Consider the following 105093-nt stretch of genomic DNA (forward strand, 5'->3'; position numbering starts at 1 on the left):
GCTGCTCGTACTGCGGGACCGGGCCCTGCATAAGGCACCTTACTACTTCCTGCTGGACCTGTGCCTAGCAGACACCATTCGCTCGGCCATCTGCTTCCCCTTCGTGCTGGTGTCTATAAAGAACGGCTCGGCCTGGACCTACAGCGTGCTGAGCTGCAAGGTAGTGGCCTTCATGGCAGTCCTCTTCTGCTTCCATGCCGCCTTTATGCTGTTCTGCATCAGTGTAACACGCTACATGGCCATTGCACACCACCGCTTCTACTCAAAGCGAATGACATTCTGGACATGTGTGGCAGTGGTTTGCATGGTGTGGACACTATCTGTGGCAATGGCTTTCCCGCCAGTTTTTGACGTGGGCACCTACAAATTTATTCGTGATGAGGACCAGTGCATCTTTGAGCATCGCTACTTCAAGGCTAATGATACGCTAGGCTTCATGCTAATGCTGGCTGTGCTCATTCTAGCCACACATGTTGTCTACATGAAGTTACTTCTGTTTGAGTACAAGCACCGTAAGATGAAGCCTGTCCAGATGGTGCCGGCCATCAGTCAGAACTGGACCTTCCACGGGCCTGGGGCTACTGGCCAAGCGGCAGCCAACTGGATTGCGGGCTTTGGGAGGGGCCCGATGCCGCCAACTCTGCTGGGAATCCGGCAGAACTTGCACAACCAGAACCGGCGCCTATTGGGCATGGAGGAGTTCAAAGCGGAGAAACAGCTTGGCAGGATGTTCTACGTGATCACCCTGCTATTCTTGGTGCTCTGGTCTCCCTACATAGTGGCTTGCTATTGGAGGGTGTTTGTCAAGGCTTGCACAATACCACACAGGTACCTTTCCACCACCGTGTGGATGAGTTTCGCCCAAGCCGGGGTCAACCCTATTGTCTGTTTCTTCCTTAACAAAGACTTGAAGAAAGGGCTCCTTTCCCACCTACCAGCCTGCTGCAGGACTAAACCTCATCTGCCACGAGAGCCTTATTGTGTCATGTAAGCAGAGATGATGATCTAAACCTGGAGAAATAACAAGGGACAGGCAACAGCTGTGTTGGGGGAGCGTTTGCTTGAGCTGTTGTGGCGTTTGATTAAATGCAAGCTACTTGTAAGCAGTGGGTGTAAACTAGTGAGTGTAATGGTTAAAACACTGGAATGGTAAGCATGTATTTCCATCTACCAACCCCTTTTCACTTAAAACAACAGCATACATGGAGTCAGACCTTGACTTTTGATAACAAGAGAAAAATTACTTTAATAGCAAAACATGCAGTTATAATGTATTGTATGTATGTGTCATTGGGGAAACCAAGCCAGACAAAACAGCCACATATAAATTACATAAGTGCTTCAATGAGAATATATAATTTGCCAATTCAAAAAAAATCTTGGATTGACACAAAATATATTTGAGTTAGTTTTGGTGACAAAAAGATTCCTGAGGACAAAGAAGCAACGTTTCTAGACTAAATCTAAATTTCACTAACATGTCGGATAGGGATGTCACGAGAACCAATACTTTGGTACCAAGTCAATAACAAAATTCTGAACACCCGCCTGTACTTTCTACAGTACCGCATGTACCGAGATGAAATTCTTCCGGACCTGACCCAGGCAGCATATATATGCTACAAGTGTTCTTGTCTGCCGTTAAATGCCAAAGAAGAACAATGCCAACCAATACGGAAGAACGGTGAATAGCCCCTCATCTCAGTACACACTCTGATTGCTTGACTGCATGAATGTATTATTATTATTATTATTATTATTATTATTATTATAAGACCTGGATACATTGTCAAGGCAGGGCCCCTTACATTCCTATTGGAGTTGCAGAGTGGTGATAAAGCCATCATGGAGCCAAAATCGCATATAACCACACTGCTTCCGCACTGTGCGGCCCATAGAGCAGGCGCGTTAGAGACCTCCGCTGGCCGAGCCGGATACTTTCTGTTTAGCGATCCGCTAACTTGAATGGGTATTAAATTATTTAATCGTGCTGCTCTTCTAGACTTTCCAAATATTATCAGACCGAATGGATCAAATTCTGAAAGTGAAACGAGACATTTCGAAGGGGCTGTGACCCTCGAAATGTTTTACCCAGTGATTTACAGACGTCTCTTACTCCATGTAAGACTATGGGGGAAAAGGTGTTTTTGGGCCAACGGGCATCACATGACGGGCCAGGAGTTGTAATTCCACTGTTCTACATCTATGGCGATGGCTTTCACGAGTTCACCTGGAACTCCCTCACTGCGAGTAAGTCGGTTTCTCTCTGCTGTTGTTTTTCACATAGACAATAGCAGACATTAGCTAACGTTAGTGCTTGTTCCAGCAGACCTCTGCCAGACTAGCATAACGTCAGTTAACTTTAACTGGCCAGGTTCAGTTGGAAAATAAAATGGCAGAGAGAAAATGACTTTACTTTACATATCAATGTTTGGGAGTTTCAGGTGAACTAATGGAAGACATTACCGTATGCTAGCTGTCGGGTGATGCCAGCCCCCCCCTCCCCTCCCTCCCCTTAATCACCACAAAACAGTGACAGGAAGAAAAATGATTTAAAAGAAAAACTGACACTGAACAAAGTGTTATCCTTATCCTAAAATACACATTATAATAGGAGTGTATGTATAAGTACATGGGTTTTGTTTTAGTTTTTTACCGTGGTATGAAATCGGGTGTTGAGAATCGTGGAATTTTACTGGTGGTATTGGTAATGAAATGACATCCCTAATGTTGGATTGGTTAGAAAAGGTCCCCAGGCAGAGTTAAACCAGGTACGTTGCTGTTGACATCTTAACCCATAAGCCACCTATTTCATTAGTTAAAATTTTGGTACTTGACAAAATTGTTTCATGAGTCCATGACACAGCACTCTATCCAAAGACTCTTTTTGTTCAGCTTTTTACCCACATAAAGATATTTAAAAAGAGGGACGATCTTAAAGGCAGGGTTGGTAAGGTTGTGAAGCTAGCAAATTTTGAAAGTATAAAATTTAAAAAACATTTACCCAACCCTGGCTTTAAGTTGTTTTCGCCAGTTTATTCTGACTATATATTTAGTCGGAATAAAGTCTGTCCAATTTTGAAGTCAGGAATCACTTAAAATGTTAACACATTATGTCACATTCTGGCCTGAAAATGATTTTAAATCAATTATGTTACGTCTTTAGAAAATAGGGGTAACTCAGTAGAGGAAACCAAGGCAGCCTCAAAGAGTCTGATTTTAAGTTTGTAATGAAATAGCGTTCCTATGAATGCTCTTCTCTAAATCGAGAACATAATGTTAGTTTTTTTTGTGTCTGAAGCAAACGCATAAGTGACGTGAACACCAGCTGTGGCCATGATGATGCATTTTCTTTGGCCTCATCTTTGTTAACAATTTATCTATGTCTTTTATTTCTAAATCTGTTACTCGATGTTAACTAAAACAAATTAAGGTGACCGCAGAAATTCTAGTACTGGTACACGTGTTCTTTTAACTCTGTGCATCACTTGAAGTGCCCAGTTGCATATAATGCTTCTCTTAGAAGACCATAAGAAAGATCTACAATAGCCATGGTCAAACACTGAAGATATGTTCAATCACTTCCCGTTGGCTGCCTAGTGCACTATATTTACTTAATAATAATAATAATTCTGAATGTTTAGAATGTCTTCAAAAATCCCCACAGTGGAACAAAAATATCAGGCCTAGAGCAATTTATTAATTTGTTTTAACTAGGGCTGTCAATCGATTAAAATATTTAAATCGCAATTTATCGCGCAGTTAACTCATGATTAATCACAAATTAATCACACGTTTTATCTGTTCTAAATATACTTTTAATTCAATTCAATTTTATGTATAGTGTCAAATCACAACAGGAGTTATCTCAGGACACTTTACAGTTAGAGTAGGTCTAGACCACACTCTTTAATTTATGGAGACCCAACAATTTCCCACAAGCAAGCATTTGGTACGACAGTGGCGAGGAAAAACTGCCTTTTAGGCAGAAACCTCTTTGAAAGGGATATTTTTCAAGTTTTTAATGCTCTGATCAACATGGGAGCAGGCAACTATGCTTGCTTTAAGCAAATCTTTATTATTATTGCAACAATCCAAAACAATGACCAATACTGTCTAGAATATTCTCCAGAATAAGCTCAAATGTACTGTATGCTCATAAAATCTGCAGAAAGCAGAATATGGCAAACTCCAGCCCATCAAGCAGCAACAGATGGCCACACTGACCTGAATGGAACATTACTCTGTAGTACTAACACAATGTAGGAGTCCCACTTTACACTTGGAAAGGTTAACTAAGCATCCCATATTTCATCCATTCATACGTCAGCCGTATGCTCGGCCAGACCGTGGTGTCTGAGGCTGGTTACCTATCGGCAGTTCATGCACAGAACTTTAGTCCGGCGGAGAGAACCATCTGGAAGGTTTGTCAACTTTGTTTTCGGCTAGCCATCCACAACATTACCGCTGCATCGCTTCCTGATTTCACAAACTACAGAGCCGGCCCGAGACCCAAATCACAGAACACACGCCAAATTAATCACACGTCCAAAAAAGTTAATGGCGGAAGGTATAGGAAGCGTGAACTCACCACAGACAGACATGTGACCTCTCAGATATCGTTATGCGCTCCGTCTGTTTCTGTCAGAACAGCTTGTTTCTGAAGCATGAAATTCACTTGTGAATGTATGTAAATGCCTATTTGTTAAAAATTTTAATCATTTGTTATTGACTTTGTCTTTTTATGTGCAAACAGCAAAGCTAGTTTTTAAATCACTAAAACCAGTGAAGTACAGCTGCAGCTGTGTAATTGTTACCACATTGATCATGTCACCTGAAAACATGTTTTATTTGTGCTTGTAATTCACAAAAAATGTTGGCAAAGCAGTTTAGCAGTTTGTCTTCCTCAGAGGAGGGTTACATAAAGATGGATGCTGACACAGTGGAAACATTAGCAGCCCTATTCCTGTAAATCGTAGTGACAAAGATGCTACTCAGCACAGAGGAACTAGAAAGTGTTAAATGAGGGAGTGACAAAGCCTGGGCGGTTTCTAAATGTCCATATGAGTGTAATCCCATCTGCTATTGTTACTGTTGTTGAAACTACCCTTTGGAAATCAGAGAAAAAGCAGCTGCACTTGGAGGAGAGACAGACAGACTGACAGACCGACCAGACTGATCTCAAGAAGTGGCGTATGTATGACACGCCAATTCGTATGCCATTCTGGCGTGTTATCAAGACGCATCATCACTTTTCAGCGTGTTTATCAACACCGTTTGGCCTCCATTAACTAACATTACCATGCGATTGCGTGTCAATTTATGCCATAGAGAGTAGTATGAAAGCCCGAAAATCCACATAGGGAGGTTGGTCGGGGGGGTGGATGGGTCAAACAACACAGGACTTTCACCCAGGAGACCGGGGTGTTCCACGTGTCACGTTTCCTAAACCCAACCGTCCCATTCTTCTTTACCTAAACCCAACTGTCCCGTTCTTCTTTACCTAAACCCAACCGTCCCGTTCTTCTTTACCTAAACCCAACCGTCCCATTCTTCTTTACCTAAACCCAACTGTCCCGTTCTTCTTTACCTAAACCCAACCGTCCCGTTCTTCTTTACCTAAACCCAACCGTCCCATTCTTCTTTACCTAAACCCAACTGTCCCGTTCTTCTTTACCTAAACCCAACCGTCCCGTTCTTCTTTACCTAAACCCAACCCTGTTATTGTTTTCCTAAACCCAACCGTCCCGTTCTTCTTTACCTAAACCCAACCCTGTTATTGTTTAAATAAACCCAACCGTCCCGTTCTTCTTTACCTAAACCCAACCGTCCCGTTCTTCTTTACCTAAACCCAACCCTGTTATTGTTTTCCTAAACCCAACTGTCCCGTTCTTCTTTACCTAAACCCAACCCATTCGCCCTGATGCTAATTCCTTGAGCCGTCTTTCCTGCTCAGTCTCTGTGTCGCTGTTGCGCCTGGCAACCGATAGCATAGGATCCGAAAATGGTGGGCGGGCTCAGACACCTCCCAAATCGTCACGTGACCGCAAGCTACCATGACGTACTGTATGTCCTCTTTCTCAATACGGCGTAGACATACACGCGGATAGCTCAAAATGCGTACAGATAACACGCCACTTTTAGAAAGTGCCGTGTATGTTTACGCCAAGTCATGATGTCACGTTGGACAGACAGAGAGAGACAGACACACACACACTCACACAGACAGACAGACAGACAGTTAGTGCCACCAAAGACTCCATGATCATGATTATGGTTTAAAGAAATACAAACAACCTACAGCGTTTATGTCAAAAGTATGACATAAATCCAAACTGATTACTGATCAGATTTTTAGGACATCGCATCCCTGAGGTGCTCAAGCAGCTATTGTTTCACCTTGTGTCATCGCGAGGTAAACAGTACAACTACGCTGGTCACGTCACAAAATAGGGCCGAGATGGCTGGCTCCCAAATCTTTTACCAGATTACATATATAGATATTGTTTGATGGTACAGTAGAGCAAAGGTGAAATTAGACCCCAATCATCATGACTTCACACAGACTACCGAAGGTATACGAGGATGCAGTAGAAGGCACATTCACTGCTTTATAATTTCCACAAATCCAAAACTCAATTAACTGTGCTTCTTTCTTGTTTCTCTCTGAAAATGAACTGTAACTTGAAGTGGAGTTCAGGTGGAAGTAAAGAGCAGGGCACAGAGATTGTAACTTGTCAGTGAATGTCCGAAAACATGAGTCCTTAAGATTGAGGGCAGATCGTGTGTTTGGGGGGTTTGAGGTGCCCCGTTGTCTCTGCTGTGGCACATCTGACAACACCCGACAACAGCATGCCACAGAGAATCGCTAATCTTGTTTTTATTTTCAGAATTATGGCCTTACTCCATAAAAACGTCAAACCAATGCAACAAAGTTGTAGACAAATGTGTCTCTTCTGTATGCACTGAAGTCACGCAAAAGGAGCAAACGGAAGACTGTACACTAGTGACATTTGGGAGACTTGTTGCTTGTCCCATGAAAACCTGGGGGAACAGTGGTCATGGACACGTGATGGGAGGGGGGAGAAAAGGACAACCTTCAAAGTAGTAGAAGTGACTTTTCTATTGCAGACAGATGATCGGAGTGAACCCTACTCTGGATTCCCGTGGGATTGTTATTTCCTCTTGGATATTGACCTGAGGGATGATGGGAAAACCACTGCTCTTTCATTGTCATCTCTGAGACTGAGCCAGAGGATCGTGTGGATTCACAGTTGATGCTGGAGAGGCCTGACAGTGCTTTTTTTAGTTGCCTCAGGCAGAGTATCTTTTGTAAATGTACTGTGACCTCTGTACTATTTAGTGTGTATTATATTGACAGCAAACCAACTTTGAAATGCAACCGAAGAGTTCCTGATCATCCTATTTTTACTGTGTGTGTGTGTGTGTGTGTGTGTGTGTGTGTGTGTGTGTGTGTGTGTGTGTGTGTGTTTCTATCGGCAGGTATGATTTTGTGTGTGCGTGTGCAGATGATGGTTACATGGATGAAACAGGAAGGTGAGAAGGAAAATACTGACCAGATACATATTGCATTTTGAAGATGTCATTCCTGCAAATGCTTCCTCAGTATTCTCTTTTTTTTATTATTATTATTTTTTGGGCATTTTAGGCCTTTATTTTGACAGGACGGCTGAAGACATGAAAGGGAAGAGAGGGGGAATGACATGCGGCAAAGGGCCGCAGTCGAACCTGGGCCCGCTGCGTCGAGGAGTAAACCTCTATATATATATATATATATATATATATATATATATATATATATATATATATATATATATATACACATTTCCCTGACGCAACAATCTGAATGTGTTTTCGAACCAATGAAGTTTACTCAAAGCCCCTTTTGTCAACCACAAGATTATTATTAATTGGACTGACATTTTTATTTAAACATATTTAGGGATAATGTACAACAAAGGTTGAGATGAAGCATCCAGACGGGCAAAATGTTATTACATACACTGGCCTCTTTCTCAGTGTTTCATTGGAGAATTAATAGAACGGAGCAATCCCGGAGGCGGAACGTCGAGGATATAGACTAGCTTGGAAGCAACCAGTAAAATCGCCACTCAAATTATCTGTCGTAAACATCCATCCCAGTTTGGAGTTCAATTTCCAGCTTCAACTCGAACCACACGTACCTAGTTGATTTCCTGTCGTTTAGATCAACGTTTCCAACCTGTCTGATCATCAGACTGCTCGGGTTTCCTTCCGTCAGACCTTTGTTTGTAGCCAAGTCGCCACGCTCCCAGATCGAAGAAGTAACCAACAAAAAAATGCCCAAAATTACAAAGAAATGAAATCCTTAGTTATAATAAACTGGACTTCTCCTTTAATCTTTGCCTTTTTGTTTCAAAGATTGTCTCTCTAATGGCCTGGTGACATCAGGAAGGGCTTGTTCCACTTAATCAAGCAGCAGCAGAGCTAAGCTAGTTAGACTAGACGCCACAATGTTCTGGTTTACAGAAGTTCCTCAAAGTTGAATCTAGTAGTTCCGTTTGAAAAAAAAACAATTGAATTTTGTGTGAATAGTTTGCCGGTGTGCAATGAGCCAGATACCAATTTGACAAGTGAATGTCCCAATGAGTGCGTGGTTGTTGTGGTGTGCTACTGGTCCAGACTTCACAGTAACAGAATATCACAGCAGATATATATAGAGCATATCTTTGGGAAGAACGCCAAATATTGCAATGTATTAGAGAGGGTGCCAGGCCTGTGAATTCTAAGGACACTGTTTCATTTTAACCTTAAAGTATAATGTTAAATGTGGTTAAAGGTTAAAAGAAAAACTCATCTCAGTGCATCCTGAAGTCAAATATCATACATGAAAAATAAAATACCAAGAGGTTCGAAGGATGTGAAAGGAATTTCTTCTGACCACTGAATCACGGAGGCAGGTCAGACGCTGTGGTTTCCCTTGGTTCTGTATTGTTAAAAAAAAAAAAATGGTTGAGCTATGACGCATGTCTCTGGCGATTTATGATTTTTGTTGTTGATTTTGTAATGAAAATAAATTTCATTTGAAATGATCAGAACATTATTATCATTCCCTGTGGCAGGATCTTCCCAGAATGTTTGGGTTTGATAGATGCATGTCAAAAACATATTTTCCATACTGCGTACTACTACATCTCATTCAGGGTCATTCACACACACACACACAAACAAACACACCACTGAGGTTCAGGGACTATTTCTTTGGTAGAAAGTTGTTCAATATTTCAACTGCTGTCACTACTTTCATACTGACACGTGAAGTAGTTACAGTGCATGCAAGGAAACGGACATTTCTTTCCCAATTCGTGACAGTATAACTGCTTTCAGTGTTTACACAGTTCAGTTTTATTTATAATGTCAAATCCTAACAGGAGTTATCTCAGGACACTTTACAGATAGAGAAGGTCGAGACCACACTCTACAATTTACAGTGACCCAACAATATCAGACTTACAATGACTTACAAAGATACATAACAGCTACAAGTGTATGCACTTACAGGATTTACCCTATCATACTTTATTGACAGCAATAGATAGGTCAAACAGCAAACAGCCAGCCACAAATAGTCTATAAACAAAGCATCAGGCTGTCTTTGAGATTTCACATGAACATCGGTTAAAGTTACAAAGAATACCACTGCTCCATTCAATTACACCTAAGCGACGCACCCCAAACTTCCATCCTTAACAATGTATATCGGCTCTTCCAGTCTCTCCACTGCTGGCTGTTCCAATTTAACAGGAGAGAGGACCGAGAGGGGTCAGGATGGTGACCGGCCTCTGACGAGCTGTTACCACCTCCATCTTCAGCCAGAGAGGACATTATTTCTTCAGCTTCTTCTTGCGTTGTCACTCCAGAGGGAGATGTGCTAACTGGGCTTGCAGCAGGTGAATCAGTCGTGCTATTACCCAATTACCCTATTACTACACAATTTCTTAGTGAAACCAAAATGAATTAAACTGCCTTGTTTTCTTTTTGCCATGGCTATATGATGCTTACTGCAGAATGGATTTCACAGACTTTGCGCGCCAATTAATGGCCTCCAAAATTAACATTTTTTTCCACAAATCTTTGAGTTAACATGTACTAAACATGAGTTGAATTTGCACCGCTGCGCCGCCGCGCCTTGATGCTCATGACAGGAATAGCATGTATAGTTATCTTTATTGAAGTGAATTAGGTTTAAATCGCCGTCATGCATGAATGATATTTTTGCAATTTTACACATAATAATCCACGATGATCACATTACACAAAACTGAAATTGCACGTCAAGATGACACATTGTCATTTCAATTGTCACACTGGGAGTCACACATGTGCAGTACCTAGGTAAGGACTACAAGCCAGTCAGAAGCATAGTATGAGGACGTGCCCTGACAGTACCTAGGTAAGGACTACTAGCCAGTCAGAAGCAGAGTATGAGGGCGTGCCCTGACAGTACTTAGGTAAGGACTACTAGCCAGTCAGAAGCAGAGTATGAGGGCGTGCCTGACAGTACCTAGGTAAGGACTACTAGCCAGTCAGAAGCAGAGTATGAGGGCGTGCCCTGACAGTACCTAGGTAAGGACTACTAGCCAGTCAGAAGCAGAGTATGAGGGCGTGCCCTGACAGTACTTAGGTAAGGACTACTAGCCAGTCAGAAGCAGAGTATGAGGGGCGTGCCCTGACAGTACCTAGGTAAGGACTACTAGCCAGTCAGAAGCAGAGTATGAGGGCGTGCCCTGACAGTACCTAGGTAAGGACTACTAGCCAGTCAGAAGCAGAGTATGAGGGCGTGCCCTGACAGTACCTAGGTAAGGACTACTAGCCAGGGACTTTGGGCTTTTTCACTTTGTAAACCTATAACGTGCACAAACAAGATTACACAATAAAGGAAATGAGGAAAAGCCAAAAAAGACAATATGAGCACTTGTTTATACAAACCCCTCCAAGCAGGTCTGATATCATCTCCCGAACCCAAATGACCTTGCCATGGTGTGTCGACCCATCATGTAGTTTGCTCTAACCATCATTTTATACAAGGCATTACACCTTTTGCCTCTTTAAGGTTTAAATAAGTGCAGTTTTTCACATCTAGAAAAGAACCAACATAGTTATGTAAACTTGGCCTGGATACCTAAACAAGGAAAAGAATCATCGGTTCCATCAAACCACCCCTGTATTCATCCAACAGAAGGCATTTATGTCAAGCCCGACTGTGTCACTTTGGTCCAATAATGTCCTCTACAGTGTTAGCACCCTTGCTCTGCAGAACACTTGTGTAATGGCTGACCCTGCCCAGCAGGGGACCGTCCAAACGTCTCCATACACCACCGGCTCCTGCAGCAGCCAGTATCAGGAGTCGCTTTGCACTGTTCTCTCCTTCAACAACATTTTCCACACTGTGATAACTCCACGGTACAGAACAGAGGCAGAGACTGGAACTGGAACTAAGGAACTAAGTGAGCCAGTGGTCTCCACACCAAGTCTTATTTCTTACAAGCGTCCTCCCTCTTTAAGAAATTCAATTAAATTTTATTTATAGTATCAAATCATAAGAGTTATCTCAAGACATTTTATAGATGGAGTGGGTCTAGCAGGGCCGGTTCTAGCCCTTTGGTTGCCCTAGGAGAGATTGAGTTTTGCGCCCCCTAGTCTTGCATTGCCATAGCGCTGTGTCAGCAATACAGTAGCAACGTATGTTCATTTGAGTTTCTAGCTTCCATGTAAGTTAGATGGCACCAACATTTGGTCTAATCATAACTGGTTTGACAACCCAGAGGCCAGTGTTTTGTTTCCAGATGTGTGTGCATGGTGACTAATGATGGGGGGTCTGGGGTCCCACCCTGAAAATTTTGAGCATTAAATACTTAATTTCCTGCATTCTGGTGAATTTTTATGCACTTATTTTTGTTTACCTTTTTCTGAAACAATTTATACTGGAAATATGTTTATCTAAAAGGAAACATAGATTACAATCCAAATATAAAAACATAATGGAATATATTGCAGTAAGGCTCTCAGGCATTCTGTATTGCTTTTAACTATTTATTCTCCTTTAGATCGACTTTTCTAAATATATCTGAGTCACCCTGTAGCCTAGGCATCATTTACTCTTCCCACTTTTGCTTCTTTTTTTGAGGAAGTAACCTCCTTAAATGTGCATATTAAAATTATTCACCTGAGTAATAAATGAATTCATTTTAATGAATTAATAACCCCCTGGACTGTAATATTTCAGATGAGTTTGAGCAAGATTTCTGAGACAGTTTAGGGAAGTGGCTGTATGCTGCTCTACATCGGAGGTGGAAACACAAAACTACAGCAGAGCGCGTCCATAGTCCTGGATCCTCTGGCAAAAACTGGTCTGCACTGCTCTGCCTACTTTCCAGTTCCTCATCTCTCATTTCCACACTGTGCTCAGAGCTCCCTGCTGTCTTCACTCCCATCATCCTCAATCACATCTTCTCCATCATCTTTCTCTATGAAGGATACATCTGATATTAACCTCTTATCCTAATTGTAACCTAATATAATAAAACACACTAACATGTTAGTGTTACTTAACACTTTTCAGTCAAAATAGCTAAACATGGTTTGCTTTAATTTTGATATAAGCTCACCTTGTCTCAAATCCAAAGAGGAGGATCAGGGGTCTGTTGCTACTCCACTCCCTGCTGTGACTCTGCAGTTTCTGAAACTGAGGGCCATGTGTTCCACAATGTTAACATCTGCTTCTACTGAATCTGACATAACTATAATGTTGACATGATATGTATCTACCGATGAGCTACCAAGCTACCTATGACACTGATTAGCCTATTACTGCTAATTATAGACATTATAGCCTATTAATTTAAAATTAAACATGTTTTAAATGAGGCTATTACAAGGCTATTAACAATGCTGCAAACAGCATTGTTAGTGTTTATGTATTTAGTCTTTACCTCAGATTACATGTATAACCAAATGATCAAGTGCATGTTCTGCTCTTTATATGGGTTGTCTCAGTCCGTTTTTAGCACTAACAGTCACGGAGATATTCAAGCAGTTTAGCACCATGGACTAGGTTTTCTAGTTTGTGCTCACCTTTCTTTGAAAAGAAGTCAGTTAACAATTGTTTCCCCTCATTTAGTTTTCTTTCCTTTCTTTTTGGCAGCATGATTTGGCTTTCTTTGAGAAAGACATTTTTACAGCAGAAGTTTGCGCTGATCTAGCTAATGTAATGCGTGCAGGTGGACTAAACCATTTGGCACATTAGCAAGGGGGGGGGGGAGGAGGAGCCCTTTTTGTCTACAAAATATAGTCAGTAAATCAACCAAGTTATTCAGCCAATACACTAACTTTACATTTCATCTGATATGCATTATGAAATGTTATTAGGAAATAAAAATCTCTATCTCTATTTATCCAGAGAGAGTGGACACTAAGCGACGCACAGGTCTGCTTCAGAGCTCCGTGTGTTTGAGTCTGACCTGAGACTGTAATCGTCGCGTAATGAAAGGTTGACCAGTAAACGTGTGGCTGAGGGGGCGCCCTAGGATGATCATGTTTAATAAACACGTTTTATTTCTCTTGTTGTTCTAATTCTGTTATTAATGGGAAGTAGACCTAAGACCACGGCGCCCCCAACACTTTTGACGACCTAGGCAATCGCCTTGGTCGCCTATAGCAATCGCCGGCCCTGGGGTCTAGACCACACTCTATAACATACAAGGACCCAACAATTCCAGTAAATCCCCCAAGAGCAAGCATTTAGTGCGACAGTGGCGAGGAAAAACACCCCTTTTAGGGAGAAACCTGGGACAGACCCAGGCTCTTGGTAGGCGGTGTCTGGCGGTGCCGTTTGGGGTGATGAACAGTGGCAATAACGCTCTATGGTGTTTTTTGCCCCCCAATGCTCTTTCCAGGCAGCGCTGCGACTGCTGCCTTCAAGCCACCTAACCCTAACCTTAACCCTAACCCTAACCAGTGCCTCCCAACAGAGAGGCACTGTTGGGGGCAAAAAACACTTTTATACGGCAATAACAAGATAATGTAACTATGACTACAAATAGTAGTTGTAATAGTTCATGGCATAGCAAGGCACTTCAGGGTGTTACTGGGTGTAGCAGGGCACTGCAGAGCATTGTTGGATGTAGCAGGACATAGGACACTGCAGAGCGTAGCAGGGCGTGCAGCAGGACCACGGTGACAGCTGCAACCAGGGCCGGCGATTGCTATAGGCGACCAATGTCTCCCTTAGGTCTACTTCCCATTAATAATAGAATTAGAACGACAAGAGAAATAAAACGTGTTTATTAAACATGATCATCCTAGGGCACCCCCTCAGCCACGTTTACTTGTCAACCTTTCATTACGTGACGATTACAGTCTCAGGTCAGACTCAAACACACGGAGCTCTGAAGCAAACCTGTGTCCACTCTCTCTGGATAAATAGAGACGAGCAGCGGGACAGACACCAGGGGCATCAGACCGGGGGTAAAACCAATACTGATTACCAGGGCCCAAGGGGAGAGAGGGCCCTTAAAAAGTCTGGAATATATTTTATTTTACCTGGATATTTTCATTTCCTAATAACATTTCATAATGCATGTCAGATGAAATCTAAAGTTAGTGTATTGGCTGAATAACTTGGTTGATTTACTGACTACATTTTGTATACAAAATGTCCCACCAGGGAGTGGAGTAGCAACAGACCCCTCATCCTCCTCTTTGGATTTGAGACAAGGTGAGCTTATATCAAAATTAAAGCAAACCATGTTTAGCCATTTTGACGGAAAGGTCTTAAGTAACACTAACATGTTAGTGTGTTATATAATATTAGGTTACAATTAGGATAAGAGGTTAATATCAAATGTATCCTTCATAGAGAAAGATGATGGAGAAGATGTGATTGAGGATGATGGGAGTGAAGACAGCAGGGAGCTCTGAGCACAGTGTGGAAATGAGAGATGAGGAACTGGAAAGTAGGCAGAGCAGTGCAGACTAGTTTTTGCCAGAGGATCCAGGACTATGGACACGCTCTGCTGTAGTTTTGTGTTTCCACCTCCAATGTAGAGCAGCCTACAGTCACTTCCCTAAACTGTCTCATTCAGAGACCAGAGACCCAAACAGGGCTCTGAGTCTGTCAGGAGGTCTGACATCTACCGTCTCAGCAGAGATATCACGTACTGCACAGCAGACTATGGTGCAGGTGGATTATTTTCTGAAATATAGTGACTTTATTCTTGTAATAGCTTATTGTATTATCATTTTATTTTTCTCAAAATATAACGACTCCTCCAAACCTCAGAGAACATAGATGAGATATACTGTATTTTGAATGTGCACAAACTTTTGAACATGAGCAGAAATCTTGCTCAAACACATCTGAAATATTACAGTCCAGGGTTTATTAATTCATTAAAATGAATTCATGTATCATTCAGGTGAATAATTTTAATATGCACATTTAAGGAGGTGACTTCCTCAAAAAAAGAAGCAAAAGTGGGAAGAGTAAATGATGCCTAGGCTACATGTGTTGTGACTCAGAGATATTTAAAAAAGTCGATCTACAGGAGAATAAATAGTTAAAAGCAATACAGAATGCCTGAGAGCCTTACTGCAATATATTCCATTATGTTTTTATATTTGGATTGTAATCTAGGTTTCCTTTTAGATAAACATATTTCCAGTATAAATTGTTTTAGAAAAAGGTAAACAAAAATAAGTGCATAAAAATTCACCAGAATGCTCAAAATGTTCGGAGGGGGGGGGCAACCAAAGGGCTAGAACAGGCCCTGGCTGCAACCATGATTTAGGTGCCACCCTAAATGCTTGGCAAGAGCCACTTCCACTTTTTAAGCCTACCTTCTTGTTTTTCTAAAGCATTATCCCAGTTCTTTTCTTCCCTTAAAACACTCCCAAGTACTTCATACTTACTTTCTTAGCCCCTTCTGGTTGAAGTAAATTATCTTGCAACTTTTTCCTGATGATTTTTTTTTTGGACTCAAACGCTGCCCTTGTTGCTCTTGCTTTAAATGGAGAACTTCTCTCTTTCTCCACCTCATTATCTGCTCACAAATTTTGCTTAAAACTTATGAATGAAAGCGTAACCTCTTCGATATTGTTCTTTTAAAGATATATCATTTTTGTGGCATTTTCAGGCCTCTATTCGACAGGACAGCTGAAGACATGAAAGGGGGAAAGAGAGAGGGGGGAATGACATGCAGCAAAGGGCTGCAGGTCGGAGTCGAACCCGGGACTGCTGCATCGAGGAATAAACCTCTATACATGGGTGGCCCTCGACCAACTGAGCTATCCGGGCGCCCTTGCTACTGGTCTTTTGTGCATGCGGGTCAGTTCAGCACTGTGACCAGTTCACACTGGAAGCTGATCATCACATTTAAAAAAAATAAATAATGTGAACAGCCAAACAAAGAAATATTATCTGAACAATAAGTCTGAACGCGAACGGCAGCACAAACACGCCCGGTGGAAAATGGCTGTAACACTCGTCGCGGTTATAATTAAATATATTGTTTAGAGTAAATAAATAAGTAACTAAGCCTTGGTGACCATTTTGACAGTAATACTTCTTGTTTACCCAGGGGAGGAAAAAAAGAAAAACGTTCTTTTCCTCTCAAGCGGTGTTCAATATCTTTGGAAAAGTCAGAAATTCTAGATTTTAGTGATCAGAAATGATCCCAGATCTTTTGATCACAACTTGCTCTTATGTTTATGGAGTTTATAATTGTCCAACTTAAATATATAATGAAATAACCTAGATCGCAAAGACCAGTTTTATCAGGGGAATGTAGCAAAGATATGCCAGCGTCCCCCGCCGCCTACATTCCGCAACTGCAGCAGACGTCCCTTGCCTCCCGGCACCGTGACGCCACTGGCCCCCGTCGTATAGTCCCAGCAACAGCAGCAGCTCTCTGTATCCGGGGCTCCCGGCGCCTGGACACCAGCGCCTTCCTCCAGCAGCAGTTCCCTCCAGCAGTGCCAGCTACTCCCAGCAACTGCAGCCTCTCTCTCTTCTCCCGGGGCTCCTGGGACCAGGATGCCATTTAAGTGCTTTGTAAACCAACAGTAATATTTTGAAATCACTTCTCTGAGAGACAGGAAGCCAGTGTAAAGAGAACTGGAGTGATGTGACCCACTTTGTTCATTTTAACCGTCTGGAGACGAGCGCTCTGCCGCCGCAGCTTAGCAGGAGAACAAATTAATAGCGTCACGAGTTTTTAATCATGCAAGCATGGCAAAAATATTGACAGAATCCTTATATTTTACACTTTTTTAAGGTGTCCACTGACAGTTTTTATTTTTACAATTACAAAATTCAATAAAACATAACTTGCACTTTAGTTTGGGTATTCCAGGTGAACCAGAGAAAATGCCGTGCAGCTTTGAGAATGATCCACTGTGTACATCACACTCACTCACCTCAGCCCAGTCCCTCCAGAAAAACGCAATTATGTGATCGCATAATACAATGCAAGCCAAAGTCCACATATTTATGCGGGAGCCGCATTTTTTCAAATACGCCGCACTTTCGCCGCATAAATTGGCGATTTCCGCACAAAAAATGCAGGGCTTGCATGATTTCATTATCCCCGCATTTTCGTTGCAGAAAAGTCTCATAATATATCTTAGCAGAAAGTTGAAAAATGTTGCGTTTACTTGCCATGGGAACATTATGAAGTGACGTAATTACGCGACGTGAACATCATCGAAAAGCAGGGTGTTAGGGGAAATCACTTGTTTTCTCTTTTTCATCAAACCGCAGTTTTTGCAAGTTCCCGAAATTTCATCACAAAAATCCTGCATATTCCAATGCATTTTTTAAGAAAACGTGCCGCATAATCAAGGATTTTTGCCTGCAACAATCACACAAAAAAACTCTTTCTGGAAGGACTGTCAGCCATGCTTTCTCCAGTCAGGAATCATCCGTGGTTATCAAATACTGGATTTGTGTACAGTTCCTCGAACAAGACCCTTCCCTCATACTTTCATGAACAGTAGTACTACAATACCTAGAATACTTGAAATCACTATTAAGCCAGGCCTCCTATCTGTCCAGCATCTCAATTACAGTTTGGTTTAACTTGGAGGTTCAGTGATATGGAACGCTCTAAATTTTGCACCTGCATAATTCAAGAAAGCAGTTTGTTTTTAATCGGTCTAAACTACGGACCAATAATTTGTCATTTTAATTGTATTTCTTTGTTGTAGTTTTATATATCTGCTAGTGTGTGCAATCTTATCTTTTGTCTATCATTCTTTCCCATCATTTTTATATTTTTTTCTCCTTTTATAATGGATTAAGATATACACCAAGTGCACTTTGTTGCTTATGAATAGATTTTGAATTTGTTTGCATATGTGCAAATAAACAATATATTTGCATATACATGCACATACATAGAAAATCAATTGAAGTGAGTACCCAACGCCAATGGCAAAGCCCTCAGCGTTGAAGAAAAGAGAGAACAAAAATCTATTTCAATTACGATCTCAAAATGGAAAGTCCAATCAAACAGTGGATCAGCATACATAGATACATACATACAATAATTTACTTTGGCGCCATACATCCTTGCCACAGAAAATTCCATATTAACATGGAGAAACACAGGAGATTTTGGGGAGAATGTCGAAGACTCCCAAAGCAACGCCAGCATTCTTTTGCAGCCGTTAGGCTGGCTAGTAAAATACTTTTGATTTTGTGATATATAGCAAGGGTCACAAAAGGCAATACAGTGGGTGTGCATGGTACTTCACATTCAAGATTTTTGTCAATAAGCAGCAAACCACTTTCTGAAAGAGAGAAACAAGAGAGTGCATATGTGGGACAGTAAGTTCTATTAAGAAAGGTTTGTGGAGTGAGATCGGTTTAAAAAGTTGAGGTGTATCTGACGAGTATTGGGATTTCTGGAGGTATCAGCAATACATTTCTAAATGTTATCCCAGTCCAGTGGCTCATTTTCATGAAAATGGCCTCAGACCATTTTCACTTAAGATATCTGCCAGTTTATGGACATTTTTGCTTGACCATGTTTATGATAATAGACAATAAGGCCACATGGTGTAGCTGTAATTATAGCCCCAAAATATATTTGGAAAGGCCACGCCCCTCACACTGTAAGTCTGATTGATCATTTTTTTAAAAGTACGAGTTAAAACAAGTAAAGATTTAGCAGACGTGTCCTTAAAGAGATGAACATTTGATATTCTAATCTTTCCTCTAGCTGAAAGTATGTAGGAGTCAACTGAAAAACTTACAAAATAATAAATCAAGATTTGGAAAACAATATAATCCAATCCATTGGATCAATGCCAAAATTTACCGTCACTGTTCTAGCTCCATAGCCAATACATTGGGAACAGGGTCAAACTACGACAATGAAAACATCAAAGCAGCAGTTAACTTTAAAGCTATTTATTTGCATGGTTTTTGTTCTTTACCTGTAAGAAAGTCACTGGAATTCTAAGAACTAAAATGTTTAAATATACACACACTGTAAAAGAATCACCTATTTGACCACAAAATATTGTACAGAGTCACAAGAGTGACAGAAGGAAAGTTAATAGAAAAAGTAACCCCTCCCCCCACCCTTTTGTCACTTAAAAATCAGTTCACCATAAATCAGAAAAAAATAAAAACATTCTCTTACTTATCCCTGGTGGTGTTTGGCCATGCAGATAGTTTTACCTACTGACTTCAAAGACACAGAGTCTCTCATATAAGGGACAATTTTCATGGGGGACAATTGGGGATATACTGTACGTATGCTGATGACACGCTCAAATTGGGACTACAATTTGCAGTACAGGAACCAAAACTTGTTCAATTTGTATGAGCAAAAACCAAAAACCGGCACTGGTGCTATGGTTGCTTTTCAGTTCCAGTAGTCTTAGTAAAATGTGGTGACTGCCCGGAGCCTTTCGTGACAACTGTATGGCCATTTAATAATTAAGAAGTACAAAGAAAAATACAAAGAAGTCCTTTACTGCCGAGTTTCAAGACAATCAACACCGGTTGCTACAGCAATGTCTGCGGGGGGGAAGTGGACCAATACAACTATACAAGTTTAAAATTGTATTCCGGTTTATTACAACTTTGATCTAAATTTTCGTACTTTTGTCCATCATTTTCTACCAGTTTGCACTCACCAAGTTAATAGAGCCCAGCAGTCAAGACAGGTTGGAATCAAAGCGACGATCGCTTTCTTTAAAGCTCAAACTGGACGGGAGAATTTAGTAACATTGCTCCCCCAGACTAATGTTCAGTCTTAAAAGATTGAGCTTGGTCTGGTGATAGCCAGACTAAATAATTCCTTATTCTACAGTAAACTACAGTAAGCACAGTAGGTCTGTAAGCTGTGATAGGTTTAAAACAGTTTGAGTCATAACTTTACTGTTCACCTTTTTCCTCTTCTAAAATAAGTTTGAATTAACCTACTCCTAACTCTAACCTACTACTACTTCTTTTTAGTGATGTGTCTGTGTTCCCAGAGCTCAGCTATTAACTTGGTGAGAACAAGGTTGACATCGGTATGGGCAAAATAAAAATATAAAAAACAAGCTAAAATAAACCAGAATTATCATTGAACAGTGATGAACAGGCTTGGGCAGTTACCAGTTTAATGTCCTTGTAGAATACATTTTCACAGCACAGAGAAAGCGAGCACAGAATATGATTTACTCAAAAAGTAAATATCCGTTCATTCTGTGTACTGCCCTCTGTAGGGATGGGCAAATAGACATGCTTATCTTAATTATAGAAAGATATTTAAAATCACTGCAATCAAGTACTCAAATAATCCACTGAAGCAGCGTTCAATTCAGTGGAAACAGAGCAGCTCTGTTCAAGGAAATCACAGATGTGAAATTCTAGATTGTGGTTTTCATCTTGGTAAGAGTTTGTCATATGTTCACGTATAAAATGTTGAGGGTGTATTTCAGCTTTCATAAACAAAAAAATTATTCATATACAAATCTGTACAAGGTTCCTCATCTTGCCACTGTGGTCAGTGTTGCGTTCCCAGCAGTCCTTTGTCAGAACAGGTATTTTCGACATGAGTCCGATCCACACCGGCACTCCACTCGAATCCGCTTCTTCGGAGAGCTTGGGAGCCCCGCGAGACTGAAACTGGAGTCCATTTTGGTGCTTTCTGTATCGACCGGGTCAACTGGAAAACAAAGAGGAGTTGAATTGGAGAGCGCTTGGTTGATATGTGGCAACGTTGGTCTCAAAAGAAAACAAACTGTGCCGCGATATGGAAACATTTTACATTTCCAGCTGAGGAAAAAGGTTAGCTGAAAGAGAAGAATGTTAAACCAAAGAGGTTATTGTTGGGGACCAAGAGTCTGGTTAAACCTGATTTTAACCAAAAGGCCTCAGATTAAACTGACCTCTGGATACAGGACACACATGTGCTCAGAGACTGGAGAAGGAATCTTGGCCTGCATGTAAACCCCAAAGCCGGGGTAATTCACACCTCTATGCGAAAGTGCCAGCCAGAAGGGAAACTCCTCACAACTGGCAGGAAGTCAAATAACTACAAGATTGTAGTCTTCACCCTTTCAAGAGTTTTGAGTCTTCCTATTGGTTCAGCGGGACCATAAACACAGCATGCAGTCTTAACCTATAAATAACCTGATCCTAGGAAACTCCCTCGTCTTCCATTGCAACTCCGTTGCTGAGGGGAGCGCGCAAGCGTTTTCGGTGGATCCTTGAAAACGCACCAGTGTTTTCATATTTGCAGGAGAAGGACAAACAACGTTTTCTTCTCAAAGTTGACTAAACTTTCCCCTTGCTGCCTTTTTGGAGGAAGTCTCTCCGTGGCTGCTGACAAACGCCAGGGGATTCGTCTGTTTCAGTTCTGTGGGTGGGTGGATCTCTCTCCCTCTCCCTCTCTCTCTCTCTCTCTCATAACTTTACTGATAAAACATCTTTGATAATTTGCCAATGATCAAATCTGTACCCTACGAGAATCCTACATTATTATAAGCTCACTGCAGGGAAAACGGCACGGCTTAGAGGCGCATCACTCATTTTTCACCCGTCTCATTCAGGAGCGGCTGAGACAAGTGCAACACCTAGTGGTAAACTTCGGTATATCGGTTCGGTGTTATGCTTGATATCAAACCGGTTTGACATTTTTTGGAAAACCGGCCCAAGCCTAGTACCAGACTTTTTTCTTTTTTTCCCCAATTGTGTCTAGATGAAATACATTTGTACAAAAAAAAATTTGTTAAAACATTCCTTCTCCAGGAATTTAGAAAGAAAGGGGAGTTTGGAGACTGGTCTGTAATTATTGAATTATAGATTGTGGTTTTTGAAAGTGATTGGACCTCTGCCTGTTTAACAGATTGGGGAACACACTATTGAAGGACTTGTACGATTTCATGTGACAAAAATTGATTGATTGATATTTGTAGAACAGCCAATAGGAACGCACTTCCTCTCTCTGAAATGACCGGTGATTGGCTAAAGTCTCCCATCACAGACTAGATTTTCTAAAGCCAGAGAATAGATTGTTGGAGTAATAATAATAAAAAAACTAAAGGACATTGGCAGGTCTGTTCAGAGCCCTGCAGGTGTCCTGGGGGTAAACCAAATTAATTAATCTGCACACATTTTAAAAATGTGGTTCTTAAATGACTATTAAATTTCAATTGAAAGTAAATTTTGCATCGAGGATTTTTAGTAATCGAATTATTCGAGTGACTTGAATCTTTCAGCCCTAGTTAACTTCATGTAATATTGTACGTGGCGTTTTCTGTTGCGGGGTGCAAATGTTCCACCAAAACAAATTCCTTCCAGAGACCATTTAGCAGAGCCACCGCCCAAGAGCACTGTGATTGGTTTAAAGAAATGGAAACAACCCAGAGGATTTTTTTCTCCTATCCCAGAATGTATGTGTGGTGTAGCCAGACCTTACTCCACAGCGCTGGGGAGATAAGAGCTGGACATGAGACTAGTATTGGCATGATAATCCAATATCAGCATCAGATCAGTGCATCCCTACTTAGCAATTGAAGGTGGAGATGCACCAATCAGATCCTATGTTGTTGGCAAGACCTGCTTGTTAACTGACCACAATAAGAAGAGCTGGATATCATTACTAAATGTGTGTCTAGTCTAGAGCCTGCTGATTACACAGAACTAGATTATCCCGCCGACGGTCCTTTAAAGCTTGTTTAAGACCAGCCGGTGTTAAATCGAGAATACATTTGCTTAAATCAAAAGACACTTACTTTGCATTTTGTAGTCAAAGGTGAGCTCTTCTCCTGCCCGAATAGCCCGTGTTGAAAATAGGGCAATTCTTGGGAGTCTCTCATCAATGTTGTCGATGAACACATTATATACCTGCAGGTTGGGGTTACACTGCAAAAAAAGAAAACAACTTTGTGTCAGGAACTTCTCAGACTGTGCTTTAAAAAAAATAGCAAAAAAATCAAAAGAAACAGCAGATTTCCAAAGTGTATGTGCTAAGAAAGGGAGGAGCCATGCAAACAATGCAAATACCATGGTCAACAAGTCACTGGATGTCTACTGCTTTATTTTTATATGGTGCTGCAGAGACACTTAATCCTTTTCCAGACAACCCGATACATTTCAAATACTCTCCAATATGATGTATGCACATATAATCACTCAATTAAAACACAGGAAAATGGCAATGGTAAGTTCTGGCATTGACTTGACTTTTATTATCTTAATTATTGATTTATTGACTTTGTCTTAAAACAACCTCCCCTCAACCATTAGGACAGCCTAATGTTATGTCAGGCAATATGACCGCAGGAAAAAAAGAAAGAAGCTTTGAGCTGCACACCGGTGTACACAGTGTGTCTGCCATTTAGTCTCTACAGTGTGAAGACACTCACGCTGTGGTTGACAAAGTGGGAGATGTTGCCATGGTGAGCCGCATCCACTGTGTACACGTCCTCCACGTAGTCCAGGTCAAACAGGTACGTAGAGCCCTGACGGTCGTACACATGACCCCTCCTCTCTGCTTCATCCGTCGTGATGATCTGGAGGAGACAAGACCGGATCATACTGGAACCAAAGCCTGAACCATTTTTTTGAATAAAACACAAAAATTAAACCCAAAATAGCCACTTCAGATATTTTATCAACGTATCAATATCAGCACACACAAGCTTGGCCACATAACATTTGATCAATTCTCATTGATATAGAGAAAGAAAGTGCATCAGCACTGCCCAAACATGGACACTGGGTGACCAGAAAACAGAAACCCCTGTCCAGTCTCACAGGAGAGCCTTGCAACACATGCTCCTCAGTGTGTGGATGAGTGCATTTCTTCTACCGATACTCGTTTCCACTAACTCAAAACCCCTGGGTGTCTTCTGCGATATGTTGCAGTCTTTCGCAATGTGTTTATTGCGCAATATTGTGATGGCAATAATAAAAAAAGAAAAGAAAAAGATGTATTGTGCTGCCCTAATGGAAAGTTGACTAATCTAATGCTAAGTTAGCCAGCTAGCGCACCCACAGTCCTTGTGCCACACTAGTGTTGTTTTTCGAGACGCCGACGTAAATGCTGGTCATGTGACGATGACTATAATTAAATGTATAATGTAATAAAAATTAAAAGACTCTTCATTTTCGTTGACCAAAACGAGCCGAAATGTTATAACGTTATTTTGTCTCGTTTAGTCGCGTTATTATTTTTTTTTTTGCAGTATTTCTGTTCCCTGTGTCTCACTTCAGGGGCTGCATCAGGTCGCACTGTGCAGACACAGGCGACGTTACTTCCTCAAGCTCCGTCGCAGCATTATTTCATTTAGAAGATGCAGCGGTGAGTTAGAGAGTGAGACGACAAACAAAATGAAGTCTGACACAGAGAAAGGGGCCGTGGCCGGCCAGCCGGAGTTCGTCCTTGGGAGAAAAAGAATAAACAGCATTTGGAAAAACTTTCATTACATAGAAGTGGAAAAGAAAACAGGATGTGGGGAGAAATGCAGCCACAAAAATCACAGGAAAAAAACACCACGAACCTTAAGAGACATCTCGAGCCATTCTATAATGAAATGGAGGGAAGTCAAGACATTAACGTAACTTTCTATTTTAGAAAGCTAATGCCAACTCATCAGGCTGTGGTTAATGGGTCTCATTTTAACATTAGCTTTAGACGTGACTGACTCAATGTGTACTAAGCATCCCTTGTTGGCCAACATTTTGGTTTTGTCTATACTACTAGGTACTTATATTATATTGACTGGATTACATAGAATTGCATTACTAAAAAGAGACTAAAATACAATTTTTAGACTAAATGCCATCAATTTTCGTCGACTAAAACTAGACCAAAATAGTCATGGATAATTCTGACTAAAATAAGACAAATGCTCGGACTTTTAGTCAAACTGAAACTTGACTAGACTAAAAAGAGTATGAACGTGACTAAAACTAATAAAAACTGAAATGACAGCTTGACACAAAGACTAGACTAAAACTCAAATGAAAACATGCTGCCAAAAACAACACTACGCCAACACTACGTTTTTTTGCAAAGAGACTTTGTCGGGAAGATGAAAGCAATCAACAGCCCCTGGGACACAGCTGCAGCTAGCCCCCAGCCAGGGACTATACCCACACCCCAGTGCTGGATGCTAACAACGCTAACAGTTATAACAAAGAAAGTTTGCCAATCCGTCCGGTTTCCGGGACCAGACTACATCAGACCCCCTGGTGTTGATGCCCACGTCTGGCTGAAATCCAGTCGCCGCAGCGGCCAACTGAAGGGTTCCGGTCCGCCCTGGAGCTATTTCTATTCTACTTGTCATGTTTAGTAGAAGGTTACATACTGCTTTCTCCAAAAACAGTTAAGTGAATCAATTGGTTTTGCTGAGAATTTTTTTTTACTTAGCTACCTGACTGTTACAATTTGGGAGCTATGCTAAAGTCTGATTCTTCAAAAACTTCCAATGCAAATTTTGACATGGTTTAGACTTGCAATAAAGTACAAAGTTCATGCTTTCTTTAGAAATTTTAGCCTGAATTCTGCTTTTAGGTTTTGTTACCATCGATCGATAGATTGAAAAAGATATATAGAGAGATAGAGTTATAGATAAAGATCTAGATAGAGAGAGAGATAGATATGTTCAGGACATCTGTGTTAACGAGTTGTAGACCACAATGATGACTCCAATTTATCTTTGCCCAGGTGGTAAGTCTGCCGGAAGCTAAATTAGGGCTGTGCAATTAATCGAAATTTAAATCGGGATTATGATTTCGGCTCCCAATGATCACAAAAACGGAATAATCGAGAAATACAATTATTTAGGCTAGCTCATTACGTTTTGCAAGTAAATTCTTATTTTCTCTTTTCTGAATAAAAAAAATAAAGTTTAAATAGGACAAGTATTGAGGCAAATTTCACAGCTGTGTTTTTTTTTTACTATTTATTTAACTTTTTCCACTGTTTTTTAAGTTCAATAATTACAACATCTTTCCAAAAGTCAATGAGTAATCGTGTTAAATTATCGTGATTTCAATATTGACTGAAATAATCGTGATTATATTTTTTTCCATAATCGAGCAGCCCTAAGCTAAATGATTGCTTTGTATTGAAACATTAAAATGAAAAATATAGTTTTGTCCTTTTGTAATTGCGGATCTTCATCATCATCGTAATCTTCTTCCCATGAAATCCGCCAATCCAAACTTTCTCAACTGGCTTTGCAGGATAATAGTCCTAATGGTGGCGCTACAGCAACTTCAAGCTGCGAAGAATTACAATGTCCATCACACTGTTTTTCTCAAAAACTGTAAAACTAATTAAACCTAACTCCTCCTATAGTTTTAGCTCAATTGACCCCCAAACTTGCTACAGCTACACAGCATCTTCAGACTGTTCCAGACCTGCCAACCTTGACAAACTTTTTTGAGTAGTAACTTACGGATTTATTGTCAAAGTCGACACGCACGCGGAATAAATGTGCCATTAAATGTCAAATCTGTATACATTTTAAACCCTAGAAAATAATTATGTTCAAGTAGGCTACTTGAATTAAATAAAACATTTTATTTAAATTATCAGTCATATTTAATACAATTAATTGGATCATAATATAATCCAATAAAATAAATTACACTGCATAATGAACACTTACTTTAGGTACTTTAAGTATATTTTCATAATACTTTTGTACTATTACACAGGGAAGATGTTGAATGCAGGACTTACACACACTCATACACACTCTATGGTCTTACAAAGCTAACGTTTTTGACCGATTACAATTTAATCATTTTTTGTGAGCTGGAGAGCTCTCGTTATGAGAAGTTAGCTATAGCTGTTTGCCATTCATTCCAATGGGGAAACCTCGCGGCTAGACTTTCGATATACATTGCATATATTTACACTTTGAATTTCGTCGTGGTATTTATATAACACATACACGATGGTCTTACAAAGCTAACGTTTTTGACCGATTACAATTTAATCATTTGTTGTGAGCTGGTGAGCTCTTGTTTGCCATTCATTCCAATGGGGAAACATCGCTGCTAGAATTTCGACATGCATTCCGGTGGCGTATTCCTTTAAGCTTTCCTTATTGTTTGTATATAACGGCTGACTCAATAAAACATGATTTTAGTTGGATCTGTTTGTCGGTCTTTAATTTTGCAGTGTTACTGTGATATATATGTATGGCTATAATTATCATTTTAGGCTAATGTAATAGCCCGTGTTAGCAGCAGGGTTACTCCTGAGTGTACCCTTATGGTTGGTTTATGCCTTAAAATAATGGCCACGATTCCTGGGAAAAGGTACGATATGTTAGTTTCAAAACATCACTGCAGGTTGATTGTTTTTTGCAGCAGAGGTTGATTGTGGGCGAGAGGGCAACAACACTGTCTTGGTTAGCTCGCCGAAGCTCTACTGCCACTGTCTCGGCAACGTTAGCTAATGTAGGCTAACTATAGCCAGTTAGCTTTGTATGTAACGTAACAAAAACCCACCCATCTCAGAGGAGCGAAGCTTAATATTTCATTCAATAAAGTTATGTACAAAAGGAGCACTAACGCCACAGGTCTTATGTTGGCAACGTGGACGCAGACGACTGCCTTCGGAGTTTACTATATCGATATAGTAAACTCCGAAGGCAGTCGTAATATTTACCTAGTAGGCTAGGCTAACACTGTTGCGCTAACGTTAGCAAAACATCGGCGTAGCTTTAGCTAGCTGTCTAAACTTGTCTCGAGTCCGGACCTTTAACTGTCTATGGTCCGGACTCGAGTACCACAGCCCTGACAGGTAGCTGAACAACCACAAGCTGCAACTTTTCTGATTGATACAATGGGAGCCTGACTCTTGCATATGACCCCAATCTGCCCCTCTTATGGCTTAAAGCCATAACCTCCGCCGGTTTTTGGCAAAAGCATGCTTCCCCCTAGGTATGTTAAACATCAGGCACCCATCACTGGCTTTGTTTGTACAATTAACTACGCAAAAACTCCTTGGCATTTTGACTTACGCATTTTGACATTAGAGGAAGGGACCCGACGCTGTGATTGGTTGAACTCTTCTCTTTTTCCCAGCATGCTCGTGGCTGCTACGCTGTTTTAGCTGCCTACTACCATCAAGAGTAAGACTGAGACGGCTACTACACGTCAACGAGTGAACTCAGAGCATGCAGTCACCCGATTTTCGCGTAGTTTAAAGTGACAAATCGTATCACCGTATTTTGATGTCAAAATGCGTATCTACTTAGCAAAATGCGTACAGGTTGGCAGGTCTGCTGTTCAAATGATCCAGCCAGATATTTGAAGTATTCAAAATTGAGCCTGCAATAGATTAAAATCTTTTACTGTAAAACAAACTAATGGAAATTATTTTGTTAATGAAAACAAATGACAGTTTTGATTTCATGGTAGAAGTAGTGTGGTCAATTTCATAATTTTTCTTTTTGACAATACTATCCTAATTTTTATTTCTATACTCGTGTAAGCTATTGCAGTCAATGGAAATAGAGCATCTTTAAGTGTGATTTATGATTGTGTGGAGGCTCCACGCAGAGCTTTCTCCATAGCCTACATAAGTGGCCTGAAGTTCATACTTGCGTGTTGGTGTGTGTCAATCTCTTTAAGAGGATAGCCGGGCTGGCGTGCATGCGTGGTAGAGAGAGTGATGGTGATTATCTTCAGAGCGAGTACCGACTCTAGAGTTATAGTGGGAGAAACAAAGTGTCTCCCGTGTTCTTTCTAAAATTCTGCCGATATTCTTGCTTTTCTTCTGTGAGAAACTACGAGCAGCGGCTCCTGGACACTTATATAAATCACTAGACTCTACATTGTCTCGTAGATAAAGTGGGCTATCGCCGTATGTCAACATTTGTATGACCTCCTCAGTACTGCGTGAGCGTGGCCTACCAATAGCACAAGCCTGTACTGCAGTACCTAGAAACATAGTACTTAGCTAAAGCTAATTAGCAGCAAGATGCCTTCCTTCTCCGTGGATGAATAACAAACTTCTACAGAAGATTGCAGCTGCAAAGTGAATGGACCAAATGAACAAAGTGAATGGACCAAATGGGAATGCCATAATAAAATACTGCACTTTCAGTTCAAGTGGAAAAACTAATACTTCCATTAGGCACGGACATAGTTTAGGCTACAGTTTATAAAAAATAAATAAATACAAAAAAAAGTGCTGGTTGAGCTTATGCTCCTGTTTATGTTGATGGCCTAAGCTTAGTCTATAGTGTGGCCAATTTTATATAAAAATAAAACTGCAGTTTGTTTGCATTAATTAGAAATGTTTTAGTAAAGTTTCGACAATGAAGTGTTTGCGTTCCTTGTGATCTTAGCCAGACATTTTGTTAAGGCAAACCGCAAACCTTTTTTTCTCCAAATAAATAAATGAAAATTTTGAAAGTTGGCAAAGGGAGGCTTTGTACCAAAAACGGTGGGGGGTCTCACACATATACTAAAGTTCGATTGACACATTTTGAGCAAATCATTCGGAAGAAATCTCGACACCAGACTGATCTCATGAATTGCCGCCAATTTGTATTCCGTTTTTGCGTGTTATCAAGACGCATAATCGCATTTTTGCGTGTATATCAACGCAAATCGGCCACCATCGGCCTACATTGCGAGTCAATTTCCGCTGTAGGGAGTAGTATAAAGGAACGGGGGATTGAGTAAGGAGAAAGGTTGGGTTGGCGGATGGGTAAAACACAGGACTTTCATCCGGGAGAGCTGGGTTTGCGTCCCGCATGTGGCGGTTTTTCAGCCGTTTTTTTCCTTTTCTTTTTTTTCTTTTTTAATAAGCCTTACCCAATGTTTCTTTCCTAAACCCAACCATTTATTGTTTTCCTAAGCGTGTTTTTGTCACTGTTTTGTTACTAAAGCCTTTCCCTGTGTTCTTTTCCTAAACCCAACAATTTTTTTATTGTTAATTTTTTTAACAGGTGTGTGACGTTGTTCTCGCGATAGTACGTCGCGTTCTTGCGATAACACGCAACGTGGCGAGGCCACGTGGTGGGTATGTTTACATCAGCTGTATACAGCGTAGGCATACATGTGGATAACTGAAAATGCGTACAATAACCCGCCATTTGGCTTTATGAAAGTGGCGTGTATATTTACGCAAAGTCATGATGCCACGTTATTGACACGGAGTCCGGATTACCGAGAGGGCTAACGGTATACCAGATAGCTGGAAATTTCACATCGGACAAAAGACCTCTGTAAATGTGTATATCCCTTCAAAAAGTCTAAATATTTGCAAAAAAGAATTACTCAAATATTCTGTGAGGCCTTAAGAACGTTCTGGGGCCTGGGTAACTCACCTGGTAGAGCGCGCACCCATATACAGAGACTCAGTCCTCGACGCAGTGGCCGCGGATTCGGTTCTGACCTGCGGCCCTTGTCATTCCCCCTATCTCTCCCCTTTCATGTCTTCAGCTGTCCTATCCAATAAAAAGGCCTAAAAATATTTATAGAATTTGCAGAATAAAAGGCCAAGTGTCCGGAATACCGTGAGCCTACGTTACATTGAAAATCAACATCACTGTATATGTGAGAAATCTGTGATACAATGGGCTGGCCTGCATCATCATCCGGGCAGATCGCCTCTTCAATCCCTCTACTTAGCAGGACACAGCCGTGGACAGCTTTCAAAAGGGAGAACCAGCAACAAATTAACAATAAAGTAATCGAGTATTCTATCGATTATTCCATCGATTAATCGGATAAGAAATACTTTGTTTTATTGAAGAGCAATAATTAACAATAGTTTTGTTACATATTTAGAAAGAAAGAGAGAGAGAGAGAGAGAGAGAGAGAGAGAGAGACGCAACAATCGGCTGTTTTTCTGAAGGGATCAACGCGTCGGCTCTTTAGATCGAATTGTGGTCACCACTACTTATTTTCTTGTCTTTGGTTTAGTTTCATCGTCCATACGACTCAGACTTTGTCGGGTCCTCTTTGTGGAATGGATGATAGAGTTAGACTCAAATGTTTCCTGTTGAGATGCTGAAGCATTAACGTTGTGCTATTATTGTGGTAAACTAGTTTGATTTTGCAGTAGACACACTGTACAGAGTTTACGTTTTAATTACGTTTGAACAGATTCCAAACTTTGGACTCTTTCTGTTTTCTCCAGTCTGTCTCTTCTCTTAGCCCCTCGCTATTTACGCTCTAGCATGTGTCGCTAGCAGCAGAAGTGTCTGGTGTGCGACAGTAACAATGATCTGTGCGGAAACGCCGTCCGTCAGCGATACATTGATTTAACGAACCTTCGAGGCAAGTCATTTTGCATCGAGGATTTTTTGTAATCGAATTATTCAAGGAATCGTTTCAGCCCTACAGTAAAACGATACCTTTTCAAGCTCAAAGATGAATAACTAACCGTTCAGTTGCGGATATATAGTTCTGGAACAATTGTGCAAAGTCTCCAAAAAGACTGATTACAAAGATTCTGGAAGGATTATCGTTGCACAGAAGCCCTTTTTGGAAAGGACAAGCCTTCATGCTGAAGAATCGGAACAACGCTAGCTTGAAGTGATGCGGAGATATAGCTTGATATAAGGATTATGGATTTGTTGTACAAAAGACACAGTAGTTCCAGGCTGGATTACAAAGCTTCTGGATTTCAAAACTGGATGTCTGTCTGACACACACACACACACACACACACACACACACACACACACACACACACACACACACACACACACACACACACACACACACACACACACACACACACACACACACACACACACACACACACACACACACACACACACACACACACACACACACACACACACACACACACACGTTAAAGAGGCGCATCTGTTTTTGGCCAGGTCTTACCTCTCCCACGTACTCCATGATGAATGTGTTCTTCTTGATATGTTGCAGCGTGCGAACACCCCACCCCCGGCCGTTCTCCGTCTTAAAGATGCACAGGTCGAACTGGATGCCCTTCTGCACCACTCTGTTCGGACAATCGAGGCTACAGCTGCAACGAGAGTTACACTCGTAAATGGGCTGTCCCGGCCGGATGCGGACCTGCCCCTTGTCATTGTAGGCCATGCGGTGCAGGGAGGCCCCAGGGCAGCAGCCATTTATCGGCTCCTCTAAACAGTTCTTACACTCACAGCCCACGGCCATCTCATCTAACACGATGCCCTGGCCTACTTTGTAGTTGTTGATGTAGGTGAAGTTTTTTGGGGGGCCCTCAAAGTCCACTTCGTTAAGGACAAAAATGCGACCTGGGTGGTTGCGTGTCTGGTTCAAATGGGCCTCCCAGCGCTGCAAAATCTGACGGAGTTTGGCTTTTTGGACCAGGTACAAGGCAACTTCCTTATCCAGTCTTTTAGGGGTGCAGCGTCTCTTGTGGCGCCTCAGCTCCTGCTCCAAGTCCCGGTGGAACTGCTTCATCAGTTTGGGGCATTTGAGGTTCCTTTTAGGTTCCCAGGTGTTATCAGACTCTGGAAAGCCCCTCCACTTTACCAGGTACAACTCCTCCTCCTGAAACACACAACTACTTCAGTTAGGGGCAAAGATTGGATTCTTTCTCATTTCTAATTTATGCATTCTTTTCTATATCAACACAGACAACTGATTTTTGACGAGAGCACCAAAAAAGCATGCCAGGCTTAATGTTAAAGTGTAAATTGCAGGTTAAATTTTTCATGAAGTTAAGCAATGTGTTTATTAAACAAAGATTAGAGCCGCCCATCATTGTTTTGTATGGCTTTTTATAACAAAATGCTGAATATAATATGAAAAGTTGGTACTTTTTAACAGTGGTTTTAAGCACTCCCCCTCCCTTCCACTAGGCGGGGTGTGACGTCATAAGAGGGACTCCAAGAGTCTGACGGCTAGTAGGCTAGCAGTTATATTTGAGACCTAGCTAGCTAGCAAAAATGGTAAACTATTGTGTTTGTGCGGGATGTACGAGTACATCAGAAACAGGGCAGAGGGTCTACCAGGACAAACGAATGATTCGTTTTTTTAGCAACGATTTACTCAAGACTATATTTGAAATCTAAACAGTTAATTTTGCGCCTAAAACGTTGTCAGAAGTGAATTTAGTGATTTATAAGATGGCGAAAATGGATCAAATTGTCCTGTTGTTGGTCTGTCTATGTACTTGCAATGGGTTGCTACTCCCTCTTATGACATCATCACCCAGTTACTGTACAAAACATGCTACCTTTGAAGAAACCCCAATAAATGTTATTTTAACGCATTTTAAGACAGAAATGTTTAAATATATACATATTGAGCACTTTATTTACATATTAATTGGTTGAGGTGGTTAACCTGCACTTTACACTTTAAAGATATGATTCAAACTGTATCGGACAAAGTTATTTCACCAATTCCATTTGGCCATCATTTTATGGTTGTACCGAATAGTTTGAAGCGTCATGTTCTGTTTAAACTCTGTATTTCTGAACAGTTGCAGATAAAGATTAGGCTACACCAATATTACTTGTGTGAATGCTGTGTGAAACATCTAATTCTATTCTCTCTAGTTTTTTTGGCAAGTCACCTCCTTCTAGGGCTGGGCGATATATCGATATAAAAAATATATCGATATATTTTTAAATGAGATATGGAATTAGACCATATCGCATATATCGATATAGTTCAAATGTGATCCTTGCTCCCATAGATATATACAGAGATGTCGCCTTGAGGTTCTAAACATACGTCAAAACCGCCGCCATCTTGGAACAGGGGTCCGAAGCATTCAGATCAACGCTAAAGATGCCGGACTTTTGTACTGCTTAATTATGTTCGATAGAGGAAATGAAAAGAACAAACAGCAATGAATAACATTTAACAGGTGACAATGTGTTTTATGATTATGTATGCCGCCTTCGACCAGCAATCTGAGCTCCGGCGGCAGCGGGAGGCGGAGAGCTCCGTGGCGGCCGCAGCGTCTCTTCCCCGGGAAAACACAGCTTTGCCTCGCTGCTGCGCCGGGTCCCCGCTGATCCAAATCGGACCAGCCAAAGACAGAGTGGTGATCGGTAGGATCTTACACGTAGTCCAGGACGACCTGTATGTCGATATCGGCGGAAAGTTCCACTAAGTTTGCCGGCGGCAGGCGGACGGAGAGAAGCTACAGCGGGGCAGCAGAGACCGTCTGCGGCTGCAGGATCTGGAGCTCAGTGCCCGTTAAAATGACATGTAATGCATAAATACATACAGAAATAAATAGTGGAGGAATGAGCCTGGACATTTCAGTCTGTTTTAAACTTCACCTTGAAGCAGAAACTCTTAGTTCAGAAGGGTGAAGTTTCCGTTTGGACTCAGATCTGTGAAACGATCATAATAAATATTCTTTGTATTAACACATTAGTTTCTTTGTTTTGTAGTCGATAGTTCATCTTTTAGTTTACTTAAGTGGAAGCAGTATCAAGTGGAAGAATGGGACTATAAACCTAGGCTTACAGGCATGAGGCATTACATTTTGAACAAAGTAGATTATATTAATATTAAAAGCTTAATTGACCTTTGGAACGAATCACAAATATGGAGCTTTGATTTCAAAAAAGGTACTCCTGTTATACAGTATTTAGGTTTACATTTTATTGTTATTTGAACAGCTGAGCATTTAATCATGAACCAGGTGAAGAAACCGGTTTATTATTTATTTGATTTTGCAACTGTTTCTATGAAACTACATGTGACATGTCATATTTGATTTTGGCTTTGACTGAACATTTGCTCTCACTTTGCGGAAAAAATATCGGGATATATATCGTATATCGATATTCAGCCAAAATATATCGGGATATGACTTTTGGTCCATATCGCCCAGCCCTACCTCCTTCCACATTTATCTTATTTCAATAGCAAAACATTAACCTCAATCAGCACATGCCTACTTGTACTTTTACAACTGACACCTTTCATACTTTCCAAAATATTCATGTTTCAGGTAAATTTTCCCTATTCACATGCATTGACGGAATGTTGAACAAATTCATGCATTTTCAAATGCCATGTACTCATTAATACATTCATGTAGGAACTCTGTACATGTTCCCATCTGTCATACATTCGGAGTATTCAACTTTCAAATACCATACATTCTTTTTAAAATATTCAACCATCATTAAAGCTCTATTGCGTAGTTTCTGCCGAGAAATTCTAAGTAATGACAATGAAACTGTTGGCGCGTCTACGTGATGCAAGCCTTTCGTGACCGCGCATCAAAGTTATGACACTGCTGCCTTCGCTCACTCTTTGTAAACTTCCAATGTTGGCTATAGTCATCATGAATCATTATTGGGTTTTTATTTTTTAAAGAGAAATTATTGATAACTTTTGTAGTACAGTTTTGGTATGTTATTGTTCTTAAATTATGCAACATAGATTAATTGCCACAATGTCATGAAGAGGAGAAGACATGCTGATAAGGCAAATATCAGATATTTAAAGTCAAATTATTATTTATTTTTTTAAAACATCTCGTAACAAGTGCGTTTCTTCTTCGTGTTCATATTGTAGTAACCTGAATATTCCCCAGCCACGTTTAACATTACTGGGCTACGTTAAGCATAAACGCAATCAAAAACAAAAAAATGGAAATTTTCCAGCAGTAATAATTTCCATTTAAAAATTATCAAGCCCATTTTTATTCATCATGAGATTAATTAATTTATTGCATATTGCAACAGGCCTAATGCAGCCATTAAAACCAGGAAAAGACAACACGTGTCATAGCAAGATATTACAATATCCAAAATTTAAGACGATGTCTAGCCTCATATCAATATATTGCCCAGCCCTATTACTACCTCACGTTGTATTACTCTAGTGTATGAATTGTGCTATTTAAATAAGCATCGGTCTAACTTTAGAATTATACAGTGGTTAACTGGCTGATGAATTTATATTTTAACCCTGTGCTGATTAATTCAAATCAGTTCTTTCAAGGACTTTAGGGAGAGAAAAAAAATAAAAAATAGTAAATCATCTGCAACTAGCACATCAATCCCAACGGAGGGAGCCACAACCAGTCCAGATTAGGGTTAGTAAACACAAACTTAAACATAAATAATTTTGGTATCTAAAACTGAATAAAAACTAAAATCAACAAGAAAAACTAAAACCAAACTAAAACTACATAATCAGGCCAAAGAAACACAACCACAAAAATAAAAAAATAAAGTCAACTTAAACATGGACGCAAATCATTTAGGTTTTGTTTTTGGTTTGGTCTGTCATTTGTTCCCACTAGGAAGGTAGCTGCTTTTACTACCAAAGTGGAATTACTACCAGAGTGGAATCATGTAATTTTTTTTTTTTCGAGGCATAAGATTGAAAGCCTTTAACATGAAAGACACTGTCAGGAATCCTGTGTCTTCTCATAGCACAACTTGTCAACACTGATAGAAAGATTTTCAAACCTAAAAGCAAATTTACACCACTGGTTAATAATCCATCAGCTGAAACCTACTGTCGCTTAGTGGAAAGAGATTATGGACTCAACTAAAAACTTTGCCCTCTAACCTTTTAGAGTCAGAGAGGAAGGCTTTAGCAGAGTTGATGAATAACGAGTACATTGCAGATAAGGGGCCATTGTGATCCAGAACAAAGAAAAGATGTGTATTAGAGCTGTCAATCTTCCTCTATAATACTATTTGAATTTTTTTTTTTTTATATTCAAATAATATTCAAATATGTAATGCTCAATTGCAGCCTGTTAAATAATATGTACTACACTACTCACGCTTATGCATCCCACTCAATGCCACTACAAGCATGTGGTTGTTGTTACATGCTCTGTCCACTAGAGGGACTTCTAACATCAGCCTGGCCTTGGAGGGGACCTGCACACAACTTTGTTTACATTCATTTTCCACCACGGACACACAGCGACTAACACAAATCAACAGAGAACTCTGGAATGAAACATTATCTAACAAGTGTAGCGAAGCGGCTCTCATGTAAAGGCTAACGTTGCTCAGTTAGCACAATGACATCACATTAGAAACCACAGCCGAAACGATAAATCATAAACTAAAGTAACAAACATTGCTAACTGCATTAATAACCAAGCCACTAATATTTCAGTGATTTATAAGCAACCTCTTTCTAGCAGATTGTCACGTTAGTTTGAGTACAGCTATTAGAAGGTAATATATGAAGTCGAAGCTAACTCTGACAGCTACAGGGCAGCTAATATTAACTTTAGCTCTCTCCATGAACCTCCAAGCTAATGTTACTATACCTCGCGACACAGTTAGAAAACACCAAGTTAACTAATGTTAACATGAGCACTTTGGCTCTGTGGATGTCGATTTTAAAGTCATGTTTAAACTATTTCCCGCCCTTCTTACGATTTCCAAACGCAGCCCGTCACTCCCCCTTGTACTAACTTTACTCGGTAAGTAACGTTAGCTCCGTAATGTTGTACTAATGTTACTCTGTACGTAACGTTAGCTTAGACCTCACAATGCCTTGTGTTTCTCACTCCTGCCAAGTTATTGTTCAAAAGACGTGACATGAGTGACACATAGGCCAAGGCGAGAAGAGAGAGATTAGCTAACGTTAGCCAACATATGCATTTAAAAAAAAGTCACATTCGAATAGTAATTTCAGCATTCAAATTGTATTGATTTTTTTTTTTTTTTTTTTTTTTACTATTTGAAATTATACTGTATTCGACTTTCGGTATTCGTACCAACAGCTCTAATGTGTGTAGCCAGGTGAAAATGTCTTCAACCAGGGCTACTTGACTAAAGGCTAAACATTTTAACCTTTAGATATCGCTATGAAAATTACTGAGTTGATTACATCAAGACAAATGTTAACCTTTTTTAGATATCACCATGAAAATTACTGAGTTTATTACTTATATCAAGAGAAACAAAAAATTGATTACAAGTTTTTTGAAATTGTTTGTCAACATGGCTGGTTTAAAGTACTTCTTCCTGCCTCTATATATTAATGCTCATGTGTAGCTTAAATGGGTTCCATTCAGACCTTAACATTAAGTCTTTTACTGTTATATGTCAAGACATTTTCACCTGGCTATACCCAATGTTTAGATCTGTTGTGGTATTTATGCAAATTAGCACATACGTAATTAGATTATGCACCGTTTGCCCATGTTAACAATTTCAAAAAACTTGTAATCAATTTTTTGTTTGTCTTGATGTAAGTAATAAACTCAGTAATTTTCATGGTGATATCTAAAAAAGGTTAACATTTTTACCCTATTCACATGAGAAAAACAATGAACAGGCGTATGAATAGGCTATATTTGGGTCTTTGCTAATGCTAATTTATTTATGGAGAAATTTGAGTTAGATTTCATTTATAATCACAATCCCTATTCTAAGTTGGAGGTATATAGATGATTTATTTTTTATTTGGAGTGGTACCATAGTAGAGTTGGAGGAGTTGCATGCCTTCATAAACTCGAGACAGGAATCCATTAAAGTCACACTATGTTGGATGTTAAGGTGAAAAAAAGAGGGGACATATTTACACACTGAAGTACATGTAAAAGGAAACAGAGAAATACCAGTTATCATTCACCAGCATTAAAAAGAAGTGTGCCGAATCACTTAATTAATGCTGTATTTTTTACATGTATTAGTGTGAGCTAACTCCTAAAAAAAACATGGAAACTCCATAATGACATCTGGCTCTTTAATGGAGGTGGGCGATATATATCTTATACGATAATATCGTCATTGTTGTGTTAACGATGTGCAAATTGACATTATCGAGTATTTAAATTATTTAGAAAAAAACATTTCAAAACACGCTGGAATGCTACACATTCACTAATGTCAACAAAGATGGCGTTGCGCTATTGTGCAGCGGCTACTAGCTCAGGATCGTTGCCCAGCACGGCTCACCTGACCTGGAAGCCCTGTCGGTAATATGCAGGCCATTTTATTTACCACGAAAATGGCACACTGCCGTCCACATAGCCCCTGATGCTAACGTTAGCACAAGTTTGGCTCACTGCTAACTATAGTGATCAAACTGCAGCGCGGGGGGCTAAATATTGTAGCAGTGGACTTAAACAAGGCGTCCTTAAAGTCTGTACTCCCCAGCTTTTTTTCCAGCATGTAGATTTTGTTACTAGAGGGAAGAACACATTAGACCATGTATACTCTAACATCAAGAAACAGAGAACTGCACCTCTCCCTCACCTGGGCCAGTCAAGTCACATCCAACTACTCCTGATCCCAGCATAAATCCCAGTCAGAAGGACTATACAGCCAAGTAGAAGGACTATCAAAACCTGGCCTGACACTGCCCTATCCCAGCTCCAGGACTGCTTCCAATAAGGACATGGTTGTGTGCAATATGTTACAGAACAGAGCACTTTGTTTATTGTTATGATTTCATCTTGCTTGTATGCTGCACAATTTACATTACAGCAGAGGTGTACAACTGAATGTGTACTCAGACTTCAATGTTCCTACACTAGTTCAATTAGTACAAGTACATAGTATTAGTATTTTATGTCTTTGAATTGGTTTTACTTTAATACTTACATTTTAAAGAAAATAAATGTTTTCATTCAACATTGTGCCCATTATTCTCATCAGTGATTAAGTAACTGACTTTTAAAAACACATTTTTAAAAGGATATCGTCTAATTATCGTCAAAATAGATATTTTTTGTCCATATCGCCCACCCCTACTCTTTAACTAGAAAATTATCTCAGACTAGGAGGCAGTTCACTGAGGAGTGATGGTTACAGTCTGATTAAGGAAACATGGTTGTTGCAGTATGCAGTGTCCTGATTGGTGGAAAATGCTTGCAGAAAGAAAGGCCTGTTGTCAGGTAAAAATGTCACTGTCAAAGAGGTTGAAGCGAAAAGTTGACCTGGAAAAACCCCAAGCTTTAATGATGAATGGAACGATAAGTAGGCTACGCATTCATCCTGTATACCTCATTTGCAGAGAACCATTTGTTTTGGCTTGTTTGTAAAAATTTGCAAAGTAGAGCTGTGTTCGAGCTACAGTCTGTTGTTATTAACACCAGCAACAGATCATCTACAGTCTGTTATTAACATCAGCAACAGATCATCTACGGTCTGTTGTTATTAACACCAGCAACAGATCATCTACAGTCAGTTATTAACATCAGCAACAGATCAACTGTTAACATCAGCAACAGATCACATGTAGAGCATTTTGACAGAGCTACTCTTAATAACAACATCTGGAGACTGTGTACAAACTGATATATGTGTGATAACAGAGTGTTTCTTTGACTTCCTGTTCTTATTGAAGTGCTAGTTGTGGATGATTTACTCCACCTGTGCAGTATGGTTGTATAGTTAAACCCACCTGTGTGAGTATTGGTTGCAATTGCCTTTTGCACACGCCGAGGAAGGGCGCTTCCCGAAACGGCCCATGTGTGGCAATAAACTATCAAATTGGGGTGCTGTCCTAGTAGCTTTATTTACAAGGGTTTCAATTAAAGGAATAGCAGTGGCCTGGAGCTATAGTGTCCAGCACATATGCAAATGTATAGTGTACAGGGTATGTAATGCAAAGTTCTGAACACTAGCAATGCAGCAGATGAACAGAGATGTTAGAAGAAACGGTCATGTGTTATAATAATACGGATAGTTTACCTTGGTCTTCTTGTAGTCGCAGAGGAATTCCACATCATACTCATTGGGATTGGTTCTGTTCACCCCCAGCTGTTTACAGTGGAGTCTTTCTCTGCGACAGAGGGCTTCCAGCTCATCCCAGGACATCTTCCAAGGAACGCTGCAATCTGACACAGCAACTCCCTTTAACTCAGGTAGTGGAAAATGCACTGAGGCTATACCAAACTCCACCTAAAAGTCAGTCAATTATAAATTGGCCCTGCTCACTGGTAGAGGTGCATAGCAATATCACTGACTATTAACATTCTGGATACATGGGATAATAATTAATTGGGCACACATAACTCGGTGTAGAGCGTTTTATCTCAAAATGTTGTTTTAATCTGAAAACTCCGCTTTTTACCGCCAAACACGGCAGCCGCAGTTGAAGAGGATACCGAGTCAAAAGCACTTTAAAAGCACAGCCTTTACTGAACTACTAGCTAGCTAGCTAAGTGGTGCGGTCTCTCATTAACAGTTGTTTAAATCGACTAACGTTAGAACACGTTTGGCTCCCTTATGTTCAACTTTACTTTTTCATATGTGACGCTTCCTAATGAACACAAAAGCAATAACGTTACCTCGTGTTTTTAAAGAAAGTCGAAGAAACCGAAGCCGGAACCAGTCTTTTGGATTAGAATCGTCGCACACATAACGTTGCCCATCACGGTAACATCAAATATTAGCCAAAAACACATTACATTCAATTTAAACGTGTACGTGAGGCTGCATGGCGCGTGAAGCCTATCGAAAACAGTTTTAACCACTAAACCACGCAGGATGCGCCTAAAATACACAGCGCTAAACTTCTTCATGTAACGTAATGCTTTCTAAAACAGATAGCCTATTTCTAGGCCAAGTTAAAGTCAATCTGAATTCACAAGCGGAGAATTTTCCCACAAAAGGCTGCATTAAACTGCAAGAATCGTTCACGTTACTTCAGACAACTAACTTCCTCGTCACCATAATGTACAATCCCCACTGCTCACGTTCGTGTTATGTGAACTCGATGACAGGCAAGCGTGCATATTTAAGGTTTTTCAAAAGTTGTACGCTTAGTCTTGAGCTAATAACAAAAGTTATTAAACATATAATGGGAAATAAAATCATACGTAGTCCTTATGAGTTACCTTTCAAATTTTCCGCCATGTTTTCTACACAGCCGCCAAAATAGAAGAAGTTACATTGGTGGGGAGGATCCTGCTGCAGGGTAGACTGTAGCGGCTGCTGATTGGATGAGCGTCATCTATCAGCCCTCTCATTGGTTCAAATGTCGTCAGGAGGGTTGACCAGAAGCGAATTTGCGTCCCGCCCTACTGTGTCTTACTCTGCCTCTGATTGGCTTACCCTGGCTAACCCTACCCAATCACACTACGTTTGCCTAAAACTAACCAATCCAACCAACAAAGGCAACGAGTATACTGTCAGCATATGTATTTAAACTATCCATAAAAAAAAAAAAAAAAAGAACGTGAGAGATATCAAAAGTTGGAATGCCATTACCTTCAGTAATAACCAATTTCTTATATCACACCAAACTCTTTTGGGACAAATTACATTCAAAATATGTGTTCTAAGGTGTCATAGCTGATTTTATTTAAAAGGAGTTTCTGTAACTTTTGGTGTAATGGATCTATATCTGATTTAGTTAATATGATTGTTCTCATCCATTGTAGTAAGTGAATATATTCCAAGCCTTCTATTGTTTGGTTTATGAACAATTTTAAATAGTTTATTTCCTCACTGAAAAAAAGGAGTCTAGTAAAATTGCAAGAAAGATGTATGCTGCTCCTAAATGTTGATTTTCTTTTCTCTAGCCTTTTTGCTTTTGACTCGTAATGTGATTATTTTTCTGTCATGTATAAACTGACATTTGTATTGAATCTATTGATGTATGTTTTCTTTCCCCTGCAAGAGTTTTGTATGTTTTCTTGTCAATAATAATAAAAAAAGAAACCAGAAAAAAAAGAAGTAAATGTTGCCGGTCAGAAGGAAGCAGGCCGGAAGACGTGCAACCTAGCTGCGTGTTAGCAAGCTGGGGCTCTTGCAAACTGCATAATGCTGCATAGCTTTGTGATTTACATGTATCCACATTGCACTGTAACACAAGTTGTATACCTCATTTATTTATTTCAATTCAAGTATTTCAAGTCAAGTATCTTGGCTTTTGGCTTGACTCTGATCTTTCTTTTAGCATTCATGTACATACTATAACTAATAAGCTCAACTGCTCACTTAGAATTTTATACCAATCAATTAACTGTTTTAATTTTCCTGTCAGAAAAATAATTGTTTCTCAACTTTTATTGCCAATTTTGGATTATGCCCATATTGTATATCAAAATACTACAGCCTCCTGCCTTCAGTCTCTTAACATTGCCTTCAATAGCCTGTGTAGATTTATTCTCCGCTGTCCCTACAGAACACAGCATTGTGAAATGTACCATCAACTGTCCTGGCTGACTGTACCAGATAGAAAGCATTTTAATTTGTTACAATTTATTTTTAAATGTATTTATATGGACTATCTTTCTTATTTAAAACAATATCTAATCTTATTTAGTTCATTTTATAACTTGCGACACAATAACCAAATTTATTTTCTCATTCCTCGAATCAATAACGAAATAGGAAGATATGCATTTCAACATAAAGCACCTTATGAGTGGAATAACCTTCCAATTTCAATTCGTTCTTTGACTTCCTTTCCAGTGTTTAAAAATGCCCTAGCTCAATATCTTCAGAATACATGAAATTGTTATTATTTATTTAATTTGTATGTATGTATATATATATATATATATTTTTTTTTTTTTAGATCTATGTGCTGGGTTGAGTGTACAGGTCAGGACAGATGCCGGGGCATTATTGGTGGCCACTACGTCACTACTGCTCTACAGTGGTTACCACTGATAGAGTTGATACCCTTAAACGGGACTAAATGAAACCTATTTTAAGCATGGTGCATTAATTCCTTACATTTATGTGTGCATACGTGTTTACTGGTGTCTAAATGTGTGTTTCGGTACATATATATTTCATATTTCACATAGTTCATGTGTTTACTTTGTTGAGGGATGAGTGAGCAACCTTTGGAGAGTCTTGTATGGGTGAATGTCTTGTTTGTATGAGTTATGTATTATATATTTTTGCACTTACTATTATTGTAAAGTAAGTTTTTTATTTTTTTCTGTTTGACTGCCGCTGTAAGGTCAGTGTCAATTTCTGTACCTGAACTTGAGGACCCCCTCGAAAACGAGATGGTTCATCTCAAGGGGTTATTCCTCTTCAATAAATAAATATAGTCAATATATTTCAGGATGTATTTCAAAGGCAGATTTACTTATTTATGTTTTTATTCATTTATTCAACATTGAATAAAACGGCATACAATACTAGCCTACTTTTAAACACATCACTAAAATCTTTAATTAGGCCTTTTTTCAGCTAGCTACTTGCGTTAGCCAACGTAACAGTTAGCTTGTTGTAGCAGCCCTGAAGGACTGTAAGCTAATGGCGAGAATGGTTGCACCCGCTAGACCCCGGTACAGGCAGCAGAATGCTGCACGGCATAAAGCATAGCCATAGCAAGATAAAGAGATCCTCAGGTTTAGATAAACAATGAGTGGTTAATATTAAAGATGTCTCTGAATTAGTCATCAAATCAATTTTTGCACTTTTAGCTTTTTAATATGTTCAAATAAGTAATCTGGGGCCAGTACTTCCTCTGGGTGAAATTACTATTGATGGCAAAATGAAGCTTTGTGATTCCACAACAACCAAGCAGAGCGACAAAGAAGGTAGCGGAGCTAGTTGATAGATTCAACTTTTGCCGTATCCGGTCGGCAAAACTCTGAACACATCTTCCTTTTTTAAGAATGACTTCAGTGCCGTTCTTTGTTCTTTTCTCAAAGAAAAGCTGAACTCCAAGTCTTCCAGAGTCGCGGCCAAAGCAGATTCAAAAGACCATAAGCCCGCCCACCGACTCTATACATGATGTGATTGGCCCGGCCAGCTCGCAAGCCAACGGAGAGTTGCTAGACTGACCCTGGCTCAGAAAAATAAAGAAAATTCTTCACAAAGCTTCATTTGGCCATCAAGTTACAAAATGTACCCATACTTTCTCTCATAGTATAGCCAAATAAAAAGCATCAAACCACCTGCTAAAAGGCACCAGAATACAGCAAATGACATCTACTCTTTTCAAAGTTTTCTAGGAGAGGATCCCCCTCCATTACATTGTCCCACGCACTTTGTAAAGGCTTCCTACGCCCATGAGAGCCAGACAGACACACCAGGCTTGTGTTATCTTGCAGCTGCTCAGGCTCCCTCAACTCTGGAGACACTACGGATGAAGTATGCATGAGTCCCAGACAGGTTATGATGAAGTGTTGCCAAACTGGACATGTTGGGATTAACCCGTGACCTAAATGTGACCGAGGTCTCTGCCCCATAGCTTGTCAAACCACAGTGGCATCCTTAGAGTCCTGGTAGTTCATTTCAGCCCTCACAGTAATGTGGCTCAGGTTTACACCTGGTTCCTCTGCAGACCTGGGCTCCAGTGGTTCTGTCCTGGCTGGCTGCTGACCTGTGGCCTGAGGGAAGGCGAAACCATCCAGGGGTGCATGCTCAATCCTGCACAGGCTGTCCTCGCTGTCGCTGCTGAAGCTGGGATAGGAGGCACCGACGAGGCCGTGGCGGAGCTGGCCTGGGTTGTGATGCGTCATCTGAACATCGTCCGTTTGAACAGCCTTTTCCATCTGCCAGACACTGACGGGGCCCTCCACATCCTCCAGCACGCTTGGCTCCACCTTACGGAAAGTGTGGCGGGCATATAGGCCGATGCAGAACATCTCCACGATCACACAGTAGTGGTAGATCACTGAGGTTGGACAGAGACCACAAGACACAGGGTTAAAGGGCATCAACAGCCAATTTCTACATGAATTACATGCAGTTAACTAAAGGAGCACCTGGAGAGAGCATGTCCTCTCTCGCTAGTTTAAAGTTCCAACTTGAGGGGGCGTTCACGTGAATATTTTGACTCGGGAACACAGTCGTCCAATTATTCCAACACCACATGAATCTTGCAATGTTAACAAAAGTAAATAATCATTTGTGTATCCTCCCTGTAATTTGGATCCGCTCCAAAGTTTAATGGGCTCTTCTTCGGCCCATGCTACACCCTTCCACCAAGTTTCGTGAAGTAGTTTATGCCACACTATACAAATCACAAAACATACAGTAACTTTGACTTGTATAAAGGTTCACTCTTTAGCATTTAGCTTAGCGCAGCACCATGAAACCATAAACACCGGCTTAGCCGCGTCATCCTCACTAGCTCCGCCCTTTTGTCCAAATATGGTCACTCTAGCTCCAAAATACCTAGATGCCGACGGCCGAAATGCAAGCTCCTGGCTTCAAAACTGCAGTCACTGATGCTACATCCGTTATTTTTACAGTCTGTTTTTATAAATAAATTGAAGAAAATAGATTGCATTGCACAGGAATTGTATTTTATGTTTCATGTGACAAATACATTGATTGGTTGATTGAAGTTAAATTTGCATTCAGATTGCTATGAATTAGCAGGAGTTGGTCTCACCAGTAAAGTCTGGTAAAGTCTGTACCCAAAGCACCCCCTCCATGAACACTGTAGACTTTAGGAACTGGGGTAGGGCCCTTTTGGCTCTGGGCTTTACTGGAATCCATCATCTGCCTGTCTAAGTGTAGGGAAGCCTAGATATATAGATTCAAGGTTCTCTGCCATTCTGACTGAAGAACTGTTGAATGTCAGAGTAAATTAGGTAATTAAGTAATTCAGAGGGGCTACCATCAATATGATGCTGTCTGTTGCTGTGAGTTTGGGATCACTGGAACATTTCCTGGCATTCTAATTGCTTTGCAACTGTGTTGTGATGTGTGGGACAAAACACTCTCCACTCAGGGTCCACTTACTAGCTTTTCAAGGTTTATAACCACATCCCATGGTCTTTATAAATGGATGGAAATTGCCACATGATAACAGATGTTTGTGTATGTGCAGAGATGGTGGATGTCTTTGACATCAGCTGTAAATGCCTCTCTGATCATTCGTCAGCCGTCCACTGACTGCTGGTGGCCGAGTCGACCTTGAGTTAGGATTATTTCGTCATACGTACTGATGCCAAGAGCAAGAATGAACCTCTATGCTCGCAGTTGACCAAAAGTGCTTGGATGTGACAAATCTATGCATTTCAAGTCCTCCGTTGTGTGCAAAATGGCATCTAAGGCCAATAGAACATCCGGGAAAGCAACTACGCTTGGTTAAACAGGGCCTGCTAGTTGTTCTCCTAAACTGCAGAGGGAATGGTGGAAGATGATTTATGACAGAGACTTACACTGTGACCTGGTCAGCACAGAGAAGGGTGGTGTGCAGGGGATAACCTCCAGAGCACCCATGGTCTCTAAGATGCCACTCTGCAGGCCACACAGCACCAACACCACGATGATGCAGATGAACTTGGCTCTCAGTCCGTAGCCATGCAACGCACTCTTAGTGGCTTTGTAAAAGAGCAGGTGGCCGTAGAAGGACACGAAGGTTGACAAACCTATAATAGCGTTCACGTACAGGTTGGGGTTGACAGAATCCACCTGGAGAACAAGAAGGTGGTTGTCAGTGATTCTTTTTGCAGTTCTTTCATTTTGTGCTAGTTTGAATGGAATGAACACTGCCGGGCTGCTAGCAGGCCTTTGGCCTCAGAATGCTTCGTATGAATGAGTTTACACAACAGAGCACATCTGCAGTTAAAGGGTTTCAGGCTGTCGTGCGAGGTGAAAAGCCTGCCGTCATGCTCTCCTCCTGACTCCATGTGGAGCACTTCATGTGAAGCATACGGAGGCCATTAGTCCTGTTTATGGAATGCTGTTGGTCAGTTTCCATCTGAACAAAGTCTAGTCAAAAACTATAGGTCAAAAAGCATTATGAATAATAAGCTGATTGTTGGGGTTTATAAAGTGACACCATATGTGTACACATGGTTTTTTTAACAAGCTACCATCACGATTTCAATGCAAACATTTGCTTACTCATAGTATTTCGACAGTGTTTTAAAATACTACTTAAATCAAATGTTGATAAGGTAAAGCACTGAAAAACCATACACTATCAACTGGCAATCTGTGGTTAAATGAAAAACTTACAGTATATTACAGTAAAGCAGCACAGACCGCCTAATGCATGCTAGGAGAATAAGCACGGATCAAGGTTTAAATCAAGGACTCACATCACCGTAGTCATACTGTTCATCTGTCCACAGGACCAGTGTGACGAAGAACAGGATGCTGCGGATGACAGAGAGCTGCAGCACAGCAGCCAGCATCCAGCCGCGGCTGCTGCACACAACACAACGCAACATAACACAACACAATACAGAAAAACACAACAACACAAGATAACACAACACGACACAAGATAACACAACACAATACAGAAAACCACAACACAAGATAACACAACACAATACAAGATAACACAACACAATACAGAAAACCACAACACAAGATAACACAACACAGAAAAACACAACACAAGATAACACAACACAATACAAGATAACACAACACAAGATAACACAACACAGAAAAACACAACACAAGATAACACAACACAGCACAACATAACACAACACAACACAGAACAACACAACACTTGTTAGTCAGTTTTTCTGTGTGTGTGTTTGTGTCTGTGTGTCTGTGTCTGTCTGTCTGTCTCTCTGTGTGTGTGTGTGTGTGTGTGTGAGTACCGGCTGATGGTCACCATTGGCAGACAGCAGCAGCAGCAGCAGGGGAAAGGGTCTGGAGATACGTGCTGTCCCGACAGAGCAGCCAGCATACGAGCTTTCCCTCCAAAGAAGTCTGTGATCAGTCCCATGAACTTCAGCAAGGTGATGGAGTGATACCTGCACACACACATGTACAACACATGGGGTTACACTCTTCAACTCATGTTGTTTTAGTGACTTAATTGCAGAGCTGTATAGTAACTAAGTAGAACTACTTCACTACTCTACTTAAGTACTAAAAAGCTGTATCTATACTCTACTGGAGTATTATTTTTTTCTCCTACTTCCACTTTTACTTATATTTTCGATGAATTTAATACTTTTACTCCGATACATTTTTTATGTGCTTCATCGTTACTCATTACTGCTGCGAATGCCTCACGCTACGGAGACTGTGTAGGTTACAGTGGGTGTAGTTACGGCTACGTTAGTTACGGCTACGTTAGTTACGGCTACGTTAGTTACGTACGTAATCCCCAAGATCGTGTCACGTTTCTTTTCATTACAGTCGCCCGTTCAGAAGTCAGAGACGATGTAAGTTTGTAATCTTTCTATTTAGCTATTGTTGCAGCAGACTAGAGTAATCTATTCCTGAGTAGTTTCAGTCTGCAGTGAGTCCTGAATGTTAACCGTTTGACCCTGTGATGTGAAGCTGATCTAGTTTATCTGGATGTTTGACCCTGTGATGTGTGAAGCTGATCTAGTTTATCTGGATGTTCGACCCTGTGATGTGAAGCTGATCTAGTTTATCTGGATGTTCGACCCTGTGATGTGTGAAGCTGATCTAGTTTATCTGGATGTTTGACCCTGTGATGTGTGAAGCTGATCTAGTTTATCTGGATGTTTGACCCTGTGATGTGAAGCTGATCTAGTTTATCTGGATTTTGCTAGCTTGCTAACTTTCCACTACATCACACATGTTACTAGCTAGTGTGTGATACGTTTTTTATGCTGGAGAGGATGCTCATTTTACTTGCACAGTGTGATAACTGTACATTTTATTTCAGTCATATATATATATATATATATATATATATATATATATATATTTAATATTTGTTAATTCCTTTGGCTACAGTGTCCTTTAGGCTATACATTTGAAATAATATAAACAATATGATATTCAAACTTTTGACTGCTTTCTTTAATAACTAAATAACAATACTTGTACTTTTACTTTCAGTACTTCAGTAGTACATTTTATAATAAACTACTTGCAATACTTAAGTACAAAAAATGTTGAATACTTTAGTACTTCTTAAGTGTGGTGCTTAAAGAGCACTTTAACTTCTACTCAAGTCACATTTTTGATAGAGCACTTGTTCTTTTACCCAAGTATGGGTCTCTAGTACTTTATACACCTCTGCTTAATTGTCTTGTTCGTCCTAAGGACCTTACTGTATGTGAGAGGGGTTCTTGCTGTTTTTGTTTTGTGTGAGCTCACCGAACCAAATTCCTCTTGACTGTGTTGAAATGGCAATACATGCAACCCTGCAGTTGAAATCTGTGAATCTCAAGACTTGTTAACTCACAGTGAGGCGACGAAATTACACAGCGAGGACGAGCGCGGCACATACAGCGCAATGAGAGAGGTCAGGGCAAATACCTTAAAGTTAAAAAAGAACATTCAAATGTTGAGACACAATGCACAATATGCACCAGAGACCAAAACAAATATAAGATACTTCACAGGAGATGTGTGAGGGAATGACGAGGTTGCCGTTACCGGGTACATTCCTAATATCCACAGGTAGAGGCGTCTCCGTCTGGATGAGGGGATGTGGCGCAGGAAGAAGCCCACCTCCTCCAGGAAGACGGCCAGTAAGATGGCAGCCAGGCCGGCCGGGATCAGGAAGAGCCACAGATCATCTTTCAGGGCTGAGAAAAGACACGCTTTCACCTACTGCCTGGTGATCACAATACATTTCCAACGCCTTGCAACCAGTATCCAGTAACATAGCTTAAGCAGGGAGTTCGTGGTTCGACTGGTCATGCCTGTTTTCCCAAGATGGCGCCTGCCTGTATACGCGAATGGTAATGTATTTCTAAACTATCTTTTTAATAAACTGTCTGTACACTTACTAGGGCTGTGCTCGATTGAAGAAATTCTTAGTCGACTGACACTCATTCAATTGTATCGACTAATCGATTAGTTGATTTTATCGACAGATCTGTAAATCTGAGTTTCTCCGCAGAGTCATGCAAAAGCACCACTTTAATTCTTTTGTTTACCAGAGATGTGCTCGTACGTTTCTTGGAAATAAGTCATTCAGTGTGAAAAAAGCATAAAACATGACTAATGGACTAAAGAAATCTAAGTTGACTAAGACCAAAACGACCGATTAGTCGACTAATCCACTAAGAGAGAGCAGCCCTAACACTTACAAAGTTCCCAATGCTTCGGTTTACACGTAGGGATCCTCATTATGCTACCGTGGAAGTGTGGTGCCTTTTTGAGCCTTGTTAGTGGTATAAAATAGCGATTTATTTTTACTTTATCCATGCCCCGAAGACTAGCGTTATAAGCTAATCAGCAGTTTGCGCTAGCTTGTTTCAAGCTAGAGATTTATTCGATTAGCATGAAAACATTTCCCAGGGAGCGATCGAGTGAGTACACGTGTTATTAACTCCTAGGTCCATTTTGCACCGGAATTGTCCTGATATTGTTTTCATGTTAATCCACTTCTTTTTGGCAGGATGGGTTATACTACTGTTTAGTTCTGTCGAGTTGGCATCCAAGCTGTTAACATGTGCCATGGCGTTACGTCTATAAGTCATCTTCAAACTTGTACAGCTGTGTTGATCTCATCCACACAGGGATTGTCCCATGTGGCTATACTCAGCCTTCCCTTCACCTTTTTGGGGGTTTATCTGTAACAATGTGACTCGAGTCAGCGACTCGAGTCTGTTCGGTGCGTTCCGTGCCGTCGTCCGTCCGAGGAGCCGTCGGCCTTTGTTTTGGTCGACCTGACGTGTTGCGTCGGAGGACGGGCAGTTGGACTCCATGACCAATCTGATTGGTGGAGCGCTAACCCCGGAAATGACGAGCGGGATTAGCGTGACTCTCGAAATCTGACGAAAATCTTTTAAACTGACCTTTGTCGATCGGAAATGAAGACAGATTCAGCAACTGCATATCCTTTCTCGCTTAAAATTGTTTTCAGAAAGATGTTTCGGTGAACTATTTTAGTAAAATATGAGGTCGTATTCTGAACAAGCCGCCATGACAGTCTGGCTTTGAATTTCCGGAGAAACCAGCAGAGATGGCAAAAGTACTCATTTCTCGTACTCAAGTAGAAGTACAGATACTTGTGTTAAAAAATACTCTGGTAAAAGTAGAAGTACTGATTTAACTTCTTTACTCAAATAAAAGTAACAAAGTACAGGCTTGGAAATTTACTTAAAGTATAAAAGTAGGCTTCGGTAGAGGCCTTCACTTACCACTGAAGATCTGTGATGACAGAGGGATCTCAGGCCCAATCCAGCTGCAGTTGGTTCCCCTCCCCATTCTCTAGCTAATGCTCGGCTCCTCTCGGTCTCTGTCCAGCTGTCGCATAACAAACACCGACAGGCCGACGTAGAACAATCAGCTCCAAACTCCTGCTCCACGGCCAGACTAAGCTCAGAGAGTCCCCGGGTCAGGGATGGGAGCCTGGTGTCCAGAAGGGTTGGTTAGCGTGTCGGCCTGAACGTTTCCTGTCTGGCTGGAGACATTAATGATTGACTAGAGACAGGTGAGTGGACAGGTGGGAGGGGGTCCAAGTCCATTCTGTGAGAGGCTACAAGCACTGGTGTAGTCTAATGTATTGTATACTCTACTCCTGTATATGTATGGGCTTATATATATGGGCAAGAATTTGAGCGTCAAAGACTTCATTTCCTGCGTTCTGACACACTTTTATGCACTAATTTACGGTGGACATACCTTTATTTAGCTTATGCAAAGAAAAAAAACACAGATGACAATTCAAAATATATCAAAATTATAATGGAAAGTATGTCATTACGTGCCGTTGCACATTTTTAAGTGGGTATATGGAAATCCTGGAGCGTTCTTAGTGGGCATACTGCGTATACCTGCGTATCATGTAGACTCCACCGCTGGCTACAAGTTCATCTAAGAAGAAGCTTTATATGGTAGTTTAAGCTTCACTGATCAATATCTTTATATAAACAGTGGGTTGAATGACTACATGTGTGTAATGTGAAAAGAGGAGTTGAGTGTGATTTAGCATATCGCTCTTTGTTTTGGATTTATGGCCCATATCCTGCAGCTGTTTACAGCGGGAAGATGTGATAAGCTGACAGACACACTCTGAGCTCACTGACTCTGAGACTTCAGCCAAACACATCCCACTATGAAAAGTGCTAATTATGTTGAAAATGAATACCATTTGCTTATTGACAATAATCAGGGTTGATCATCTGAGGCTCTTTTGCACAAAAAAACAAAACATTTCCACACGTATAATTTATAAATTACATAACTATATGATAGTCCAGTACCCACAAAATCAGTTGTCCTCCGACAAGATATGATCATTTCCATTCAATAAAAAACTCAAAATACATAATATATATGCCACATGAATGAAGGAAACATATATTTACTCGTTTTGTGGTTGCCCAAAACACAACCACTCAAATGGCCCACTGCTTTGTGCAACAATTATTACAAAATAATTGTTTAAGCATTTTACATAGAGGCCAGAGGTCTTGTATAAAGTACTTGAAAGCAATACTTGAGTAAAAGTACAAGTATCTTACCAGAAAATGACTTAAAGTTAAGTTAAAGTCTCCTTTTAGAATATTACTTGAGTAAAAGTCTTCAAGTATCCAATATTAAATGTACTTAAGTATTAGAAGTAAAAGTAAATAAAAACTTTGATTATGAACTTTATGGCCAAAGGTGTGTAACGTTAACGCTGTCGTCTGTTACCACGGCGGCAGAGCATGCAGTTTAAGTTTAATTACTAATGTTAAAAGGCTAATTATTTAGTTTAGCAATAATTAGCCTGTGCCTATGTTATCTCCTTACATATACCTACGCTCTCCGTCTCTGTAAGATTGGGAATGATTGAGATTTCCCTTGGCACAGCTACCAGAAGACTTACAACTTTCAGACAGGTTGCTCACGTCACATAGACATTTAAAGAAATGGAGCACCAGATCCCGTGTCTCTGGACGGAGACCAGTGAAGGATATTAGAAGTCACTTTTCCGGTGAAAAATGCTAGTTAACATTAGTAATTAGACTTAAACAGCTAATGTAAGTCCAAACTTCCTGTGAGTTTCTCCTGTACTATACGGTAATTCCTCTACTGTGTGACAGTAAGTCGCGTGGTTATGACACAATCGTTAACCTATTATTACAAAAACGTCTGCTACGGAGCCATAACGTGAGGTACAAGGTAATGGAGCCTTTTATACATTGTTGTGTTTCTTTAGAAATAAACAATGGACAAATAGAGTCTTTAAACGCTTCAGATGTAAAGTTATTTGCTGTCAAAGTGGCACCAAAATGAATGGGAGTCAATGGAATGCTAACGGGAGGTGATCGCTTGCTAGCATCAAAATGGCTCCATAGGAGCTACGGGTTGTTGACAGCCGCTTACCCCCTTGTACAAGCCAGACCCACGTCAAGATGTTGGGTCTGGGAACTCACCACTGGCAGGGCTCAATCCGAGGGGCGGGATAAACAGTTGTCTTTCAAATTCCCTCTGCACGCAATAGGATAGCGCTACAACCAACCAGAGGAACGCTAGTTTGATAGATTCAACTTTTGCTATATCCGGTCGGCAAAACTCCAAACACATCTTCCTTTTTGAAGAAGGACTTCAGTGCCGTTCTTTGTTCTTTTCTCAAAGAAAAGCTGAACTCCAAGTCTTCCAAAGCTGATTCGACCCTGGCTGCAAATTACATTTGCTGCCGCTAGGGTGCGTCTAGATTGCTAGGCTAACGGTACAGATCCATTTGTCCGACACGACTGAAGCGTGGTGTCGCGACGTCATACATCCACGGTTGATGCTCCACGCCCTCGACCGGCAAGCTGATTGGACGAACGCTTGACGTGGGTCTGGCTTCTCAAGAATTTCAACAGTGTCATGGCGGCTCATTGAGAATACGATCTCGTATTATTACGAAAATAGTTCACCGAAACGTGTTTCTGAAAACATTTTAAGGGAGAAATAGGCCGTGCAGTTGCTGAATCGGTCTTCATTTCAGATCGACAAAGGTCAGTTTGAAAGATTTTCGTCTACTTCTACTGGATAATCGCGTCGCGTTCAACGGATTCATTTGCATAAAGATGGGTATCGGCCAGCTTTTGGACACGCAGCATTTATTTCAAATGCAGCGGTGCCTTCCAGGAATGCTATGCGTGCATGTTGAAGTTGCTTGACGTCACCCATAGGAATAGCGTGGAGCGCGGCGTGACAGAAGCCTCACACGGACAAATGGATCACCAGCGTAATGGGATGAAGTTCTAATAAACCCCCCAGAATTCCCCACCCCTGTGACGTGCAGCTGGCTCATGAGGTTGCAGGTCTGATGCTGAACCTTTTCAGAAAAAGTTTATCATTCCATACTTTAAATAGCTTGATGTATTTCATCGTCTTTTGGATCATCTCAAGAAACTAAACAAACTTTTAAACATTTCAATAAATTGGCTAATATTCAACATACAGTCTGTTTAAAAGGAAGTTTTCCACTGTCTAAATGCTTGCTCTTGGGGGGAATTGTTGGCTCTATGTAAATGATATGATGAGTGTGTGGTGTAGAACTACTCTATCTGTAAAGTGTCCCTAGATAACTTCAGTTAGGATTTAACACTATAAATAAAGTTGAGTGGAATTGAAAAAAGGCCCATTTGGAGACCGATGTGGCAAAGTAGCTGTAAACTGTAAATGCAGTGGCATGTAGCACTGGTCCATGCTATGTACTTGACCCTATGAAAATACCTTATATAAATCTAAGGATTATTCACATTTGTTATTTTTTTTATTTTTAAATTGAGGTAGGTTATCATAATTACCAACAGAAAAAGATATAACAACAGGAGTTGAGGGTTCCATCCTGGCAGTGTTACTATGCTGTTTGCAGACAATCACAAACCAGCAGCTTGTTAATATTTACAGACAAATGAAGAGAAAAAAAATACAAGGAACAAAATAGCAACAGTAAAAAAAAAATAAAAATAAAAAAAAAGAAGACTTTTAACAGAAAAACATATGAATAATTACAGTTATGGGCCCTTTAAAAAATGTGTTGAGGCATGCTAAACTGCTGAAATGTTTTGGGACATTGTCCAACACCAACATTACAACGGAACCAATCCTACAGGGACATGCTGTAGACAGCTAAGCGTGATTTATGGTTCTGCGGAGGCTCCACGCAGAGCTTTCACCATAGCCTATGTTAAGTGATCTTTATTGACGCTGTGTGTGTGTGTGTGTGTGTGTGTGTGTGTGTGTGGTAGACCGAGGGAGGGAGTGACGGCGATTAGCTTCGGAGCGAGTAGTGACTCCAGAATCGTAGTGAGAAGTGTCTCCCCTGTTCTTTCTGAACCACGGTGGGAAATCTGGAAGAGGAATAGTTAACCTTCGCGACGTAAGTCGGCGCGACGTGCAGTTAACAAAAATATTTAAATACCCGTACGGATACAAATACTGTGACTTTGACACCGGTTCCTAAACGTTACTTTTTTTCAATGCCAATTTTATGAAACAAAAGGAAATTACAGTTTTTCCTGCGTGTCTCTACAATGTGTAACGTTAAACAGCCAATCACAAACATTATTAGGTCTTGGTAGTAACATGCTGTGTGCTTATTGGCTCACTGACGCTGATGAGATTTACTACTTAGGTATTGAAATAGGGTATTGAATGACGAGGCATTTTCTGATAATCGATGCTTTAGAGGCAATTCTAAAAAGTGCCTAAAAAGTATTGAAATGGGTACCCAGCCCTAACATGTAGTTACATTTTTCGAGAGGTGCACGTCAGGCTACGGCGTAGCTTCGTGTCTCCACGTACTTATGTACGTAGCAACAGCGTAGATTTTATGCAGAAGTATAAATCCCGCTCTAGGCTGGCCTGTCTGCAGACAGCCTGTGCTGGGTCTAGCAGATCTTCTCAAGAGACTCCCATGGTCAACGCAATCAAAATCATCAAAGTTCATTCCAATATGGCCTGGGACTAAGTGTACAACCAAAGATATCTTCGTTCTCACTCTACAACCATCCATCTCTTCTTAACACATTAACCCCCCCCCCACCCCCACCCCCACCCCAGCACAGACGCAGTCCTCCAGCTGGAGCACGTCCTGGTCCTTGGTACCCCATCCAATAACATCCTGACATGGCGTTGGGAAGCCTGTGGTGTCTGCCAGCCTCCCCCCCCTCCAACGTCACTGAATCAGGCGGTAGAAGAGCCAGCAGGCCAACACCACCCAGTGGCCGGCCCAGTTCAGCTCGGACCACCTCCGGATGGTGTGGATGGCGGTGTAACCCTGGGAAACAGGAGCCACAAACAAGCATACATGGATCAAACACGCAACTGGCTGTGGAATCCACTGAATAGGTCACTCAAAACACAATCGTCTCTGCCAGCCCTTTTTCATGAATATTTACCACCACCATCAATTCAAAGTATTCCTTTTGGCTTGAAATTTTACATTTGCGTTTGCAAGAACTGGGGAAGACACTCCATATTCATGCGCCATCTTGAAATACGTTAGCCGGTAAGGGACATACAGGACATACTGCTCCGCCTTTCGCGGTCACATGATAAACTCACAGGTGCTGCTAATGCTGCTAATGGGTATCGTAGCTTCCCAGCCCCCGCCAAGTTTGAAGAAGGAAACATGGAGGACCACGTATTCAAAATCCAAATTTCAGAAACAGGAGTCTTCTTCTTCTTCGCCCAGAAAAAGAAAAAGGGAGATTGAAAAGAGCAAGAGACCGGCTTTTTGAAGCGTGAAGGCTACCGTAGCTGTAATACCTACTTTGAACTGCGAGGCGCGAGAGAGTTGATTGCGATATGTGATCTCAACGCTAGATGGGAGAAATTCCCACACGTTGGACCTTTCATACCAAACGTGGAAATACAGACGAAGAAGAGAAAAATAAATACCAATTGTAGCTGCAGTGCAGCGAGCCAGAAAAATGAAAAGAAGAAGACGGATGAGAAATACAGAAGGGTCCATCAGCAGAACAGTCTCACACTCCCACTGAGAATGGGCTCACGTCAACTCACTTCGGTTTATATAGCGTCAGTACACTTACATGTAGTATACGGTGTACTCATTTGTGTATCGGTAAATTTGACCATTCAATTTGTCATCGATTACATAAAGGCGTCGACACAAATAATTAGCAATTTCTGTTGTTGCATTGATAACCTACATCTGGCTTCAGCTTGTACTACAAATTCATTCGACTTGAACAGTGCAGTGTTAAACTATTTTAATAAATAGAGATTTGAACCTTATTGTAATTTGTTTTGTATAAATTGTTAATAATTGAGCAATGGGAAAATAAACGCTAATTGAAAAATGTATCGTTAGATTAGTTGACTAATCGCTAGATTAATCGTTTAAAAAAATAACCGTTTGGGACAGCCCTAGTAGTGTCGCCTGCCAAAATATATACCGTCTTGTTTGATACAGTACAGTGGTACTTATTAAAAAAGCCTGTGTATAAATGACATATGTACAGTATATCACAACCGCTGCAGCTCCCTCGCCCGCCATATCCACAAGTTTGAAAACGTGTTGGTGGTCCCGTAAGCTTCCGCTCCGGAGCAAAGATGGCGGCAGCTGAGGGCCGAGTAGCCGCTGTGTCCCGCACTATATCTTGACATTTACATGGCATATAAACCTATTCAATTTTTCTCAAGTTGCTCTTACCTCTTCCACTTCCTGTTCATCCAGTCCGGGATCAAACATGGAGCCCAGGTAGGTGAGGTGGAAGATGGCCAGGAGGCTGAAAACCAGGTTCAGCAACATCACCCAATACTCCTACAGGACCACAGGACCAAAAGGAAAAAGAATACACTCAAAGAGCCGCTAGAGCTTTTTCAACGTCTCAATCTTTTTTACCCTTAAAGTGCTCATATTATGCTCATTTTCAGGTTCATAATTGTATTTAGAGGTTGTACCAGAATAGGTTTACATGGTTTCATTTTCAAAAAACACCATATTTTAGTTGTACTGCACATTGCTGCAGCTCCTCTTTTCACCCTGTGCATTGAGCTCTCTGTTTTAGCTACAGAGTGAGGCATCGCACTTCTGTTACATCTTGTTGGGAGTCGCACATGTGCAGTAGCTAGGTAAGGACTACTAGCCAGTCAGAAGTAAAGTATGAGAGTGTGCCCTGACAGTACCTAGGTAAGGACTACTAGCCAGTCAGAAGTAGAGTATGAGGGCGTGCCCTGACAGTACCTAGGTAAGGACTACTAGCCAGTCAGAAGCAGAGTATGAGGGAGTGCCCTGACAGTACCTAGGTAAGGACTACTAGCCAGTCAGAAGCAGAGTATGAGGGAGTGCCCTGACAGTAGCTAGGTAAGGACTACTAGCCAGTCAGAAGCAGAGTATGAGGGCGTGCCCTGACAGTAGCTAGGTAAGGACTACTAGCCAGTCAGAAGCAGAGTATGAGGGAGTGCCCTAACAGTAGCTAGGTAAGGACTACTAGCCAGTCAGAAGCAGAGTATGAGGGTGTACCATGCTAGCAGCTAGGTGAGCATTATAACGTGTGTTCCAAAGTGACCACGTTGGTCTCTGAAGTAAAGGCTGGACTACAATAGAGCTGTTTGGAGCAGTTTGTGAACAGTGTTTTCTGTTGGAGATGGTAAGGCCCTTTGGGGGGGACTTTGGGCTTTTTCACTCTGTAAACCTATTACATGCACAAAAAAAGATATTACACAATAAAGGAATGGGAAAAAGGCAAAAAGCATAATATGAGCACTTTAAGGAGTAACATAACACGCCCTGAAAACCTTTGCTGACTGCCCTCCATAACTGTAAATGGCGTGTGTTTGGACGGTTAGCGTTGCTCACACAGCTGCGTCGAGCTGAAGCCGTACCTTCTTGTGCTGGTGGCTGCAGTCAGAGGGGCAGGGCCTGGACAGGACACACGCACTCAACACACAGGCCAGCTTCTTTCTCAGAACTGAGGACAAGAAGAAAATAAAAGAAATTTAAATTAAAAAACATATTCAGGTGTGAGAAACAAACTGGCTGGTGTCACTACCTAATCCAGCACGTGAGTTTCTGTTGGCTGCCAGACTGGGGGTGGGTGTGGCCTACCGAGACCACAGGGCTAAAAAGCAGCAATACTTTTTTTTTTTTTTTAAATAACTTAATATTTCACAAAATTAAATAACAAAAATTAATCTTTCAAAATAGACTATTTTACTTTGCTCAACAGTATAAATAAACTCTTTCTCTCTCTCTCTCTCTCTCTCTCGCTCTCATTAAATCAGACAGAGTTACATTGTGATTGCCATTACAGTAGATTAATCGTGCAGCCCTACAGTTAAATACTCTATGTACAAGCTGATATGTTTTTCATACCATGTTCAACATATGTGATGAAGCCCAAAGACAGCAGAACAGCTCCCAGGTGAAAGCTCAGACCCTGAAGAAAAACAAACAGCCCATTCAGTTGAAGTAGCGATGGCCTATCATCCAGCATCTTTTGTCTGGTAGAACTATGGATGGGCTACCTGCATGTTAAACCTTAACATGCACAGCTTTTCTATCAGGGAACAGTTAAAGTCTGCCACAGATGGATGGCAAGAGATTGTAGTTCGTCATGTGTTACCCATACGAAAGTGAAAGTAGATGGGCTTCCAACAAAAGAAGAATGGTCTCTTACATACTGCATCCTAAAATGGGCCCAATACTGTGAGGGGCTCCGGAGAGAAGCATTATCTCACTAACATGAAGTAGGGCGCTGGCTGTGTACGTCACCAGGATGGCTGGAAAAGTCCCCAGTTTCATGGCGTTTTTAAAGGCATCTGATGAACATGGAACAGAAGACAGTAAACACAACATGCTAAATACAGTTTTAATGTAACTTTACATCAAGACATGTAAATACAACATTGTAAGAGGGTTTTAATGTGACAAAATGATCCAGCTCTGGAGCGTTGAACAGACTTGAGTTGGACTTACAGGTTTTCAGCCATCGGGACATGGGGACGTTCCAGGACGTCACCACCAGCACCATGGAGCGAGGCATTTCCACACTGAGAGGCTTCACCACACTCATATCCCTGCAGAATATAGAGAATAGACAAGAAAACACAATCAAATATTTAAATACTCAACTGGACTGGCTGAGACGAGGACAAAGGACAAAGTCGAAGCCATCGTGGTGAACCCCTTTCACCCTCTCCATTATTATGCAGGATTACCTTTGCACACGTAAGATCACATGACCTCTCAACAAAAATCACAGCAAAGAGGCATACTGCAAAGCAAGTTCCACAGAGCCCGGCTGTCTTTGCGTTAGCCGGCTCGACAAAACCTAAAACCCCACTGAGAGATCCCTATTTGTTAAGCTGGTTTCTTTTCTTAATGTTCCCATAAAAACGGGGCGTTTGGCATCATTTGACTCTTCTACCGCACCAAAAGGGTCGATCACATGTCGTTATAATGGATAGTTATAAAGAATATTAAAAGGGTAGTAGGCAAAAAAGCAACACTGTTACTGCAAATAAGACAAGACAGGAATGATGGCAGAAAATGACTAATTGTGTAAATTCTTAAGTAGGGTTGGGTATTGTTTGGATTTTTACGATTCCAAACCGGTACTTTTAAAACAATTCCGATTCTTGAAAAACTGAAAAATGACATCAAAGAAAGGCTCTTTTATAGTTGTTTTTTTTAAAACTGAAAATTATTTAAATTCAACAATATAACGTTTTAAAAGTACTTAAATATATAAAAAGTAAACCTAAGTCATCTAACAGCGTTGCACGTACCGGTAATCGTTTTGAAACATTTGTTGCATTTTGCGATGTCGGAATCCTTTCCACTTTCGACCGCTTCGCTTTGGGCATTTTAATGCACTAAAAGATAGTTAGCTAACGATAGACTAGCAGAGCAAGTGTAATATGTTTACTAGCCATCACGTGCAGTGAATGGTTAATATGCTTTTACATCCGTTTTGGTGAGCCCAGAGTAGAGCTGGGCAATATATCGATATTATATCGATATCGTGATATGAGACTAGATATCGTCTTAGATTTTGGATATCGTAATATGGCGTAAGTGTTGTCTTTGCCTGGTTTTAAAAGGCTGCATTACAGTAAAGTGATGTCCTTTTCTGAACTTACCAGTGTAATATTGTTATGTCCATGTCAGAGAGACAGAGGGAAAATATTTCAGGCAACACATTAAGTGGAACTGAAATGAGGAACCGAAATTTGCATTCTAATCCGGCCCGATTCCTACCGGTTACGTAGGAGAACCGGGTTTCGGTACCCAACCCTATTCTTAAGTTCATATATTTGTTTTACCACCCAATGCATCTCAGTGCCGACTTGTTTATTTCTAAGGTGCTGCTCATGCTACAGCTCTTAAACTCTGAACATGATGCAACAGATTTAAACGTTGTACTCAGGAACTGCATTGAGGCCTGACACTATCCAATCATCACTTTAGTTTCTGGACAGATCAAAGTGAAATTACCTGTATTGACTGAATGTTAAATTTAAAGAAACGGCTGTTCACAAGAATAGAAAGAAGGACGGACAGACAACCCGAAAACATAAAGCCTCCACCCACCGTCGCAGAGCCATACACATATTTTACATATTTAGCTTAGTAACAAAAGTCGGAGCAATTAAGGATTTGCATATTCATTTGCATATTCTTTTCTATAAGCTTCTCATTACTTTGAGATTCTTGGTCAATATTCTGAGATACTAAGTCAATATATTGAGATATTAAGTCAACATATTGAGATATTAAGTCAATATATTGAGATACTAAGTCGATATTTTTCATAGATGTCTTAATGACGTCATAGCTGTAACTTTATTAAACAGGAAAGAACAGACACTGATGTGTACGGAGCCCGTTTGAGCCAGTTGAAATATGGGTTTTTTTGTTTTTATATCTCACTTCAGGGAACAGTTCAAACGTACATGGCTTACAGTGATCTTATTTGCATCGCCGGCTGAATGCACGCAAGTTCTCGTGTTAAAAAAAACAACAACAACGCATTCCATGGCTTCGTTCTGTGGCAAACAAACGTACAAACATTGGGCTCAACAAGTTTGCATTTATAACATATTCCCTCAACTGAGAATCTGTATTGCTCATAGAGAATATAGTCAAGACAAGCTACAGTGAATCTATTCCGTCTCTAAACACCCTCTCCCCCTTTTTTACAGGCGATTTCAATCCGATACTCTTAACAACAGTCTCCGGAGCAGATTAGATGTGCGGCATAAGTTATCATGGCGATCTAGCCCAGTTAAAAGAGAGCCACCTGACATAGAAAACCCTGGCTTTAGGCTCCACCGACCTTGCTAAGCCATTCATCTGGCTTCGTCGTACAGCCCTCAGTCGGCCCCAGCTAAAAACTCACCATCTGATGTTTTCCTTTTCTTCCGTGAAGCCGGCTCCAGCCAGCATGCTGGTGCCTTCGCTCAGGTGACCCACAAAGTAGTTACTGAAGTGGAAGGACACCGCATTCTCATACGCATGCAGCCACCTGTGCAGCACACCACATACAAGTCAAAAGACACACATAAGGTTACATGTTAGCCAACATCAGTGTGATCAGAACTACCTGAAATGACAGAAACCATCTATATACAGTAGGGATGTATTTAACCAAAAGCACAGGGAGGACAGAGGACAGACTCCTGTCTCTGTTCATCATTTATCACTCAGTGTTTTGATGTCAGAAATAGTTTTTATTTGATTGACATTTTGGTTTGGTTTCCAGTGGGCTATTATTGAGTTTATATAGTGACGTTGCGTTTGTGGATTTTACTGTTGCTGCTCTAGAAATATTTATGTAAAATATATATAACTTATAATCCTGAACCGATAAAAGTATCGATAAAGAACCGAACCCTTTAGAGTAAAAGTCAAATTGATACCGATCCCTAATGGTCAAGGACATTTCTGATTGACGGGATAGCTTAAAAGACAGGAAAGGGGAGAGGGAAGCGGGGTGACATGCAACAAAGGGCCTTGCGTTGGAATCAAACCTGGGCCGCTGTCAAGGACTCAGCCTACATGGAGCATACCCTCTACTGGGGCAGCGAGAGGTCGCCCATGGGCAGGGATATTTCGAGCAGAAATCCACTGACAAACTATTATGAAAACCTGTTTTATCATATTAGGACTTCTATGGTGATGTCACATATTCAGCAAGACTTGGTTAAAGGTGCTCTAAGCGATGTTGGGCAACGGCACTTCTTGTTGATGTTCAAAGTATTTTCAAACAAAACGAGGCTAGCTCGCCCCTCCCTCCTCCTCATCCCGTCCCCTCTCCCTCCCTTCCATGCTTCCATGGTTTCCGTGGTAATCGCACCAGTCTCACAGTCAACGCGTGAGAGTTGGCGGCTCTGAAGAGTTATATGCCCCGGTGCACATACAGCTCAAATGCGATGTGCACAGGGGGCGCCTGGGTAGCTCACCTGGTAGAGCGCGCGCCCATATACTGTAGAGAGGCTTAGTCCTCGGTGCAGCGGCCGCGGGTTCGATTCCAACCTGCATGTCATTCCCCCTCTCTCTCACCTTTCATGTCTGAGCCGTCTTGTCACAAATAAAGGCCTAAAATGCCACAAAAAAAATGTATGTGCAGTGATGTGTATACACATGGTACTGCGAGCTGTTTAATCAACCACAGTACTCTTAAACTGACCTTAAAAAGGTCCCATGTAGGGCTGTCCTCGACTGAAGAAATTCTTAGTTAACTAAGACTTATACGATTTTGTCAACTAATCGATTAGTAGCGCTTTGAGAAGTGGTTAAGACTAGAAAAGCACAATATAAATGTAGTTAATTAACCATCTGTAAAACTGAGTTTCTCCACAATAAATCCTGCAAAAGCACCACTTTAAATCTTGTGTTTACCATAAATGTGCTCAGAAGTTTCTTGGAAATGAGTAATTAAGCATGAATAAGCATAAAAGATGACTTATCAACTAAAGAAATCTTAGTCGACTAAGACCAAAACGACCGATTAGTCGACTAATCGACTAAGAGGTGGCAGCCCTAGTCCCATGGCATGAAAATGTCACTTCATGAGGTTTTTTTAATATTAATATGAGTTCCCCCAGCCTGCCTATGGTCCCCCAGTGGCTAGAAATGGTAAACCGAGCCCTGGGTATCCTGCTCTGCCTTTGAGAAAATGAAAGCTCAGATGGGCCGATCTGGAATCTTCTCCTTATGAGGTCATAAGGAGCAAGGTTACTTCCCCTTTCTCTGCTTTGCCCGCCCAGAGAATGTGGCCCACCTATGAGAGAGAGACATAGTACATGTGCAGTACATTCTAACCCTGAAAACAAGCCTTACCTTTCTCAAATATATCTTGGAAGCAGGGAAAGAAAGACAGTATGTTCACAATCCAGTGTATTGTAGCAGCTGATGTATTGGCAAAACAACCTGAGTTTAGTATGATTTAAATGAAAGTTTGTCTCACTTCTGTGGCACTGCGTTTCCGTGGATGGGGATTACCAAAGGGAAGAGGTACGGGGCCACGCAGGTGGAGACCACCAGACAGATCTGGCTCTTCAGGAGGCTGAGGGAGGAGCCGCGCAGCCACGACCAGCTCTGAGGAACACACCACGTCGTTACCACAGCGCGCCGCGGCAACCACACACAGCATGCACACACAGAGGAAGCCAAAACACGGACGACTCACCAGTTTTTTGCCCTCAACGGCGTTCTTATAAGTGGAGAAGCTGATCCAAGGACCGAAGACAACTGTGCCCACAAAGAGAACATAGCCCAGGAACTCAGCTGGGGAGGGCAGGCTGCCCACCGCGCCTCTGTCCAGGTCAAAGGCTAGAGAGATGGCCTTCATGGCCACCACCATCTGAGAGCCTGACACACACACACACACTTAGTTTTTTTACTTGAACAAATATTAAAAGAGGCACTTTAATCATCATGGGTAAGCCTACTCAGCCTGTGAAAACAGTCTTCTTGGCCTTTATTAGATAGAATAGCTAAAGACAGGACAGGGGGGAGAGAGAGGGCGGATGACACACAGCAAAGGGCCGCGGGTCGGACTCGTACCCGGGCCACTGGGGACAGGGCTGAGCCTTGGTACATGGGGCGCTGGGTGAGCTACCAGGGCGCGCCCCGTGAAAACTGTTGTCTAATGTCTTTTGTGGCTCTGAAGGAGCTTTCTGAAGAAACATAAGCCTGGTGATGTCATCATAACTACTGAAATACCGAACATGCTTAGAATGTGTATCCAATATGAAAGTTGGATTTACGAAGTATACAAGTGTGTGGTGTGTCTCTGTGTGGAGGCGCTGACTGACACGGGCCAGCAGGAAGAGGCTTCAGAGAGAAGAGCAGATATCATTTTGTATCGTTGGCGTGTGTGTAACGTAGCTCTCCAATTTGGCAGAATACAAGAACTTAAAAAGGCAACCTGCTAGCATCCCAGACACAAAGGAGTAGCTATGGGAACGCTGCAGTATTGCAGAAAACAAGATTAAAATAAGTAAAAACAAGACTGAACTAAACTTTAGTGACAGTATTCTTGGACCAAAAGATGGAATATTTACCTCTTATTTTATGCCAGGTCACCATGTCAATTAAATGCAACTCTCTGAAATGAAGAGGAACAAAAACTAATGTTACAACTTGAATTCTACACCAGAAATGAGGTTTGCAGAACTACTTATGAAATGAATCAATGCCGAATTTGCACAAAATTACTGGGAAATTGTGAAACTACAAAAGGGTCGTCGACTGTGCGATATTATAGCAAGCAATGCCACTGTACGATTCCAGCGCTAGGTTGGGTATCGTTTTTTTTTTTTTCCGATACCGGTGCTAAAACGATATTTTTAAAACGGTGCCGGTGCCTGATCCGGTGCCTGAACTGAAATATATATAATATATTTATAATGTATATAATATAAAATATAAAAAGGAGCACAAAACGACAGTCAGCGACATTAAAGAACAGCTTGTTTATTGCTAAGGCCATATGGTCAAAATTAAATGACTTAATTTGATTTAATGATTAACAATAACTTACAATAACTTATTTCACCAGTAAATTGCTGGTAAACGACAAAAACAAGCACCAGATGGGAAAAGGGTATTTTACAATAACTTTGAATGCACCACAAGGCTGGTGAGTTTCAAGTGAACGCACCGTCTGTGTTGTTTTTCCGACAACAGCAGCTGCAGTCAAGACTGTTACGTCCCGCTGTTGGAATCCTCTACATGGAAATACAGTCACACTTTACACCGCTTACCGTAAGCTGTCAGCATTTTAACCACTGGGTTTAATCCAGCTACTAGCTAACGCTAACGTAGTGTCCCGTGCAGCGATGCTTCTGAAAAAAATAAATGTCAGGCACTGAAACGAGGCACCGGAATTTTTGTTCTTATTCGGTCTCGTTACTACCATTTACGTCGGAATGTCGCTGCCCTATTGGCACCGCGTTTCGGTACCCAACCCTACTGTGCGCACACACATACAGCCTCACTGGGCCCATGCCGACAATTGACTTTTTATTCGAAAGCTTCGATAATTAAATTTCAGCTTCCAGGAAACTGTGTTCTTTGCAGCGTTTTCTCACCCAACGAGCAGGTAGGCGAGGATGAGAGCCGAGAGGAAGAGGCCCCTGCTGCCGGAGCGTGGGCTGAGGAGCAGAGCCAGGTAACACAGCGCGCTGAGCAGCAGCACCCACAGCATGTGCTGCTCAAAGAACAGGAAGAGGGCGCACATCCCGGCCAGCACGGACACCACATGCTTCACAGTGGACACGCCTCCTAAGGAACACAAGCACAATACACATGGCAAATCTACCGACTAGTTAGAAACGTCTTTTTTTTCTATTTCACTGTCACTTTAATTGACAAGGAAGCGAAATATCAGAATAATCTTTGTTTTCGTCTAAGTTGATTTTGTAGTGGTGGCCCGCCATGGCAAAATTTCTGCCACCACGGTATCAGAAATAGGGCAGACGCACAATGTAGTCGCAGTTACCTTTTAAATTATCCTGCCGACATAATGCGCACCCCCCACATTGCAATTTAACAAGTAGAACTATTCAGAGGTTATTGGGCCCGTCCAGTTTAACTCCACATACTGTGTTGATGTAGTTTGTGTATATAGTCGGGTTGTTGTTCGGACAGACCTGCCCCCACTTCTAAAGAAAAATAATAAAATCCTAAACACTGGAATACAATCTCGGATAGGAGTGAAGCTGAAATCAAGGAAAACGATCTCAGTACAGACAATTTCCAAACTTGCTTTCAGCTATGTACGTATCAAAAGAAGGTCCCGACGTGGCCCCTGTGTGGGTCCGGTATGCAGCGGGTCAGCTCACCCAGTCTGAAGCAGAGTCTGCAGACGAGGCAGAGCAGCAGCAGCCTCCACAGCTGCTGGACGCCCTGCTGCACCGTGCTCAGCCCACAGCTGGCTGCCAGCTGCTGCCACACCTGCAGCCGCTGGGACAGGTCCATACACACACACACACACACACACACACACACACACACACACACACACACACACACACAGTATTAGAACGGTCATTGACCTATCAAAATGACTGAATGAAAGACAAATTAATTATCATATCTAAAAGGGATTAGACTCTGTACAGCGAGGATTAGAAGCAGGGAAATGGGCATCTGAGCCATTACATAATCTCTTAAAGTTATTAGTTTAGATCACTAGTATTTCCATTCATGTTCGTGTCATTTTAAAAGCTCAGACTCTATAGGTTTTAGCAATAGCAAGCATGTCATGTTTTGATCACTTGTGCTTTGTATTTTTGGTTAAAATACTTGGTAAAAAGACATAGTTTGGACAGCATAGAGTTGGTTGATGGGTTCTGAAAGCTAATGATCTCGAAGAAGACACACTTCGAAATGATCCCCCAAAAGGGGGAAATGACATGTGTACACTGTGTTGTTCCATCCACGGAGGCCAGCATGCCCCGGCAGGACCGTGAACGTGCCTCAGCCTGTCCGAGTCAAAGCTCAGCCAGCGGGGGGAGGCTGGCTCCATGCAGGGCTCAACAACAGGCTCACATCACTGCATGCAACAACAACACATCCTCAAGTTGAAATACACAACACGTGCCTATTATTAAAGATGGTACTAAATTAGTTATCAATTCAAATTCTGTAAGTTTTTCAATATCTTTCAATATGTGATCCGGGGGGGGGTGTAGCTAGCCTGCCCATCGTTTCCCTCCCGTTAGCAGCAACAAGTATCAATACGCTGCTGTTAACAGCACCGGAATAACCTTAACGTTACCGTGAACGGTTTAGCTAACTATCCGTGGTTAACGTTACGGTGAACATTGTAAACTATCCGTGTTTAACGGCACACTGACGTTAGTTCTGCAAAACTAATGAGCGCAGTTAACGTATTAGTCTTCATAAAGTAACATATAGCAACAAGCGTTGCAGCGAGCCGAGGCTGACGTTACAGCTAACTTTATATTAGTTACCTCGGGGGGTAGAAGAGGCGGCAGCTCACTGCAAAGTCATGATATACCCATATGTCAATGGCTATACCACAGATACAGAAATGGATACAGATGATGATGATGATGATGCTTCTTCTTCCTCTTACTTTTCTTCTTCTCTTGATTAGAGGCGGATTGCAACAAACGTTTAGGTCCATACTGCCACCTACTGTACAGGAGTGTGTAACGTGTGGTCATCATAGTCTGTAAAATTATTATTAACAGTCTATGGTTGTCATATTCCACTCACTAACGCTGTGTCCCCCTCCTTTTGACACCCCCCTCCTCAACCCTATCTTCAAACACCCGTCTTTCTTTCTTTCTTTCTTTCTTTCTTTCTGTTTTGTTTAAATAGAGCTTTATTAAAGTTTTACAAAATACAAGGTATAACTAGACAAACAGTAGGCCACTTATCATACCAGAAAATAAATAATAATTAATAAAACAATAACAAACTTGTGTGCTAATGTGCAAAATGAGCCAATAAAGTGCATAGAGTCCTTCATAGTGCTGTAGATCACACCGTTTGTGGTGTGAAGTTCTCCTCCTGAGTTCAGTGAGCATACAGCATCACATCTTCCATCATTTCAAACAAACGGTGCCATTCAGTCCTGTGTGATCCACCCTGAGTCTAAGTCTGGATCATTATAACTTCCTCCTGCCTGGTCCTTTCCCATTAATGTTTTGTACTGACAGACCTTTTGTATTTTATAAGATCCCCTTGCTTTCCTGTCTTCCTCCCACCATTTCTGCCATTTCTTCTTCAATTCCTTTTTTCTTAACCGCAGCTTTCCCCCTCTCCTTTTCCCCAAGTGGAATTGGAACCGTTATTTCCTTTAGTAATGCCTCTTTCGCTAGTTTGTAATCCCGGAAGTGGAACGTCGTGGATATAGAAAGAATTTTTAATAAGGGAAGAAGCTCCCGCTCTCTCACATCATTTTACACCTCATGATACTCCAGTTTGGAATAATAGATACATATTAATAAGGAGAAAATCTGTGCACATGGGTGAATGGAAATCCAAGGGAATCTGGGCAGGTGCTCATTTTATGGATATTTAATGGATTCTTGTTACAGCATAAGGTGTTTTGTGAGAAATACCAACTTCAATGCAATGTCAAGCGTTATGATAGATGGTTGAAAGCTAAACCAATGCCTCTGAAATCCATGGTGAGAGATGATGTTAGGTATTCCAAGGTTTCTCCCGAGTCTGAGGCACCTCTGCATCCAAGGAACTGATTTATGTATCTAGAATCTAGAACACATATTTTTTTTTCTGTGAGTCGGTGCAATCTTTCTGGAGAGAGGAGCCCCTCGAAAACGAGATGCTTCATCTCAAGGGGTTATCCTCTTAAAAATTTCAATAAACCATAAACAAGCTGCAGAGCTGGTTCCAGACCAGGGAAGTGGAGATAACACCTCTGACAGCGAAGAATATAAAGTGTGGCGTTTTTGTTGACGATAAGAAGGTAGATTTTGTTCTCAACAATTTGGTGCTTTTAGGAAAACATTTTAAAATAAATAAAGAAATGTAGCTATTTTAAGACCAACCCCTCCCTGATTCATTGGAAGAATGAGTTCAATCATTTGTGTAAGACATTGAAACGGGTTAAGAATAAAAAAAAAAAAGCCCTTGAATGGATTTATTTACTTGAAACTCTTAACTTAAATTTGAGATAGCCCCTTCTATTTATCTTCTCTTATTTTATTGTCAAATTGTTATGTATAAGCTCCTAGGTTTTGTTTATATGCTCAACCTGAGGCAAAAGCTCCATTTTTGATTAAGTATGCCTTGTTTGCTTGTATATTTGTACTCTGAAAAAAAATAAAAATAAAAAAGTTTCCGCTTTCTCAATAGCCTCTTTCGGACCAAGTAGTTACAGAAACGTAGTTCTAGGAACAGTCCACTTCTAAAACAGTTCTACTAACTACTCTCCCCCAAAACCAGTTCTGCCATTTGCATTCACAGTGGCCCAGTGGCCATAGGAACTGACCTTTTGTTATTAGAACACAGCCATCTAACCACCACTATGCGGGAAAGGGAAAAGACCCTGGCCTGAAGTAGGAGCTGGAAGAGTTACAGGAACTGTGGCCAGAGGAACTTAATAATCCCCAAACTGGTCCAGTCGGAACACGAGAAAAGAAGGGTTCTAGGAACGTTATGTTCTAGGAAGTGCAAAAAACCCTCTGGTCGGGAAGTGGCCAATGCTTCCGGCTTCTGAACTGGTTGCAGTTCCACCAGAGTTCCACTGTTCATTGCGATTTCTTTAGAGCACATGGTGAAAACATCACATTAATACACTGTTCGTTGTGGGTTCTCAATAAATACTGTTAAGTCATATAAAAAGCTTATCTAGCTCTCAAAATGGTTACCAGTTATATATCAGAAACCTTTCCACACAATTCTCTATCCTTAAAAGCACCGTTAAGATTTTTGGCATCTGATATTTGCTCTTAAAAATCCTACCCTGCATGTCTCTGCTGTGATATTCACCAACACTGTCCCACCTTTACATTTCCCTCTTTCTAGGAGCAGCCTTACACTTCTACACTTAACGTGTTAGATGAAGGGTATATGTTAGGCATGTAAACTAATTTGACAACATGTCATAATTTGCACTAAACAGTCCTTCCTGAAGGTGGCTTTTACCTGAACTCGTGGTGCAATATTTCACAGCGCCACCTACCTCCTAGAGCTGGGAGATTTGTTTCCCTAAAAAAATTTAACTGCGATTTTTTTATAAAAAACTCGATTTACGATTCGATTTCCTCCCCCCCCTTCCATTTAAAACAAAATAACTGCAAACTGTAAATATATTTCAAAAATATATATTTATTGTATTTAATTAAAGTGCATCAACATAAACAAAATTGCAAAGGCAAACCCTTTCTCTAAGTGAAAAGTCACTGTGCAGTGTGCAACAAAGATTGTTAAACATCCAAATTATTTATACTGTATTTGGATTAAAAAAAATCTAAAAAAATCGATTTTTTGAAAATATGACTCGATTTGACCTACCAACTCAATTTTTTAAATCAAATACATTTTTTTCCCAGCCCTACTACCTCCCAAGCATTGGTTTTGCCCTTCTTGTGCCCATTAGTGTTGCGATCCATGCACATTAACATTAATACACTGTTCACTGTGAGTTCTCAATAAATACTGCTAAGTCATATAAAGTTGTTTCAAGAATGTATTTCAGCTGTCATTTCGCAGTAGATTAGAAACAAAACAAAGTCCGCACTCAGACGACACTTGGGCACATATTTGTCAAGGCACAGCAAACGGTGACGATCTTGTCCAACGCCATTACGTTTTCACCTTCACATTTGAGAAGCATGTTCACAGGTACAGTTGAGCGTAAGAATTTAAATGCGTTCTGCACGACACCAATCATCCTCTCCACGTGAATCCTGAGATGTGCCGTGGCCCCAGCCTCCTCCACGTCTCTCGCCTCCAGCTGTGCACGGCCCCTTGGAGGTACCTTAACCTCAGCGCACATCATACCCACACTTTCCCCGATGTCAAATCCCCGATCGGTCAGCACAACGTCACCTGGCATCAGCTTGTCCAGGAAACCACTTTGCTCCGTTATATGTTTGTCACTCGCGTGCCCACCCCACCCTTCGGATATGAAAGAAATTACACCCTGGGGTGTAACCACAATGAGGTATTTCATGGTGTGCGCGTGTTTATGCTGAGAAAAGGTCTGTGCCCTTGCGAGTGCGTTTGAGGGTTTTTCGATGAAAACCTCAAAACAGTCCACGATGGCGGCCGCATTTCCCCCGAACGATTCCACAAACTTGTGCGGCATACTGGCCATTAAACTCTCTCTGCTTGGCCAGTACACCAACGGAGACAGCCGGGAGTACATCACGCTGAGAGTATGGTGAAAGGCATCGCTGGCGGTCGTCCTGTGCACCCGAAGCAGACGGCCGAGGTGCTGTATTGGCAGGTCCAGTCTGAGGCGCATGAGAGTCAACAGGACTAGCTGGAAGGGGGAGAGCTTCTTCAACCTGCCCTGAGGCAGATATGGCGTGAGACTGAGTAAAAGTGTCTGAAACGTTAAATAATTTGGGAGTCCCGTGTAATACTTCACTCTGTTATCGTCACCGCTCAGAAAGTTCTCGTTCATCCGGTACTCTTCGAGCTCCTCCTTCAGCTTTCGGTTTTCCTCCAAAAGACTGTTGATAACATCTCGTCTATATGGGCAAAGTGCACATTCCTGTGCCGGCTCCTGGTGCGGTTGCTGTGCCGACGGCGGCGCTTGCTCCTGCGCTGGGCATGGCGGCTGCTCCTGATGCTGTACCAGCGGCGGTGCTTGCTCCGGGTGCTGCGCTGGGCATGGCGGCTGCTCCAGGTGCTGCGGCGGCAGCAACAGCTGCTCCTGGTGCTGGGTCCTGCGCTTTACTAGCCGCTGAAATCTCGCTTCATCGGTTTTCTTAACATCACTGTGGCCTAACCGCAAAGATGGTTTCCAGTCAGGGTGGTTCTCCAACATCTCATATGATGGTTTACCTAGAACAGAATAATTGGATTATGAAAACTCATTAATTGAATCAATGCTTTAAGCTGGCAAACACATTACATTAAAATATCTCGCAGAACAAAGGCTTGGGGCGAGGGGACAACAGTTTGCTAAGTGAATACACCCATGCTAAAGTTGACTAAAAAGAGGAATAAAAATGCATCTTTTGGAAATAAAAAAATAGGAAAAATCCAACCTTTAAGGACACCAATTTTCTTTGTGAATGAATAATGTATCGTAAATAAATAAATGTTCTTCCTTAAAATACAGGGGGCATAAGTATACACACCCCTATGTTAAATTCCCATAGAGGCAGGCATTTTATTAGTGTTTAAAGGCCAGTTATTTCATGGATCCAGAATACTATGCATCCTGATAAAGTTCCCCCCCTACCCCACATCATCACATAGCCTTCACCATACCTAGAGATTTGCATGGTTTGATTTCAGTTAGCCTGGTTCGATTTGCATTGAGAGATGATCTTATGGAAAGTACCCTATGCCAATCTCTAGGTATGGGGATTTTTCCTTATTATTTTTTTTAATGAAGGCATTAAGATCAATTTTCAAAAGATGATTTTTGTATTCCTCTTTTTTTTGTCCACTTTAGCATGGGTGTATTCACTTATAATTAGCACTGTAGTTAGCTAGCTAGCAGGCTAGGCAACAACGTCAGGTGCACTTCGTGGCTTTAAGAGCCGACAACACGAACACCTTTAAAGACACTTTAAGAGAACTTACCCGAATGGAAATGCAGAGAACACACTCTCATCGACTGGGAGATGCGGTCGAAAGTAATGTCCTTTCTCCTAATTGCAGCCACCCAAGACATCCGACGTCTCCTCGTCACGTCGGACACATGCTCGCCTTCGTGCTTTTTCCACGTAGGGATACGAAAAAAGCGTAACACGTGGTCCCTACGCTTTCCACGGTAGTCGTGTGTGGAACTGAAGCAGTTTCTTACACAGCAGTGTGTTCCGGGCATTCTAGAATAGTTGAAGTATCTAGAATAGCGAAACAGCAAGACCTAGGCAACCAACACAAACAATGAACATGAGCAGCTCAAAATGGCGGAAGGGGGTTATCTGGGGGCGGGGCGCTGTGCCGTGACGACATCCCCTCGCTCGCAATATCTCGTCATATCCCAGCAGATACAGAGATGAGATATGGGAATTTATTCATTTATATTATTAATTAACTGCTAGCCCCTGCACTTGTGCTGTTGGTTACATGCCGTTTTGAAATAATACATAATAATGTTTTAAAACTGCTATTTGCTATCATATGGATATACAAAATCATATAAAAATAAAAATATACAATGAATGTATGTATCAATAATACATTTTTTGAAAATGCTTGCTGATAACATCAACTTTTCCTCTGTTCTTTACCTTTTAGAGTTGATGTTTTTTGTATTTTATTGTGGACTAAACGGTCTGTTGTTCTTATTGGCTGATCTGGGTCACAGGAACAAAGCTTTGCTCTCTGATTGGATGATCCGGAAAAAAGGCACTGTGGACTGGCCGATGAATTGGTTCTACGGGTAAAGATGACCAGTAGGCTACAGTATCCAGCAGCAACTAGTTACAGGGTGCAGACGGAGGGTGTTTGGTGAGATCCTTCTCCATACCCCCTCCTCCAGCTGCTTTGACACCGTGCCCGCCTCCGGCAGCCCACGGGCCGACTCGAGCCGAGACGAGCCGAGCAGAGCCGAGCGGGAGCGCAGGCAGGGCCGGCTGCAGCGCTCGTGTGCTCCTGCAGGCGGCAGTGCAGCGGGGGCTTCTGTCCATGGTGCTGAAGATTCGGATGTCTCTGTCCGGGGTGCTGAACTGCTCCGGGCTGCTGGGCTCCGTGTGAGGCCGCTGTCCCACTCATCAGTCCGTTCCGCCGGGTCTGTGCTGCTGCCGGTGCTGCCTGCAGTCACTTGGAGAGCGTTTTCAGGGACCGTCTGTCTGCCAGTCCGGAGATGTCGAAGCGGAGGGGGAGGGGCGGGTAAGGTAAGGCTTTATGTCTCTCTGACAAAGAGCGTGAAGCGCACGTATTTGTCGGTATTTCTGGGGCCTTGGCTGCGGGCCTTACGGTGGATTCCACGCCGAGCCAAGCAGGGAGGACGTCGGGATGAAGCGATATGTAAGCTAGCCCACCGCGGATGTCCGCAGGCTTTCTGGCGGCTTTCCTTCCGCCGTAGAAGAATATAAGCACGGTCCGAATCAGGCTTTTTCAAAACAGATTATTATTGTCGGTCGTTATTTCCGGCCCCCTACAATGGCGGCCCGGTGTCGATGCAGTCAATTCCGTTAAAAGTGGGAGCCGCGGAACGCCGGTGGCCTTTGTATGCTTTGTGTTTGTCAGTGTGCCAGACTTGGGAGAGGAGAGAGGCCTTGTCCTGGTTTAGCAGCCCGGCCTACATCTCTCCTGTCACCACACAAGAAGCCTGACTTCACCACTCTCTACTTGATATCGGCATTTTGTTGTCGTGTGTGACATGTTCTGCCAAATGTAGCCCAGGAGCAGTCCACACTGTGTTAAGTCTCCCAGCGGATTCCTCTGCTGTCACACTGTCAGTGTATGACACACCTTTGTATTCAGAGGAATCTCCAGACTCAAGTTATGTCCGCCATTTGTTTTCTTCTATTTGAATATCATTGATGAAAAATATTATTCTTTGTTTTTGCTTCAGGGTCTAATGGAGAGTTCAGTAGGCTGCCATAATAAAACATATCATTAAATAGTATATAAACCATTTACTTTCCACAGTGTCGGTCTGTTGGCTTTCATGCTTCATAGCTGCCCCCCTACAGTAAATTATGTGAAAAAAAAAAAAAAAATCGGTAGATTTGGCCTCAAAAAGTGTTATTTTTTTCTAATAACTGTAAAATCATTCTCTTTCATCCCCAGTTCACAGCGAAGTGTTTCAGTGCGTTCCATCCAACATAAAATGAGCTCAAAGGTCAGACACTGAGCTGACGGTGGACCAGGGGAGAGCCAATCAAACGTAGAGGACAGCCTCAGCATCAAAGTATATATTCATCTGTCTGTCTGTCTGTCCATCTATCTATCTAGTGCTCCACCTCAGAATCATCACTTCTAATTGCCTCCCTCTGTTCAGATGAGCCAAGACACTACAGAGACACGAACACGAACCCGCTCCAAGGGCAACCGGGGTCAGTACACACACACACACACACACACACACACTCATTGCCTAAAGTTAAAATTTCAATTGCTATTGTGACTTCGTGACCAAACACTCTTTGGGTCCCTGGAGGTCTGGTTCCCAGAGCCATGGTTGTTAACTCAGCTGTGCTCACAAGTTTTATACTAACATTACGGAGACAGAAAGTATGCACAAGGATGGATTTTACAGTATGTGTCCAAAAAAATGTGCCATGAGCAAAGCCTCCACAAAATAAAATAATAATTTTCATACTTTTTACACTTGGAGCTTTCGTATGACTTTCTTTCTGTGTCCGCTGACTCTCTGCTGCTTCACTCTCAGTGTCGTCGGAGCTTACGGGACAGGAGATGAAGCAGGAGTTAAGGTGAGTGATGTAATGCTTCAGCAAAAGATTTTGATCTTGATGCACGAAATTTTGTCTTGTGTGTATGAAGTGTGTATTTGTCTTGCTGCGTGTCAGCAGCAGCTGTCCCACGCCCGGATGTGATGGCAAAGGCCACGTCAGTGGAAGATACTCGCGGCATAGAAGGTAGGATTCACACTGTATTTCAATCAAACTTTCTGCACAGCAGCTAGTTCCGTTTTTATAGGCGAGATCCCAAGCTTCATGCTTTGGATGTGAGCTCTACAAAGCACAGAGAATCAGCTGTCAGATAGAGGAAAAAGCTAATTAAAGTACAAACGTGCAAATAAATAAGTGGGACGATTAAAGCGCTTTTTGTATTTTTGACAACATGTGTAATATGTGGGCCAGAACAACAACAGGCTGTTGATTTTGCTGTCTTATGTGAGCATGTTAGATGTTAGCATTCACTTCTGTTCCCCTCCTGCTCTCAGCATACTGGGATGCCCGATTGTGAAGAAAAGGAAGCTGGAGGAGGCTGAGGCTGAGGCTGAGGCTGAGGCTGAGGAGAACCACTCTGCTCCCAAGAGGAGGAACCAGCCCGCCATGGCAGCAGCGGAGGAAGGCTTCACAGCAGACAGCGACGCCGCAGAGGAGGACGAGGAGGAGGAGGAGGAGGCGCAGAAGGAAGAGGAAGAGGAGGAAAAGGAAGACCTCAAAGAGAAGAAGAACAACAACACAAAGAGCAGACTGGAGTCGACAAAAAGTGAGTGAAACCAAAGCAGAGAGGTTACAATGAAACATTACAGCCTGACTTTCACTGTGCTCTCAGATTTCCTCCTCTACACTTTTCACATTGTTGCCTTTGAATCACTGTTAGATGCCTGAAGAATTAAAACTATCGAATAATTCACCAAAAAAGCAAAGATTATAGAAACATAAATAAAAATAAAATGCATTTGTGCAGCAGGACAATGTTGTTCCTATGCCAGTGACACCTCAGATCCCACCACAGACCCAAGGCTTTATACGGAGAGGCATCTCTGAATCTGATTCATTCTGAGGCTGGCTGAAACACTGACAGCTAAGTTGTTGTAACGTAGCAGCAAACTGCTGATTCCACAGTCAGATAGGGAGCTGAGCTACATCATTTCTAAAACTCTGTTTACAGCACCCGGACTGTTAAAGGCAGGAGTGCTTTACATGGCAATAAATGCAAATCTCTGCAAATTAGACAGCAAAGCTGATATTTGGGGCTTAGGCTCTGACCTCGTCACTCCCCACAAGGAAACGCCATGCCCAGCACGGCGAGAAGTGACCATACCAACTTCCCTTGAAAGGAATGTAGCGATGGAGGTGGGGCTTCATAGCTTTCAGGTGAGCAGCGTGGCAGCAAGCAAGGCAGCAAAATGAACGAGCAAAGGACTGACAGCTTAAAGGGTAACTTTCCTATGTTTTTGCGTCTAAGTAACTGATTGGAACAACAATCTTTGAAATGGGTGAAGTATTAAGCGAGAGCACTGCAGTCGGCTGTGGATAAACAAGCTGTAATGTACAGTAACCCTATAGGACAGGCTCAGATTATTATTCTAAGTGTCTGACAACATTATGGAAAAGGATCCATAGAGAGATAGACCTTTTTGTTAAAGAGTAAGATCCTTTTTGTTTAACATGAAACAGCCCAAAATTCCCCATCACCAAACCCACCAGACTCCATGTAAATAATCAGGACTTTTATCATCGTAAAAACACACTTCATTCAAAGTGGACAGAAACTAAATAAAACTATCAGAAGCCGTCTTGGTTCATCTTTCCACTGTTCCAACAATCACCACTCTGGTTTGGTTGAAATAAACCCTTAATTCACCCATTTACATGTGGAAATATACTGGTTCTATACACGCTAAAAGTCCTGATTATTTACATGGAGTCTGGTGGAGATATGCTGGCTCTATACACGCTAAAAGTCCTGATTATTTACATGGAGTCTGGTGGAGATATGCTGGCTCTATACACGCTAAAAGTCCTGATTATTTACATGGAGTCTGGTGGAGATATGCTGGCTCTATACACGCTAAAAGTCCTGATTATTTACATGGAGTCTGGTGGAGATATGCTGGCTCTATACACGCTAAAAGTCCTGATTATTTACATGGAGTCTGGTGGAGATATGCTGGCTCTATACACGCTAAAAGTCCTGATTATTTACATGGAGTCTGGTGGAGATATGCTGGCTCTATACACGCTAAAAGTCCTGATTATTTACATGGAGTTTGGTGGAGATATGCTGGCTCTATACACGCTAAAAGTCCTGATTATTTACATGGAGTTTGGTGATGGTGATTTCGGGGCTGTTTCATGTTAAACTAAAAGGATCTTACTCTTTAACTAAAAGGTCTATCTCTGTAGGGATCCTTTCCATAATGTTGTCAGACACTTGTCAGAATAATAATCGGAGTCTGTCAGCGGCAAAAACAGCAGTCCAGGTTGAAAAACAAAACAAAATGACTCTGTAAGTACACATGATGAAAAGGATGCTTTGGATATACTGTTCGGGCATGTGAGAGCAGCAGCACACTGAGTTGACTGCCTGAATTTGCATACTTCATTAATACTAAACCAAGTCAGATACGGTCAACCGCAAGGTCAGTCACAATACACGTGTCGAGTTGTAAGACAGCATGCAGACATGACAAAGACAAACTATTCTTGACAATGACATTCATCTAAACTCTGAATCCACAGCAGACTGCTCCCTGGTGACAACAGAGGACACACAAACAGCAGTTTGTCCTCCGGCTGAGGTTGGCAACAACCAAAGCCTCACCTCCGAGACGGAGAACCAAACGGAGCAGGACAACACTAGTGAGGAAGTCAGCCATGATCCTCAGCCAGAGGAAAGGAAGGAGCAGAAGGAGGAAGGTCAGCTGCTGTCAAAGGACCAGTCCTCAGAGCAACCTGAAGAAGAACTTACTGAGCCTGAAGAGACAAAAGAAGAGAAGGAAGAGGAAGCAGAAGAAGTAAAGGAAGAGCAGCAGGAGAGGCTAAAGAATATCGTAGAAGAGAAGGTGATAAAAAGACATGTGATGAGCCAGGAAAACTGTGATCACCAATACTCCAGCGGAGATTACAACCATCAGGCCAAAGAATCCACAGAGGAGCAGAGGAAGAGGGATGAAGAGGAGGAGGAGGAGGAGGAGGAGGGACAGGAGGAGCAAGAGCAGGAGGAGGAAGAGGAGGAGGAGGAAGAGGAGGAGGGAGAGGTCCACCAAGAGCTTGACACTCCTTACACTTTGAGTCCACACACTGAGGGCTGTGAGGCGGAGCTGTCACTCAGGGAAGAGAAGCTCAACAGCCCAATGACTGAGGAAGAGGAGGAGGACGAAGATGAGAGAGAGGAAGAGGAGGATGAGAGGCAGGGGAAGGAAGTAGGCGAGGTGTTGGAGGAGGAAGAGGAGGAAGAGGAAGACCGAGACTCCAGCAAAGCCTCGCCGACTACAGTGGTTATAGAAGTCCGCTCTGAGGAAGATGAAGAGGAGGAGGAGGAAGAAGAGGAGGAGGAAGAGGAGGAGGAGGAGGAGGAGGAGGAGGAGGAGGAGGAGGAAGGAGAGGAGCAGGACCATGTCTCAGAGGGCTCAGGAATCACCGACGACTCAGAGAACTGGGATATGACGCGGGGGAACCTGGGGCTGCTGGAGCAGGCCATCGCCCTGAAGGCCGAGCAGGTGAGGGGGGGCCAGGAGGCGCGCAGCTCCCCGGACTACCAGCCGGACTACCAGCCGGACTACCAGCACGACTATCAGCCCGATTACCAGCCGTACAGCAGTGGCTCCAGCAAGAGCTGCGAGGCTGCTGCTATGACCCGCCGCACGCCGCACTACAGCAAAGGTACACGTCCTGTTAGAACCCTGCTCCTGTCTATTATACAGTATGCTAGAGTGGCTTTCTATGTTTGGTAAATGTCACATATTATATATATATATATATATATATATTACAGCAACATTTTATGCTATCGCCCAAATCCATTTCTTTTTGTATATTTATTGATTCAATTACCATAAAACTCCAAGAGCAATAAGACTCTACTAGAGATGGCCCGATACCATTTTTTGCTTCCCGATACCGATTCCGATACCTGAACTTGCGTATCGGCCGATACCGAGTACCGATCCGATACCAGTGTGTCATATATTTTATTATGTTTTAACAGCTGTATACTACTATCCCTGTATGGATGTGATAGTATTTCTATCTCTGCTGTCAGTCTGGCTCAGGTTAAACTCTTTGTGAAACATGAACAAACACAAACAATGAATGCCACAGAACTTTCTTTTATTCTCCAGTTTTACCGTCAGTTATAACGGAAAAAGAACATAAATAAACTACTTTAACGTAGATTTTCTTTAGGGCTTTAGTACGTGGTATCGGATCGGTGCATCAACTGCAGTACTTCCCAATACCGATACCAGCTCACAATACTACTAAAGTCAGACATCACAAAGAAGTGTCAGTTTGCAGCACATGTAGAAGTACAGTAACAAGTTTATAAGCATAGTAAAACAAATTCAAAACTAGGTAAAAAAAAAGAAAGAAGCGAGAATAAGCTGCACACACTGTGATGACGAGTACAGTTTTTCGTACAGGAAGCCTGAGAGAATGACCATATGAGGGACTTCCAGCTTGAGAAGCGTTCAAATCTGTATGACCAAAGCGACCGTTATGTTGCCTTTGTGGCGAGGGTGGTCACTTGAGGATGAATCTCTTCATCCAATGATGGATCCGCAAGCTCAAAGGATTGAGTGTCCTGAATCTGTCTGTCTCAAGAACTCTGGACCAGAAAGCCAGCTGGTGGGCTGCTGGAATGAACCTGGTCCCGTGACCAGCTGGATTCTGATCTGTGCTGACAGGATGCCACTGTTCTGCTTTTGGGGACTTCCTGATCCGGGTCACTCTATGTGCCAAATACACATCGAATCGCCGAGAGCTGTTGTGAATATAACCTACCACTGTTCTACTGTCTGCGTAGAACCTGACTCCCTGCAGTTTCAGGTCACTTTCTTTCCGTAATCAGTTCTGCCAGTTCAACTGCTAAGACAGTTCAAAGCGTGGGACAGTGTGAGCAGGGTATGGTGCCAGCTTTGCTTTGCCCATGATGAGTCCCACATGGCACTGGCCATCAGTGTCTGTGACCCTGAGGTAGGCTACAGCTGCTATTGCCATTGTTGATGCGTCTAAAAAGATGTATATCTCTCTCTTTAGAGTGCATGACAATGACTGGTACGTAGGGCCTATAGATTTTGGGTTGTTTGAGATCAGTGAGTGAATCAGTCTACGTCCTCCACTGCGATTCTCTGTCTGCCGGTAAAGGTTTGTCACATTCATATTGCTCTGAGGAAAGCTCCCTAAACAATGCTTTCCCCTGGGGGCAACAAATCACAGGGGGTCATACAGGCTGGTCACAGCAGAAACTTTTCATCTCAGTGTAAAAGACCTGTGCCACGTGGAATGTGTCTGGAAGTCCCATCTCACCCCTAGAATTTGCTTGTGTTAGGGTCAACACTCAAATCCAGATCTCTGAGGTCCTTTTCTCTCTCCTTTGGCGACATAACCTGGTCGCTGTTTGAAGCTATCTTGTGAAGTCTTATGTTTGACTCTGCCATCGAGTTTATTGTACAAGCGGCCGAAATGGGTTCCCTCAGGAGGGTGGCTGGCGTCTCCCTTAGAGATAGGGTGAGAAGCTCAGTCATCCGTGAGGAGCTCGGAGTAGAGCTGCTGCTCCTTTGCGTCGAAAGGAGCCAGATGAGGTGGTTCGGGCATCTGGTAAGGATGCCCCCTGGGCGCCTCCCTAGGGAGGTGTTCCAGGCACGTCCAGCTGGGAGGAGGCCTCGGGGAAGACCCAGGACTAGGTGGAGGGATTATATCTCCAACCTGGCCTGGGAACGCCTCGGGATCCCCCAGTCGGAGCTGGTTAATGTGGCTCGGGAAAGGGAAGTTTGGGGTCCCCTGCTGGAGCTGCTCCCCTGCGACCCCACACCAGATAAGCGGACGAAGATGGATGGATGGATGGATGGATGGATGGATGGATGAATGGATGGATCATGTTTATTGTATGTTTCAGTAGGTTGATAGCTTCACCTTCACTGGACACAGAGGTAAATCCATTATCCATATAGAAGTTTTGAAAGTCAAACTGCTTTGCGTCTGGACCATGTTCCTTCTCACCCAGTTTGGCCGCAACCTGTGGCCCTTTGCTGCGTGTAATCCTCTCTCTTTCTATCAAAAAAATAAATAAATTTACTTCATTCATCTGCCTTTTTCTAAAGCTGCAGGGTACCTAGACGTCTCACAGCTTGGTTTCTGTTGTTTGGAAGAGAACTACATGGTGAGCGAAATGGCAAAGCACCCAGTGGTTTGTGTCATCAATGTAGACTTCTTTATCCATTATCTCAAGGAAGATGCCATCTTTGATAGAGAGAGCAGGTTTGTCATCATCCTGCCTTCTTTTAAAAACATTGCTTCCAAGGTGGTATATGTTGGTGGCAGGAGCAACCTCGTCGGGACAAAAGGGAGGGCTCAAATTATGCGGCGGTATAGGACCACTGAACTTCTCCTTAACATGGATAGTTCCTGTACATGGCATGAGGAATGAGCTGCGTCCTTTTTGCAGCACATTTGTTCTGAAGACGTTCACAATGGATGGCTTGTGAGCGCTACCAAGACAGACTTCCCCCACAATTACCCAGCCTATGTCCAGTCACTGTGCATATGGTGCATTACAAGGACCATTGTACTGCTCTAGTACTCAGAATATCCTGCCCTAGCAACAGAAGGATAGGAGCATTGGGGTCAAGTGGTGGAATGTTGTCTGCAACTTGTTTCAGATGAGGGAAGTACTGTGTGATGTCAGGTATAAGAATTTCAGATCTGTCATCAAATTGCACCCTAACAAATGGGGAAGTTGTACCATTTTCCCATCAAGTGATGCAACCATGAAATTGCTGGCTTTCCTTCCTGTAGTCTCCATTATGCCTGAGCATATCTTTAGAGTGTAGGACGATGAATCTCCATTGATGCCAAACAGGTTGAAGAACTCTGACTTCAGTGACCAGTGAACGGTTACTTTGTTAATCTAACACGACGTACACTCTCTCAGCTTTGTTAGGACGGTTAGTGGGGTACACATGAACCAAGCAGATTTTAGAACACAATCTGGGCCCAAGAGTCTTGTCAAAGATTTCTGGGCGATGAACCACTTTCTTGCTCCCCGCCGTGCTCTGGCTCCCTTACCAGAGTCTCCATTGACCAAGGTGCTGGACCTGGGTTAATGCAGATATGTGCTTATTGCTATTACACTCGTTGCACTTCACAGATGCCTTACAGTCCTTGGCCATGTGGTTTGTAGATGTGCAACACCGGAAGCAGATGGACATTTTCTTTAAATAAGCCTTCCTTTCACCTAGATGCTTGCCTCTAAATTCATGGCACTTTGCCAAAGGGTGTGGCTTGTTATGGATAGGAGACTGATTATTTAGTTCATGTGCTTTCTTTCCAGATGTGTTGTCCTAATGAGCTGGAGGTGGGGCTGACGCTTACTGTCAGGTCAGGTAGGTGCCTGCCTGACTTTGCTGACTCTACCTCCACAGGTATATCTCCTAGCTCTTTGACCAGCTGGCTGTCCTTGTCGGAGAATCTGGGGAAATACTCCAGTTTTTGTAGCAGGGCATGTTCAATCATCTCAGGACAGACGTAACTGTCCTCTAGTCGCTGCCAAATCATGATCACAACTGCTGTTGGATTGTGAACAAGAAGTGACCTGATCCACATTGCTTGTGAGGATGACTCTGGGCTGAGCCACTTTGTGAGTAGGTCAAGCTCCTCTCTGGCTGTTAAATTGAGATCTCTCGTAGCATCTTGGAAAGACGTTTTCCATGCAAAGTAGTTTTTTTCGGACGGTCATCCAACGTTAACAACCTAGGACTCAGCATTTCTCTCCTGACCAGGTATTTTTCCAAGTCCGTATTTGTGGTGGTTCACATGCATAGTCTCTAAGGCTGCATGTTGCATAACTTCCAGCATCGTAAGTAACTCAGGTAAGTATTACCATGTGAATTGTACAGTTAACATAGCACAGACATCAATAGGAATGCCCCTTCAAGTTAGCTACTAAGCAGAGAAAATGACCAACATGTGTAGTATATTTTCATCTGGCAACTGAAGGAACATTTTCTTTTCACAGATACATTTTCCCATGAAATCTCTCATTCTAAGGGACTGTTCGTTATTTATTTAAGGGGCCACCGGAGGAGTTTTGGGATCTTTCGTCAAAAAAGACTTGACCCTCCCTTTGCCGACGATGCATTTTGTATGACCCTCCAAAATGATAAGGAAAAGATGCATGACCCTCCCCAACATTTCATTGATGCTTTCTATACTGGTTTGCGCTTGGTAAAGAGGTACAGATGCCCATTGTTTGTTTACAGCTATGAGATACGCGGCTTAACCTCTGCTTTCTCATCTTACGCATCCCACTCCTCTGTTATGGTGTGGGGGCCATTTCAGTAGATTTACTCACTAACATTGTTGGGGAAACACAATAAGCATGGAAACTAAATGCACACTTCCTGCATTACTGCATTACTTCAAATACTAAGTTACTCATCTAGTAAACTAGTATTCACATGAAATAAAACATTGGGACCATTCATCAAAGCACACATGGGTAATAATCAATCGCCAGTCGCGGCACGGCTGTCTTGGAATGCAATAGACAGACGATGGCGGAATAATTCAACTAAAATATAACAGTGAACAATCAGTGTTGGACCTACAGTCTGTTGAAATGGCTCTCCAAACGCAGCGCAATCACACCATAGAACGTTAAGACACGTTAAGAAAAAGATCCGTATTTTGCCGTAATCCAATGACACTAAAAAAAAGTAATCCACAGGGATCAGTAGATCCACAAAAAGAGTCACGGTGTATCCAGCAAGGCCTACGCGTGTCACATTCACCAGCCAGCTCCAAACAGGTGAACGAGGCCTCGCCACTTCCCCGTTTAAACAAAGTGGAATAAAACATATAAAAGTTCAAATATACACAAAACGCGCAATCAAGCTTACAACAAATTTATATACATGGCATTTAGGAAACCTTTATGGCAATGTTGGCATGGCAAGATGTCCAGACTAGCAACAGTAATGGCGTTTTTCCATTACATGGTACCTGCTCGACTCGCCTCGACTCTACTTGACTCTACTCGCCTCGACTTGCTGTGCGTCCGTTTTCCATTGCAGATTTTAGTTTCGCCTCAGCGTGGCTGGTCGTCATAGCGACTGCCGTGGGCGTGGCTTAGTAGCTTGCTTTTCTCATTGACATATCCCCGCATATCCCCGACGCATTTCCTGGTTCTCCGTCTCCGTAAACAACATGATATCAAAGAGATAGTTAACGTTTACTGCTCCAGATTTCCCACCGTGGTCACATATATATGACTCTAGAGTTGCTACTCGCTTTGTTTCTCTCACATATATATGACTCTAGACTTGCTACTCGCTGCGGAGATAATCGCTGTCAGCAAAAAAACACCGCTGGCTAAACTATTTAAAAATGCCGTCTCTCGCTAGCAATGCAGTGATCAGTGACGCTTCTTTCCGACCAATCAGCAGCTTGCAGGGTTTCACGTCACCTTCTCGGCTCGCCTCAGCTCGCTTGGAACCTCGACTGAGCAGGTACTAAAAAAAGTACTTGTTAGCAGGTACCAGGTACTTTTTTTCGTAATGGAAAACCAAAAAAGGCGAGTAGAGTTGAGGCGAGGCGAGTAGGTACCATGTAATGGAAAAGCGCCATAATTCTGTTTTTTGCGTCCTGCTGCTCCCATCGTCAGCCAGGAAATATTTTTTTTACTAAAGCAGTATATGAAATCAGATGTATTACCTACCACCATTTAGTTGTTTTGTGTTATTTAAAATATTTATAAAATAGCTGGTCATGCCAAACGTAAAAAAATTTTAAACAATGCAATTACGTTTCAGCCACCAGGGGGGGGCAGTGCTCCTCTTGCCCCCAGCAAACACGCATGCGGTCAGACCCATCTGCTAGGGTGATGGGGAGCCGAGACTGAGAGCTACATGGAAATATGCACCAAACAAGCCAATGTTGCTCTTTCCATGAATACAAAAGTTGGGTGAGAGTAGACATGACCTATTTTCCTCCGGTGGTCCATTCCATAAATACCGAACGGTCCCTAACATCATTTTGCATCTTTACTTATGGACATATCAATTCCAAGGCTTAAATAAAAGGACTGTTTCTTAGCAACTGTTTTGTATGCACAGCGTAGCTTGCTCTTTGTTTGATTGAAAACAAAATGGAGAAACTTAAGAATGACTAAGCACTAGCTAAAATGTCCACTAGGGATCAGTATATGCAAACTAAGCAGGTACTGTATCTAAGAACAGTACACTTGATGTTACAAATGACATACCTAACGTATCAATACTGACAATACGTTAGTGTTTGTTTTAAGTGTTAATACCAGTGTCACTAGGATCACTAGCATAGAAATGGACACTCTGTTTCTCTGTTGGCTGCACTGATCACCTTTTTACTTCAGAGTGTTCATGCAATAAACATTTTTATTGAGCATTAAAAGTGTTGGGCAAGTTACTCAGAAAGTGTAATATGTTATTCTTTACTTATTACTCCTTTAAAAAGTAATAATATTACTTTACTTATTACTTAGTATAAAAAGTATAAGTTACGTTACTCATTATATTACTTTCGCGCCAAAACCAATTTCTGGGCCTGGTTGTACTTGATAATAATAGGTCCGAGCCAGATTTAGTGGTACCGCCCAGCCCGTGTACTACTTACTGATGTGCTTTCATCTATTGTTGCTGACATCTAAATCCCACCATCCTGTGTTCAGAGAAGAAGGAGGTGAAGTGTCCAACCCCGGGGTGTGATGGGACAGGCCATGTTACCGGGCTGTACCCTCACCACCGCAGTCTCTCTGGATGTCCTCACAAAGACAGAATCCCTCCAGAGAGTGAGTACAAGTTACCTTTCACAACGCCACAGAACACCGTTAGGAATCCGACGCTCCTCATGCATATCCTGTCACTTTTCAGAGTTACTGCGAGATGCAACCTGGTTGCATTTTTTTCATTTGGTTGGGTTAACTTTAACACTGCACTTTGTCAAACACCAAACATTGTAAACTGGTCTGTTGGATAGAACATCTGAGTGAAACTGGCCGACACTTTTGCCCTCAGAAATAATGGAGCAGCACCACATTTATAGTCTTGGGTTTTCTGGTTCTGGTTTAGTGTTTCTAATATTTTAGAAGAAGTTTAAACACATGAGCAGCTGACAGACAGCGAGCAAAGGAGAGATTAGAGAGAGATTATGATGTCACACAGCGATGTGTGCTCGTGCTTATGGAGCTGAAAGTTATCGTCCCTTCAAGTGAACTGAACTGACTTAGAACTGATCCGTCTTTTAAGCGGACCAGAGTTCAGATGTTTGGTCCACACCGGAGTTCCAATGAGCTTTAGTATTACCCCAAACCAACCGGACCATCTGACCAAACGCTCCTGGGTTTAGTTAAAACTAGTGTTGTGTGTCCAGACCTTCCTCCACAGCGCTGCATCTGCAAAATAGCCTCCGGAAGGGACTTGTTTTGGCGGAAACAAAGTAGTTTTAGTTTAGAACGGAGCTTAGAACACCAACACAAAGAAAGAGGAAGGGGACGGACATCTGGCCGAAAAGAAGGACATACGGCAAAATTTCCGGCGGAAACATAGCAATCCCGGAAGTAGAAGAACATGGCTATAGACTAAGTTAAAACCTATCTATCCAAACGCTCCAGGGTTCAGTTGAAACAGACCAAACAGCTCAGGTGTGAAAGCACCCTGAGAGTTCACAATTTTAACATCCAGACCGTTTTTTTTATTGTGATATTCAATATCTTGGGAGCTTGGGAGTTACATTTTGTTACTTTTATTCTTATCATTACTACCAACTTTAGTATTACTAGTAGTGTACTACCACTACTACTTCCTTCTGTTAGAGAAAGACTAATACCACTACGTTTATTTCCTCCACTGTGTTGCACAAATACTTTTTTTATTTCTTCTGCTGTGATGTGAAAAACGACTGACCTGAGTGTGTGTGTCTGCTGTGTGTCTGTAGTCCTGGCCATGCATGAGAACGTCCTGAAGTGTCCTACTCCTGGCTGCACAGGCCAGGGCCATGTCAACAGTAACCGCAACACACACCGCAGGTTCATAACACGCACACGCACACACACACACACACACACACACACACACACACACACCAGATGTGTCTGTGTCTTATACAGACAAGAATTAGGGACTTGTGAAAAAGTTAACGTTTGATTTTTCTTACACAAATCTATGCATAATGCTATAGATATCAATGTTATATCCTATATAGTCTATGATTTGGCAGAGTTTCAGTTTTTAATAATAGTCTAAACATAGTTTCCTGAGTCCTTTGGTGTCCAGTTCTGAAATATTTGGAAAGGAAAGGATCAAAAATGAAGATTGCATATTTGCAAAACAGTGAGTGAAAAGAAAGTGAAAAATGAGCGAAAGCCCAAAAGGGGAACCAATCTCATCTAATACTACTAACACATACTTACACTGTCTGTAGAACAAACTCCTGTCTGCGTAAATGTCTACCTATTCATGAGAGTTTTGTAAATGAAATGCAAACATCTGGATATGTTTCTCCTGTCAGTCTGTCCGGCTGCCCCATCGCAGCAGCCACTAAGCTGAACAAGGGCCAGGACAAGCAGGTTCATTTACAGGCCTCAGCCAGCGAACCCTCTTCCAACTCGGACAGAGTGCTCAGGTGAGACATTGGCAGCTAACTATTCACTATTTGAATGCATGGATGAACACAACCATGTCCACGCCACTGTAGGGATAAAGCATAACTACTGGCTCTTCCCCCAGGCCCATGTGTTTTGTGAAACAGCTGGAGATCCCTCAGTACGGCAGCTACGGACCCAACGCAGTGACCACCACGCCTCGAGCTAACCTGGCCAAGGAGCTGGAGAAATACTCCAAGGTGTCTTTTGACTATGCAAGCTTTGATGTCCAGGTGTTTGGAAAGCGTATGCTCATTCCAAAGACGCCCGGCAGCACTGAAACATCACCCAAAGCCTTCAAATGTAAGAGCCACACACCTCGCCTCCAGCCTCCGCTTCTATGCTGGAGTCTGACATGCCATGTGTTCGAATGCTACAATGAAGCGTAGCTCTGAGAAAAGCAGGTTATAGATCCACTTGTAGAAGATAACACAACTTTTGTTCTTCAGGCAACATGCAAAATGATATCCACGTACCTCCATCCTACTCTTCTTCATCTTTATTGTTGGACTGGATTGATTAAGCCCTGGGTGTATTTCTATCATTGTCTCCACAGTCTTTATCAAGATGAAAACAGGCATTCATAGAAAGGCTAACTATAAAAAAAGAGAGTATAAACAAGAAAAGGTAGAGGGCATTCTGACACACTAAAAGACCACATTGCGAGGTGACAAGCGGACTGATGGGCAGACCTAAACACAATCTGCGGCTTTTTCAGCGGTGATCCAGAATGAAAATCTGCTGAATTTTTCTGCTTGGTGTGGAGATGTGTTAACATTCTGAGATGCATTTAAAGAAATCTGCAGAACTCTGTGCCGACAGATACCGTGTGTGGCCCTGATGATGAAGTGTTCAGGCCACGGAGATTGGAAACGATCCACTTGGATCTTATAAAATATGTGGATATTCTTCAGATTTTGTAAACAACATTGCACCTTAAATAGGGTTGGGTACCGAAACGCGGTGCCAATAGGGCACCGGTGCCGACGTCAACGGTAGTAACGACACGGAATAAGAACGAAAATTTCAGTGTCTGACTTTACACTACACCTGACAGCAGGTAACGTTAGCCTACCTTTAGCTAGCAGCTGGATTAAACATGGTTAAAATGCTGACAGTGTAAAGTGTGACTGTATTCCACTGTAGAGGATTCCAACACCGGGACCTAACAGTCTGCTCTGCAGCGCAGCAGCTACCGTTGTTGGAATTAAACAACACAGACGGTGCGTTCACTTAAAACAGGTAGCCTCGTGGTGCATTCAAAGTTATTGTAATATACCCTTTTCCCATCTGGTGGTTGTTTTTGTCGTTCAACAGCAATTTACTGGTGAAATAAGTTATTGTTATAAGTTATAGTTGTTACATTATTATAAAATCTTTAATTTTGACCATGGCCTTAGCAATAAACAAGTCGCTGACTTGTTTAGTACCCTTCTTTTTTTTCTTAACTTTATTCAAAAGTACCGGTTTAGGCACCGGCACCGTTTTAAAAGTATCCCTTTAGCACTGGTATCGGAAAAAACCCAAACGATACCCAACCCTAACCTTAAATGTACAGTATTTTAGAATGTCAACAATAAATTTAAAGCTTTTTTTCTGTTAATTGGTATTTACAAATTATTGTAATTTGGGAGCACAAATTAGTAATTGTTGTGCATGATTTATTCATTTGAGAGCAGGAATTGGTCATTTGTTTGCATTCATTGTTAATTTGAGCACGCAATTTATTCATCTGTGCACACAAATTAGTTTTTGTTTTCTCCACCTGCCAGGTGCACACCCAATAATGCAGGATTGATTTGTTACAATGCACAACAACCGCTCCATGGCGAAACACAAAGCTGATATCACTGTAGCTGGGAACTACCAGCAGCAGCAGCTACTGTATGTTAGCCACATTTAGCTACAGCGAGGCACACATACAGTATGATGTTCCAGCTAATTCTTTCTGCTTCAATCCCACACAGCTAAATCATTCCCTAAGGCCTCCTCCCCCAGCCACAGTGTGTCAGGAGGCTTTTCTAAGAGCGCCTCATCCTCCAGTAGTTATGACTATAGCCAAGACGCAGAGGCAGCCCACATGGCAGCAACAGCCATCCTCAACCTGTCCACGCGCTGCTGGGAGAGACCAGACACCATCAGCACCAAACCCAGGGAGCCCTGCACCAAGGTGCACACACACACTGCACACGGCACGCACGCTCATGTTCTCTGATGCTTTGCTCACTTTGGGCTCACCGACTGTGTTTCTGAACCCTGTAGGAGTCGGACATTGAAGTGGATGAGAACGGCACCTTGGACCTCAGCATGAAGAAGACCAAGAGGGAGGGTGTGCAGCCTCCTGAGCCTTCATCCTCCTCATCTTCATCCTCTCAACACATGGGAGCCCCCTTGTCTCAGGGCCACACTCCGCCAGAGTGGGAGGGGCCACTGGACTTCACCAAACCAAGTGAAGTCAAAGAGGAAGACCACGCAGAGGTATGCGCCTGCAGGATCCCCTCACTGTGAGCATACACAGACAGATGGTAATGCTGGACTTGGTTTCTGTTTTCCAGGTGGAATATACGGCTCCCTCATACACCTCATCTGATGGTGAGGAAGAGGACCAGGAGAACCTGGAGGACAGGAAGTACCCCGGTGAAGTCACCACCGGCAGCTTCAAGCTCAAGTTTCAGCCCAAAGACAGCAAAAAAGATATTCTTGCGTAAGTCACAAATTCAAAACATTGTTTTCACTTTTCCGTCCGTAAGATTTGAGTTAGGTTGTTTCTAGCGGCAGCTTTGGCGATAACATGTAATTGCAGACGGGCCTCTGGGACTTCATCTCCCAGAGTTCCTTTCAAAAACAAACAGCGTCGACTGATTGACATCAGTAGATTGCATCTCTCACCTGTGCGATGCCTTCACATGCTCAATTCTAACGCCCTTTATATAGAGTGTGGCCGACTCAAATCATGGGCACCATATTGGATACCAACGTCAGATGACTCTACAGTGTAACCCTATGGGGCGAATATGCTATCTTGAAATAAATTGCTGTTTTTCACCATAAACATGCATATACATGTTATTATCAATGTTTGTCAATATGTAAAAGGCCCTTACAGAAATATTCCAGTGTATATTTACCTTCTATATCGTAAATGGGCCTAAAAAATGCCCACTGTAGTGAGTAACCACGTCGCCTAATAAGTCTCTTAGCAGTGTTTACCTTTCTAATGTCCGCTAGCATACAGGTTAACTATAGCTAGCTTTGTGTGTAACGTAACACAAACCCACCCATCTCAGAGGAGCGAAGCTTAATATTTCATTCAATAAAACGATGGTACAAAAGGAGCAACGCCACAGGTTTTATGTTGACAACGTTGATGCAGATATAGGAAACTCCGAAGGCAGTTGTAATAGTTACAGTTACAGTTAATAGTTGCTAAAGTTAGCAGACATCGGCGTAGCGTTAGCTAGCTGTCTAAACTTGTGAAAAGCCGAAACAACATCCCCGTCCAAGCTTTGTTTCACTTTCCCCCCAATATTATTATGAAGATAATAAAGAAACCTGGACTCGGTTGAGACCAAAAGCCATAGCTATGACTGTGGCGAGATCACAAGCATTTAGGTACATGGAGTGCTAGCAAAAAAGCTAACGCTAGCATAAGGCTAAATTCAAACTTCATTCATTTCTAAAGCAGTGTAAGAACTTTTTGACAGCATGGTACACATTAACGATGGTATTACTGTATTTGTCCCATGTATTTTGTTATCATATCGAAGAGAGAAATTGACTTTTACCTCACACAATAATGAACAGCTACCATACTTTTCGCCTTTTTGGTTCACGGGGGGACGGGGGGAAATCTTTTGCCGCTTCCCTGTCTTTCATTGCAGCCAAACGCGCAACAGTTGGGCATTTCTTCAGTGATTTATGTCATTTTTTAAATGTCAATGGGAATCAGATGAATGTTGGTATCAAACATGGAGTCCACAAAACATGTGACCACCTCGGAACCAATCGCATAACAGGATAGCTCAGAACATTCAATTCCCTAGTTGGCCACACTCTCTATAAAGAGGCGCTACTCAAGTCCACACTGAAAACAGCTAAGACCGCTTTCCTCTTATTCGCCTCACCCGGGGAGGAAAGGGCTGAACGTCCCCTCTGACCCGAGTGGGGCCCCCCACATTGCTAACATTAGCTAACACAACATGGCTAACAGTGCTAACATCTGAACCGACCTGAGAATCAGAAAGTGCAGGGAAGAAAAACTCTTGAGTTCATACAAAATGTACGGCCTTTATTGATAAAATAAAGGGGCTTGTTGTTGGTGGTGCTGCCTTCTCCCGAAGGGTGAGCAGGTCCGGGATGGCAAGTGACGGTAATCTCTGAAGCTCTCTGCGGGGTAGCGGAGCTTCCAAACCCGCTGGCGGCGCCCTGACTGCTGCTGCTGGCGGAAATGAGAGCCATGCTGCTCTGAGGCTTTACGGGTGGTTTATAGCGTGGCTGTTATTTCCTCAATGTTCATCCTGAACAGCAACTTCATGGAAAGAGGGTGGTTCATCACATGGAGGACAGACGCTCAGTTTTTTGTTTATTTTTCTTTGGACTCAAAGTTGCATGGTCTTCTCTGTCTGTTGGGCCGATTTAAGTACCATTTCTTTGCATCTTTCCTGGTCTGAAGTTCCCAATTTCCGAATACAATAAAACGCAGCATGACGTAAAAAGCGTCACTAACTGTGTGCTGCATTTGATTTTAGGGCGGGAAAGTCGCCACAGACACTCAGATTGTATTACTTGACAAAGCAGCATATACGAGCGCTTTCACCAGTGGGTCATATGCTTAATCACCATTGTTGTAACTCACTTTTTGATAGATAGGAACTAAACAGACAATTAACTAGATGAAAATCTTACGGACTACAACTTTAAAGGGTAACTTTTTTTGTTTTTTTTAGCCAGGATGCTATTTTCCCATGTTTTTGTGTCTAAGTGATTGATTGGTCCAGTATTAAGCAAGAAACAAGCTGCAATGTAACCTTAGTCTATATAGACGACGTTTCATTTACAGGATAGTTAGTAGTGCTAACATTCTCAACTCCGGTCGCCTCCCTACGAGAACATGTTCTACCAAGTTCCTTCCCGAGGCTATTTTGCAGAGGCACCGGTTCTCCGTCCGGTGCTTAGCCAAGACGGTTGTGATTGGTTTAAAGAAATGCCAATAAACCAGAGCATGTTTTTATCCCATCCTGGAATGTTGTGTGGACTAGCCGGACCTTCCTTCGCAGCGCTGTGTAAATGTTCAGTCAGTCAGCGTACACTAAGAGTGCTGTTGTCGCTGACAGACTCAGATTATTATTCTAAGTGTCTGACAACATTATGGAAAGGATCCCTACAGAGATAGACCTTTTTGTTAAAGAGTGAGATCCTTTTAGTTTAACATGAAACAGCCCCGAAATCCCCATCACCAAACCCACCAGACTCCATGTAAATAATCAGGACTTTTATCATCGTATCGTATCGTATTATTGAAATCATCGTAAAACACACTTCATTCAAAGTGGACAGAAACAGAATAAAACTACCAGAAGCCATGTTGGTTTGTCTTTCTGCTGTTCCAACAATCACCACTCTGGTTTGATTGAAATAAACCCTTAATTCACCCATTTACATGTGGAAATATGCTGGCTCTATACACTAAAAGTGCTGATTATTTACATGGAGTCTGGAGGGTTTGGTGATGGGGATTTCGGAGTGTTTCATAAGATAAGATAGGATCAACTTTATTGATCCCACACTGGGGAAATTCTATATATATACTATATATATATATATATATATATATATATATATGAATAGAAAAATAAGAAAAAGAGTAAACATAGTAATAAGAACACTATATACAACTCTTTTGTAAACAGATGAGTAAGAATATATACACACATAAAGATGAGTAAGAAATGGCATATTAGCATAAATAAATTATCTTATTGTAGCTTGTATTAACTGACCCCAATAAAATACTTTCTTAGTTTTGATGTCAGTATAAGCAAAGGCAGACGGACTGATCTTTGAGTGTGTTCCGGCTCTAGATGTCCCACCCCAGGTTGTGACGGCAGTGGACACATCACCGGCAACTATGCATCCCATCGAAGGTAAGACCTGCACTCTGATCAGGAAATGATAAGCAAAGTATGTTTGCTTTACAAATCTATGGTGTGCTGTACTAACAGATTTGTTGATTCTGACTGGAATCATTTCATAAGGAATTAGGAGCGATTGGTACATTTAATCACATTTTTCCAGTTTGACGATTTGTTTGTGGAAACACTGGAAAAACTACTACTAAATATATTTCCTGAAAGACTCAACAAATCTGATAGCAGCCCATGGAAATTTAGATAAGCATGACACAGAGCTTGAATTGGGCCAGTACTCACCGGTACGTTTCTGTCCAACTGAGTACCACTACTACTTCTAATCAATGTAGGTACTGTAGTTAGGTAGATGTGATACTGTAAGTGTTGGATTAAAATAGATCCCTTTTATGCTCAAACAAGCCACAAGGAGGCCAACTGTGCAGCTGTGTTAAGTACAATATGTTGGAAGTTGGAAAGCTGGTGGATAAGAGCACAGATTGGCAAACATCATGGCCTGTACAGAGGCTGGCCATTTTTCATTTATGCACATGATTTACTACTTGTATATTCAAACAGTCAAATGAATAATGAGTGCACTTACTCATGCCCACACATACTGCATGTATATGATTTAATGGCTAATACATTACACTTTAAGCACTGGCATGACAGGCTGCTCTCTTCTGTTCATTCATCAGTATGTATTTGGCATAAGTCTTTTCTAGGCCCAGTTCAGACCAAAGATTTGCGACGAGACAAACCTGTTTAAAAAGTTTCAGCGGTCCAAACCGGCCCGTCTCAGCTTGACTCAAACAGCTGATGGTGTGGCTGCGACTCAGCTGGTCGAGTCTCCACAGGCTGGTTATAGAACGTAAGAGATGTCTCCTGTTTCTACAGCCAATAGAGAAGTCAGCTGGTCAAGTCTCTAGAGGCTGGTTTTAGAACGTAAGAGATGTCTCCTGTTTCTACAGCCAATAGAGAAGTCAGCTGGTCAAGTCTCCAGAGGCTGGTTTTAGAACGTAAGAGATGTCTCCTGTTTCTACAGCCAATAGAGAAGTCAGCTGGTCAAGTCTCCAGAGGCTGGTTTTAGAATGTAAAAGACGTCTCCTGTTTCAAAAGCCAATAGAGAAGTCAGCTGGTCGAGTCTCCAGAGGCTGGTTTTAGAACGTAAGAGACGTCTCCTGTTTCAACAGCCAATAGAGAAGTCAGCTGGTCGAGTCTCCAGAGGCTGGTTTTAGAACGTAAGAGACGTCTCCTGTTTCAACAGCCAATAGAGAAGTCAGCTGGTCGAGTCTCCAGAGGCTGGTTTTAGAATGTAAGAGACGTCTCCTGTTTCAACAGCCAATAGAGAAGTCAGCTGGTCGAGTCTCCAGAGGCTGGTTTTAGAACGTAAGAGACGTCTCCTGTTTCAACAGCCAATAGAGAAGTCAGCTGGTCGAGTCTCCAGAGGCTGGTTTTAGAACTTTAGTGACATCTCATGTTTCAACAACCAATGGAGAAGTCAGCTGGTCGAGTCTCCAGAGGCTGGTTTTAGAACATAAGAGATGTCTCCTGTTTCAACAGCCAATAGAGAAGTCAGCTGGTCGAGTCTCCAGAGGCTGGTTTTAGAACGTAAGAGACGTCTCCTGTTTCAACAGCCAATAGAGAAGTCAGCTGGTCGAGTCTCCAGAGGCTGGTTTTAGAACGTTAGCGACATCTCATGTTTCAACAACCAATGGAGAAGTCAGCTGGTCGAGTCTCCAGAGGCTGGTTTTAGAACATAAGAGATGTCTCCTGTTTCAACAGCCAAAAGAGAAGTCAGCTGGTTGAGTCTCCAGAGGCTGGTTTTAGAACATAAGAGATGTCTCCTTTTTCAACAGCCAATAGAGAAGTCAGCTGGTCGAGTCTCCAGAGGCTGGTTTTAGAACGTTAGCGACATCTCATGTTTCAACAACCAATGGAGAAGTCAGCTGGTCGAGTCTCCAGAGGCTGGTTTTAGAACATAAGAGATGTCTCCTGTTTCAACAGCCAAAAGAGAAGTCAGCTGGTTGAGTCTCCAGAGGCTGGTTTTAGAACATAAGAGATGTCTCCTTTTTCAACAGCCAATAGAGAAGTCAGCTGGTCGAGTCTCCAGAGGCTGGTTTTAGAACGTAGAAGAGACGTCTCCTGTTTCAACAGTCAATAGAGAAGTCAGCTGAACGTACACATGTTCCACCAAAACAAGTTCCTTCCCGGGGCTATTTTACAGGGCTTAGCACCGCCCAAGACGATTGTGATTATTTTAAAGAAATGCCAATAAACCAGAGCATGTTTTTCTCCTATCCCGGAATGCTGTGTGCAAAGCGAGACTACACTTTCACTATCCTCATTCAGACTCTACAAATTATATCCAGCTACAAAATAGCCTGAAAAGTCTGAAGTTAGAACGGAAGTAGAGAGAGTCGTTGCTATGAAGATGATACACTGTCTTGTCTCGTCTTATTGGTGTAAACGGGCGGATCTCAGAACACAGCAGACCAGAGACGTGCAACTTTCAGCTGGTCTCTTTGAGAATCTTTGGTCTGAACTGGGCTTTACGACTTGGAGGAACTTCTATTGGAGGAACACTATTTTCAGATTATTTGATATGACCCATCCACTCCATTCAAATGTGGCCTCTTCAGTTCTAATGTTAGCACCTTCAACACCTAGAAGATGACACACACACACACACACACACACACACACACACACACACACACACACACACACACACACACACACAGAGCTCCTCCACTCCTTTAGAGATCAGATACTAAAGTGACTAGTGTCCTCCCTGTGTGTGTCCTGGCTCTGTAGTTCAGTTCAGGTTCTGGCAGTTCTCTTTCCTTCACTCATACTCAGACATCCTGTTCTCGGTCTGGTTTTCTGACGTTCTCTCTCTAACCTATCTTCCAGTCTGTCAGGCTGTCCTCTTGCTGATAAATCACTTCGGACCCTCATGGCTGCCCACACAGCTGAACTAAAGTATGTCTGCTTTCTCCTGTCTCTCACCTCCAACATGTTCACTGAACACTCAGTCTGCAGCTACACCTCTGTCCCTGCTCTCCTTGTAACACTCATATAAAATAGCCAAAGGCAATCATAATTAAGTCCAATATAAAAAAAAAAATCAAAACCAAAAGCAATGAGCCCTAATTATTTAGTGAGAAAAAGCAGTCTGCTCCTAGTGTAAGCGTGTGGGCTGATAGAGCGTCTGTGTGTGTGTCTCAGGTGTCCCACTCCAGGTTGTGACGGATCAGGCCACATCACAGGAAACTACGCCTCACATAGAAGGTAGGCGCTCTTCTGCTGTTCTGCCCGCTGCACCATCACTCCCTCTGTAGTACACACGGACACTGTGATTGGTCCTCTCTGTTCCTTCTCTGCCAGTCTGTCCGGATGCCCTCGAGCCAAGAAGAGCGGGGTCAAATCCACCCCCACCAAGGACGACAAGGAAGACTCTGAGCTGCTGAGGTGAGCAATGTGATCTCCCCCCCCACCACCAAGCTACGCTAATGTTAGCCAAGACTAGGGCTAGGAGCAAACAGTTGTACTTACTGGTATGCACAAGAACTAATCTAAATTTAACAGAGAGGTTGTCAGGACATTAGTCTATATCCACAACGTTCCACTTACTGTGGTTAACTGCTCCTCAGATCTCTGCAGGGTAAATCCAGACAGCTAGCTAGGCTATCTGTCCAATCTGAGTTTTCTGTCGCACAACTAAAACTACTTTTGAGTGTACACACGTTCCACCAAAACAAGTTAGCTTCCCGAGGCTATTTTGCAGAGGCACCGTTGCTCCATCTGACGCCTAGCACCGCCCAAGACGATTGTGATTGGTTTAAAGAAATGCAGATAAACCAGAGCATGTTTTTCTCCCATCCGGGAATGCTGTGTGCACTAGCCAGACCCTCCTCCGCAGCGCTGTGGAGGAGGCCAGTCACAGTTACATTTTGCTAAACGCTTGTATCATATAATCACACACACACACACACTGTCACATACAGAAGGGTTCCGCCAGTTTCCTTCAGTATATGTCACAGATGTGGCTCTTTCTATTCTAACTATGCATCATGTCATTAGATATATGGCGTATGGAACGTCAATGATAAATTTGATTTGATAAATGTTAGGAGGTGAAATTCAGTCAAAAGTAAATGGGAGAGTAATTTGAATTAACTGAGGGATGGAACTGGGGGTAATAGTCCATTAAAATATAGAATTTTGATTTTGATTGTTTATGTAATTAGTCATACATACATTTGATGACATTTCTCTGCACATTCTGGGACATGTAGAAGTGATTTCTTCCTTCATCACGGCATTCTTTTATAATTATAATTGCAAAACTGAAACACCAAATTGGAAACGATGTGTCAGTCTTGTGCGAGCCTCTTGCCAGCTCCATCTCACCCGTCCCATGGTGCTTTGTGCCCTGCGTCCAGGTGTCCAGTTCCTGGCTGTGACAGCCTGGGCCACATCAGTGGGAAGTACGCCACGCACCGCAGTGCCTACGGCTGTCCGCTGGCCGCCCGGCGGCAGAAGGAAGGTCTCCTTAACGGCACTCCCTTCTCCTGGAAGGCCTTCAAGAACGAGGGCCCCACGTGCCCGACGCCGGGCTGCGATGGCTCGGGCCACGCCAACGGCAGCTTCCTGACACACCGCAGGTGTCCTGACTCACACACAGCTTACAGTTTATGCCTACAGTTTAGTTGTCCGCTAACTGTGTCCACTATTTTCTACCACTATAGACAAAAATGCCATACGTTTATATATGCTGTTCGAATGTAAGAGCTCTATATCTGATCAGCTGCTCCTCTCAGCCTGTCAGGTTGCCCCAGAGCGTCGGCCAACAAGAAGAGAGCCAAATTCCCCGGAGACGAGTATATAACTGCCAAGTTCCGAGCCAGTGATGGTAAGAGACGCTCCTTTCACCTCTGCCTAATAGTGCGTCCCCAAACGATTACTGGTACTACTAATTCTAAGACATGGAGACATCGATGCATCAAAAGTTCCTCACCACAGACTCGGAGATAGGAGCCCAGATGTTATGTGGCTAGGGTCGGCTAGTTGTCTTGCTGTTCCGTTTGCTCACTGCGTGTCTTCTCGCTCAGTTCTGGACAACGACGAGGACATCAAGCAGCTCAACCAGGAGATCAACGAGCTGAGCGAGTCCAACTCCGAGATGGAGGCCGACGTGATGAACCTGCACACTCAGGTGAGATCAGACACCCAAAAAAGTGCCGTCCATCCAGCAGACGCTGCCATAGTGACTGGAGCCTGCAGCCTGAAATGGATCAGCTTCATGGATGCATTAGTAGAGTATGCCAGGTTGTCCCAAAGGCCAACAGTGGCCTACAACTTGGGCTGTATTGTCAAGTCCTCTGTGTTCAGAAGCTGTGTTTTGTGTCCGTCCCTTGCTTCAGATCTCTTCAATGGAGAAGAACCTGCAGAGCATGGAGGAGGAGAACCAGCATATCGAGGAGAGGAATGAGGCGTTGTTCCTGGAGCTGTCGGGCCTGAGTCAGGCCCTGATCCGCAGCCTGGCCAACATCCGCCTGCCCGCCATGGTCAGTACAAACCACATCTGTTAACCATTGTGTTGTCACTTTTTCCAAAGTTTTTGTCACTTGTGTTCTGCGCCTTTTGATGTTTTTTTGTCCCACATTTTTGAATCTTTCTCAGACACTTTTGTCACTTTTTTCAACGTTCTTTTATCATTTCTTTTCTCCAAAAGCTATATAATTGTAGCCTGAAACTCACCATTGATGGAGTTCAATCCGAGGGGCGGGATAAACGGTTGTCTTTCAAATTCCCTCTGCACGTAATAGGATAGCGCTACAACCAGTCAGAGCAACGAAGAAGGTCGCGAAGCTAGTTGATATTTTAAACTATCCGGTCGGCAAAACTCCGAACACGTCTTCCTTTTTTAAGAATGATTTCTGTGCCGTTCTTTATTCTTTCCTCAAAGAAAAGCTGAACTCCAAGTCTTCCAGAAGACGGCTGTTCCCAGCAGCAATAGCCATAAGCCCCACCCACCGACTCTATACACGATGTGATTGGCCTAACCAAAATTTGGTTTTTCCAGCTTGCAAGTCAACGGAGAGTGCCTAGATCCTCCTGGCTGCAAAATAAATTTGCTGCCACTAGGGTGCGTCTAGATTTCTAGGCTACCATAATTGAATAAAACACCCAAATTCAATGAAAGTAGTGAACTGATCATTCATTTTACTTGTAAAGAGCGCTGTAAGGGAACCATCCACCTTACCTTTTTAGGAAAATGTGATTGAAAGAAAACACAAATTTCTGATATAAATTTAGAAACTTTTTGAAAATGGGTCAAATTTAACCTGAGGACAACAGGAGGGGTTAAACAAAATAATTCCCTCCAACGGATAGTATAATCCATTTTCTTAATCCGTTCATTAACATTTTTTTTTGAACTTGTGTGTGTGTGTGTGTGTTCAGCAGGAGCCGCTGTCAGAGCAGAACTTGGACAGCTACGTGGAAACCCTGACCCACATGTTCACCAATAAAGACTGCACCCAGAACCCGGAGAACCGGGCTCTGCTGGAGTCCATCAACCAGGCGGTGAAGGGCATCGAGGTGTGACGGACACAAGGGAGGAACACAGGGGCCTCACCGTGGACTACATCAATCTTTTCTTTCCGAAAACCCTTTAGATACTGTATGTAATTAATTCTTCTCATTTGGAACTCTTGTCATCCGTTCTATGCATTAGTTTGCTGTTTGCATGTATCTTTACGATTGGTAACGAGCGTGAACAGGGTAGGGCGTGGACGCAAAGTGCGCTAGCACACTGGAATCAAACGGTTACTGTAAGCAAGGTATCCGCAGAACAAAGTCAGGATGCAGTATAGAGCCTGAGTTAGTTAGTGAACACACCCCGTCTCCACTCAATGTTGATAGTATTCTATATGAGCATAGTGATGTTGCACCTCCAGGACTAGTTTATAGATTCATTCTTACTATTGCTGTGTTACTATTTAAGTCCTTTGCAAATGTTGGTTTAATAACGTATTCATTCATGTCTGCTGTATTATTTGTTTATGTTGACCTATTTATGATTCATTATCTATTTATTATTTAAGTTATTTCAAAAATGCTACCTGAGAAGATTTTAAATGGTAACAAAGAGAAGGAAATAATTTCCTCTGCATTGTTGAACAAAGAGGAAATATTTTAAGATATCAACTATGAATTGTTTTATATATCTTATTTATTTAAAATACTGGGATCTTTTTAAGTGCAAATATTTTGTAACGGAAAGTTTTTTAATAATTTTCTAAAGATGTTTTTTTTTTCTTTTTTTTTTTTTTTTGGTGCTTCTGTTTATATGATTTCCCCTTTTTATTTTCACAAACTATTTTTGAGTACATTGCAATACACCGGGAATATTGAGCTGCACATATTTGGTATTTATTTGGTGATGAAGAAAAAAAAAAAAAAAAAAAGTGATTGTGAATATTTATTTTGTATCGTCTCTGTGTTAATTATGGCTGTGTCTGGATAAGTCTTTAAGTTGCTCTTAAAATAAAGGTTAACCCACAGTGAAGGAGGACCGGACTCAAACGTTTATACACTGTTGCTTTTAGATGGAGGACTGTCGGATACAACTCACTCTTGTACAATAAATCTGACTGACATTCTGGGGCCATTTGCATTGTCGCATGACTTCGGTCAACATGCACAATACTTTTGTCCTGATTAGGTCACACATTTTAACCCATCTACTTGCGGTCTTTGATGTGGATTTGGGAGGCTCCAGCCCAGACGTTTGTGCTCAATCCCTCCAACTTGGTGCCACTGATCAGTGTGTGCTGTAGCAGTCTTCAACAGCATGGTGCTAACGGAAATAATCACAAGTGGCCTATTAATGATGCATTCACACACTGCTCTCCCCTACAAGTTTGTGCATTAGATGCTTTTAATAATAAGTTTTGTATCAATATTGGCGTTTCTTTCCTACTATTACACTATAATAATGTATATAAAAAGGTGGACGGCTCCCCAAAAGTGAAGCCAAAACATCTGGATGGCCTCCTGGTGGCTGCTGCCGAGATGGAATATGGGCCAAACTAAAAAATAAATACAGTGGTAATCAAAATCAAATACATTTTTCACCAAAGACGCTTTTTTTGGTCATTTTAGGTAGTTCTGATCACACTGATGTTTGTCCAAGTGTTCATTTTTACTGATCAGTTTGGTTTTTATTAGTTATTTAATGCTATAAAAATGATTGACAGCTGGGAGTGACTACGTTTGGTCAGGCGGCTGCCGCAT

At 42.1% G+C, this 105093-nt stretch overlaps 7 protein-coding genes across 13 annotated transcripts in view; 3 read left to right on the forward strand and 4 right to left on the reverse strand.

The window, feature by feature from the left end:
* gpr173 (G protein-coupled receptor 173) overlaps positions 1-1629 on the forward strand; it is a 1802-nt gene extending 173 nt beyond the window's left edge. The window contains exon 1 of the mRNA XM_028583845.1: positions 1-1629. This exon is cut by the window's left edge and continues 173 nt beyond it. Coding sequence (XP_028439646.1) covers positions 1-991 — 991 coding nt within the window. The 3' untranslated portion in view covers positions 992-1629.
* A 17826-nt stretch (positions 1630-19455) lies between these two features.
* On the reverse strand, positions 19456-42371 carry LOC114559282 (histone-lysine N-methyltransferase SUV39H1). 5 transcript variants are annotated; one of them, XM_028583866.1, is made up of 6 exons: positions 42312-42371; positions 41164-41309; positions 32399-33058; positions 23929-24075; positions 23296-23425; positions 19456-21224 (listed from the first exon to the last, which is right to left on the reverse strand). In XM_028583866.1, the coding sequence occupies exons 1-6, from the start codon at positions 42328-42330 to the stop codon at positions 21091-21093; spliced, it is 1236 nt and encodes a 411-aa protein (XP_028439667.1). In that variant the 5' UTR covers positions 42331-42371; the 3' UTR covers positions 19456-21090. The 5 variants fall into 5 exon arrangements, with proteins under 5 accessions (XP_028439667.1, XP_028439669.1, XP_028439671.1 ...); XM_028583868.1 differs by having other exon boundaries at positions 41164-41373; positions 42312-42346; XM_028583870.1 differs by having other exon boundaries at positions 41164-41302; positions 42312-42335.
* A 2874-nt stretch (positions 42372-45245) lies between these two features.
* On the reverse strand, positions 45246-50919 carry si:dkey-16n15.6 (organic solute transporter subunit alpha). The gene is made up of 6 exons (XM_028583871.1): positions 50731-50919; positions 50537-50610; positions 48966-49121; positions 48447-48555; positions 47562-47814; positions 45246-46063 (listed from the first exon to the last, which is right to left on the reverse strand). The coding sequence occupies exons 1-6, from the start codon at positions 50737-50739 to the stop codon at positions 45642-45644; spliced, it is 1023 nt and encodes a 340-aa protein (XP_028439672.1). The 5' UTR covers positions 50740-50919; the 3' UTR covers positions 45246-45641.
* A 6361-nt stretch (positions 50920-57280) lies between these two features.
* On the reverse strand, positions 57281-68683 carry LOC114558454 (protein-serine O-palmitoleoyltransferase porcupine). Its single transcript, XM_028582469.1, has 12 exons — positions 68554-68683; positions 67801-67993; positions 66772-66815; positions 65895-66076; positions 65673-65803; positions 63603-63728; positions 61178-61278; positions 60944-61020; positions 60575-60638; positions 60085-60170; positions 58910-59020; positions 57281-57511 (listed from the first exon to the last, which is right to left on the reverse strand). The coding sequence occupies exons 2-12, from the start codon at positions 67947-67949 to the stop codon at positions 57410-57412; spliced, it is 1173 nt and encodes a 390-aa protein (XP_028438270.1). The 5' UTR covers positions 67950-67993; positions 68554-68683; the 3' UTR covers positions 57281-57409.
* Positions 68684-72881: 4198 nt separating this feature from the next.
* Positions 72882-75347, reverse strand: LOC114559107 (uncharacterized). Its single transcript, XM_028583558.1, has 2 exons — positions 74975-75347; positions 72882-74224 (listed from the first exon to the last, which is right to left on the reverse strand). Exons 1-2 carry the CDS (start codon positions 75216-75218, stop codon positions 72951-72953), a joined length of 1518 nt encoding a protein of 505 aa, XP_028439359.1. The 5' UTR covers positions 75219-75347; the 3' UTR covers positions 72882-72950.
* A 948-nt stretch (positions 75348-76295) lies between these two features.
* Positions 76296-80948, forward strand: LOC114558175 (myelin transcription factor 1-like; the record flags this gene model as incomplete). Its single annotated transcript, XM_028581965.1, has 7 exons — positions 76296-76366; positions 77135-77255; positions 77346-77400; positions 77736-77778; positions 77878-77943; positions 78252-78523; positions 80503-80948. Coding segments are annotated over exons 3-7 (882 nt in total), but the record flags the coding sequence as incomplete, so codon positions are not given.
* A 47-nt stretch (positions 80949-80995) lies between these two features.
* LOC114558426 (myelin transcription factor 1-like) lies at positions 80996-104014 on the forward strand. Of its 3 annotated transcripts, none has more exons than XM_028582433.1 (17): positions 80996-81645; positions 88688-88807; positions 89953-90043; positions 90526-90639; positions 90744-90961; positions 92626-92828; positions 92921-93136; positions 93214-93362; positions 96739-96801; positions 99703-99771; positions 100018-100080; positions 100177-100260; positions 101235-101456; positions 101613-101704; positions 101904-102007; positions 102216-102359; positions 103258-104014. In XM_028582433.1, exons 1-17 carry the CDS (start codon positions 81117-81119, stop codon positions 103399-103401), a joined length of 2625 nt encoding a protein of 874 aa, XP_028438234.1. In that variant the 5' UTR covers positions 80996-81116; the 3' UTR covers positions 103402-104014. The 3 variants fall into 3 exon arrangements, with proteins under 3 accessions (XP_028438234.1, XP_028438235.1, XP_028438236.1); XM_028582434.1 differs by having other exon boundaries at positions 103261-104014; XM_028582435.1 differs by lacking the exon at positions 99703-99771.
* The last annotated feature ends 1079 nt before the right edge of the window (positions 104015-105093 follow it).

This window comes from Perca flavescens, chromosome 7 (genome assembly GCF_004354835.1).
Source record: "Perca flavescens isolate YP-PL-M2 chromosome 7, PFLA_1.0, whole genome shotgun sequence".
In the NCBI taxonomy this organism is placed as follows: Eukaryota; Metazoa; Chordata; class Actinopteri; order Perciformes; family Percidae; genus Perca; species Perca flavescens.

What these genes read in the sequence shown, in the direction of transcription:
- si:dkey-16n15.6 (XM_028583871.1), bottom strand. An exon ending in CCAATGGTGACCATCAGCCG is followed by an intron (nt 48,556 to 48,965) that starts GTACTCACACAC and finishes TGTTGTGTGCAG; the next exon opens with CAGCCGCGGCTGGATGCTGG. An exon ending in TGTGCTGACCAGGTCACAGT is followed by an intron (nt 46,064 to 47,561) that starts GTAAGTCTCTGT and finishes GTCCAACCTCAG; the next exon opens with TGATCTACCACTACTGTGTG.
- LOC114558454 (XM_028582469.1), bottom strand. Translation starts at nt 67,949, where the DNA reads ATGTGCGCCCTCTTCCTGTTCTTTGAGCAGCACATGCTGTGGGTGCTG. An exon ending in GACCTGGCATAAAATAAGAG is followed by an intron (nt 66,077 to 66,771) that starts GTAAATATTCCA and finishes TGTGTGTGTCAG; the next exon opens with GCTCTCAGATGGTGGTGGCC. An exon ending in GTCCCGATGGCTGAAAACCT is followed by an intron (nt 61,021 to 61,177) that starts GTAAGTCCAACT and finishes CATGTTCATCAG; the next exon opens with ATGCCTTTAAAAACGCCATG.
- LOC114558426 (XM_028582433.1), top strand. Translation starts at nt 81,117, where the DNA reads ATGACTGAGGAAGAGGAGGAGGACGAAGATGAGAGAGAGGAAGAGGAG. An exon ending in CACGCCGCACTACAGCAAAG is followed by an intron (nt 81,646 to 88,687) that starts GTACACGTCCTG and finishes TCCTGTGTTCAG; the next exon opens with AGAAGAAGGAGGTGAAGTGT. An exon ending in AACCGCAACACACACCGCAG is followed by an intron (nt 90,044 to 90,525) that starts GTTCATAACACG and finishes TTCTCCTGTCAG; the next exon opens with TCTGTCCGGCTGCCCCATCG.
- LOC114559107 (XM_028583558.1), bottom strand. Translation starts at nt 75,218, where the DNA reads ATGCCCGGAACACACTGCTGTGTAAGAAACTGCTTCAGTTCCACACAC. An exon ending in TTCTCTGCATTTCCATTCGG is followed by an intron (nt 74,225 to 74,974) that starts GTAAGTTCTCTT and finishes ATTCTGTTCTAG; the next exon opens with GTAAACCATCATATGAGATG.
- LOC114559282 (XM_028583866.1), bottom strand. An exon ending in TCATGGAGTACGTGGGAGAG is followed by an intron (nt 24,076 to 32,398) that starts GTAAGACCTGGC and finishes TGTCTCCTCCAG; the next exon opens with ATCATCACGACGGATGAAGC. An exon ending in CTTTGACTACAAAATGCAAA is followed by an intron (nt 21,225 to 23,295) that starts GTAAGTGTCTTT and finishes TTTGTTTTCCAG; the next exon opens with TTGACCCGGTCGATACAGAA.